This window comes from Puma concolor, chromosome A2 (assembly GCF_028749965.1).
Source record: "Puma concolor isolate L17-30 chromosome A2, mPumCon1.1.hap2, whole genome shotgun sequence".
NCBI lineage: Eukaryota > Metazoa > Chordata > Mammalia > Carnivora > Felidae > Puma > Puma concolor.
In genome coordinates, this window is record NC_141668.1 from 52,275,286 (window position 1) to 52,419,464 (window position 144,179).

Sequence of the window (144,179 nt, forward strand, 5' to 3'; positions counted from 1 at the left end):
GCAGTATGTTGGACCAGAAGGTTGTTCTCCACAGGATTGTTCTCATCTGCTAACTTTAATGAGAAAGTGAAGAGTGTTGCAGAGAGGTTTGTGTTGTTGTCATTGTTGGTGTGATTTGGTAACTATGTGTTTGGTTCCTGTTTTATGGGTCAGTCTTGTCTGAGGAAATCTTGAAGCCACTTGCTTCCAGAATTAGTAGTGATCAAGCCTGGATCCCACAGTTGCCCACTTTGCACAAGGCATGATATAATTCAGGATTTAACCCCCTGGGAAATCAGGGCAAAGTTGTCCCTTTTGGAGAGTGAATGCCACTGGTACTTACCAGTGTCTTGGGGGAAGACAGACTGTTTCACTGAAGTCTGGGTGTGCCCTCTCCTTTGGGTAGAGATAGGTAACTAAGAATGCTCTGTGTTAGACTCTGCCGGGGACCTTCCCAGCATCCACCATCCCCTCCACCTTACTGAGAGAAATCTGATCCTATTTGGGGTGGCAATGCACCCACCCTGCCCAGTGAGATAGTAGTGAAAATCTGCCAGGGACTTGGGGGAAAGATTTTGCTTTTCTGGTGTAGGCTGGCATCACTTTCTTCCTTTATGCTTTCTTTCTGTCTGGACCAGGAGACTTTCTGTTTTCAACAGGTGTTCAAGACCACCATCTTGGGACCATGGTAAGAAGCCTGAGGATGAGGTGAACGAGACGGACACCTGGCTCACGTTGAGGAATTGCTACACTTGCCTGGACTGGCCACTTCAGGGCTGCTTGTTATGTTTGGGAAATAAACCCCATTTGATTAAGTTGGTAGAGTCAAGTTTCTGTTGCATGCAGAGAAAGGCAATTTCAACCAGATGCATGCATAGTGTATAGGAAATATTACCACAACCTCTGGTAGCATCTCTTGAGTTAGAGAGAAACTTTCTCAGAGAACCGTGAGACCAGGGCTCACCCTTCCAGGTAGTGAACGTTCTTCTTGAAAACAGCCCGTATTTTCTATGGAGGACGTGCTGCAAATGTTCCTGAAAAAAGAGAAAAAAATATTAAAAAAAAAATTTATTTAAGTATTTATTTTTTTAAAAGAAAAAAAAATTCTTATCCCCAGTCTGTGCTGACAAAGTGAAGCAGAGAACTGCGGAAATTGCCTGGAGAGTCCTGACTTCTCGAGTTCATCACAGGAACCAGTCACGTGATCGAGTCACAGATGATTTTTAGGCATTTTGTGGGATCATTTTTCCCTCGGTGGGTGTAGATCTGCTCTTAATGTCTCCAAGTATTACATAGATACTCTAAGAAAGTTAGAATTGTGTCGTTCTCTATTTTTAAATGCTTTCGTGGGTTAGCTGAGAAGGTGCCACATGGGGGTGGCTGATTCTGAGGTGAAGAAGCAGGGCCTGGGGTGGTATCACGGTGGCTTCAAATACTCAGAGCAGTATGTATAGGAGGGGCATTCAAGAGTGGTCTTTTTGAGAAGTGACAGATTACCTAACACAATAATCCATGCGATTGGACAAATTGGTTTGAAAAGGAAGACAGCTGGCTTTGTTCCAACACCAATAATACTATTAACAGCAGCGGCGGAATGATGCCAGGAGGGCGGGGGGAGGGGGTGCTGCTTGGCAGACCTGGATCCGGGCCAGCTGAGGGGAACATGCTCAAAGAACTTTCTCCCCCCCTGTTTTTCTGTTTACACTCGGCCTTTGGCAGCCACAGAAGGGCTGTTAACATCGGATGTTGTGTAAATCTAAACAGGTAAAGAGCAGAACCGATTTTTAAGATGGAGAATTTTCCAGCAATTCATCTTGAACACAGAACTCCAGCATTCCTCATTCTCTGGGAGGCCTCCTTTGCCACCGGATAATTTATGACTCCTCGATCTTGGCATTTCGTTACAACCCAAGGCATGTGACAAACGATATTTTTTAAAAAGTTTTCCGTGAGTTGGTTTCTAGCAGGAGGAATTTATGATGAGTTGACTTAATCCTTGCTTTTCGGAGACTTCTAAAAAAAAGTTCTTTCTCTCAACAATGGAATTGTGTGTAGGGGCCGGGAGACCAGGCGATGGTAAGACGTCAGGACCGCTGTGTGAGAGAAATCTCCCCAGACGACTTCTTAAAGGCCCCTGTGTGCAGCCCGGCATCTGTGTCTGCCCTCTGAGCTAATTGTGCTGTATGGCTACTGGCAGGCTTCCAGCTTTACCTGAACCAGTTCCGCTCCTGAGCCCAGCCAGGTTGCCTCTGTATTCAGTTATTACAACTAACCACTGTGAAATCATTCACAGACCTTGGAAATAACATATGTAAGGTGATTTATTTATATATTTTGACTAATAATCTTAACTTGTCGTTTCGTTTTTAAAATTTGATAAACGGACTGGGAATTTGAAGAGGGAGCTGTTTGTGTTAAATTTATAACCCTGCTTCCTGGCATTTTGGAATTGGTTATTGCTTTTGGATTCTGTTCTTGTCAGAGGGGTGTGTGTGTGTGTGTGTGTGTGTGTAAAGAGTCCCTTGCTCACTCCCTTCTGGTTTTCCCCCCAAATAGTATGATGTCACAAAGACAATATTTGAGAGGTGTAGGTTTCACAGGATGCATTGGTGTTTTCCAAATTTCTATGCACTGACAAAATGGAAAAGTGGAAAATGTGGGTAGTGTTTTACTAGTGCAGTTTTGGCCTTCTCTTGCTGTACTTCCCAATATAAAGTCAAATGGCGTTTCAGCGACTGTTCCGTTATTTTGACAGGCAAATAGAAAATTCAGACGCCCAAATCGATCCATTTCTTGTCTGTTTCCATTGCCAACTGCATGAAATTCAGTGATGTTCACGATTTCACTTCACTCTGACCTGAATAGACATGGTTATCTTCCTAACCCTTGTCTGTTTCTATGACCAAAGAGAAATGGATGGAGAGCCGTGAGACAAGGGTTTGAATATTTCATATCCCAGTTGCAGTTGCTCGAGGGAAAAATAGGAGGACAATTATTTTGACTGAATGCAGTTGACTGATACATCTCCTCCTAGTCTCTGCCTGTGCAGACGTAGATCTGCGCAGCTTGGCTAAACAGCAATAGTTCCGGCAAAGAAAATCAGAGATGTGGCAATTATCTGCATAATTCAGGTAAAAAACTACTCGCCCTGGAAACACTTTCAAAGGGAAAAATGGTTTTGTGGGGACTTATTTAGATCAGAATCTAGCAAACTTTCTTCAAAGAACCAGGTAATAAATATTTTAGACTTTGCAGACCAGATAGACTCCATCGCAATCCCTCAACTCGGTGGTTGTAGCACTGAAAAAGTCAGAGGAAATACTTAAAGGGGTAGGCATGGCTGTATCCCATAAAACTTTATTTATAGAAACAAGCAGTGGACTGGATTTGGCCTGGGGGTCATGGTGGCCAACCCGTGATTTAGTCCCACTTCCTCAGTTTACTGGATGAACAGATGGACCCCGTAGGATGGAGCACAGTACTCTGAGTCACCCAGCCAGGTATGTGAGGCTAGAATCCCTCACTTGCGGCTCCCGGATACCATGATTCCTTACCCAGACAGCTCTCCTCGGTTACTCCCCTGTGGATCCTCATTCTCGAAGTGGTGTAAACGTTGACAGCCAGTGATTGCTATGCTCTGTGGGAGTAGCAAGCACCTGTGTGAGAATGTACCCGCGTGGAGCTGCCAGGGCTGTTTATGGGTGTTAAAATGAATCAAGATATAAGAAATCTGAAGTGTGTGCAAGCTACTTATTTTCAAAATTGGTAATGTTTTTACACGGTCTTTTCTCCTGTCAATCTTTGTGGTTGCCCCAGCTTTTCCTGCAGACGTGCCGGTGGAGCTCGGGGTCTGGGACTGGCTCAGGGTGCTGACAGGCTGTGGGAAAGGTCTCAGGCAGAGACTGAAAAATGGAAAACCGACACCTTACAGAAAATGAACAGGATGACATGGTCCGGGATGTCTGAAGAAGTGAAGAAATGAGATGTTAAAGCTGGATTAGGCTGCAAAGCCTTTCTGAGGTTCAGAACTCATTTGTCATGGACAGGTACTGCTTTTGTCTGCCCCATGACTGCTCCATCGGCCATAGAGACTGGGGCAGGATTGTCACATGTCACCCACTAGGTGAATCGGAAACCTTCCCCCGCACTGTTAGAACATGGGTCTGGCAGTGAGGGCGTCTTTACTCAAGCCGGAGCTGTCTGTGACTGTGCTCCCTTTAGCAAAAGAAGCCCCTTGGCAGTAGAGAGAATGGCTCCAACGGCATATAGACCCAGGCACATGAGATGCGCAGAAAGAATTCTGGTGCCCAGCTTTCCTTTGCGATGCCCAGATCAACTCCGATCCCTGAGGTCTTTCTCTGGCTCCGTGAACACAGCAGTACCTCCTGATTACTGTCATCCCCCACCCTCCAACTTTGCTTGAGCTATTTTTAGTTGAATATTCGACACCCCAAACCAAACAGTACAGACTGTTTTTTTTAAAAAACCGTATCATTGGTAAAAGTATCTGTCTTCAAATGTCAAGTTGTATATAAAATCTATATTTTCATGTAAAATCTGTTTCTTTTTAGCAAAACTGATGCCGCTATATTCCTCTGACATTCATTATGCTCCTAAGAGAAGCAAAAGTTACCTTCCAATGTCTTTTTAGGGAGAAATGTATAATTATATCCAGAACTTAATGAGTTTATGTGCACACACTCATAGCACACACACATACAATCATACTTACCCTCTCTCCTAGTCTGCAAGAAAGGTTGCTATTTTGAGACACAGCTCCTTTCGTAAAAAGAACAAATAATAAGAAGAACAAAGAATAAAACTTCCACAGAGGTTTAGGCCAGTATAGAGGAACTGAGCAGTGTTTAAAGAGTGCTTTCATTGCATAAGGGGAGTCTTTGAGATTTGGATTCATATAACCACATAACTGGTCTCCTCTGCTAAGGTGAAACAGAAGCTCAGGACAGAAAGCCAGGTGGAAAACCAGAAATGAATGTAAGCAGTATTCACAAAGTATAAATTTCAAGGAAAAAGATTCTATTTGATATGCCAATTTTCATATGAGGCAGTCCATAAAAAGCTTGATAAATAGTATATTTTAAAGAATCCTCTTGATTCTGTGCAATGGCTATGCAACCAAGTCAATAGTAGAGACAAATTCATGAAAGAAAATGTCAATCACCTTGATTTCCAATGGTGAAGACATTCTTTTGACTTTTTACAACTTATGTACAGTACAAATCTTAAGTGGACAGATTAGTCAGTGAATTTTGATATGGAATCACCACTCAAATCAAGATTTACAATATTTCTAGCACTCCATAATGTTCCCTCATCTCCCCCTGCCCCCGGCGCCATAAGTTCCCACCAAAGGTAACCACTGTTCTGGATCCTTTACCATATATTAGCTTTGCCTGTTCTTAAACTTCATATAAATGAGATCAAATGCCATATACCCGTTTAAGTTTGACTTTTTCCACTCAATATATCCGTGAGAATCATCCAGGTTGTTGAATGTAACAGTGGACTTTATTGTTTTGTTTGTTTTTCTGTGTGTCTCTGCTTTCTTGTGTGTGTGTATGTGTGTGTGTTCATTGTGGAATATTCCATTGTATAAGTACACAGTGATTTATTTAACTGTTTTTTTTTTTTTAAGTTTGTGGCTATTACACATTAAAGTGCTAAAAATATTCTTGTATATATCTTTTTTAAAAAATTTTATTTTTGGGGTGCCTGGGTGGTGCAGTCGGTTAAGCGTCCGACTTCAGCCAGGTCACGATCTCGCGGTCCGTGAGTTCGAGCCCCGCGTCAGGCTCTGGGCTGATGGCTCAGAGCCTGGAGCCTGTTTCCGATTCTGTGTCTCCCTCTCTCTCTGCCCCTCCCCCGTTCATGCTCTGTCTCTCTCTGTCCCAAAAATAAATAAACGTTGAAAAAAAAATTTTTTTTATTTTTAAGTAATCTCTATACTCAACGTGGGGCTGGAACCCACAACCCCAAGATCAAGAGTCACATCCTCCATTGACTGAGCCACGAGGTTCCCCTCTTGTATGTATCTTTGAGTGGACACATATACCTTTTTCTCTTTGTTAATATATCCCCAAGAGTGGAATTGTTGGGTCATAGAACAGGCATATGTTTAGATCTAGTAGATACTACTAAACAGTTTTCCAAAGAGATTCTACTAATATATACCCAAAAATGTTCCATATCTTCAACACTTGGCATTGTTAAGTGCTTTTAATTTTAGTTCTGTTGGTGGTCTTGTACTGATATCTCATTGTGGTTTTAATTTGCATTTCTCTGAAGACTAGTAATGTTGAGCAATTTTTATATGCTTACTGGCCATTTGGCTATCCTTTTGTAATGCTCAAGGTTTTTGCTCAGTTTTAAAAACATTGGGTTATCATTTTCCTTATTGATTTGTAAGAGCTCTTTATATATTTTGGGTACTAGTCATTGGTCAGATATATGAATTATAAGTAATCTTCTCTGAGTCTATAGTCTTTTAATATTGGGTTATAATGAACAGAATTTCTTAATATTAAGAAAGTCCAGTTTTTCAAACTTTTGAAGTCAATGCTTTTTGTGTTCTGTTTAAGAAATCTTTGCCCACTTCAAGGTTATGATGTTCTCTTACATTTTCTTCTAGAAGCTTAATTGCTTTGACTTTCACATTTAAGTCTATGATATGCATTGAATTAATTCTTGTATAAAGTGTGAGGTAGGGGCTCAAAATTCATTTTTTTATATGCAGATCCTTTTGACCTTTTTAATCATTTATTAAAAAGATTCCTCACTGAATTATAAGGTACTTTTATTGTAGATCAGATGACTGTATATGTATGGGTCTATTTTTGGGTTTTCTATTTTTTTTCCCCATTGGTCCATTTCTCTATGCCTATGCTTCCATTACTGTTTTTACTGCTGTAGCTTTCTAAGTTTTGTTATCCAATGATATAAGTCTGCCAGATTTGATCTTTAAGATTTCCGTGGCTAGTCCTTTGTATTTTTATGTACACTTTAGAATCAGCCTGCTAGTTTCCACACAAATCCTGCTGAAATGTTTAATGGGAACACATTGAATTTATAAGTTAATTAGGGAGGATCAACATTCTAACAATATTGAGTCTTTTAATCTGTGAAAATGGTCTATCCCTTAATCTATTGAAATCTTCCATTATTACCATCAATGCTTTGTAGTTTCTGGTGTATAGATCATGCATATTTTTTTATTAGATTTATTCCCAGGTATTTTATGATTTTTAGTGCTATTGTATTTGGCATTTAAAAAATTTAATTTCTAATTGTTTTCAGTATTACATAAACATACAATTATTTTTTGTATCCAACAATCTTGCTAAATTAACCTAATAAATGTAATAGTTTGAAGTTTCATTTGGATTCTCTCTGTACACTTAATCATATTTTTGGATTCTCTCTGTACACTTAATCATATTTTCTATGAATACTGATATTTTACTTTTTCCTTTTCAATCATTTTACCATTTATTTCTTTTACCATTTATTTCTTTTTCTTGCCTTACTGTACTGGGTAGGACCTCTAGTATAATACTGAATAGAAGGAATATGAGAGTGTTGCATGTAGAGTTTTGTAAATTCTTTTATCAGATTAAGGATTTTCTCTGCTCTTTCTAGTTTGCTGAGAGTTTTTTTTTAAAGCATAAAGCATTTGAATTTTATCAAATGCTATGTCTGTGAGTATATTTGAGATATGACTATATTTGAGATGAGAATATTTCTTTCTCCTTTATTCTGTTAATGTGATTAATTATTTTAGTTTATAATGTCAAATCAACTTTGCATTCCTGGAGCAAATCCCATTTGGTCATGACTTACTACCTTTTTAATCTATTGCTAGATATGATTCATTAATATCTTGCTTAGGAGTTTTGCATCAGTAATTTTCTTAGGTCAGGTTCTAATATCAGTGTTATGGTCTTCATCAAAAAGTTGAGAAAAGCCTTTTTAAAAATATTCTCTGGAAAGGTTAGTGTTAAGAATTTATAACTGAAGCCATTTGAGTATATGATTTATTTTGGAGGAAGTCTTTAAATTATAGATTTAATTTCTTTAACTGATGTAAGAATATTCAGATTTTCTATTATTCTTATTCAGTTTTGGTAAATTGTATTTTTCTGGAATTTGTTTATTTCACCACATTTTCAAATTTATGTTCATAAAGTTCTTCATAATATCGTCTTATTATCTTTTTAATATCTGTAGGATTTGTGAGGATAGCCTCTTTTTATTTTTATTCAAAAATAAATTATTCTATTCATAAATAAATACATTACTAATTTACTTTTTAAAGTTTGTTTATTTATTTTGAAAGAGAGAGAGAGAGAGCACGCTGGCAAGTGGAGAAGAGGCAGAAAGAGAGGGAGAGACAATCCCAAGCAGGCTCTGCACTTGAGGCCGATGCGGGGCTCAATCTCATGAACCATGAAATCATGATGTGAGCTGAAACCAAGAGTCAGACGTTCAACAGATTGAGCCACCCAGGTACCCCTGATATCCTCTTTTAATCCCCAGAATTGGTTATTTGTGATTTCTCTCTTTTTAAAAATAGTCTTACTATATGAATTTTATTAATCTTTTCAAGCTACCAACTATTTGGTTTGTTGATTTTTCTCCATTACAAATTTATTTTATCAGTGATTTATGCACTTATTTTTATCATAACTCTCTTATTTGTCTTGGATTTAATTTGCTGTTTTCTCCCCAAGTTTCTCAAGATGGAAGCTTATCTCATTAACTGTCAACCTTTCTTCTCTTGAAATATATGTAAATACTTAATATATTCATTTATATTTTTAATATATGCATTCAGTTCTGAAAATATCACTTTAAGCACTGCTTTAGCTGCATTCCAAAGGTTTTGATATTCCGTATTTTCACTTGACTCAAAATATTTTTTCATTTCCATTTTGATTTCTTTGATGATCTGTGAGTTATTTAAAAGTGTGTTCCTTAATTTCCAAATACTTGGTGATTTGCTATTTCTTTTTCTGGTATTGATTTCCCATGCAATGCTACTATGATCACAGAAAATATTTTTATTTCAATCTTGAAATTTGTTGAGACTTCTTTTGGTCCAGTTTATGGTTTATTTTGATAAATGTTTCATAGGCACTTGGAAAGACTGTGCATTCTCCAGATGTTGGGTTGAGTATTCTAAGTACACCAGTTAGGTCGAATTGGTTAATCACGTTTCAAACTATGTTTTTTACGGATCTATTATCTGCATGTTCCATCAGTTACTTAGAGAGGTGATTTGAAGCTGGTGCCCATTTGGCTTTGAAGAAGGTGGGCTGGGCTGCCTTATGTAGCTGCAGAAGCTGGCCCTCCCCTTAGGGAATATGTATATGGCACTTCCTGAAGGTGTGGGTTGGAACTTCGGCTGAAAATGAACGTCAACCTAGGACTTGGGCTTCTAAAGGCTAGACAATCTCAAGATGAGCCCGAGGCCTGTGTGAAACATTTAGTGCCATATTTGAAGGACAAGTCAAACTCTGTCGTTTATATAGTTGGCTTCTGGTTGGATTTTTTATTTCTTCGCTGTGCTATTTCTTTTTTAAGTCAGGCCATAAAAACACCACTTTTCCCAGGCTACAGAGTACACACTAAGACCCCTGGCCAAGTTCTGTGTGAAGATCCTGAGGAATGTGAATGTGAATGTGGAATAACATAGATGATGGAGGGTGGGTAGATGGTAATTATCTTTTATATGGAGATTTGCTTCCTTAGCAATTTCTAATTTGGGGGACCTGACACTGGCTGAACCATGGGTTCAAACATCTCCCCCAAACCTATTTCTACGTGGTGAACATTTCCAGATGGGTGTACATGCTGACTCCAAATTGTCTATGGCTCTGGGCTTGGTACTGGTGAGGGGTTAACAAGCAAGCATAAACCTCTTTGGAGCATCACGCTGGGGAAGAACAAAGATTTTTGAATTCAGAAAGACCTGGATTTGAATCCTAGTTTTGCACTTTCTTGCTACGTGGCAAGGACAAAGTCACAAGCTATCCAAGCCGCAATGTTTTTATCTGTAAAACTTGATTCACAGGACTTACGTTTAGGATGAAATGAGTAGGAAGCTAGTAACACTGCGCCAGGCTATAGAGAAAATGAACACATGCTCTTCCTCCTCCTTCTCTCCTCGTGTCCTAAGTGAAAAAAACTGAAGAACGACCCTAGTTTTTGCTTTGATGTTAGACACAGAGTGCGGGGTTGGCAGAAGATCCCAGCACTGGAATAAGGCCAGGAATAGAGAGGATTGGGGTCCACGGCTCTTTGCCATTGAACAACAGCAAAGTTTTCTCACAAAAGGAACAAGCGCCCGTTCAGAGCAATATTAGACCCTGACCGTTACCCTCGGTGATGCTGATGTAGTTACTCAACCCAGGAGAATTGTAAGACAACCAGGAAAGACCTGACGGGCACTCCAGCTTGTGTCCAAACGTGGAAAAGGCCCTCACGCATCCGGAGTCGACCCAAATATAATTCTAGTGTTTTACTTTTGCACAGGACTGGGATCTGTTAGCACTCATCACTTTCTGAGATTTGCAGTAAAGCACATCAGAGGAAAATGTTATTGCCAGTGACTGAAGGAGGGCTGGTGGTTGGGACTCAGCAGGAACTCGGGCAGAAATGGAAACGTCGGCTCAGGCTGGTGGAGGGCAAATCAGGAATAAAGAGTCATTTTAGGGCTTGGGTGGGAGCTTCTGGGAGCCCTAGCATCTCTGGGAGGGTATTCAACTTGACCTGGAGTAATGGAGGACAAGCATTCTGGGTCAATACAAGCCTGTTTAAACTGTGAGAATAAGTTACAGGCAAAGCACGAGGCAGATACACATTAAGTAAGGTCTAGTCCCAGCATGGGCTTCATCTTTCACAAGATAAATGGAAGATTCCAGAGGGTCTTCCTGGGTTGGTGCGAGATTAGGCAGCAACTGATTAGTGATATCTTCTGTGGAGCAGGGAAGGGCTGGTTGACCCACATGGGCTCTTTCTTTCTTGATTTCCTTTAGAATTTAATTTTAATTTTTCTCAAGGGAATATATTTACAAAATGGGAAAAGGCGATGATACTACAGGGCTTTAACGAGAGCAATGTCTGATCTCACCTTTCCCCATACTGGAGTCCTGCCTTCTGCCCCCTGGCTCCCTCTCCAGAGGCAAACCTCTTCCACTTTTTACAAGCTATAGATTCTTATGTCCATATTTCTTTTTTTTTCTTTTATTAAGAAAAGACTCAGACACAAGAGTTGAGAGAATGGTATGAGAAACTCCTTATCCATCACTTGGCTTCAACCATTATCATCACATGGCCAGTCTTGTTTCTCTCTCCGCTTTATCTCTTTCCACTCTCAGACTATTTCAAAGCAAGTTCAAGTCACTGAGTCATTTCATCTCTAAATAATTCACTATGACTCTATAAATAAGGAATCTTGTTTTTAACATAAACACATACCATCATCTCCTTAGTATCACCAAATATCTGGTGTTCTAATGTGCTTGATGATCTTATCATTTAAAAAATATTTTGACTCACTATTTTTAAATGATATGCTTATATTTGAGCCACTTATTTTCGAATCCAATAGCATGGTTGCTGTCTTCCAGGGATCCTCATCTATTTTGCAGAGCAAGGTTGCGAATCACTGAGGGGCACAAAGGTGGCTGTGGGTGAGTCCTGATGGCTTCCCAGCTGGAGTCCCCTCTCCTGCGGCCTCCCTTGCAGATGCTGGCATTTGGAGCAGCCGTGTGCTGGGATTAGCTAACATGGGGCTTTGTGTTTGAGAACACAGTGTTGGAGACAAGTGTTATAAAGTGCACTTACGTACTCACGTTTATTCGTTCTGGACACTAGGAAAGCAGCAGTAACAATGCCAATTGTTTCTGAGGTAGCCAGTGTGGAAAGACATCATGGGTTTTGGAACTAGAGAGCTGGGGTTTAAATCCAGGCTCTGTCACCTAGCAGCAGCTATGTGACCTTGAAAAAATGACATAACCTCTCTGAGTCTCAGTTTTCCTATGTGTGATACAGGGATACCAACGTGTACCTCTAAGGGAAGTTATTGTAAAGACTCAATGAAATAACACACATATCACACTGGAGTAGTACCTGGCACATAGCAGGGACTCAGTAAATTCACCTGCTCTTTGTCTCTTGGTATATACATATATATGCTACATGTATGTGTACGTGTGTGTGTAAATATATATATTTCCAAATATAATATTTTACTTTTTATAGACAGACAGCAAATCCTACTCAATTTTATTTTGAATATTTACCATTGTATTCACTAAAGAACCATATAGCCTTTCTATTTAAACTTCTACTTATGACTGCCTAAAATAAAAAACAGAAAACAATTCCTTTCAGTAAACCATCCTTAATTCAAATTAAGAATCAAATTATAGAGTTGAAAAAAATAAAATAACTTATCAGTTTCACATAATGCTAACTAATTGAATGTAAATTCTTTTAGTCTGAGGTGGTACTTGATCCCATGGCCCTGGGATCCATGACTTGAGCTGAAATCAAGAGTCGGATGCTCAACCGACTGAGCCACCCAGGTGCCCCTCCCTGTTTGGGCCTACTTTTCCTTCTCTTTTTTTATTTTTTTTTTTTTACATTTTATTTATTTTTGATAGACAGAGAGAGACAGAGCACAAGTGGGGGAGGGCCGGAGAGAGAGGGAGACACAGAATCCGAAGCAGGCTCCAGGCTCTGAACTGTCAGCACAGAGCCCGGGGCTCGAACTCACAAACCACGAGATCGTGACCTGAGCCGAAGTCAGACGTTTAACCGACTGAGCCACCCAGACGCCCCTGTTTGGGCCTACTTTAATGGACACATGACTCATATAGTTAAAAGTGTTTCAGTCAGGGCTCCTCTGGTTGCAAAGCACAGAAAGATAGTACCAACTTGCTTAAGCAAAGAGGCATTTTACTGGCTCCCAAATGGGGCAAGTGTAGAGGCAGGGTCGTCTCCAGTTATGTCATGATCCAGAGGCTCATCAAGCATTGTTAGATTTTTCTCTTTCTCTTGCCATCTCTCAGCTCTATGCGTTGGCATCCATCTATAGTTTCTTCCATTCTCAAAGGTGTTCAGGGTAGCCACCTACCATCTCCAGCTTGTCTTGTCCATGCAGCCCTTAATCCCAGAGGAAGAGGAACTTTTGTTTTTCAGGATCCACAAATCACCTCTCCTGGAAGACTCATTTTGGCTCACTTTGGTCATGTGCTCCCACAGACGGTGAAAGCACAGCATGGGCTGTGCTGGTTGCTGGGTTAGGCAGTCTCACCAGGACCACATGGAGGCAAAGAGGTGAGTCTCCAGAGGAGAAGCAGAGTTGATATCCTCTAAGGATAGTGTTTAAGGAAAAATAATTATACCATTTACATAACTTATTTGTCAAGTGGATATTGGTGATGCTCGCACAATCAATATATTGTAATTTTTATCAAACTGAGAAGGTGAGTTTTAAGCTGGGCTGTAAGGGAGGAACACACATGGATTAGCAAAAATTCAAGCAAAGCCATGGCTAACATAGGCATGAAGACTGACATTTATTTGTGCTGCCATGAATCAGGCAATCTATTAACGCCTTCATGTGTAGGCTTATATCATCTTCATGCATGATAACCCTATGGGGCAAGTATTAGCATTACCCTCAACTTAAAATATGAGGAAACCGAGTCGTAGAGAAGGTTAGGCAATGTATTCAAGGTCACACAGCTGGTAAGTAGAACTGGCATTCATGCTGAAGTTCTAGCTGTTCTAGAACCCCAATTCCAACCACTATGCCCTTAGATATATCCTGTTAAAAACATTCCCATTTAAGAAATGTTGAACTCTATCATGTATCAAGTACAATGGTAAGACTGATAAAGCATTCATTTGGTTCTAGATGTGGGGAGATACCCTTGGGTCTCTGGTGCACAAGTGTGTGTGGGTTCTACCACCTTCACTCATGTGGCAGAGCAGTTGACCTGGCAAAGGGACATCTACAGACATGAGTGGCACAGCGATATTGACACCAAAAAATGCCCAGGCTCCATATTGTCCAAGCTGGATCGTTCCAGTGATTTCCATGGATGTCTTTCCTGGGGCCATACATTACCAAGGCTCTGCAAAGAAAGTGAAGGTTGGACTATAAAGCACCAGTCTAACCTTAAGCCAGTGAAACAGCAAGGCAACATTATTCAGAGTTTGCTCACATCAGCATAATCTGGGTGAACCAACCCCAAGGACAAGCCAAAATGAGTAAGGGAAGGCAGGTAAATGACATTCAGTCATCAGAGGCAGAGGAAAAGACAGGACAATTAGACAAAGCCAGCTGTGTGACATTTTCTAACCAGCTTTCCATCATCTTTTTGGCTACAGGGTCCACAGGCACAACCCAAGTCCCTAAGTTGACAAAGAAGAAAAAGGACATGTGTGTGTTTATTTTGTGTGCCTGCATGAGAATGTGTGAGAGTGTTTAAATTCATGACCAGCAACTCTGTTGTATGTGTTAAGTGGCTGAAAAATTAGGAGAATGCCAGGCTCTGCTTTAATTGAATTTTCTAAAGCATAAATAAAAGGTAGGAGAGGGAGATGTATTCTTTGATTGATGTCTTCCCTCAGAGTGTGCACAGCTGGTCCAGAGTCCCTCTCTTGCCTAATTAAGGGACCTTATTCTGCTCACGCTCAGAGCTGCTGCCTGTGTGCTGGTCTGGAAGCCAACATCAAACCCATGTGGCCAGAAAACGCCTCTAGAGGTAGGGTGAGTACAGAAGACTGGACCCCTAAAGTGTTCTGGAATCTATATAGGAACAAATGTTAACATAATGGAGAGTAAAGAAACATGATATACAGCTCTAGTGTGGAGAAATCGTCCCTAGAAAACTGGCTTCAAGTGAGGTTTAAAAATACACCCCAAGGGTTAACCTTTAAGAGCTTCATGAAGATAAGCCCCTAAAACCTTTGAAGACCAGCCTTTTGTGGTGGGAGTTGGATTTGGCGAGGCTGGGCGAAGAGAGAAACCATCTTGTAGTCTTGTCTTCTATTGTCCATTTTCCTCACTAGGGCCAGGACCCCAGAGAGGCAAGGTAGGCACTTAGGGCATGAAATTTAAGGAGACATTCACTCTCTGGTGCTTGCAATACCACAGTCAGACACATCTTTCAACCATGCGAATATGAGTGCCGCAAAGATGGAGTCCAAAGGCCTTAAAGCTTGCAGAAGTGCTTCTCCCATTTTAATGTGCCTATAAACCACCTGGGGAGCTGTCAAACATAAAATGCAGATTCTAGGTTAGTAGGTCATGAGCTGGTCCTGAGACCATGGACTCATGGTCCTGGTCCATGAGCTGGTCCACATTTCTAACAAGCTCCTGGGTGAGGCTGAGGCTATTCGTTTGGGAATCACACTGAGAAGAGTGAAGATTCAGATGCCAGCTAAGTAAGGCCACGAGCCATATCCAGCCTGCTGCCTGTTCTTATAAATAAAGTTTTATTGGAACAAATTCATTTACATATTGTCTGTAGGTATGTCCTTGATACAGCAGCAGAATTGAGTAGTTCTGACAAGGACGGTACTGACCACAAAGCCTAAAATATTTACTATCTGTCTTTTATGAAAAAGTTTGCTGATCCTGGTTTACAAAATCAATTTTTGTTCATCACTCATATTTTAGCCAAATGCCATGTACTTCAATTTCTAGAGCTTTGTGAATGATGTTACTTCTCTTTTGATGTTCTATCTCTTTGTTACCTTTTACCTTGTCATTCTGATCTCAGCTTAGATGTCATTTTTTCCCATGATGCCTTGTTTGACCTCCCAAACTGAGCTAGGTGACCCTTATATATATTCTCAGAGATTCTTGAACTTCCTCTTGAGACACTAATTACCCTGGACTATAATTGCCTATTTCATCATCTGTATCTCCCCTTAGAACACAGACTTCTTAAGGATAAGGACAACATCTGCTATTTCTTGAATTCCTAGCCCCAGACACACAGTTTTCAGTTTTAAATTTGATAATTTTACGATGACTTTAGATACCTTTCTTATTTTTAAGCACCTTGAATGGAAAGAGGTCTTGACATTCCAGGGAAGCACAACCCAGTCTGTTTCCCATTAGTGGCCTCCTTGAACAGGATGAAATACTCAGTGGTCATCCACTCTAGTGAGAATAATGCCACCACACACACCCAACCCCACACACGCACACATACACACTCACACACACACACACACTCACACACACACACACACAGTGGTTGTCAGCTCAGATTCCTGCATTGGCCAGAGGACCTACATGCCTTTTGAGATTAAAAATACTTGACAATTGAAAAATGGATCTATTTTTTCTGGAATCTTCTGCATGAGGATGCTTAAGAGCTTCAGTAAGAGTTTTGGGGTGTGGGATGTGGAGGGAGGTAGTGAAACTCTTGTTTATAATGATTCTTGGATTATATTTACCAGTTCTCCTTTAACAGGGAGCATGGAAATCCAGCTCAGTGGGCCATTTCAAGAAAATAATCAACCACTGGGTCAACTGCCTCTTTTAAGAGGCCAAGGAGTGGTTTTCAAAGCTCATTTCAAAGCAGGGCCAGTGGAATGTTGGGTGAAGGGCCAGAGTCTGCCCCATGAGTCACTGTGGGCCAGCCTGGGGTCTGGCTGCTGCAGACAGGCCCCTGCAGTTCCCTCAGATTGTTCCTTGAACAGCACAGCATGTGGCTCCAGGGTGGCCCTCCGGCAGTAGGAAGAGGTGTCCAGTGGCGAGGCTTGAACATGTTAAGTCAACCATTGATTGAAGGTTGGTTAAGATTAGCTGGGTGAGATGGTCTGAGACAACCAGATGTACCTCCAACCACTGATTCCTTCATTCTTCCCTGAGACGCTAAAATCATCACCACAATGTTTGCACATCATGAGGCATTTACCTCTTTTCCCCACACTCTTCATTTCTGCCTGTTTATGGTCAGCTCCACCAGGCTCCATTCCCTTGAGTTCATGGGTAACTATCAGAATCTATGTACATCCAATGCCGCTGCTTTTTCGTTATCACAGATGAGTACTTATGACTTTTTAATCTCATAGGCATTTCCTCCACAATTTCTCTCACTCTTTTTTTTTTTTTTTTGAAGTGAGAAAAAAAAAAAGCTCCTTAGGAGAAATTATGTAACTCTAGAAACACCAGCCAGCATTTGAGACATCCTGTGACAGTGAAAAGCCAAATTCCAGATGTTGGGTTTTGATACTCTAAAGCGATGTGTGAAAGGAAGGGAAGGATTGCAGGCGGGTCAGGAACTCGTTAGAGAATTGATGGTCTCCCCACCCCACCAAGGCGCACATGGTTAAGAGTTCAAGGCAGGCAGCTGAAAAAGGCTTCAAGGGACAGGTCAAGTTGGCCAGGACCTTCAGCCCTGTCCGCTGAGCAAGCAACGGTCCTCCACCTTCAGATGTCTGGCCTATCTTCCCTCCTGATGCTTTCAACAAGCTTTTACCGATGGCCATCTGAGGTAGGACGGATAGGACGAGGTGCTTGCAGAAGTTAGTTTATTTATTTTCCTTTGTGCGGGAAAGGAAATAAAAGATTTTCCCCCCTTTCAAATATGAAGTAGATGCTCATTTCTCTGTTTTAGTTTTGTCATAGCTGAGATTCCTCAGGCCACACGCAGACATACTTTTTAGTTTTGGCAAGAAGTAAACAGCCAAAGCTCATAAATTATATTCAGAAATATTTGGTGCACTTAGTTGTGTAGAGGGGTTTTAAAGGAAAGGAAAGAAAACTGAGACTGGGTAAAAACAAGCTTTATCTAGAGGAAAACGAAATCCTTCATTGTTTGAAGATTTGAAAGCAGTCACCAAGAAACAAAAATGAACTTTTGAAGTTTTCAAAGGAATCATATTCTGCTTCCAACGTTAACAGCACGGAAAATATCTCTTGATTTCAATATTTTTGGATTAAGTGTCCCAATGACAGGGTGAAGAAGTGGTTGCTTTTAAGAGCCGATGAATCACGAAGAAAAAGAAACTGCTCCTGGAACTAATCAGTGATCTAATATGGAACCGCTCTGGGGTCAGACGGTGGGCAGGAGTCAGAGAATCTGGCTTCTCATCTTCCATTCCTGGGGAGGGAAGCCTGCATTGCCCTCCTGTGTCTGAAAGAGGTAACTAGGTGTACCCCATGTGAAGAGGCTCTAAAGTGCAACTCTTTGCATATATCAGAAAGGATGCTGGTAGGAATGGTGCTTGTTTTGGGAAAGGATTCTTCACTTCTTAAGAGTGTTCACCTCCATTTATCTAGTGGATTGCTTCAATACATTTAAAATAGAATTTAATTTCTAGAACTTGGATTGCCACAAAGTTTTTGTTTGTTCGTTTGTTTTAGGTCTCTATTGCGTAAAGTGAGATATTCTTGTATTCTTGTGCTGGCTAACTTTGTCTCAGATTTATGGGGTATCAACTCCAACTTCCTTGCTCAAAACCTCCGGTGTCTCCCCACCACTTGCCACAAGCTTTTTCAAGTTTGGCCTTCTTGATATTGGGGCTGGATAATTCTTTCTTGTGGGCAGCCATCCTGGGCATTGTAGGGCGTTTAACAGTGTCTCTCGCCTCTACCCACCAGCTGCCAGAGGTATCCCCACTCTCGCTTGTAACAATCACAGATGTCTACAGACATTGTCAAATGTTTTTCCATGGTGGGCAAAACTGCCTTCAGATGAGAACTAGTCTCTTAAATGAAGGATATAGGTATTTCTTTCTCTACCACCAAAAGTTTGGACCCCACCTCCCTTGCTCGCTCCTTGAGGCACGTTTATCTACGAGTCCCCATGATACATACTTTGTTCATTATCTCTTTTTGGTCACGTGTCTTTCTCCCTTGACGCCTTTCTTTTTGCTTGTTCCTGTATAAAGCCTTCCCCTTCTTCAGATATGTCTCCAGTTCCATCTCCTTCAGAGTTCTCAGCCCATATCTTTTTCCCTTCCAGACACAGGTAGTGTTTATTTTTCCCCTTGTGCTTTTTGGGCCAGCAGAAACTCCACCTATGGTTAGGGCAATCTGAGAGCAGGGAGATCTTGAGGTCCTGGGGACAGCCCTGGAGAAGAATCAAGAATCCAGAGTGGAAATGACTACCTGGAATTGCCCAAGAGTTCTTGTTACTCAGAGGGGACCAGATGCTTCTGAGAGAGGATGAGACTCAATGAAACTTTGCAATAGGTTGGCAGTGATGTCTGGTGATCACCTGAGTAGGCTGATTCCAGAAATCCAGATGGGGACAAGGAACATGGTTCTTGGGGATGGGTGACAACACTGAGGATAATTTCCTTGCATGCCGACATCTTGGCACTGCATAACCTATTTCAGACAGTCAATGGTGGCACCGAATGGGTAGCTTAGAAGTTTAAGTACCCCACAATCCCATCCGATTTTTCTCTAGTCTCTATGATAATGATGATGATGACGATGATGACGATTTTATTACTTAAGAGTGACCAACTCTCTCAATTTGCCAAGATGGGTTGCAAGGAGAACCTGGGACTTTCGGTTTTCAAATTGAGGGAGGGGCACCTGGGTGGCTCCTCGCTGAGCGTCTGACTCTTGATTTCAGCTCAGGTCATGATCCCAGGGTTGTGGGATTGAGCCCCATGCTGGTCTCCAAGCTGAACATAGCGCCTCCTTAAGATTTTCTCTCTCTCTCTCCCCCCCTTGACCCTCTCCCCCACTTACATTCTCTCTCTCTAAAATAATAAAATAAAGTAAAAGTTAATTAATTAAAAAAATAAAATAAAATAGAGAGAGTCCCGAGCATGTTGGAATGAATTAGTCACCCTACTACCACTGTTAACTACTGCAACTGTCACCATCATCATTCCTGCAGGTTCTAGTCTTCTCCGTCACGTACAATTTAAATTGTCTCAACTTTAGGCAAAGGTAACTGAAAGCTACTTAAAAAAAAATTTTTTTTTCTGATCTGTAACATATAATCCAAGAGAAAAAAAACTGTGCCTATCACCCAAACATCTTTCACCCAGAGGTCTGTCCTCGTGAGGCTCCTCCTATATAGAATTCTGGAGTTCCCACTGCCCATAGGGCTTTCATTATGCCCCTGGCTGGGATACCGTTCCGTCTGATGGGGGTCAGAACACGTGTGGTCATGAGGTTGCCCAGTCATGAAAGAATATCCAAATATTTGAATGAGTAGGTTAGGTTTTCTTTTCCATTTCTGCAGTTCAGGCCTCTTTACTGGTTGAGCCAACTGGGTGACTCCATCTATGCCACCTGTATTTGCTATAGGCAACTGTTCCATTTGTAAACCACCTTGAGTTCCAGATAATTTAGTTAGCTAACCTGGATTCTCCAACAGAACAAAACGAGCCAGCAAAACTAGTTTAATTGTGCTAATCCGAGTAGACTTGGTCACAGAAGTACTTGTCCTGAATTCCAGTCTCATATACATTACTGACAGGCCTTATAACTATACAGACCAGTTAATTCTCCCCCACCCCTGGCTCTCTCATCTATAAAATGGAGAAAATATTGCTTCATTTACATCAAATGAGGTGAAAGCATGCTGAGAAATGTAAAATGTTATGCAGATGGAAGTCTTTGTACTGAAAATGCTTTCTTCTGGTGACTTTTAAAAAAGAATGTTATATTAACCTTATCCTGGATTTGTGTTCAAAATCTTATGATGCATCAGCACTCGATTTCACATGTGTGGTATAGCTGTTATTTTTGGCTAATGTCATTATTCCATTCACTGTGCAGTCCTGAAGTTTGAGCCCTGAGACAGCACATGGGGAACGGAGACAATGGAATTCTCTATCCTTGGATTCCATCAAATGCCCTCGACTTCACACAGGGCCCACTTGATGGTAACTCTGAGCTGTATTGCTCCAAAGATTAAACTACCACAAAGTATTAAAAGCCTTGTTCCGGATGGACAGAGGCAACACTACCTAAACACGCCTCAAAATTCAAGCTCGAAAGAAAACGATCCAATTCTATGATTCCTATGTGATGTTTCAGCCTGGGCTATGAGGGCTGGGTGTTGGGTAGGACGTTGGGTGGAGCCTATTTTACTGCTTCAATAGTATTTTTGGCATTGAGAACATCATGGAGGTTCTGAGAGAGAGAGAGAGAAAGAGAGAGAGAGAGAGAGTGTGTGTGTGTGTGTGTGTGTGTGTAGGGAGGATGGAGGAGCACGTCAGCTTTAGAGTTAGACTACCCTGGGTTTAAAGAGCTCTTTACCTGTGACTTTGAATTAATGATTACTGAATTAATAATACTCATATTAATAATTAATATAATTATGCTGGCTAAGTTGAGATGAGAATGTGGTCTTTGTGTCAAGGATGCCTGCCTGGGTGGCTCATGATGAGACAACCCTGGGAGGGTGCTTGAGGGAGGATGATTCAAGACAGGAAGAATTAGCTCTGGCCTCATCCTATCAGCTTGACTGTCTTGTAGGAGAATCACCTGGGAAGTAGGTGTGTGGAAGGATGGTTTCTGGAAGGGTCTACTGGCAGATAGAAGAGGAATAGAGGAAAATTGTCACCTAACCTTCAGGCAAAGGGGAGAACACTTCAAAAGGTGTGGCTGGGAGGGGCAGCTGGGTGGCTCAGTCGGATAAGTGTCTGACTTTGGCTCAGGTCATGATCTTGCAGCTTGTGAGTTCGAGCCCCACATCGGGCTCCTTGCTGTCAGCTTGTCAGCACAGAGCCCGCTTCAGATCCTCTGTCCCCCTCTGTCTGCCCCTCCCCCGCTTGTGCTCTCCCCTCAAATAAATAAATATTTCAAAAAAAAAAAAATGTGTGGCTGGGAAAAGAGAGTCTTCAAGAGCCAACTGCAGCCGGGCCCAGACTGGGCCTGGTGAGGGAGGGGAAGGTGGGTTTCAAGGTGAAGGACAGGAGCTCTGTCTAGCAGCTCCAGGCTGCTCAAGGGTGTTCAGATAAACCTGATTCTAGACTGTGGATAGAATGACCCAGGCTTCCTTCTTCCTTCCTTGCTTTCTCTGCAGATTCCACTCACACCACAGTCATTTCCACGTGCTGGAATCCAGCCCACCTTGAGGTCCATCTCAAAGGACTCCTTCTCCCTGGAGTGACATAGCTCACAGTGCTCTCGCTGCCCTGACTGTTGGGGTGAAGGCAAAATAAAAACAGAGAAGGAAACAATGTGAGGTTTTGGAGAGGGTAGGTTTTGGATGGACAACTTTTATGTTACTAAGTAAGGATATTTTAAAATGCACAACCAAAACTATTGTTATTTAATTTTATAAAAGTTAATATTTTAATTTCAAAGGTAGGAAGAACACGTTTCCAGAATAAACAAAGGCTTTTTATTTTTTTTATTTTTTATTTTTTTTAAATTTTTTTTCAACGTTTTTTATTTATTTTTGGGACAGAGAGAGACAGAGCATGAACGGGGGAGGGGCAGAGAGAGAGGGAGACACAGAATCGGAAACAGGCTCCAGGCTCCGAGCCATCAGCCCAGAGCCCGACGTGGGGCTCGAACTCACGGACCGGAGATCGTGACCTGGCTGAAGTCGGACGCTTAACCGACTGCGCCACCCAGGCGCCCCAAACAAAGGCTTTTTAAATACAACAAATTTAACCTTACAAAGAAATCTGTTGTGCTGTCCTTTTTTTTTTTTTTTTCTTTGCTTCATTTCACCTTGGGTTGCTGAAAAACACACTATGGGCTTATATTCCCCCTGCAGAGAGTGGGATCTCAACCTGTAACAATCTCAGCCCTGTAACAATTTATTGGTTCTTTTTTGGCCTTTCTCAAGGTCCTCACTATGCTGGCATGCCTTTGGGTATCCTAATCTCCTTGGTAGAACTCTGGCCTTTCTTATTTCTGTATCCTATAAAGCTCTTAGCTTAGAGTCAATCCCCATAAAAGTTTGAATGGATGGATGGATAGGCTACGCTTGAACAAGATAGACTTCTGGGTGGACCGGAACAAATGATAAGGGCTTTCTTAGGTGACCTTTACTGCCCTAGTTCCAAAATGGAACCAGTGCTATGATTGATTGCATTAGCTGTCCTTTTTCTGTAACCTTATAGTGCCCTACAAGGGGCCTAGCCATATGACTTATTTGAGAAAATTGGACATTAGCACACATAATGCAAACAAGGGCTTGAAAAGGATACTTGCTTATTTCCACTTGTGTTCTTGCACTTGGTTATTGCCTTGAAAAGAACATGCTGGAAAACTGCCTGCTGGGAAATGAGGTAAATGAATAAAGCCAAGTTATCCCAGTCAAAGCCAACCTATATTAGCCAGCGGAAAGCCAACACTCCGACACCGAAGTAAAAAAATAACACTATTCTAGGCAGAGGCAACTGGTCAAACTGCAGCTAACAAGAGGCTCATGAGATTTCAACTGAGATCAGCTTTGTTAAAATCTGAAGTGAGCAGAAAGAAGACTGAACCAGAAAAGGGGATGGAAAGAAAAGGAAATCTGCAGAGAGGGGAGGGGGCAAAGACCACCTCTGCCCACTCAGCAGTTATCCCTGGGCCTGGACTCAGCGGCGGCCCTCGAGTTCCTGGGGACCAGCTGAGAGGGGTGTGGCACCTCTTGAACAGGATCAAGTTCCCAGGAGATGGCCCTCTGTTCCCTGGGACCTATAGTCCCAACCTCCAGCAAATGATTTTGCTGGTCTGATACACAGGTAAGTACTCACCTAATTCTGAGTTTGTTAATTAAACACATATAAAGTGCATCTAAATATTTTCAAAACAATGTGCCATAAAAAATACCAAAGTTTTGATATTTAAAACTAAGCCAGACTAGACAGGCATCCCGCCTCTTGATGCCTCTGCTGCATTATGTTTCATCTTCTCAAATTTCTCAGCCGACAAGCAGGGGCAGGGCAGGCTTATAAAGTTTGCAAATATATAATCAGCCAGTACTCTCAGCTTTTCTGAATTCACTACTATGGAAAATGCTTTGCCCAGCTCTGGCTACAAACTTCCCTGCCATCTTGGTGAGATTTACTGCCTTTTAACACAAGCCTCTGGTACCTCTTGTCAAGCCGTAGGTCAGGTGCAAATGAACCATTTTCTTTTGGCTTTTCTTAAGTTTTCAAAATTCAGCTCTCCTTGTAAGATATGGAATTCTGCTTTGAAAGGGCTTGAGAAGAGAATAAGTAGAACGAATGTCGGCCGTTCACCAGACACCATTTGGCACCCATGGTCAAAGTGGTCTGTGGAAGATGGGATTGATGTAGCTGTCTTCTAGAAAATGTGTGATTGTACTTCTTGGCTACACCTACATGTGTACCTACAGAAATCACCTTGCTACTTTCTCTGAAAGTAGTTTCCCTGGTATAGACATAAAATACCTTATCTTTTTCTGTCCTGGGCAATTTGTTAAAGGCTAGGCAGTCTTTGGTTTTGAAGAGACTGTAGGCAGTGGTGGATATGTGGAATGGAAGGTAAGTGGTTCTTCACCCCGGCTAGACAGGAGAAGCATCTGCGAAGCTGTAAAATGACCCATGACGGTTACCTGTATGTGTCAACTTAGCTGTGCCACAGTGCCCAGGTATTTGATTGAACATCATTCTGGGTGTTTCTGTGAAGGGGTTTCTGGATGAATTTGACACTTAATTTGATCAAAGTGGACTCTTCCCATAATGTGGGTGGGCCTCATCCAATCAGGTGATGGCCTGAATCAAACAGAGGACTGAACTCTCCCAAGAAAGAGGGAATTCTGTCGGCAGGCACCGTTTGGACTTCCAGTGCAGCATTGGCTTTCTGGGTTTCCGGCCTGACCACTTACCCTGCAGATACTGGATTTGCCAGCCTCCATAATCACATGAAACGGTTCCTTAAAATAAATCTCTCTCTTTATGTACATGCATCCTACTGGTTTCTGTGGAGAATGCTGACTAATAACAACAGTGGTGTTTGGACCCTTGCCCCTGTCATTAGGATGCAGTTGTCCCTTTGGTGGGCCAGAGGACTGTTATTTCTATAAGATCTCTGGTGACACACATGTGACCAGTGTTGAGGACTACTGCCAGAGTCACTGTCTTCTCCTTGCACATAAAATAGGTCCTGGTCCATGGGGCACCTGGGTGGCTTCGTGGGTTAAGCATCTGACTTCTGTTGAGGTCATGAACTCACGGTTCATGGGTTCAACCCCGTGTTGGGCTCTGTGCTGACAGCTCAGATCCTGGAGCCTGCTTGGGATTCTGTGTCTCCCTCTCTCTCTGCCCCTCCCCCACTTGCGCTCTTTCTCTCTTAAAAATAAATAAACATTAAAAAAATATATAACATAGGTCCTAGTCCAGTGATATCACTGTCATTTGAATCTTGATTCTGCCGCTAACTGGCTGAAAAACCTTAGGCACATAATTCTGAAACTTTCTGAGGCTCAGCGTTCTCATCTCTGGGGGACCTCAGATTGCCGTGACGATGACGATGAGGTGTCCCATGCAATGAGTGTGGAAAGGTAGGTGAGCGTGAATGTGCGCGTGCCATACCCCTGTTACTTCTGCAATCTGCGTGTGTAAAAAACGCAGGGCTCTGTGAGTGGTCGGGGAGGGGTTTCTTCACCCTCCGGCACTCACCTTCGGCCTCTCCTCTCAGGTGGGCAGCTCAGTATCTGCCTTCAGCCTCCTGTGGCTGAGAGCCTGGGGTCTGCCCCGGTTTCAGCACAGCAGGGGCCAAGTCAGGATGGGCGGGGGGGGGGGGGGGGGGGGGGGGGACCCTGGCTAGTCAAGATTCAGCACTTGTAGTTGATTTCGGTGGGGTGGGGGGAGCGGGGGGGAGGCGCTCTGCACAGCAGGACTATCCGGGGCTTTAGGTGAAGCCATAGGTCACTTTGCAAGTGTTGGTGAAACAAATTGAAACATTGTGGTCCAGTCGAGGAGCCACACATCTGAGCGATTTTCATGGTTAGCCCTCGCCTGGGGCGAGAAGCTTCAGCTCATGCGTGGGTGAAAGCGATCCCGCTCCGGCCCAGGGGGGCAGCCTGCTGCGGGTGGCTTGTTCCTTTCTGGCGGCCACGCTCCCGTCCAGGTATCGGGAGGCCCGGCTGGGAAGCACGCTCCTTGGTGCAACTTCATACCAGGACATTCGAGAGGGTTATGGGAAACCATTTTTCCCTTACTCTGTCATCTGGAATGACACGGATTCAGGGTGTGTAAAAAGCGTGTCCTTTAATTTATGGCGACATAAACAAACCTGAGCAGCCTGGACTGAAAATCAGAGATGAAGGTGATAGGAGAGAAGCGTCGGCGTGGATAATGCTGTTAACATCCTTTTACCTCCTGTGACGGGGCTCCGGGAGGGATGGCTTCGGCACGCAGGGTCTTTGCAACATGTTCTGCTCACATTAAAACTGTAGAAATAGCAGTCTTTGTTTACTTCCTGCATTGGAAGAGGGTGTTTTTAAGAGCCGAAGGAAAGCGCTTCACTGGCAAGGATTGGAGAATAAGAAGTCAGTCTACATTCAGAAAAGCGTATATAGCAGGTATGCGAGTTTTTGCCTTATCCAGGAAAATACAGTATTCAGTGGCTACCAATGGAAACCCCTTAGCAAGATCATGAAATTCTTGATGGTTTCAGATGTAATCTATTCATTTCAGCATATACTTATAGGCCGACTCGGTAAGGTTCTGTGCTAAACTCTGAACAGGAAAAAAGATGTGTTCGTCAAATGCCAACCCTAAAGGGACTTAATATTAAAATGCAGTGATTAACACAGTATGCAAGTTCCAGGTTTTACTAGTCGAGTAATTATATGCAAACCACTTTAAAACTCAGTTTCCTCATCTGTAAAATGGGTTTGACAGTGGTGATGATGTTGATGATGATGTAATAAACACATATTGAGCATTTACTGTGTGCCAGGCTCACAAGAAGCTCAGTTGTAAGAGCATGTATTTGTCATTCAATCCTCATAATAACCTGAAAAAATAGGCTACTATTATCTCTATTTTTACTTCCTTCATAGGGTATAGCTAGGGTTAAATGAGCTAATGTATATAGAGCACTTAAGACAATGCTTGACATTTGCAAACCTCAGTAAACGTTAGTAATAATAATAAATATTACATTATAATTGGTTGCCAGAAGCCAGTCCCCTAATAATTGTAATATTTTCTCTAAGAGAGGTATAAGAAAAATGCTATGAGGGTTCCAAATGGGAAGACAGTACGTCTAGCATGGGTAGAGACTCCATGAGAGAGGTGGTCTGGGAACTGGGCCTTCCAGAAAAGATGTGATCATGACAGACAGGGTGGCTGCAAAGGCATGTAGGCAGGGACACCAGCATGGACGTGACCCACACAGTGACCAGGAAGTAAGCCAGTGTGGGGCAAGTCTGGGGCGACTGTGACTAAGCCAGTTGGCCGAGGGCAGAGGAAATCTATAGGTTAAGATTGAAAACGTGTGTTGTATTGTGGAGCACTCCCAAGCATTCCAGTTTCCACTGGATCTGGTAGGCGGGGAAGCCACTGAAGGACTGTAAGTGGTGAACGCCATGGTCAAAGCTGTTTGACTCTTGAACACAGTGGCGCTCCAGGAGTTTCCCAGGGAACACATAAAATGTTGGCAAAGCCATCAGTCCTGGGATTCAAAATGCACTCAGAGCCAGGCCATAGTCCAAAGTGGATGCGAGTTTGGCTTTAAGGGTAGGATTAGATCAGACCTGAAGACTCACAGGGGCCAGATTTAGCGGGTCTGGTCCTGGAGTCAGGGGCAGTGCCAATAGTTTATCTGTTTTGAAAATGATCCTGCCCATCTTGCTTTCGCCTTTTGCCCTTCTGATAGAGACAGTTAAAAGGAGCAGCACGTAGCACACACCTGAGACCGAGCCGTGTTGGGTGAAATCTGTGTAAAACTTGCCACTAAATATTGCAGCGTTTCTTCCCCACTCCCTGTTACTTCTAAGTGGGACAAAGAGTGATTTAAGGACAATCAGTTCCTTGTGTATTTCTTATGTGATTTCAACACGCAGGCACGGAGCTATAAAGCTACGTCCCATGAACCCTGTCCTTTAAGAGCTTAGAGTCTCCTGGAAAACCTAAGATGAGAGCATAAATAGCTGTGAGATAAAGTGAAAAGGAGGTAAGAGCATTTGGGAGTGTGCTTGGGTGGTGGTGGTGGGGGGGTGCAGGTGATGATGACTTTTCTTGGAGAAAGGCAACGTATATTATAACCCACCCCCCTGATTCTGTCCTTTATAATTTAGCACACCATCTACTGTGAGCTGTTTGGTATAGTGTCTTGAAGTTAGACCTTGGTTTGAATCTTGGCTCTGCCTTTTACTAGTAGGACTCCCCTGGTAAATTTTTTGAGCTTCTTTTTCTGCAAAATAGTGATGATATTGGGGTATAATAAGGCAACGTATTAGTTAGGATATGTAGATACTTTTGTCCGCAAGTAGCAGAAAACCCAACCCAAACTGACCAAATGGGGAACTCCTTAGCTTGTAACAGAGGCACTTTAGAGTAGACTAGCTTCCAAGTGGAGCCATCTCGTCAAGGGGCATCTCTCTTCTGGTTTCTAGCCTGCTGTTCACAGTGTCAACTCTCCTCGGACCTGTTCCACTTCCGCTGTAGCATGGATGTTAATGTCCACGTGACTTTATCCATATTCACTTCAGTTGAGCTAACTTAGGCCAGCGCCTGCTCCTTAACCAGGGGCAATCATCATAGGTGCCTGTGTGAATTGCTGGAAAGTTGTGAGACCTTATGTAAGTTCCTTAATCTTTCTGTGCCTGAGTTCCCGCCTCTGTTGAATGAACTAGATGATAGTACTTACCTCATAGGGGTGGTGTTAGAATTTAATGAATGATGGTTACCTTAGATCAGTGTTTTGCTTTGTTTTCCTAGACCATCTGCAGCAACCTATTGGTAAGTCATGAAATAAATTTAGTGGATTGTGGCTATCTTGAAGCCACAGAGAAAAGAAACAAAATAGGACAGTAGTGAATAGAGAATCTCAGAGCGTGTAGCATATGATAAACATGAACAGTGTTTCATGAAACCTTTTATAAGGTTTTATATGTATTTGTGCATGTACTTGGTTAAGACAGAAAACTTATTAGTGAACTTGATACATGGAAAAAAAAAAAGTTGAGGAACATCAGCTTGACTAATCAGGGCGAATTGCTTTAACTAGGACATTGAGAGAGAGGAGAAACTGATGTTGGGGAGAAAGACAAATCACTAACCCTTCCACAGGGTTTACCAAGTGCCAGGCACTGATTTAAGAACTTTGCATATATGAACACATGAGACATTTGCATCAACTGTATAAGTTAGGCTCCTTTATTAAACCCATTTTCCAGATGAACATTGAATGCTGATTCTTAGTGTAGTGTAGTAAAAATGTGGGCTGTAGGTTCAAATCCATGCAGCCCGGTTCTAGAGCCCAATTTTTACATTATATTGAGAATCAGCATTCAATGTTCACTCCCTAGATTATCAGTGCTCAGCACAGGGCCAGACACGGAGAATAAGCACTCCAGAAACGTAGTTATCATTAGGAATATTTTTTTGAAAAGACTAATTTGCAGTCAGGAAACGCCCTTCTTTGGTTTCTCTCCAGCCTGAGGATGTGTAGACAAATCCACGGGAGGGTAGGAAGCCTTGACCTTCTGTCCAAGTCGCATGCTTAATAAAGAGGACACCATGGTGTCCCCAAAAGACCTTTTAGGACACAGCCAAGTTTTTCAAAGGCTGTTCATATCTATGGGGTGGTCAGGGACAAAGGTAATTTGTTTTAAAATGGGCCACCTCTGTCACCCTGAGCTGTGTTAGCGAATGGTTTCAATGGTGCATCCAGAAACACATAGTACTAGCCCCTGGGGCATGATGAGGTAGGTGCTGGTAGATGAGCGTCAGCTTGATTCTTGTGTTTAGAAGATATTCTGATCTCTTCCTGGGGTGTTTTGAAGGGAACCTGGGAGACTAAACTGAGGGACCCGTGTGTGCCCTGGTGTAGGCAGGAGCAACAAAGAAATATCCTGGAAGATTCTGACCTTATTTTATACAGGGCGTCTAATCTAATACAGCGGAGGAAGAATTTTTGCAAAGAGTCCCAAGAGGACTAATAAAATGGCTTTGGATTTCATTACGTTTGAGAGGGAGGCACTAACTCAATTAGCCACAAAATGAGAATTTTCCTACCCCTTCTGTTTGGAGCAGCTCCGAAGCTAGGCTGCACCCAAGGAAGTGCTAGGACTGCCTTTGGATATAGTCTTCCTTGTGAGGAAAGGCGATTCTTGTCAAATTTTAGGCCAGCTTCTGAACCTTTATGCTTCTGCTCTGTGCAGTTTTTGGGAGCCAGGAGAGCATAGTGAAGAACACAGACCTTGCATTCAAATCTCAGCTCTGCCATTTATGGGTGTGAGCCGTGAGCAAGCTACTTAACTTTTCCAAGCCTCAGTCCCCTCGCCTGTGAAGTGGGGTTGGTGAAAGTATGCATCATTGTCATAGGACATAATATGAGTATTAACTTAGTTAATAGATGTTAAAGCATTCAGAAGAGTGCCTGAAGAGATTTCTGCTCTTCTGGTCTTAGAGTCAGTAGACAAGCAAGCAGAAGGGAATCATCACACAAGCAGTCAGTGCCTGACATGGTAAAAGGCCCAAGGAAGGAGCAACTGTCTCTGGAATATGTGGGGAAGGAAGGAGGTGAACTTGGATCTTGAACAATTCACAGGAGACCGCAGAGATGGGAGTCAGGAATAGCATGTCTGAAAAACGTGTCTTGCGCGCCCATAGTGTCTCTGGGGATTGCTGGGCATTTACTAGGGGGTGAGGCCAAGCATTTATGGGGTGGGCTGGTGAGGTAGGAGGCTGGAAGGTCCCTGGGGGCAGGCAATGAACAGGACTGTTCATTTTGGCAAGACAAGATCGTTCCATTAAATTAGGAGTTCTGTGAGCTTTACGGAATTCAATAATTCTTGTCTAGGTTTTTTTTCTTGGATAGAGGATTTCAAATACTTTTGGAGAAAGCTCATTCCATAGCTGAATAGTCATGTCTTGGGGTTGACATTGGATCTTTCACTGGTGACTGCTCTGGTGATCCTCCCTCCACCCCCCCACCGTCCCCCCTGCCACCAACAGGAATTTGCCATTCTGGTTAAAAGGATTCTGTAAGAATCAGAAAGAAAATGTCTGCAGTTTGTTCTTCCTAAACCTGCTAAATTGTTAAAATCACGGTTACAATTTGATATGTCCATGGAATATGTGGTTTTTGACTTTGGCAGAATGTGCCATTCTGCTCTTGAAATTATTCTCATAAGTTTTTTTTTTTTTAATTTGTCAGTTTCAGAACCCTATTTACTGCATAATTCCTACTTGTAAATGGGTGATGTTTTAAAAATTCATTTTTAAGTCCGTTGTTTGGACCACAGATTGCATAGTTCCATAGAAATGATCATGTCATTTGTTAGGTCTTTAGGCAAGTTTGTCAGACTTAGTTGACACAAAATGTAGCTGAACAGTAGCTAACATTTATTAAGCCAACAATACAATTAGACTAATAAGAATTTTTGTTATGAAAAGATAAGAAGACACTAATGGTGAATAGAAATTTTAAATTACTGTTCTATTTAAATTTTTTATTTTTAACGTTTATTTTTGAGACAGAGAGAGACACATTATGAACGGGGGAGGGTCGGAGAGAGAGAGAGGGAGACACAGAATCTGAAACAGGCTCCAGGCTCTGAGCTGTCAGCACAGAGCCCGACGTGGGGCTCGAACTCACAGACCGCGAGATCATGACCTGAGCCGAAGTCGGACGCCCAACCGACTGAGCCACCCAGCTGCCCCAAATTACTGTTATATTTAAATATAGATCAGCTTTCCTAGATTGCTACTCTTTCACATCCTTGATAGTTTATAGGGTGCTTTTGGATACATTATCCAATTAGAGCCTCAAAACCAGCCCGTGTGGGGAGTGCAGAGAAGGAATCTACAGTTCAGAGAGGCACACTGGCTTGTCTAAGAACATACAACTTTCGTCAACACTCTTTAAAAAAAAAAAAAAAATAAAGGTACATTATAAATGGATGATGAAGTAAGGTTAGCTTCACAATGTCAATTGTATAGAAATCTTGCTACATTTTGATTAGAAATTTTAGAGGAGATGTTGGCTATAAGATGACAAGATCCTGCAACTGTTTATCTAATCTATTAAGTATTTATTGAACTCCTACTAATCAGTCCTGTTTTTAGGGGGGGTGGGCAGGGGGAGGGTAGAGAATCATAAATATTTAAGGCTTGGCTTCTGGTCTTTTTTAGTTATTGTGGTACAAATTGTAGGGTAGAAGGTCCCTTACCCAATGCAGGTGGGGCTGGGGGTCTGTTGGTTAATCTAAAATTGTGGTTTAAGGTAATAATGGGAACAACAACAAAAAAACCACACGTTTTCAATAGCAAATATCACCATGTCTTTCTAAATACACCAATTTACCCCAAATAAGTCAACACCTTGTAGAAAAAGCAAATTGTTTCTGTAGTAGAATGAATATGTCTTGCTATATTCTGGGGCATAGGAGAAAAAAATGAGAAAATGGTAGACTGAGGTTATGTGACAATGTAACAGTAATCTGCTCATATGGAGCACCTTCCTCAGGCTGTGATGGCAACTTTTCTAGGATTCATTACTCTGTGATTTTTAATTTGCATGAATACTCCTTAAAACCAGAGACCTGCCTTATTTTTTGTGTGGATGTTCCATGGCAGCTAATTCTGTGCTGAGTACCTAGTGCTGGATAAATGTTTGACGAATAAATGAAAGGATAATTTAACACAATATTAGCGATGTTAGTAGAATAATAACGTGAATCGGAGTCTCAAGCAGTCAGTTATTCTTTCCTGTTTAACTGTCTCCCAGAGACAGCCTTAGGCCTTGGGAGTTGAATCTGCCTCGGCTGAATTTTCAAATGACATGGCCAGCTTTCTTAAAAATGTATTTCCATTCCATTCCATTCCACACTTTGTTATGATTCTTGGCTGTCTTCCTGGACCTTGTGACAAATCCTCGCGGAGAAAATGCCTTCTACACTGGGACATGTGCCAAGAAGAAGAGAGGTAAAATTCTACCCACCACCATTTTTTTTTTTTTTTTTTAACTTTGAGGATTCAAAAAGGGGCGGTAGGACATTTTCGTCTTACCTTCAGATTTTTCCTGGAGTTTATTTTTGCCTTCTGTGATGCATTTAAGCTCTATTGTTCCCAGTGTATTTATTTGTAAAATGGATTTAATTCTGTTCTTGTAAAGCCTTTAGAAAGGTCCGTCAGGGGCAGGCAGGGGTACACAATGCTTAAGAATGATGTTAAGGTTTTAAAAGAGATTTATTTGACCCTGAGGCCAAATGGCACAGCCTGCAAATGTGATAAATCTAGCAAATAAATAAACAAATAAATAAATAAACATAAATGCCTTTGAGGAGGCAACAGGCCAATAGGCAGCTTCGCAGTTGGCATTTGCTTTTACAAGAGCACTTGTTAATCCCACATGCTCAAGACAGTTATAAAGGTTTCATTTCCTCCCCAGACCTTACTTCCCCCGCGGGTGTATGGAGTGGAACACTTTATTTGAGACCAGAGTCGTGAATGTACTCCCTGCAAGGTGATGACTTCATGTATATTGATATTGCCAGTAGGGGTTTATTTTCTTTCTTGCGAGGCTGTGATCGTTTGAAGTAAGGAACCACGACCAACACAGCTCTTTGCACAGAGCTTTATACATAGAATGTGTTCGAGAAACACTTGTTAAGTGAATGAATGAAAAAGGTCCTATTTACAGCTGTACCTCCAGCACCAAGCACCGTGCCAGCACCTGGGAGGTGCTCAAGAAATACTTGTCAAATGAATGAGTTGTGCCAATCATGGTTCCAGCAGGTGTTTCTATCTTCAGTACTCTTGCAGATCAGAAGCAAGGCAATATTGGAGTTTTTCCGTTGCTGGAAAGGCACATTGTCATTATCTGAAAAAGTCAGCCTCAGAACTTATCTCAGTGACATGTGGTGCTGGATTGTAGAAGAGGGAGGAGAGAAAGACTAGAGAATGAGAGGAGAGAGAATCAGAAGCACAAATGCCAAACATATCTGTCTGTCTGTCTACCATTCATCTATGTATCGTCTACTGATGCAGATATACACACGTATATGAAACTAGCTGTTGAAATTTATTAATCAACGTGGAAAACTAACATCCGCATTTATTTCCGTCTCCATCTATTTATATATAAATGTAGTTTGTGCCTTTCTCCTGAGTGAGAGACCTGAGTTCCACTGCTGTGGGACATTTCTGCCTGTACGCCCACTGACTGCCTAAACTCTGTCGTGTGTCCTTGAGGACCGAGCGGTTGGGCCATCACAGAAGTCAGCTGTACCCATCTCAGGATCCACTTTAGATAAGGTCTCTATCTCAACGATCCCCTCCCACTGTTTTACATGGAAATTTTCTAGGGGGTCCATCACTGACGTGCTGCAGGTATCTGTGTAAAGTCTACTCCTACCACCCTTTGTGCTGCTCAAAAACCTTCAGTGGCTCCTCATTATTTATAGGTTGAAATTCAAATGTCTTAGTCTTGTTTTTAAAGAACTTTATAACCTTTCCTTGGAACTCTCTCCTAAGACTCTTAAGACTCTATTTATATTCCGCTTTTCTAGCCGGGCTTGTACTTTTTCTAGAGAAACGGCTGTTCATTTCCATTTCCCCTCAGTGACCCTCAGTGAGCACCCTGCTATATGCCAAGCCCTAGATAACATTTTGTTTGTTTCTTCACCTGTTCGCTGGACACAGAAATGCCAGCTCTCCCTCCTCCCAGCTGAGCCAAATCCTGACATCCTTTAAGGCCTATCTCAAGTCCTTCTTTCGCCAGGTAGCCTGCTTTGACAATCCTAGCCATAGTCCTCTTTCCCCTATTTGGGCTGGTCACTTACTATTGTGTGTTGATATATCTTTTAATGTCCCCCTAATTGCATTGTAATTGCGTTGTCTGCTCCCATGAGGGAAGAGTTCCATCACAGCCTGTCTCTCTCTCTCTCTCTCTTTCTGTGTGTGTGTGTGTGTGTGTGTGTGTGTGTATTGCTTGCTAAAGGCACTCCTTAACTGGGGGCTAATTGATTGTGTAACTACTTTTCAACATTTTGAACCTTTTATTATTTTCTAAATTTGTACCACTTTAACAAAAGTGCCTTTGAGGCAAACATAATTTATTATACAAAAATTTCAAATCTCAGTGTTAATACACACATAGATTTGTTTATTTAATTGTTTATTTATACACATCATTTTAAACATGGACATTTAAAACACGAGTTTGTCCTTTCAACTCTCCTTAACCAACATTTTCTTTTCTGGAATGTTGGTAAAAAAGTAAACTTATGGGGCGCCTGGGTGGCGCAGTCGGTTAAGCGTCCGACTTCAGCCAGGTCACGATCTCGCGGTCCGTGAGTTCGAGCCCCGCGTCGGGCTCTGGGCTGATGGCTCGGAGCCTGGAGCCTGTTTCCGATTCTGTGTCTCCCTCTCTCTCTGCCCCTCCCCCGTTCATGCTCTGTCTCTCTCTGTCCCAAAAATAAATAAACGTTGAAAAAAAAAATTAAAAAAAAAAAGTAAACTTATCACACTCATTTCTACTTTGTGAGCTCGAAAGGATTGGAGAAAGGTCTGCCTCAGGCTCAATCTTTCCCTCGTTCCTGGTGGAATAGTTGAAGGGTCATAAGGAAAGATTGTATTGCTGAGAAGTCTGGTAAAATCTCCACCATTGACTAACTATTGACTAACCATGCTACTTTGGGTGAGACACCCATGTCTTATATTTCAGTGTCCTCATCTATAGAAAGGGGGAAGAGGGGTGCCTGGGTGGCTCAGTTGGTTAAGCGTCCGGTTCTTAATTATGGCTCAGGTCATGATCTCATGGTTCACGGGATTGAGCCCTATGTTGGGCTCTGCGCTGACAGCACAGAGCCTGCTTGGGATTCTTTCTCTCCCTCTCTCTCTGCCCCTCCCCTGTTCTCTCTCTCTCTCTCTGTATATATCTATATCTATATCTATATCTATATCTATATCTATATCTATATCTATCTATACCTATCTATACCTATCTATCTATATATCTATATATATAAATCTCAAAATAAAGAAATAAACTAAAAAAAAAGGGTGGTGATACCAGCTGAGGTCATGAGGTCATGTAATGTGCAGGAAAATGTTCTGAGAACTATAAAGGTCTATCTAAATGTTAGGTCTTATCATTGTCATCATCATATTACCAGCATCCCAATCACTTTATCACCCCTGCCACCATGTGCCCTCAACTCAGGCATCAAGATGAGAAATGCTTATCGGAGCTGATGACTTCTTATAGGAGGCATCAATCTGCCATTTTCCAAATGTGAGTGATTTGTAGCTCATACCTTCTTTTGTACATTACAACTTCTGAGGACGCTGAGTGGCGTAGACCATTTGCCTCTCTTGCAGCACCAGGGTCCCTTCTGGTTTTTGTGACTCCCGCTCTCACTGCTGCAGTGGGTCTTTTGGATTATAAAATGTCTCTGGGGAATAGACTGGGAGTTTTAGTTTAACACTGTGAGCAGGTGGTCTTGCATATCGTTATTTTTTTGAACCTAGAAAAACATCAGCTGTAAAACACACCATTATTTCTGAAATCCCCAAGAAAGGAAAAGCTAACAATTTTCAAGTATGCCACACCATTGATTACAGATACATTCCTATTTCAGAGTTGTTGAAATGTGAAAAATAAGTGTCTGGGAATTAGTCACATACAGTGGGGTGATGGCCGGAAGAGTTTGCTTTGAGTCTTCTAAGCCCCAGCCGTGGTGGGTCCTGGGATCTCCGTGCCCCCTCCCCCTGCCCCAGCCTCCTTTGTACACATATGCTGCTGAGCACTCCTAGGCTGAGTGGCCACTGGCTGACGTCCTGCTTCTCCCAGGCTTTTCGTTCTGTGTCCTATAAGGGCAGTGGGAGGAGGAGTTGGTATGGGCAGAGGGTGACGACAGGCGATGCCACCCCCTTTGTCCCCACTTCGTCTCCTTGTTGCTATGTTAAAATTTTTTTTAACATTTATGTATTATTGAGAGACACACATGAGCATGGGAGGGGCAGAGAGAAGGGGAGACACCGAATCCGAAGCAGGCTCTGGGCTCTGAGCTGTCAGCACAGAGTCCTATGTGGAGCCCGAACTCACGGACTGTGAGATCATGACCTGAGCTGAAGTCAGATGCCTAACCACCTGAGCCACCCTGGCACCCCACCCCCACCCCCCCCACCACCCCCGCCACCCTGTTGCTATGTTAAGTCAGACTGGTAAGAAACTGCCCCAGAGGCAGAGCCTTCCAGGTCGGAGGAAGCACATTCCTGGGCTTATATGTTCTCTTATCCAGAGGCACTGGAAGATCAAGTGCCCACTTGAGGCTTTTCCCAGCCCTGAGTAGCTCCTATTTGGTCAGGGTTCATCTTGTGACAGGGACCTGCCAAAGTGACAGTAACCTGATACACTCGGCCTGGGCTAAGAGCAAAGTGGTTTTCTTTTTTTCTCAGAGATAGAAGCGAGGGCTGGAGGTAAGCAGAAGGTTCAAAGCTATTTGCAGCAAAAGGCCCGATCCCTGCCCTTGCATGCGCAGGGTGGGGGCAGGGGCGGTCACCCGTGTTCTCAGGTGTCACTGCCAGCGGCAGATATTTCAGCACCTCTTTTCCTTCAAACGTCTTGGGTTTCAGAGAGGGAGGTAACCGGACCCTTCACATTTGTTACAGTAATGCTGTTTCAGACCCTGTTCCTTGACCTTACAAGTCACCTGCTCCTCTTGAGATATAGTCACCCTGTGGGGTGAGACGTCTACTATCCAGATTTTGCTGACGATACTGGGAGTAATGCGCAGCTGTAACTCAGGTTTATCATTTAGTGTGGCTCTTTGGGTAGCTTTTGGTAGCAAAGTGTGTTATTCTACAGTGGCTGTGGAAAGGGTTTAACTGCTTTCATTTGCATAATGAGTTAGAAGGTTCTGTGGATGTTGCCTCTGACCCCTGAAACGTTGTTTAATCTCTCCATAGACTTTCCGTCTGCAGTACAAGTCTGTTCTCTAAGCATTGAAGAGGAGAGGCTTTTCAGTGGCTTCCCAGCCCTACCTCAGGAAGCCCAAACTCCTTAGTATAACATTCGTAGCCGAACCGGTCAGGACTCTTGGCTCAAACTAGCTCAAGGGAGATCAGTTAATGGCTCACGTGACTGAGGAGTCTAAGGATGGATCTAGAGCCTCAGACAGAGGTGGGTGCAGGGGCTCAATCAACGTCTTCTGGGCCCTGTCTCTCTCTGTCACCTCCTGGCTTCAGGTCCCTCATTGTCATGGCTTCACTCTACAGGCACAGTCTGTTCAGAAAGTGGGGAAGATGGCCGCCCACATGCAAACTGATAATCTTTCAACATAGGAAGAAAGAAGCACTTCTTTTTTCTGTTATCGTGTGAAGCCAGGGAAGCCCTGATTGACCCTACTAGGATCTTGTGTCCAGCCCTAGACCAGTCATTCATGCCGGCTCTGATTAGGTCCTCCCGAGACATGTGCCCACCCCACGACTGTGGATGCCTGGTCTCAGTGATGACAGACCCACTGGGACCACACGTAGTGAAGGAGGAGCAGCTGTCTAAAGGCAATATGGGTGGCGGGTGTACAAAAACACCCCCTGTCTTCTGTAAAGGTCCTGTATGGTTTGGCCCCTTCTGTCTGTCAAGCTCCTCTCAAGAGTCCCGAATGGCCTCTTACCTACCGATCAGATTAGACTATTTTCTCTGGTGAAGATCTGACTTCAGCTTACCACCTTATTTGCTTTACCCCCAGTGTCCCCTGGAATTTCTTCTTCCCCTTCTACACTTGTCAAAATTCTTCTCAGCCTTCAAGGCTTAATTAAAATGTTACTTCCTTCAAAACTTTTCCCTATATTTCTGGTCTTTCCACATGGCAGTCAAAGGATTTGGCTGGCAGCACATTTGTGAAGTTTGTCTGTTCTTCCCTCTATTTGCACCTGCTTACGTGTCTGCCCCAGAAATGCAAAGATCAAACTAGTCATTTAGTATTGTTCCAGTGTCACGTGGGAGATAGGCAATAAAAATGTGTTGGATGGATAAAAGTTCTCTCAAGATCTTTTTTGAGAGGATCTCATGTGTCGGATCTACCCAAATACATATGCGCATACATTGTCAGAGGTTGAGTTCACGTATGTACTATCTGCTTACTGATAAACACAGAGCACTTTTGTATATTCCCAGCAGCACTCCGGGAATGACATTGATATTTTAGTTACAAGTATACTGTCTCATCTGGTAACTTTTCCATCTCGGGATTAGGGAGCAGAACAAACTGGGAGTGGGGTCATGGAAGAAATTCTGTTAGGCCAAAAAAAACCCCCAAACTGGGCGGGTTGTGGGATTGAATCACATCACCTCTGGGAAAAGAACAAAAGCTAGGGGAGGTAGCTGAGCGTAATGGGTAAGAATGCGCCTCCAGGTTTGAGGCCAGTTCCCACTGCTTGTTATCTGTGTAACCTTGGGCAAGTTAGCAAGTATCTCTGAGCCTCAGTTTCTATGTAAAATAGAGACCATAGAGCTTTTATGTGGCAGGATGATTGTGAAAACAAAACAAGATAATGCATGCAGAGTACCTAACATAATACCTGGCTACTGGTAGGTGCTGCCCCTGCCCCATCCATTCTCTCTCTCTCTCTCTCTCTCTCTCTCTCTCTCTCTCTCTCACACACACACACACACACACACACACACACACACAGAGGTGGTGGTACAAATAATTGCATGATTTTTCTTCAGTGTGACCAGCCACACTGGGGAGGTCCATACTGGGAATGCATTAAAGAATGCTCTCTCTCTGTTCTGACTGTGGTTATCTGGCTACTATTGTTGCGATCTAATGACCAGAATGATGACCGCAGTGAGAGGTGGGAATATGTGGATGGCCGGGAGCCAGTTGCCTCTGTTGAGAACTGCAGTGCTGGCGTCGACAGCAGCAGTGGATGACTGGATGATGGGTTTTTATTTCCACTGCGTCTGAAATGTGCAATTAGCCTAGAGAGCGAGGAGAGCAGAAACCCCCTTTGTCCAGATGACACCTTGTGTGTGGACGAGCCCCCCTGCCCCCGTCTCTGGCTAAAGGATCTGCATGTTCAGGGAAGGAGACTAAGCCATTTTGTGGATTAACTCTGTGTTTATTTGTAATAAACTATTGTAGGCGCTACAGGAAAGGAACCCCAGAAAGTGGTCCACTGCCAGAATGATGACGACTCCTGGAACTTTCTCTGATTCTTATTCTCCCTCCTACCTTGCTCATCATCTTATGTATTCAAATCCTTCTTGTATTTATATAGCACAGCTACGATGCTTCACCCAGACCATTGCACATCACATCAGAGAGGAAGACACATGTGTGATTCATTTTCTTAAGACTCAAGTCTAAGGATTTACCTAAGGACCCAGGAATGTCATGAGGTAAGTTTTGGAAGTGTCTGAGGTGGTCTGATGATTATCGATTGGCAGGCTCACCTCCTCTTCCACTAATTGGCTATGGGTTTGCATTTACAAACTGTGACCCACCGTGTTGATAATCTGATGGAACATTCTAGAATGTGGAGAAAAGTAAATGGATGGTCATGAGTGTGCTTACGCCCTGTGTAGCAGTCCTGGACACCGAAGGGAGGCCCTCAGGAGCCATAGAGTGTTGGGATGGGGTCAGGACTGGAGGGCTTTAAAGGTTATCTATGCAGACCCAGTCATTTTACTAATAGAGATCCAAAGAAGCTGTACTTTCTGTCCAGGGCTCCCCAAGCATTTATTTAGTTTCTCTCTTCATGTGAGGATTGATCACATTGCATCATGATTACTCACGAGTCTGTCTCCCTGTGCATTCAGATTCTTCAGCTGTAAGTAACAGAAAACTCAACTCACACTACTTTAAGCAAAAAGGGGACTTGATTGGCTCAGTAACCAAAGAGTTCAGCTGGATCCAGAGGCTTTAACAATGCTCTTGAGATCCAGTCTTTCTCCATTTCTCAGTTTTGCCTTCCATTGAGCTGGCTCTATTACTCAGGCGTGCTTTGCCTGGTGAGGCCAAATGGCTGCCAGCAGCCCTACAAATAGATCTCCCCAGCTCCAAATCCAGAAGAAAAAAGAAGACACGTTTGTCTGCTAAATTGGCTCACGTTGGCTGTGAACCACTCCTGAACAAGTCATGTGGCTCTAATGGGCCAGCCGTGGGGCACATGCCCTGAAGCTGGGGATGGGGTCAGTCCTACCTAAACTGCAAGGAGTGAGGGGGAGGGTGGGTGCTCAAGCAATATCTAGGGCACCATTGTTAGAAAGGAGGAAGAACTGGGGTGCCTGGGTGGCGCAGTGGGTTGAGCGTCCGAATTCGGCTCAGGTCACGATCGTGCAGTTGACAAGATCGAGTCCCGCGTCAGTCTCTGTGCTGATAGCTCAGAGCCTGGAACTGCTTCAGATTCTGTCCGTCTGTCTCTCTCTCTCTCTGTCCCTCCCCTGCTCATGCTCTGTCTCAAAAATAAATAAAGATTAAAAAAAAAAAAAGGAAGGAAGAAGGACAGAAGCTGAGCATACAAAGAAAAATAAATAGCTCCTGCCCTCCCAACTCAAACGTGAGCTCGTTAATAGAAAGACAGTGCCCATGAATTTTGCTTCTGCCCTGCTTCCTAGGGCATTCCTACCCATGACCAGGGAAGCAGAGACTCATACATGGTGACTATTGTGAATTTCTAGCTATGGGAACAGCTGGGCTAATTCTTAGTGTGAGGTTTTCACACCCTTGATATTGGTGACATGGTGGCTTCTGGAAAGGCTTAAAATCATGTATGCTTTTGGCATCGTGTCCCTTCCATTTAAACAATGTATTTAAGAACGTATTTTAACTTTGCTGTTCAAAGTCAGAAACGTCAACGGCCTTGTTTTTGGCCAACGCCATGTTCTTTGGCAAAGTGTTTGGCACTTTGGTAGTTCTTCCTAACTTACAGGTATGCCAAACCTGTAGTTATAGTAGGGATTCAACTTGGCTAATTGCATTTGTACTGGACACATCTCACAAATATCTTCATATTCTTTCTGCTTTGCCTCCAGGCTCTCAGCTGCTCTCTCTGCTCAGTCCCTCCTGCGGCTTTCACTCACTGAGGGCTGACATCATTCTGCAGCCTGACGCCATGCTGTCACACACCCACCTCTCTGGTTCTTTGTGACATCCTGGCTCCGATGGAATGCTGCCCTGCAGGCCATGGGCTGTGTCATAGGGACTAGATGGTTCAATCTGGAAGTGCGGGGTGTTAACTCCCCATGGTGCACTTATTGACCAATGGCAAACAGGAGATAGACAGGAAATTGGTAAAAACATTTCCTCTCCCTCCTCCCGCTCCAGATTCTTTGAGGCCCATCGTGAAGCATCGCTTGGCCTTGCTTTTTATCCTTCCCTGCCTCGCTTCTCTTTCCTTTCACTTCTGTTGCCCCAAGACTACACTTGCCAAAGAAAGCAACAGAACTTAATTCCTGCTTCTGGCTCTGTTTACTAGGAAGCCTGGTCTAACACATTATTTCGTTTTTATCTCCCATTTACTCTCAAAGCTGCAGAAGAGGGTTTTAAGTCCAGTCATCTTGATTGGCTTTAATAAAATGGGGTTTCTCTCTCTTTGCCTATTTGTAAGATGAATAAACTGAGGCACGCAGTGGATGTAACTTGGTCAACATTACAGGCTTAATCAGTGGGCCGCTTAAACACAGAATCTGAGTTTCCCATCTCCCCATTGAAGGTTCTGCACCCAATCACAAGGTAAGCCTCCATCTGCATGTACAAAGTGTTAGGGAATAACTGGGACAAATATCCCAATCATTCAAGCTAGGCAAACCAAACCAAAATAGCTACATAATTGAACTCAATGTCTCCACTTCACATTGGGACTCTGGAAACAGCCAAAGACATGCTACCTAAATGTTGCCATTGTGTTGTTATAAGTGCTCCTGATGGTGGTGGGTATGTATTTTTAAACAGCTGATTCCCATTTCTTTTTTACATTTGTTTTTAATGTTTATTTTTTAGAGAGAGCACGTGCAAGCAGGGGAGGGGCAGAGAGAGAGGGAGACACAGAATCCGAAGCAGGCTCCAGGCTCTGAGCTGTCAGCACAGAGCCTGATGCGGGGTTCGAACCCCCAAACCGTGAGATCATGACCTGAGCCGAAGTGGGACACTTAACCGACTGAGCCACCCAGGCACCCCCATTTCTTAAAATATTTTGCATTTTGGGCCAAATTCCTTTGCTTTTTAACTAATGGAGATGAAAATAAAGTTTCAGCAAAGATAATAGACTCTTCACAGGAGGGGAAATGTCATGATACATAAAACATTTCAGACTTGGCTAGAGACGTAGTATAAACATGAAGGTAAGGTTAATTAGTTCGTGTATATTTTGTGCTCTGGTGTCTTACTGATTTCAAAGTGACTCTTTGCCATTGTTACGAGCTTGCTTAAAATGAGCTTTTTAAAAGGGGCGCCTGGGTGGCGCAGTCGGTTAAGCGTCCGACTTCAGCCAGGTCACGATCTCGCGGTCCGTGAGTTCGAGCCCCGCGTCGGGCTCTGGGCTGATGGCTCAGAGCCTGGAGCCTGTTTCCGATTCTGTGTCTCCCTCTCTCTCTGCCCCTCGCCCGTTCATGCTCTGTCTCTCTCTGTCCCAAAAATAAATAAACGTTGAAAAAAAAAATTACTTTTAAAAAATGAGCTTTTTAAAAAAGATCTGAAATTATACTCAAATACTTATAGAAAACCAGTAATAAAGAGGAATCAATTACAAGAAAAAAATTCTGGTGATAGGATAAGCTCCAGTCCAAACCTAAAAGGAAGATGTGATGGTTCCTGAACTCTCCTCTGTGTGGTGGCTAATATTTAGGGTAGGGAGTGGGTGCTTGAGTTGCCCTGATTTATATAGAAATTTTTAAAATTCATAATTGTGTTATTTTGGGGATCCTACTCTCTTTCAAGTATTTTCATTTAAAAAAATTAAGTTTACTTTAATTTATTTTGAGAAAGATACAGAGAGCAAGTGAGGGAGGGGAAGCGAGAAAAGGAGACAGAATCCCAAGCAGGCTCCGTGCTGTCAGCACAGAGCCCAGTGGGGGACTCGACCAGACAAACAGTGAGATCACTGAGTCGGAGTGATCCAGCAGGAAAGACACTCATGCACACAGGCAGCCCAAATTGTCAATGACACACCAACAGTAAGAGCACGATAGTGCTTTCTGACACCCGTTTAAAACTGCATGAGTGGTGACTGTTCTAGAACAACAGCCAATTATATACATACTTCAAGTACTTAAAGTAGAAAAACTCTTGGCTTTAATGAATGTGCATCTAAAAGAACTGAAGAAAAGTTTTACTTTGCTCAATGTTTCCAAACCTATCAGTTTGGAAAACGATGGTTTTAGGTTTTTGATTGGCTCCCAGCTTGAATTTTGATTTTTTCTGTAGCTTGGGTCCTGGAACAAAGAGGGAAAACGATTAAGACTTCATAGAAAATCTTGATCAGGCATTCAGAGAAAGGCCACAGCTATATTCTGTCCTGGAAAGACCAATATGAAATACCATTCACATGATGTAGTTGGGAATTACAAAGAAGGACAGGGCCTAAGCCATGGTGTCCTTGTGGGAGAGACTGTTAGAAAGAAAGGCATGACATGTTATATTTATTTATTTTTTTGAGAGAGAGAACACTGAGGGACAAAGAGAGAGGAAGAGAGAGAGAATCCCAGCACAGAGCCAGCACAGAGCTCTGCCAGCACAGAGCCTGATGTGGGGCTCAACTGCATGAACTGAGAGATCATGATCAGAGCCGAAATCAACAGTTGGATTCTTACCTGACTGAGCCACCAGGTGCCCTAAAGGCGTGATATCTTTTAACATCTCACCTGTCAACCTTTGCTGAAATGATAGGTGATGTGTTGATCAGTTCTCATGGAAATCTGAGAATTTATCACGTTCTGATCAAGTGTATGGAACAAATGGAAACCAAGATGAGCCAGATTCTTCTCTCTTGATTCTTTCATCTCCAGAGTCTTAGAAGAAACTTGGAAATTTCAAAAAGCTCTCTGTTTCCCAAGAAAGATAAGGAGGTTCCAGAAAGGAACAATTGGCTATTTGGTGTTGTGAACTTGTCAACACTACTTGACAGAGAAGCAAATGGTGCAGAGCAAGAAAACTGAGCTTTGAACCTTGGAACATTTTCAAACAAAGATCTTCTGCCAAAGAATCTTTAATATCTATTACTGCCTCTCAAATTATAATAAAAATACCATGAAATTCAATGAAACACATTCATTTCCAATATACAACAATGCTAGGCTTTTGGTCCCAATTAAGCACATGTTTTTCCAGGGAGTTGCGCTTTGTGAGAATTTGTTTTCTCACAAAAGGTTAAACAGCTCTTTCACATGAACTGCTTCACTTTCTAAATGCATAAACAGTAATAAATGTTAAACGTTAGAGAAAAAAGATCATGGGACAGAATTTGTTTGACGATTAGCTCTTTCTGGCTGTGGAAGCACCATGATACTCAACTTCATTTTGGAATAAGATCAACTTTTTCTCATTACTTAGTTTAAGGATTAACTGGACACCAGCATCTTGAGAAAAATAATCTGTGGCTGGTTCATTTCTGTGCTGTTTCAATCCAGCTTTTGGGCTCCATGGCTTGTTCAGCCCTCAGCTGACCTAATGATGAATGCTCATATCAGGGATGCATCATTATTAACCTTAGTAACAAGCTGAGCCATGTTACTTTCTTACCTCTTCCTTTGTTCAGTTATCTCCTTCCATTCCTTCTCCTTGTATATTTAAGAGCAAAACAAGTGTTTGAAAGTTAAAGGGCACGATATTTTTCAAAGCCAGTCAACTGTATGAAAGAAACGAGGGAAATCTTACATATTTGGATTAAATTTATAGTCCACTGCTATGAAGAAGGCACTCAATGCTCATTACTCCCAACCAGAGTTAATTTTATCTTTAGAATGACTTTACTTTTCTTAGTTAAGTTCCCTTTTAAAAAGCCAGTCTTCTCCTAGATAATGATTATTCTAGTAAATTCATTATAATCCATGAGGTCTGGGAAAGTGAAGCAAAGATTAATGTGCCTGTGTATCTTTAATCCCTGGTCTAAGATCATTGTTGAGGTTCAGGGTCTTGGAAAAATTTAGTCTTATTACTGTTTAAGGATCTGACAGCCAGCTGTCTCTGTACTTTTAACAGATCAATTCATTCATTTTTTCAAATGAGCTTTTCCAAAATGCTTCTGTGCAGGGCCAAGAATATACTTCTCATATTTAAATTTAAGGCTGATATATTGGATTTCTTTTCTTAGTCAATTATTTTTGTTTTTTCCGACTCATTCTGTATCTCAATTCCTTCCAACTTATTGCTGTTTTATCATGAGGGCTGTGAATGTGGCTAATAGAAAATCGCGGATAATTTTAAAAGTAATGAAATTTACCTTTGAATATGGGTATATATGATGATTTAGAAATTCGTAACATTCCAAGGAACATGTTAGAGCCATCCTCACAGGATTTGTTCCAGTGGGGATTACGTGGTCATTCAAATCCTCAGTTCCTGTCCCACTGTGGAGAGAGACAGAAAGACAGAACTCTTAGCACAAGGCAACCTGCTAAGTAAACATCTATGTTTCTGGCTCAGCATTTTCCTGAGTTGGTAAGTAGGGAAGAAGTTAGGTATTATTATGTTGAGTGCCTCTTACCGAGTCTCTTGGTTTGCATGGGAGACAAAATGAAAGACAGAAGAGTGGTGTTTAGGATAGATTTTATTGCTCTTTTATAAGAATCTGGCAAGCGTAGGCTGGTTCACAGTGGGGGTATCCTTGCACATAAGTAAGAGTGAATTGTCTAAACATATAGAGTCTAAATGGTACCAACCACTTATTCCATTGAATTTGAACTGTAGCAGGTTTGGTTTAAGGTTATTCCCATTGTAACCGGTCAGTGGAAGTTACTATAAGAATATACAATCCACAAAGATAGTACCCAATGGGTATTATATGCCAGGAAGGAAGCCTTACTGTCACCGAGGACCCAACGGACCATTTAAGTCCTGCTAGCACACTGCAAAGAAAAAACGGGAGAGACACAGTCCCTGATATAATAGATGGTGGAATGTGGGGCCAGAGAGGGCTATGTCAACCTCTTGGTTGGGTGCAGTCAGGAATTCGTTGAGAAAGGAGTAAACAAAGATGGTTGTCTTTCCAACACAGATGATTTGATATTCAGATCTCATACTATTGGGCCTTCCACTGAGAAACATTTGGAACCCGTGGTCTGTGGTAAGGCCAGAAGTGTGAGCATCTCACAACACTGGATCTGAAATCCTTGTGAAAAATCATGAGGAGGAGGGATGGGGTTATGGCGCTTTGGAGGGTGATGTGGAGCCCCTGGATGAGAACCCAGGTCGCCATTCAGCACCCAGGAGCTCCAAGCATCTGCTCACTCAGGGCTACTCCAAGTGACATTTTTGAAGTACTTCATCCTGAGCGAAATGCTCCCTGTATCTTTTTAGATACTAACTGAAGTCTTTTTTCGGTGGCACTCCCCCCCCGCCCCCCGCCCAGGAAGTTAGAGCTCTTTGCGTGCATCCCTGCCTATCCGCCCAATCCCTTAGGTTGGTTTCCTCTCAGCTTCTGCGATGAAAATGTGCAGACATCGCAACCAAAGACCTGCAAAGCAGTTTGGAAATGTTCATTCGTTAGTGAACCCTTAGTGCCTCCCATGACTGCTGCAACTTCTGTTGGTACAGATGGCAAAGGGCTGGCTCCTGAGTGTGTCTTCCTGAGGCCATAGAGCAGGAAGATGACAATCAAGTCATCTCTTTCTCTCTTATCATGCTGCCCACTTGCTCCTCTGCATAGAGTCCCAGTGCCAAAAATCTAGTTCATTCCAAATATCCCCAGGCATAGTCTTCATGTAGGTGGTACATATTCTGAGACCCAGCATCTGGATGCCTGAGATCAGGGTATTGCTGCGTGGACGGACTTCAGCCACTCCAGATGGGGTTTATGTTCAGGAAGTATGGGACCCCCGCAGAGCCTTCAGAATGAAGGAGGAAATAAGAGATAGAAAAGAGATAGATATCATGGCCCTGGCAGCACAGAGAGGGCTTTATGTGCATGTTCTTACAGGATTTGGCTAAACATCGTGTACGGTTTATGTGAAAGTGGGAAGCCCTGTAATCCCTGTCCCTGAAGCGCCATAGAAGTATTGCAACAGAAAGGCCAGCCAGCCTTGGGTCTTGGCAGTGGCTCTCTCCAGCACTCAGTTTGGTCCAAAGTGCTGCCATTACCATTTGCATGTAGCTCCCTGTAATGTGCAAAGGCTACCAGGAAAACGCTAGCAGTCACAAATGCTGCCATCACAGGACACAGAAAGACAACCACGTATCTTTGTAGGAGGCCATCATGGCTCGGATTTACCTCCCTTGTTTGAGGCAGAATCCAGAGAGGGGAGAGAGAGGAGAGGAGGGGGTAAGAGGCAATAAGGCAATTTTTGCCAGTGAAGCCAGGAAGCTCAGGTAAACGCACCCCTTCTTTGTCGTTTTGGGTCTTCAGGGTGATCGGCTGAGGCTGAGGAGTCTTTGGGGGCGAACCCAAGTTAGCTTGTGTGTGTGTCTGGCCTTGAGGAAAGGAGAGAGCAAGGCAGAAAAACAAAAGTGGGAAGTGGTTGCTTGGAGCTGAGTTTGGCTTAGGGTTTTGAACTCCATTTGAGCCTTTGGGCTCCAAGCAAAACTCAAGGGGGAACGAAAGCCACAGGAACCTAAACAAGGCTAAGGCTTGGCAGGAAGCCCTTTGTGGGGCCAAAGGCTTTTCACACAGCTCTGCCTATGCCGGCCTTTCGGTGGTGGGTCCACCTTCCACCTCAAATAGCATTTCTTTGGGCTCGTGTGAAGCAGTCATTGAATGTATTCAGTCAGGACTTCAGTTTTCCCAGAAGTAGAACCCCTCTTTGACACCTAAGACCGTGTCCTTGGCTGGCAAGTTATTTACCTCGTAGCCCAGCCAGGCAAGGAAATGATGTTGTTTTTGTGAAGCAATTCACCCTGGGGTTGAAGAGATGCGGGGGGTTGTAAAAGGAAAATATGAACAGAAATTTGGAGCTGAGACTTAGACTCTGATGGGTGAGCCCCCTGCCCACCCCCCCCCTTTTTCTATAATAGTCCTAGAAAAACAGAGGTGATGTCGTCATAGCAGCTGCTGATGGCCTGACAGACAGTTTCCGCAGCGCTACATGAGGCCCTTTGGTGTCCCTGTCAGGAGATTGGCGGCTGAATGACACCGATGAGGCCAGGCCTGTATTCCCTCTGGGAATGCCGCCCTAATTGATAGACAGAAGGCAAAGAGAAGGATTGTTTTTGAACCTGAAAAGAATCCCCTTTTTTTCTCCCTAAAGCTCATGCCCCCACTCTCCACAGCTCTATTTTCCCCTCCCCCCGACACTTTTTTTTAAAGGTGTTTTGTTCCCGAGCAGTTACAGGGCTTAATGGAACCGAATGACTTTTACCCTTCACAATCTGTCAGTCAAAAGCCCGACTCCAGGACTGTTAAATAAAGTCCTTTCAGAGGCAGACAGGAGAGGAATGTGTCAGTCAGGCAACAGACCCTGTTGTGTTTTAATCTGTCAGAGGGGTGATGGGGGAGGGCAGCGGGCCCCAGGCAGGGCACATTCCCAGCAGCCGTTAAGAGGCCTTGACAAATCCAGGTGTGGAGCCAAAATGTCACCCAATCACCCACATTCTTGAGGTGTGGGCTCAGAGCCCCCAGGCACTCGGGTTTGCAATCAACTATGAGATGTTTGGGCAAACTTTCAGCACAGGCTTCAGACTAAGCATTTTTAACATAAAACCAACCACTAAGTGCTGGGTATCGGTACAAGGCATGGCTTTCAAATTAATATCCCGCTTAGCCGCGAGCCCTGCAGACAGTAATCCTCCAACTGAAGGGCCTTCACGTAGACTCCAATTCCAAACCAATTTTGCAGAGCCACTTTCGTTTTTTTCTAATACTTTCCCTTCACATTATATGACAATCCATTAATCTTGCCCATTAACTTAAAATTGCTGGGCAATTTTTTTTTTTTCTTTGAGAGCTCTGAACAGTTGCTTTTGTTCAGTATGGATTCAGAGCTTTCCATAATAAAAAATGTCTACCGTTAGACATACTAATGATCTATTCCTTATGTTTCAGTGACATTTCCTTTAAGGGATTAAAAAAAAAAAGTTGGAAGAGGATGAGGGTAGAATGGAAATGGGGCAGAAGTGGTGGGGAAGTTAATATTTAAACAAACAGGGCTTGTTCTTATCAGAATGCTACAAAGTACCAGTGCAGATATTTCTACAAAGGCTAAAGGCCTGAGTGTTAGGGCAGGAAAGCCACCCACCGACCCGGACAAGTGGCTTGCTCATGGCGGAGGGGTTGGCGGGACAGGAGATCCGCAGTATCTCAACTCTGAGGGTTGTTTTGGCTCAGGGGTACACGTGGGCATATTATTTATTACTTGCTTGCTTTTTTGCCTCTCTTTGGGAGACTTTGCACAAAACAAAGAAATTTCTCCCCATTCCCCGGTTGTCTTTTCTTCCATATGCCATCTTCCACCTCCCAATGCACAACTCCCAAGATACACAGAATGAGCAGAAAATGATGTCTCTCCTCTTTTTCCCCTTTTCACCCCATGCCCAGAGCCAGGTATCGGGGTGTCCACCTCCTAGCCACCCCTGGGGCCATTGTTGATACTTGTGTGTGTTCATTGTGTGATGAGAAATCCCCCCACCCTCTTCTCTCCTTCCATCCCTCTCTAGCCAAAACAGAGAGGCTGTGTTTTCTTCTATCCATGCATTCGGGCCTCTAGGGGTAAGCCGATTTTCGACGAATTAAAGTAAGATGTGAAAGGCCTCTGGCCTGGGCTGATAAACTGTCATGTTGAAGTAGTTCTAAACATGGTTAAAACAAATGTGGCACACTTTATGTTACCGGAGCTAAACATTTGCCAAAGAAATGGATGTTCAGCATTTTGCTATAATATATAAGCCTGGAGACTCAAAATAGGCGAAACCCAAACTGATTAACAGCAAAGCAAACCAGCTTATTTCTGCATTAGGGTGGAGAACTGCACTTCTCCCGCGTCCACTGATAAAGTTCTGGAAGCTAATCTCAGAATCTATTGCTCCTCTGCTGTTTACATGGTGCTGAGTTAGATCGGAGGCCCAGAGGAAACTTCACGGGAGCAATCTTCCTCTAGAATATTAATGAAGTCTTCAACTTCAGCCCTAGAAATATGTGCACTGAGGCTTCTCGAGTTCATCCTTCACCGATTATTAATGATCTGCCACCCTTAGAAAAAAAGCCATTTCTCGGCTCCCTTTCTGCCTGCCTTCCTTTCCCTCCACCTAAAACAAACATTGCATCTGGGGCACTGCTGGAAACACAGGGGCCTTCTTCACAAGGGAAACAGTTTTCCTTTATGCCTGAAATGCCAACGGATACCGTGGCTTCTGTTTTTAACATTAATGGCTACACAAAAACTTGCAAGCAAACCCCTACAGCTGATAGAAATGCTTCTTGAAATGGCAGTGTGTGCTCCAGTGGGAAAGAGAAACCTCTAGATAAAGCCCTCGTACCTCCAAATTCTCTGTAGGTGGCAGTCAGAAAGCTGCTCTGGCTAAAACGCAAATAAACACACAGACGAACAAATAAACAAAAATAAACCCCAATCCTACTTGTTTCTCTGGCAGTCCCCAAGTTCAGTGAAAGCCCAGTGAGGAGCAGTTTCTCATCCTTCCCGGGCCATGTCTACAGCTGTGGATGGAGACAGGCAGAGCCTGTTGGTAAGTCACGCCCTGGGGCAGCGTGGTGACACTCTCAGCATTGGACTGGTGGTGCCCACATATGACCCAAATCTCCTGTCCCCTCACTTGCAAATGGAGCCCGTCCTGCGGTTTGTTGGTGGCTGGACAGGGCAGTCACATATTGGCCATAACATTTCTCAGCCTTCACATTTAATGATTCTTATGAAACCTACATCCGGCTAAGTTTTCATTCATGATGACACAGTTTCCTTCCTAGAGTTGTACATGGAAGCAACTGGAAGCCGCATTTGAAGGTGGTTGAAAAGTCCCGCTATTTTAATATTCAGCAACTTTAGTGTGAATTGCAATAACGTGCTCTTGGAGTTTCATCTGAAGATGTCAAAACCAGATTACCAAAAAGCCTGTCTGAGGAGCTGTCTCCATGGGCAGAGCCTGGGGAAGTGAGACGCAAGTTTGCAAATCAGTACGTCAGTGACTCGGGATTGGCAACAGACTCAGAAACTTGGCCACCGCTCGTCCAGTTCCTTTGTAATCAGTTCTTACAGGATCTTTCTTTCTTTCTTTCTTTCTTTCTTTCTTTCTCTTTCTTTCTTTTTTCTTTCTTTCTTTTTTTTAAGTTTTATTTATTTTGAGAGAGAGAGGATGAGCAGGGGAGGGGCAGAGAGAGGGAGAGAAAGAGAAAGAGAGAGAGAGAGAGAGAGAGAGAGAGAGAATCTCAAGCGGGCTTCATTCACACTGTCGGTGCAGAGCCCAATGTGGGGCTCGAACTCATGAACCATGATTGTGACCTGAGCCGAAATCAGGAGTCAGACGTTTAACTGACTGAGCCGCCCAGGCGCCCCAGTTCTTATGTGACTTCTAGTCAAATCAGATCATCTTTATCATCGATTATTTGAAAATAATAATTTTAGTAATGTTTATTAATTGTAATATGTTGATTAGACATTATATTATGGTGCAACAGTAATAATATATGCTAGACACACTCCACCTACATTCTCTGTGCTTATCCTACTTACACCACAAAGACCCCTGTTTGGAGGCGGTGTTTACAGCAATTAAGGGAATGACCTCTGGTGACAAACCGTGTGCTTTCAAACACGGGTACTGCCAGTTACCGCGTGTGATCCTCATCTATAAAACAGGGGTGATAATGGCATGCACTTCACAGGGCTTTTGTGTAACTAAATGAGTTCACATGTGGAAAGCCTCTAGAACTGTGCCTGGCACGTCCTAAGTGCTGTGTAAGTGCTGTTACTTGTTATTGTTTGGTTCCACTGTGTGCAGCCGGCATTAATCACTCAAGACGTGGTTTCCACCAATGAGAACAGCGTTTTTTTTTCCTCCCCATGACTTATTCGTTCCCAAACTGGAAGCCTGGGTGCCCTGCTCTCCGAGGGCTAGCATTCTTTATCAACAACAACAGGCACTGGCCTGACCGTTGACCACTATCCATCCTCCAACTGTTCTGTTGGTGTATAAAACAGCTCCAAAATGGCGGCAGTGAATTTCTTGTGAGAAAGTGGTTTTTAAAAAAAAAATTTTTTTTATTTTTTAAATTATTTTTGAGAGAGATAGAGAGAGACAGAGAGAGAAAGAGAGAGAGAGAGAATGCAAGTGAGGGAGGGGCAGAGAGAGAGGGAGACACAGAATCTGAAGCAGGCTCCAGACTCTGAGCTGTCAGCACAGAGCCTGATGCAGGGCTCGAACTCGATAACTCCAAGATCGTGACCTGAGCCGAAGTTGGACGCTTAACCCACTGAGCCAGCCAGGCACCCCAGGAAGTGGTTTTGAAAAAGCTTCTGGGGAAAACTCCCTTGTGAGCAGACAACCCTGAAGGGACAGCCATTCCCCCAGAGTCATGCTCAGTGAATCCCCTGTGCAGCGTAGCGTTCCCTAGAAGCGGCTGAAAACTTCTGAGGAGCCACAGGATGGCACCTTGTTCTCTGGATCCCTGTGTGTTCTTCTCACTGTGCAGTCTCAGAAGTGCTGGGCCCGGCCCTTGAGGCCATATTCTTTCAAGATGTTTGACCCTGGTCATTAAACCTGTCTTGGTTCTCCCCCAGGCTGCCCTTGATCTATACTGTTTAGTGCCACGGCAGGATATTAAAGTGGCACCCTCTGTTAAGAAAATAGTCTTGAAACTAGAGAAGATCTCGTAACAGGGCACACAGCAGAGCGTGGTTGCTTAGTAAAGCCAAAACCCCTTCCTTGGCCTGCCCTGGGGTGTTCTCAGACCATCTTGCATAGTGGATGAAGTCACACCCTTTGGGCTGCAAAGCACACGTGACTTCTGCCAGGACACTGTGCCCGCTGCCTCCTAACTGCGACCAGATCTGCCACTCGCCTTTCAGAAAGACAGCTAAACCTGCCAGGCGTGGCCTGCTGGCCTGTTTAATTGAAAGACCAGACCACGCTGAATTTAATCCAGTTCAATTCAACAAATATTCATTGAACACCTCTATAGGCCTTTAATCACTTATTTTCTTTCCTATCAATAAATCGCTGGGTACATATTGCCATGAAACAAGAACATCTGCAGAACCAGACTACCTTAACGTTGTTTTCTGATAACCTTGGTCCTCCCCAAACGAATTCGGAAGTGCCTGTGGTTTTTGGCTCATTCTAGAAATGGAATGTGGCTTGCCCTCTAGCTCTCACCTCTTGCAGGTTCGCCTCGGTGTGGTAGGTTTGGACTGGGGCCCATACACAGCTTTGTTTGGTTTGAGGTAAAGTAAGGGGCGCTTGAGTTTGAACCCTGACCAGGTCTGACCTGGTCACAGGATAGTCTGTAGCCCCTTCCTCCCAACAGCAAGCAAGCTATGGATCCATCCTGTTCTTAGGGGGGCAGGAGGAGTGGGGGAGGGTGGCACTGTCCAAATTAGAGTAAGTGGTGAGCTGGTCTTTCAGCCTCATGAATACCAACTTTGTAATAAGGACCTAGTTCGTTAATCAGCAAATGAAGTGTTTTGGAGCTCACGGGCAGGATGGTGGGGGCACTTGAGGACGAATGAGCGAGACAATACTGGACATCGTAGTTTTGTCTGCCTCTCTTCTCCTTCCGCTGGGAAATTTTTTCGTCTCTATCCTAGGTGTTTCCACTGGATTGTTTGTTAATAATAGAGCCTCATCCCTGACTGCCTTAAGCAGTTAGTGCTGCTGTAACACAGTGTCATAGACTGAATGGCTTTAAGGCAACAAAAATTTATTTCTCACAGTTCTGGAGGCGGGAAGTCTGGAATCAGGTGCCAGCGCAGTTGGGTTCTGGTGAGAACCCTCTCCAGGTTGTAGACTGCCGACTTGTATCCTCACATGGCAGAGAACAGAGACGAGCAAGCTCTTTTGTGATCTTATAAGGGCACTGACCTCATTCAGGAGGGCTCTGTCTTCACAAACTCCTCTCATCCTAATTACCTTCCAAAGGCTTCCCCCCGCAACACCGCCACACTGGGAAGCGGGTTTCAAGATATGAGTTTTAGGGGTACGCAGATATTCAGTCCATGATGCTGACCCTGGGAGTAGACCTATGACCTAGGCTTCGACCAAATCCAATCTTTCTCTCACAGGGATTGGACCCAGCCTTGGGCATACAGCCTAAGTAAGGTCAATCATATCCTTCCATGGGAGCTGGTATATGGGCACTGGGACAGATTTAGGGCCTCTTGCTTTTGTGTGTAGAGAAAGCCTGTGATAAGAGAATGAGGCCAGTATACAATATACAAATGAAGAGAGGTAAGCAGAACAAAGAGATGGAAAGAGAGAGAGAAAGAAAAAAAGGACATTGTTATTATTTGAGTTCCCGTGCCTGAAAAAACCCCACCCTTTAACTTCCTAGTTTATGAGCCACTAAATCTACTTTTCCATGTAAGGTTGTTTACATTGGGTTTCTTTCACTTTTGATGGAAAGGTGCCTGACTAACATATAGGGTTTAGGGACCAATAGTACATACAAGGTTTAGCTATTCCTCAACTAATGGCTTGGCTTTGGCAATCTCTTAACTGATCTACATACCTCTTTCCTCACTTGTAAGTGGAGTTAAGTGTGGCTACAGTGGAGGGCACACAGTGCCTCTTAGGAAATGTATGTGGAATAGTAGGAATAATGTATGTGGAAAGTAGCTAATAATATAGGGATAGTATTGGGTTTAATCCTATGAAACTTCCAATATATGATCATGTTTTGTCCTATAAAAGAAGCAGCTTCGTGTGGTTAAACTGCTAGCAGATTTCGTTTACTGAGCAAGTAGAACCCCATTGTCAGTTAACAGTGATTGTGAGGACCTACTATGCACAGGCTTTGTGCTAGAGGCTGTGGGGGAATTAAAGGTGGAGAATACAAGGTCCCTGTTCTCAGGGAGACCACAGCCAGTGAGGGACACACAACTTACTAAGAAACCATTGCTAAAGTGTTGGCCTCACCCTAGAAACTATTGAAAAAGTCTAGTGTTGGCTTTTTTTTTTTTTTTTTAAGATTTCATCTTTATCAGTGAAATGTGTCTCGTACAATCTGAGAAGGATGTAGATAGTGTCAAACTGAAAGAAGAACTCTGACATCACACTTCCTAGAACCCCTCCTTTTGCAACTTCTCTCTTTGAATCCCTTTGGAACTGTCACTCGTCAGCCCAAAAGAGTCAAGGATCAAGGAAAATGCTGAACACAAGATGCCTTTTCAGTCATCTCTGTGCCGATTCACCCTGTCTGCATGAGAATTTTCGCCTTTTGTCCCTTTTGTCTGGGAAAGAACCAACTTAAACTCTTATCTGTGCTGGCTCAAATCCCCAATTTACATCAAGCAGAGGCTGAAGAATAATAATGGGACACAGCCAACGAATAATGCAAATTTTGCTATGACTTTAACCCACACGTGACTGGGTTGTCCCACGATGTGGCATTTGAGATGCATTTTTATGTCCATATTTCTTGCTGTAGATTTCTAGACATGGTGCAGCAGTCTGGTGTGACGGCTGATTCTAAATACCGCAGTTTCAGGATGTTTGTCCATCAATTCTCCTGCACATAATGTGTACTTAAGACAGAGCCAGAGCCTTGCAATTTGCCCAAATCAGGCTGGCTGCTGATCTCACGTAGGAAAAGAATCACCCACGGAGAGCACGGTTCTTACCCTTCTCTGAGCGGCCATTTGGTTAGCTTTCCTTTGCTGACTCACTGGGGCCTGAGGACTTCTTCCTAGGAAGGGAGTCCTTCTCAGCTTTGAGTAAACAGCATTCTCTTCTTTTCTTCTGTATTTTAGGTCCTGTTTCCTCCTTTTACTTAAAAAAGTCACCTTCATGTGAAATAACCTGCTATTTTGCCAAACCGGTCTGTCAGTATAAGGAAGCCTGGGAATGCCTTAGCGGACCTGTAGAGTAAGTGCTCTAATATATGTACGATGGGCTGAAAGTAAAAATGCGTGTGGGAAAGGCCATAGTTACTAGCATGCAACCCTGATGTTTGGGTTTATCTTTGGTAAATAAGAGAGATGTTCTTCTTCTACGTGTACATAAACACAACAGTTTAGTGTAACCCAAACTGTGCTGTGCGGCCTCAGAGCTCCTGTGGCTTTGCCAAAGCCTCATGCTCGTGTACACACATTTCACACGGGGTCCTTCCCGTTGCCAAAGGAGCTCGAGTCACTTTTTTGTGAATGTCCTGTGATTGGCAGGAAGGCTGGCTGTTGTAAGTATCATATTGTTCCGTGGTAGAGAATATATTTTATTGCTAGTTCAATAGCATTTCACAGTTATTAAGCCAGAGTCATTGTCTCTGCAAGCTCCCGAAGGCTCAGAAACTTTGGGGCACAGGCAGAAAAACCCCACACATGCTCAAAACCTGTCAGTTATCCCCATTGTCCCACTGTGGCTGTCATACTCTGCCTGCGGTGTTTAAAATGCTTGGGGGGAAATGTTGAGAAAGTGGATTTCTAAGCATATCATGTATAGCCATTTTTTTCATAAAGAAGAATTGATCAGAAATCACATTTGTTTTGCAATGCTTAAAAATAAGAACACTTGAAAAATGGCACACCTATATTATTACAACTGCAGATTAAAGCAGGTAGATTAAAAAAAAAAATGCTTGCAGCATTAGCAGATAAGGCCAATTTTCTCAAAAACTCCAAGATAAATGCCTGCCTGAAACCATGGCTATGCCCAAGTAAAAGGGTCCAAGCAGGAGATGGATGGATGCGATTGGGCGGGGAACACATATATTTCTCTGTAAGAGCTCCCCCAGCTTATCTAGCAGATAATGAAAATATCCCGGGTGGATGACCTTGTACAATTGGCAGGTGTTAGGTGACAACTGAGAGCTTTGCCAGGAGAAAAAGGCAGCCCCCTTGGACAAATCTACGAGCTCCTGTGAGGAGACAGTGTGGGATCTTGGCTGTTTCTGTAGGGCAAATATGACATCCCAACAGGAGCACATTGTCTTATGTGGGTCACCCCCGGTAAGAAGCACTTAGGATCTTCCACAAACACCCAACTTCCTGGAAATTTGATTAACATTTTGTTATTTTTCCTGACAGCGCTGAGCCGGTTCCTGCAAATTTTGCCCTCTTCAGCTCTTTGTGTACTTTCTGTATTGTTTTCTTTTTCTTCTTGAGACCAGAGTTTGTGAGGCCCCGAGGACCACACCGACACTGCAGTCGGTGGATGTTCAGTTAATCTTCTGCCGAAAGGAAAATGTATTCTTATTTCTCTTCAAGTGTCTGTGGCAACAACAGGGTGTGGGCAGAAACCTGTGTTTATCTAAACGAGAACAGAATATCTATGACCTCTCTTAGCGCTTCTGGCCAGCTCTTCTCTAATGATGCCACTCTATGGCTGGTTTCTAATATTTTTCTAGAAGTAATTGCAACTTTAAAGGAACATACTCTGTTCCCTGTTTAGAGGAACATGCCTGGGAGGAGATATACCCAAATGGTAGATGGTTATCTCTAGGGGGTTAAGGTCATTTTTTTTTCTTTTTTTTTTTTAATGTGTTTCTGTATATTCTGAATTAGTACTTACACTAAAAAAAGGCGGAGGTGGGTGGTGGTGGGTATTTTGCCAACAACCCTTTCCACAAGCTTCTCAGTGTTTTGGTGATTTTTAATGGGGTTACTTGTAAAAAGATTGTGTCTCCAAAGAGGATCTGAGTATAAGGACTTAGTCTGCTACCTACATTAGGGCATCACTTTGAATAAGTCAGGGTTCCTCACGTAAGATAAACCTACACTGGTAGAAATTATGGCGAGAATCTAATGGCGTGACGTATGGAGAAGACTATGATACATGTAAAGTGCTCCTCAGTGGGAGGAGCAACAATAGCAATCATTTGTTTGCAAGGAATCAATGGGGCAAATGTAGACCAAAAAATCTGCCACAAGGGAATGCGCACCCTGGTGACCTGAAACACACAATATTATACTTCGGTTAGCATGGATGGAAGAACCCTTTCCAGGAGCCTTCCAATTTGTGCAAGCAGTTTAATAGTCTTAGCACCAGCTTCCAGCACTGTTTTGTGAACGGAAAGTGTGTGTGTGTGTGTGTGTGTGTGTGTGTTGATAACCAAAGTGCCCACATGTAATACACAGGGACATCAAACAAACAACATTTAAAAGTAATCATTGGGGTGCCGGGGTGGTTCAGTTGGTTAAGCATCCAACTCTTTTATTATTACTACTATTTTTTGAAAACTTTTTTTTAATGTTTATTTATTTTTGGGAGAGAGAGGCAGAGTACAAGTGGAGGAGGGGCAGAGAGAGAGAGGGAGATACAGAATTCAAAGCAGACTCCAGGCTCTGAGCTCTCAGCACAAAGCCCGATGCGGGGCTAGGACCACGAACTGCGAGGTCATGACCTGAGTTGAAGTCAGACGCTTAACCGACTGAGCCACCCAGGCGCCCCATTATTATTTTTATTATTTATTTATTTTTTGAGTTTTATTTTATTTTATTTTATTTATTTTTTAATTTACATCCAAGTTAGTTAGCATATAGTGCAATAATAATTTCAGGAGTAGATTCTAGTGAATCATCCCCTATGTATAACACTCAGTGCTCAACACAACAAGTGTCTTCCTTAATGCATCCAACTCTTGATTTCAGTTCAGGTCATGGTCTCGTGGTTTGTGAGATCGAGTCCTGCATCTTTGGGCTCTGTGATGACAGCATGAAGCTGCTTGGGATTCTCTCTCTCTCCCTCTCTCTGCTTCTCCTCTAGTCCTGCTCTCTCTCTCTCAAAATAAGTAAACACTTAAAAAAGGTAATCAATACATAAAACCCCACTACCTGACTGATTCAAGCGGTTTTTAAAGACTGTTTTATGTGGGGCCAGAGGTTTGGTATACTGTCACAGAAAGGTAAAAATCACTAGAAACAGAAACCAAAAGCAAACAGAAATAACAGCCGTCTCTCACGGAACACCCAGCCAATCTGCTGGATGAAATAGCTCTCCAGTGACCCGACTGCAGTGGTGTTTCCTCGCTGTAAGGAAGAAGTGGAAGACAAGGCACGGCCGTGGTGACGATAAACTGTCTTCTGGGAACAGAGGCAGGTTGAAAAACCAGTGCATATGTGGGAATACCTTGACCGTCCCCGAAAACACCGGACATTCCCCGGTCTTGTCGAAGATGTCCTGCCTGCACGGGCTCAGAATCATGTTCAACACAGCCCACGTGCTGGAGCGGGGTGCTCATCTCAGGTCTGGACCGTCCAGCAGGGAAGGGGTTACGTGCAAGAGTGATCAAAGATTTAAACTGTCATGTCGACAGTAAGCTGGGGGAACAGGCTATGCGGGGGCCTTAATAAATCTGCCCTTGACTTATGGCCGAACTTCATTCAGCAGAAAATTATTTCTGCAGCATATTGAGTGCCGTGCTCTGATGGAGACAGAAATAAAAGAAAGGTGGAAATGGGGAGAAGAGACTGGAAATTCAATCCACATGTGATGGGGAGGACTCTTCAGTAAATTCTTTCTCGGATGAAATAAGAAACAGAATGTGTAAGACTCTCAGAATATGGTACATTCCTTTTACTAAAATGTCTTTGGGGAAGAACATGGGCAAGGAGTGATTCTCGGGAAAGACTGATATGGAGGGTGGGGAGGGGGAAAGAGGGAGAAAATCTTAGTGATTTAGACATGATTGTTCATTTATTTGTTAATTGAGTTAGCCAGGCTCTATTGAGTGCTTACTAGGAGTGAGATGTTGGCTATCAAGATGAGCCTCATGTCTTGAGGGGTTCACGGCGAAGGAATTAGATCCACTCTAAATTTGTCCCCTCCACGCCCAAGCTCAGTTCAGTCCAGCGCGATGGAGATGCTCTGCTGTCCAGAGGAGCAAAGTGCTGCAGAATCTTCTCTGAATAAAGTGTGAGAGCACTAGTCAGATTTTAGGTATCACAGAAGCATCAGCACGTGTTCCCAATTCAACATAAAGAGCAGACTTTTCAATAATTTGAAAGGCTGATTTAAAAAAAAGAGACATCTCTCTTTTTTTGATGTTTATTTATTTTTGAGAGAGAGAGAGAGACTGAGAGAGAGAGAATGAGTGGGGGAGGGGCAGAGAGAGAGGGAGATGCAGAACCTGAAGCAGGCTCCAGGCTCTGAGCTGTCAGCACAGAGCCCGACGCGGGGCTCGAACCCATGAATGGTGAGATCGTGACCTGAGCGGAAGTCAGACACTTAACCGACCAGGTGTCCCCAGACATCTCTTTCTTAGAGGATATGTGATTTAAATTTTCTTATTGCTTTTCCTTATGACATTTTAGAAAGAGAAGAAAGGCTTAAGATTGGGGGACTCGGTATTTTTCAGGCCAATCCACGAAGGCACAAAGAGTCCTTTCAATCCCAGACCAGAGATAATTTGAATTCAGGAGACGGTTTAGGAGGCAAGACTTGTCTTTCTCTATCAGTTTTGAAGCTATTGGGAAACACTCAAGAAGATAATGAAGGCTTTTCCTCTTGTAAATAATTTATTCACTGTTTGTTTGTTTGTTTTTGTCTCCCTGTACTTTCATTCCCAGAGCTGTAATGAGTTTTAGGAACAGAAGGTGTCAGATATTGGCTTGTTGTTCTTGTTGAGATCTCCAAATTCATGACCCCTCTGGGCATTCTAGGCGCAGATAATACATAATTTACAGAGATCTGCAGCTTTTGTGTTCTCTTCCCTCCAAGTTTTGGAGCTTTTTGTTCAAAGGGATGATTTGTTTCTTCGCAGTGGAACCAGCCACATTGAGTGGAGGATCTGACACCCGGTGGTATCCCGAGCCTTCGCAGAACCTTGGTAACCATGCTGCACATTTCTGTGAGCTGGGCTTGTGGGTTCTCCCTGTCTAGGGAAGGAGAGGGACCAAGGCAGAACCAGTTGGTTGTCTTCAGGAATTAAGGTGAAGGCTCAGGACATGTGCGAAAATAAAGATTTTCATCTGCTAGCAAGCATGGTGGTTGGTTGAATCAGAGTAAGGATATGGTGGGCTGAAAGAGAGGAATTATGCTTATAGTCCTCTCTCAACACTTCAGAGAACAAGGATACGTTTAGGCCAGGGGTTGTTCCATGGAGGACGGGACTATCACTTAAGGGCTGGGTTAACCGTCCAATGTGCAATACCCAAGGAAAGTTTGTCTCTGGTAAAGAGTGTGTAGGTCCCTGGAGGTAAAACCAATGCAAATGATCTTTTCTGACTTTCCTATCTGTATCGCTATCCCTCTCTCTATCTCCATTTCCATCCCTCTTTCTCTTTTGATGAAGGAGAGTTGGACTCTGAGTGGCCTGAAGGGGCCTGGGGTTCTGGTCGACTCTCTAGATAAACCTGGATACAAACTTGGGGCTGTAGACCTGGATGAACCAACTATTGCCAAGAAGACAGACTGTCAGTAAACTTCTCTCGCTGTGTTACATAGGTAGTGATGTATTTTATTATTTGGAGGATGTTACTCATAAACTCAATTTAATATTTTTTTGTGCATGTGTTTTTTATTTTTTTTTTAAACCTTACTACCTGTTTAGCTATACAAGTAGATTTCATCCTAACAGGGCATCCTGGTGAAGGATATATTACATATGGGTGCACAGAACCTTGTGCTTTGTTTGGCTACCCTGGGTCAATTATGTCGTCACTCTGTTCCTGGTTTTCCCCATTTGTACAAGAAGAGAATACACCTCTTTTACTCTTGTATAAAGACTGAGATGATCCCCCTCTTCATGTTATCCCCATCAAGACTTAAAGTTCTCTGTGAAGCTTCTATGGAAGTAATAATAATGATGATTTAACAATTTTTGTCATTATTATTTGGCCACTCTAATTTAGAACCAGGAGCAAAATTGTAGACATGTGATGGTCTCATGAAGAGTGTTAGTTATATGATCTACTTTAACTCACTGTCAATGAATAAATCCAAGTTGTCTCCCTTGGACATTATTTATCTCTTTTTGCCCAAATCCTGCCAGGAGATGTGCCAAACTGAGTTCTTGGAGGAGTTTTCTCTCCCTGCTTAAGAGAGAACTGTTAGACAGCATCTAGCCCAGGGTTCGGGGCAGCTGAACCCCCTCGTGCTTCCCTTTATCCTTGGCCAGCCTCTCCTTTTCTTACCTAGGCCAAATTCCTTCTCTTTCCACTTGAATTCAGAGAGTTCATGCTGGACAAAGGGGTTGGAGAACGCAGAGGGACCTTCTGACAAATGTCTCGGTGTGAAGGGTGAGCAGGAGGCGGGAGAAGCTAAAGGGAAAAAAAGTTAGGGAAAGAATGAAAAGGAGGTGCGGGGCATCTGGAGGAGGGTTCGGTTATCAATTCCTTTGAACATTCCTGCTTCGCCAGGCAACAAAGACGACTTGAAGCACGTAAAAGAAAGGAAAGCCCCGGAGCTCAAACAAAGCTGGTAAATTACAAGAGAGAGAGCATCAGAGCAGTGGGTCCTCCAGGACGGAGGGTGGGTGGAAATCCTGCCCCCCCGCCCCCCCCCCCCCCCGGCCCCAAACCCATGGCTTGATTCCAACTCAAGAGAAAAGGACAAGAGAAGAATGTGCCTGACTACACTTTTTCCAAACCTTGTTTTTTAGCTTGCTATATCTAAGATTGAAACTTAGCCAAATAATTGCAGGGAAAATATTTGGTTAGGTTTTGAAAGACTGTTTGGAGAAACTGACTAGTTGTAAAACGGAGTATTTGGAATAACCGTCTGGGAAAGATAAACTTAAAAACTGGAAAGGTGAGCCCCGCAGACCTAAGGGAACAAAAAGGCAGAGAGGAGAGTGTGGTGTTTTGCATTTGGGAGGATGAGAGTGAAGGTGTCTATGCAGTCATTTGCCAGGTTTTGAGGTCGGAATGTTTTTCTTGATGCGGCTTCCAGGAAGGATTATGACCTTAGTCTTTTATGCAAAGTGGTGTCTTATTATAGAAGTAAAAGTAATCGCCTCCAGTTACCGCATCTGAAATCCTGAGCTGTGCTCCAGGCGTCCATCGCCCATCTAGTTAACTGTAGAAATAAAATCAGAGGGAATTTGGCCTTCAGGTTGTAGGGCTGGAAAATGCTTTGAGAGGCCTTCTGGTTGGATTACTTCTAAACCCTCCCTGACAGATGAAAATTTATCTTATTTTTAAATGTTCCCCAGAGGAACAGTGTCCACCGACTCCCTTAGTAACTCATTCCAGTTTTTAACGACCTCCACATTCAGGAAATTCCTTCTCCTGTCTTACCTAAACCTACTCTGCTACAGCTTAAGCCCATTTTCTTTTGACCTACCCCGGAAGAAATGGAGAAAAAAAGAGGTCATCCTCTTGCATAAACATCCTTTCACATAATTAAAAATTCTTTGAATCTAGAAAGTTCTGTATCTCCTTTCTTGATCCCATCGAAGCTCCCCCCTTCCTTTAGCCTTCCCTGGGGGGATCTGCCTCCCAGTCTCTTCCCCACCTTTGCTGTAGCCTCAGAACCTTCCTCTGTTGCCTACAGTCTTGGCTGTGGTTGGGGAGAGAAGGAAGAATGCGGAAGTGCAGTCCTTCCCTCATTTCCTTGGGCTGCCTCTGCCAGAGCTGATGTAAGAGACTAAACAGTGGTGATAATGTACAACTTAAACATTGTTCTTGTCCACTTGATATTTGTTTTCAAAATCAAATTTGTCTCATACATCAGGTCTGTGGACATGTGTAGGGGTACATATCTTAAGGTTTTAGAGCGGCCGAAAAGAAGTATGAGAGTACCTGAATGCACTATACAAAGACTTGCTCAGTAGAACACAAAGGTAGGTTCAATGGTGGCCCTTAGGTGAGCAAAAATAGACTTTCTCTCATGGACTCCTTCTGTTAGGTATACGCACTTCACAAAGCATCCTTTCAGCTCTGCCCAATTTTTATTAGAAATTTTCCATGAGTCAGTTTCCGTTCCTTGTGTGGAACCTTGTTCTTGGTGATAAAACCTTAGAGCTTTAACCAGATACGACCATTGCCAGAACTTTACTCAAATGCTACCAGGGCGGGGCGAAGTCTTGCCTTGTTTTCTTGGGCATCAAAGCTGTTGACTAAACAAACTGATGTACCTTTTAGGATTTATTTTTGCTTTAAGCGAGATCTAATCTGTTTGTACAGTTTCCAACACTTTTACATATGCGAGGCTCAGACAATCACATAGATGACTTTATTATAACTTGCATTTCTAATTCCTAAAAAATGCTAAGAAAATCTGAAGCATTCTCAGATTTCCCTATAGTTTTCAAAACATGCTTATGAGGGTGTTAAATAGGAAACAGGTGCTTTAAAAAACCCTATTTCTATTTTTATGACTCATGTGTTTACTCTTACTTGTGCCTTAGCAACAGATCATAGAAGAAGCCAGAGAGAGTTGCTTGTCTGTCATTATGAAGAATGAGTTCATAGCAAATCAGGGGATAGTCTGGTTTGGAGAGGGAGTCCCAGAGCCCTCTAGGACTCCACATGCGGCCTCTAGGACTCCACATGCGGTCCCATAAATATGGGACTCCACATATTTATCTGCAGAGAATAAAAAGAGACAAAATCACCATCCTCAGAGAATCTACATTTAGTTTAGTTTTATACATTTATCTCCCACAGGACCTAATACAGTTGGGGATTTTACCCTTAAAAACGTATGTCTTATTGGGGGCCTGCCTGGGTGGCTCCGTTGTTAAGCATCAGCTCAGGTCATGATCTCATGGTTTGTGAGTTTGAGACCCATATTGGGTGAGCTCGTGCCCAGCTTGGGGTGAACGTGAGCACCACTTCAGGTGAGCCCTGTTTCTCTTTCTCTCTCTCTCTCTGCCTCTCACTCACTTGTGCCCTCCCTGTCTAAAAAAATGTATCCCTTATTTTGTAGCCATTAAGAGTTATTATTTATGAGAATTTTATAATAATATGGAGAATGCCTCCTGGGTTATAATGTTGAAGAAAAGAAAGATACAAAGTTATCTATGTATTCTAAGTTAAAACTAAAAACAGCAATGTAATCATCTTTTTACACACACACACACACACACACACACACACACATAAATAAAGGTTACAATAAATAGGCATACAGAAAAGATGAAAAGAAAATATTAATACAAAATATTATATATATATATACAACTATATATATATATATAAACAAAATATAACAACAAAATATTAATGGTGCTTGTCTTTGGGTAGCAGGCTGACAGGTAATTCTTCTGCTTTGTACTTTTCTGCATTTGTCTTTTTTTTTTTTTTTTGGTAGTAATCACATATTACTTTTAAAATAGAATGACACATGTTCATTAAAAAAATTATTCCCTTCAATCTCTAAAGGCTTTAAGATTTTGCAGAGTCTGTCATTAAAATGCACGTGGGATGAGTCAGTTCCTAAGCCACTGTCAGTGAAGACTTGAAAGACAAGCACCTGGGGAAAAGAGGTGATGCCGACAGGGAGGAGCATGGGAGGGAAACAAAATCAAACTTCAGCGGCAGCACACTTTTCCCACTCCCCAACAGCTACTCTCTGGACAGTCTCAATGTTTTGGGGGGCACAGGTGTTTTTTCACCTGGATATAGAAGGAAGAAATAAACATTTATTTATTTTATTTTTTTTTTTTAAATTTTTTTTTTCAACGTTTATTTATTTTTGGGACAGAGAGAGACAGAGCATGAACGGGCAAGGGGCAGAGAGAGAGGGAGACACAGAATCGGAAACAGGCTCCAGGCTCTGAGCCATCAGCCCAGAGCCCGACGCGGGGCTCAAACTCACGGACCGCGAGATCGTGACCTGGCTGAGGTCGGACGCTTAACCGACTGCGCCACCCAGGCGCCCCAGAAATAAACATTTAATAAGTGCGTCAGGCATTGTGTATTCCATCCCATTTTATGAGCAAGGAAATTGAGCTTTGGAGGCATTTTGGAGTTGCTTAAAGAAAGTCAGAGGTGCGGTCAGGATTCAAATCCAACCCTGCCTGGCTGGACAGAGGTGATCTGCTCTCCCTGAACTTCCAGAAATGCCCCTTAGACCACAGGGGCAGAGCTTCCCAATGTTCTGGAAGGGCTTTAGGTTTGGCAAGTATGTGCCTGGAATGTTCAGAGTAGTCCTAATTTAAAAGAAATTGCATTATTTTTAAGAAAAGCCATTTAAAAAATATGTAACTAAATGTGACTATAATTTTAGTAGGTTGGTCAGAATACTTTCTTTTTTTTATTAAAGAATATTTTTTGGTAATCTTTATTTATTTTTGAGAGAGAGACAGCATGTGAGCAGGGGAAGAGCAGAGAGAGGGAGACACAGAATCTGAAGCAGGCTCCAGGCTCTGAGCTGGCAGCACAGAGCCTGACACGGGGCTCGAACTCACAAACTGTGAGATCATGACCTGAGCTGAAGTTGGACGCTCAACCAGCTGAGCCACCCAGGTGCTCCGGTCAGAATATTTCCTATCAGTTTAATCATGAATCAGAAAAGTGCTGGAGCGACATTACCAAGATGGTGGCATGAATTATTCCTGACTTTGCTCCCCATCCCAAGAACAACTAATTCCTATTCATGAAGAAGACACTGCTGGGAGAATCCTAGAACATGGGGGTAAGGCTGAAGCACCTTACAGAGATCAAGACAGATGGCATTAGAAAGTTAAGAGGAGAGGCTTCTCATTGACCACATTGCCCCTCCCCCAGGACCACAGAGCTCTACACAGAGAGGTACCCCTGAATGTTTGGTTCCTCCTCTGGGAAAAGAGAACCCAGCAGTGGAGGACAACCAACCTCCCTCAGCATTGTGGGTTGCTTTGAGGAAACCCTTGACTTGATCTCCTACTGTGGGGACTACCCTGCAATCTGCAGGGCCTGGCCACTGGGAATCTGGCTGTGGCAGAGAAGGTGGGGGGAGGGACTTGCAACAGTGAGCACTTGGGTCTCTGCAGACTGGGTTCACGTCTGCAGTGCCTAAGTAGTAACACCACCGGTGGTTTTGGTCATCTGCAGAACCAAGCTGGCAGCTCGCACGGACCAGGGAACTTGGTGGAGTGTAGATCTGCTTGATTTGGATCCTCACACGAGGAATTTTGCCAGGCCTAAAGCCCCATTTGCTCATAGCCGGGCAAGGTGCTGAGTCACAGCCCCGTCCACTATTATGAGTGCCTTCCAGCTCCATCTGACCAGAAGGGCTGGGGACAACTGGTGGAAGTTGTGTGGCCTAGCTAAGAGGTGGGCAAGCAAAGCTGATCACCTCCAGAGTAAAGTCAGTACCAAGGGTGGAGTCTTCCCATGCTAAGCACAGATAGGGGGATTAATTCATAGCCAAATTGGAGAGTAGCTCTTTCCCTCCCCAACTGGAAAGCCCGTTTGGGAAATTGAGAGTAGCCTGGAGTACCCAGGCTGGGGGCTGAAACACAGCCATGCCTACTGTGATGAGTGCTTTCTGGCCCTATTTGACAAGAAGCGCTGTGAAAATGCCTGCAAGCTGTACGACCCAGTGGTACTCAAGTTGAGAGAAGGGCAGAGATAGCTGATAGTTTGCAGAGCAAAGCCAGTGGTCCTGTTCAGCCAAGGAACTTGGGGTGTGGGTTGGCTTGAGTTAAGACAGTGAAGAGCATTAGTGATTTTAGAGCTGCTTCTCCCGTTGCACCCAGGCAAAGAATCTAATTCATAGCTTCACTCATTGTTGAACACAGTCTTTATCTTGTCTAAACAGGGAACCTAGGTAGAGCGCAGGGGAACCTGCAGAGCCCATTCAGTGGCCTGTGTGCAGTGGCACTTCAACAGAGAGCACAACCTGTGGCTTCCCCTGTCTGCAGAGCAAAACTGGTGGCCTCACCTGACTAGGGAATTCAGTGCACACTCAAGATTGATTCAGGACCTCAAACAATGAGCTGTATAGGTCTTGGGCTCCAGTCTGCTGCTCTGCTGGGGGAAGGAAACTAATTTATAGCCACGTCCACTACTGAATATAATACCCAGTCCCAACCATCTAGTATGCCTGACCAGTGAATCCAGGCAACTGCAGAATGCATCCTACAGCCTCACTTGGGTAGGAAAACTCATCTAACTGCCCTCAGCCAGTGGATAAACCCCCATCCCTATCCCTATCCTTAGAGCTTGAACAGTTGCCTTGCCCCCCACATAGACCATAACAGAAGGCCCCACTTGTCCAATGACATTACCAGAAAACACACCAAGAAACCCAAACTGGGCTGACTGGTGAAGAGCTATCTCTCCCAAAGCAAACTTGTAAAGTGTCTAAGAGTAGCTCCATTACTCAAATGAACAGATATCAACATAAAGAATCAAGGATCACAAAAAAGTCGGGTAACTATGACACCATCAAAGGAAACTAATAAAGCTCTAATAACTGACCCTAAAGAAAAGGATATCTATAAATAGTCAGACAAGGAATTCAGAATAATCCTCTTAAGAAGGTTTAGAGAACGATAGGAGAACACAGACAACTAAAAAGAATTTGAAAAACAATGCATGAACCAAATGAGATTTGACAAGAAAATAGCAACCATTAAACAAATAGAAATCTTAGAGTTAAAAAATACAGTAACTAAAGTGAGAAATTTCACAAGTCGGCTCAAACATGCAGAAGGATCAGCAACCTGAAAATTAGGACATTGAAAATTACCTAGTCGGAGGAGCAAAACAAAACAAAACAAAACATTGAAGAAAGCCTATGAATATTCTGGGACACGATGAAAAGAAATAGTATTTGCAGTATGGGAATTCCAGAAGGAGAAGAAAAAGAAAAAGAGAAAGGAACAGAAAGCATATTTAAGCAATAGTGGCTGAAACATCCTAAACCTGGGGAGAGAAATGGACATGCAGATCCATGAGACCCAAAGGATCCCAAGTAGATTGAATCTGAATTGGGCTACACTGAGACACATTATAATTAAATTGTCAAAACTCAAAGACATAGAAAGAATTTTGAGAACAGCAAGAGAAAAGAGAGAAGTTACACATAAGGGAACCCCTGAAAGACAGCAGATTTTTCAACAGAAACTTTTCAGGTCAGAAGAAAATGGGATGCCATATTCAAAATATTGAAAGAAAAGAACTGTCAACCAAGGCATTCTATACCCATTGAACCTGTCCTTCAGAAACAACGGAGGGATAAAGACTGTTCTGAACAAACAAAAGCTGAGGGAGTTTGTTACCACCAGACCTGCCTTATAAGAAATTCTAAAGGGAATTATTTGAGTGGAAGTAAAAGAACACTAATTAACAACATAAAAACTCAAAAGGTAGCATACGTATCATTGGTAATGGTAAATATATAGTCATAGTTAGATTCTGACATATGGTAATGAGGTGCATAACTCACAAATGTAGTTTAAAAGTTAAAAAAAAAATGAACGTAGCAAAAATAAACATGAATACAATGATCTCTTACTAGTTACACAATATAAAAAACATGTACATTGTAACAGCAATAACCTGAAATGTGAGGGGGAGAAGTAAACACATGAAGTATCTGAATCCTATTCAAGTTAAGTTGTTAGTTTAATATAGAGCGTTATAACTTTAAGATAGCTTATGTTTGCCTCATGATACCCATAAGGGAAAATCTTGTAGTAATTACACAAAAGAACATGATAAAAGTTTCAAAGCATACTGTTATCAAAGACACAAAACACAAAAAAGACAGCAGGGTAAGAAACAAGGAATAACAGGTCTATAGAGCAACCAGAGAACAATTAGCAAAATGGAAATAGTAAGACCTTACCTGTCAATAATTACTTTAAATGCAAATGGATTAAATTCTCCATTCAAAAGACATAGAATGGCTGAATGGATTAAAAAACAAGATCCAACAATACATTGCCTGTAAGAGACTCACTTTAGCCTTAAAGACACACATAGAATGAGAGTGAATGGGTAGAAAAAGTCATTTCAAGCAAATGGTGACAAAAGAAAAAAAAAAAGCAGTGTAGCTATATTTATATCAGATAAAATAGACTTTAAATTTAAAATGATAGAAAGATGATAGAGACAAAGAAGGTCATTTTATAATAATAAAGAGGTCAATACATCAAGAAGATACGACAATTGTAAACATTTATGCATTTGAAATAGGAGCACCTAAATATATAAAGCAAACACTAGCAGAGCTAAAAGGAGAAACAAACAGTAATACAATAATAGTTGGAGACATTAATACCCCTTTTTCAACAATGCATGCATAGATCACCCAGACAGAATCAATAAAAATACAGTGGATTTGAACAATGTTATAGGCCAATGTACCTAACAGGCACATCCAGAACATTCTACCCAACAACAGCAGAATACACATTCTTTTCAAGCTAACATGGAACGTTTTCTAGGATAGACCATATGTTAGGCCATAAAACAAGTCTTAGCAAATTCAAGGAGACTGAAGTACCAAATAGCTTTTCTTGGCCACAACAGCATGAAACTAAACATCAATAAAAGAAAAACTGAAAAATTTATGTTCACATGGAAATTAAACAACATTCTCCTGAACAATCAGAGGGTCAAATAAAAAATTAAAGGGGAAATAAAAAAGTTTCTTAAGACAAACAAAAAATGGAAACACAATGTACCAGAACTTGTGGGATGTAGCCAAAGCAGTTCTAAGAGGGAGGTTCACAGGAATGAATACCTACTTTAAGAAGCAAGAAAGATCCCCAATACACAACCTAGATCTATACCTTAAGAAATAAACTGAGCCTTAGAAAAAGGAAAATTAATAAAAATTAGAGCAGAAATAAATAAAATGGAGAACAGAAAAACAAGAGAAAAAATGAACTAAACTAAGAGTCAGTTCTTTGAAAACATAAACAAAATTGACAAACCCTTAGCTAGACCAATCAAGGAAAAAAAGAGAAAAGACCCAAATCAACAAAATAAATGAAAAAGGAGACAACTGATACCACAGACATTCAAAGCATCATTAAGATGCTTCTATGAACAACTATGTAACAACAAACTGCACAATCTAGAAGAAATCAAAAAGTTCTTAGAAACATAAACTTACCAAGACTGAGTCAGGAATAAAGAGAAAATCTGAGCAAACCAATCGTTAGCAAGATTGAATCAGAGATCAGAGTCTCCCAAAAAAGAAAAGCCCAGGACCAGATGATCTCAGTGATGAATTTTACCAAACATTTGAAAAAGAAATAACACCAATCCTTCTCCAGTACTACCAAAAAATTAAAGAGGAGGGAACCCTCCCAAACTCATTTATAAGGTCAGTATTATCCTGATACTAAAACCAGAAAAGGACACTACTACAGGCCAATATCTCTGATGAATATAGAGGAAAAAGTCTCAGTAAAATCCTAGCAAACCAAATTCAGCAGCGCATTAAAAGAGTCATTCACCTTGACCAAGTAGGATTTATCCCTGGGATGTAAGAATGGCTCAATATATACAAACCAATCATTATGATACCTCATAGTAATAGAATGAAAGAAAAGAATGATACAATTATCTATAGATATAGATACAGATATAGACTTAGATATTTCAGTCTGGTTTCAAGATTTGTGCTGAAAGTCTCTGAGTTCTTGCAATCCTAATATAGCCACAGAATCTCTAGGGCTTACTGAGTTGTGAGTTTAATCAGACTTCTAGTAAGCTTGAGAGATATTTTCCTAAGATTTGTCTTCAAAGGACCAGAGGCCATGGAATGATCTAGCTAGTATTTTGTTTACTGTTTTCTTTATCAACTTTTAGGCCCTTAGAGGTTACTGATCACGGTATTGGAGATTCTCTTACTTACCATGTTAGAGGAGGTAGACGCAAGAAAGTTGGAGTCAGTTGACTCTGTATCTAAGAGGTCACACAGCATTGGGTGGTTGGTAAACTAAAGCACTTACTTGGGGATCCAAGTAAAATAACTGTTTAACACACTCAACATTGGTCACTCTGGAAGCCAGGGCTCCAGAACTCCTTTCAAACCCCTGTGGAACATCTAAACCACCATACCTTCAAACACCGGCTAAGAGTTAAGGAAGAAGCGAAAGCTTCCCCAGGTGAATTTTTTCTTTTTCTTTTTCTTTTCCTAAGTAAGAAAACTCAGTCAAATTTTTGCATCAATAGATGATAAAGTTCTATTGCTCAGCTTTTAATGATAGCATGAATTTTAAGTAAACATCGATGAAATACAACTTGTCAGCACAAAAATACCGCCTGTCATAGTCATTTGTGTATAAAATATGACCTGCAGGTTTGAACCATATGGTTACATGAGTTCTAATTTACGTGGCATCTTCTTAAGTCAGCAGAATGCGTCCTGGCCTGCCTGTGGGAGGTGGAGTCAGCACCTCACCCACTGAAGTGGAAAGGGCTCCCTGGGGCTTAGGCCAGTTTCAGCTGCTGCAGTGGAGGCTGGAGATTTGCAAGGCCAATGGCCCTGGCCCAGGCCCGTGAGGGCCATCGCTTGCAGTGGCACGGCTGTCCTGATAATCAGCCTACAAAGTCGGACATGCAAACTTGAAAAATATTCAGCACCGCAGCTTGTGACTTAGGCGTTCCCTCTGTTCTCACTGGTGGGGGAGTGGGGGGAAGGTAACACAACCTCCTCTAGATGTGATGGGAAGAGTGGACATTTGGATGCCCTTTTAAAGCAACGTTTAATGAAGTGAGAAAATGCATCTGCGGCGTTGTGCTTCGTGGCACATATATGCAAGGCCAGAAGTGCACAATGGACACATTCTGTGATTTAGACATGAATTGGAAAAGCCAAGGAAATGCCATGGAAATAAAAATCAGACTCCAGAGTCTAAGCTGAGCCAGAAACAGACGTACTTTTTGCTACTTAAAAAAGAAATTCTTCTTTCCCCCCCTCAAGCTGTGCCCTGTCACTATCTTAAGATGACCTTTCCACCGGGTCTCTCTGAGATGCTTTCAGGGAGCTGGTTGGCTGACAAGTGACTCTTGACCTTTCTGCAAATTCGCGGGGAGCCCCAGGGTTCTCTGGCTGCCCTCTGGGTGGTCCCTGAAGACATGGTTGCAGATGTCTGCTCCTGATAAGTGTGGAGACCAAAGGCAGGAGGCGACCCATCAGGGGCTGCACTGGAGGGTGAAGAAGCAGCCGGGGGAAGTGCTGGGCCCCAGAGCAGCTGCTCACGCTGGGAGACTGAGGGCTGCAGCTTTGGGCTTTGTGTTTCTTTGGCAGGTGTGGGGGGAGGTGACTCTTGCTTTTTGCGGATTTCTTTCCCCTGCCACTGTCAGCTGACAATAAAATCTTTCTGGTGTTGACATCCTTCTGAAGGATGCTATCAACACTGAGACCCAAAATAAGGCTCCGATATTCATTCCAAGTAAGTCTCAAAGTGAAGGTTGCAATTCACATTGCTTTGGAAGAGTAAACAGAGCAGCCTTCTTAGGAAGGGATATGGCCAGCAGGTACAAAAGGGGAATAACTAAGCACACATGTAACGGAGAAAATCTATACATCGTTCCAGTTGCTAATAAATCACCGTCGCTGTGGAGAAGAGAAGAGATCCAACGTTTACTGAGTAAACCTTACTTATGTACCTACTAAATACCAAGTACGACCCCAGCACTTCCCAGGATGTGTGGCTTCGTATGGTCTTTACCACAATGCTGGGAAGGTGGTATGATTGTTCCTGTTTTAAAGATGAGAAACTGAAGTTCACAGAGATGCAGACACGTGCCCTTGGGCACAAAGCTAATAAACGGTGAGCCAAGTGGCTCCGGTTTGTGTGGATCTGGATCCGGTGTTCTTTTTATCACAGAAACAGCTGGTCTCAGGACCTATTAGGCTATTGTTTAAAATTAAAACCGTTTTCTTCATTTCCAGTAATGAGCTAGAATTTAGTTACCGTGACTTGAGATGAGGCATTCCTATCTGGGAGTTTTTCTGCTCAAAGAAGTTCATCCCTTTTTGTCCCTTCAAAGGGATCCTGTTTGTTTGCCCATTTGTGTTAAACCCACCCCAGGTATGTACATTTCATCATTTCATCTAGCCCTTTTATTGGTTGTCTGCTCTGTTTTTTTTTTTTTTTTTTCTCTCAGATTCCTTGTTCTCCAACTTCTCCTTCTGGTGCTTTGGATCCTGTGTCTTAGCCACTGTTCTCTATCTGCCTTGGTCTGAACAACCTGGTTTGGTTTTCCTCTCTTTCGGTGCCGACACAGACCTGCTCCCAGGCATCACGCGTGCCTGTGATGGGCAAGTGTTTCTGGAGGCAGCCCCTATCCTCCGGCCTTCCTGGTCCACAGAAGGTATTGGGTCACCCTTATCTGCACCATAGTTTTAGTGCAGGGATTTGTTTTTTACTTAGAAATACCCTGACAGTACAATACACATTTCTGCTTTCTCAATAATATTAAAATTATTATAATATGGTGAAGCAATGTCCTAATATGGTCAGATCATGAAGAAGGTGAAGACCAAGAGCCTCTTGACAGTTCTGTTGCTTTGTTTATCTCTCTGCTGGCTTTTGCACTTAATACCTTGTCTTTCTGCCATCGGTGTAGCTTTTCATGTGCAATTGCCTTAGACAAACTTGAAGGTGCTTTTTATCATGCTTGAGGTAGGAGGGGCAAGGGCTTTTGATAAGTCTCTCTCTCTTTCTCTCTCTTTTTTTAAAGACAGAAAGAGAGTGAGAGCGCAAGCAGAGGGGAGGGGTAGATGGAGAGAGAAGAACGTAAGCAGACCCCACACTCAGTGCAGAGCCTTGTGCTGGGCTCGATCTCACAACCCTGGGATCATGACCTGAGCCAAAACTAAGAGTTGAATGCTCAACCACTGAGCCACGCGGGCACCCTAATAAGTTGCTCTTGTTTTAAGGAGATCTCTCTTGCTTACTTATCTTTATTACTCTCTGTTCTACATGATTAAAGTTGCCTGAACTAGGTGGTATGTGGCCAGTTAATAGCCCTACCTTGAGAATGTTATATATCCGTGGTCTCAAACTTCCAGCCAACTGAAAGCACTTCATTATTTTCTTTTCTCATCAACCCAGTGTTTCGAAAGATTTGATCTGCAAATTGCATTTGTTTTTCCCATTATTCTATTAATTTCCCAGAAAAACACAATTATTCAGTGGCAGAATGAGATTCAAACCCTGGTGTGTCTGTTGATTGAAATCTGAACTCCTGGCCCCTGTGTTATGGGTCAAATTGAGATAGTACTAGGTTGAACGTCTAGAATTGTTAGCGTTTGACTATTTTTGATCTCCAAAAATGGCAATGGCTCCACCAAAAAATTATGGTTCCACCAAAAATTATTGGATTGAATTAATATCATTTCAGACAAAACCGACACTTTATACGTCAACTGGCCGAGGTAGCCTTATCTTGGAAACCATATAACTTCTGGGAAAACTTTTGTGGTAATGGCAGTCGCTCTGACACCACCTTACCTGCCATGCACTCTTCCCCTAATCTGCCCTGCTCTGCTCATTCCTTAGACTTCCAAAGGCTCCTTGGGATTGGCGACATTAGCTTGGGAAACACTAAATAAGATGTATACTACAAATTATGTTTGATGGGTGTTTTTTTTTAAGCTTAGTATTCATACCTCATTAGTATTCAAATAAGATTCTAGGACCTTTTCACTTAAACATTGTCTAGTTCTTTGTCCTTAGTCATGAAGTAAAGGAGAAACTTAGAAGAAGAAAGAGAGAGCATAAATCTGGAGGCAGAAAAACCCCTCATGACTTGGACTTGTGTAGTCTGAGTGAAGCATGAGATTGCTTATGATTTCTAACTATATGGAGGCTTCCTCTGTAGAAGTCATTCTTCATCATCATCATCATCATCAAAATAGCTAACATTTGTTTTATAGCTTCCAAAGAACTTTTATATACTTTGGATTCTCCTAACATTCCTGTGAGACAGATATTATTAGTTCCCTAATTTTTCAGATAAGGATATTGAGTGAAGCTCAAGTTCATGGTAGTGGGCTCTTTGACTGTAGAGCAGAGCTGTCCATTAGAACCTTCTGCAATGATGGAAATGTTCTGTATTTGTGCTGTTCAATATGGTAGACACAAGCCACATGTGGCTATTGAAATGTGGCTATTACGACTGAAGTTTAAGTTGGAATGGCCACATGTGCCATATTAGTACACCTCTAAAACCTGCATTCTTTTCCTTGCCACGTGTTTTCCATCTGGGGCAGGGATTCTGCCCCAAAGGAAAAGGAAGGAACACAAACTCTAGCATCTGATTTGATGGCTACAAAAGAATTGTAAGAGGCTGAAAAGACTTACAAGAGGTTACACATGAACCTTGTGTGATATTCTGATTTGCCTGGGATTCTTAAACTATCTTATGCCCAAAAAACCCCTCCAGGCCAGGCTAAAAACCACACTCTTCCAGTTTTCTTCCAGCCATATGGTCTTATGACAAACATGACTAATTCCTGCTCTGTTTGGTCTGACTCTTGTTAATCTGCCAAATGGTTAGTACCCATTATAAAGCAGCTTTTATCCAGAGATTCTCATTAGCATGTGAAATTAGTCTAAACCTAAACTCCATTTTGCCAAATCCCCCGTCAGTCTGCTCTTGAAATAGAGTCTGTTCACAATAGAGGTTTTGTTTGTTGAGTGTCAGGGCTATCTTCCATGAGGTCAGATCATTTGCTGCAGATTTTTTTTTTTATTTTCAAATGTATAACACTATTTGCTGCAGCCCAAACTTTGGTAGAATTATATGTATATATATATATATATATATATATATATATATATATATATAAATTTATATATATATATATATTTATATATTTATTTGTTTAATATATATTTTTAGTTATATATATTTATTTATAAATATTTATTTATAATATAATATATAAATATTTATTCATATATATAATGTATATAATATACATATATTTAAAACTTTTACTTCTGCTACCAAGAAGGAATATCTTTTGTTGCTCAACAAACAAATTTCTTATGGCTTCATAACAAATAATTTTAAATTATTATTTTGTTAAATTTCACTTTATCCACTGGTGCATCTAATTATTCCCTTGTCACCAAAACCTCTCAATGTTGCCAAGAAACCTTGCTTTTTCTACACTCTTCCATCAGGGATAGTAAGTAGTACAAAGAATCAGACATGGATGGATGAAGACAAAATTAAAAAAAATAAAGTTATAGGAAGGAGGATAGGTATGTATATATGATTCCCCTAAATTTTATGGTTTATTTCTTTCAAAATAATTTTTTATTAGTTTTTACAAAATAATCCATACTGATCAGAAAAAATGAGAAGACTCAGAAGCAGTTATCCCAAGACTTTCTCAGTAAGTAAAAAGTTTTAAAAAGTAGTTTTGTTTCGTGTTTTCAACGGACACTAGGTAGCCAACTCTTTATTTGGTCAAATAAAGACAATTTTTTTTTAAAGTACATATTTAAAAAAAATTTTTTTTTTTACATTTATTTATTTTTAAGAAACAGAGTGAGACAAAGCATGAGCGGGGGAGGGGCAGAGAGAGAAGGAGACACAGAATCTGAAGCAGACTCCAGGCTCTGAGCAAGCAGTCAGCACAGAGCCTGATGCGGGGCTCGAACCCACGAACCGTGAGATCATGACCTGAGCCAAAGTCGGATGCTCAACCGACTGAGCCACCCAGGCACCCCATATAAAGACAATTTTTAAAAAGAGAGAAAGAAAAAGAAAATGAACATTTTTCTATCACTTTCTTAGAAGAAAGGGTATTATAACACTAAAAAAAAAGAAGAAAACAATTTCAGAATAAAGAATAACCATCTAAAGTAAACAAATGCAACCTTATAAGGCTCCTTGCAATGTCTCTTTTTCCTCATCTTGACCCAGACGTGGGAATGTCATGTTGGAAGAAAGACATCTGTAGAGAAGAAGATAACAGGCCGCTTGAATCCCACTTCGCATCCTGTTCAATGATTTCATTACACTTTATTGGAATAGTTCTGACTGTCTGTGAAGGAGATCTGCATTTTTGGTGGTGTTTCCCCCCTCCTCTCTGACTTGTCTATCTACCTTTCTACCATGTTTGCAATGCCTGCCTAAAGGAGAAGCCTCCAGGAGGAACGACTGCAAATCATGCTATCAGTAGAATCTTCAGAGACTCTTGAATCACATACGTTTTTTCCATCTTGTTGACTCTCTTTAAAAAATATTTATTAGTTCAACCAAAAGCAAGATGGGAGATAAGTTGAATAAGAAACGTGTACCACAGTTTCCTCTGTTCCAGCCAAGAACAGTAACCAAACATTAGGAGAACTTACAGTATACCGGTTAAGAGCTTGGGCTTTGGAACCTGCTGTTCTTAGCACATCCATTTACCAGCTTGGTAATGTTGTGAGTGTTGGTTTTCCCATCTGTAAGATGGGGACACCTATGTCTTCTCACCTATTAAAGTTGTCATAAAGATTAGCTGCCAGTTTGTTAGCGTAGGATCTGGACTGTGGTCAGGGCACTATTGTGAGTGGCAGCTGTTGTTATTTTTATCTGCAGGACACTGGGCGCTGGGTGGAAGGTAAAGGAGCTTTTGTGTGTCTCATTGTTCAGGGTGCATTGTCACTGCTCACTAAGTATCGATCCTAATCGTCATAGAAAGTGGGTGCGTGCTTTCTGGAAAGGGCACGAAGGGTCTGTGCAGGGCAAATGTCAGCTTCTTTGATGTGCTGCTGGATCATAGCTATCTTCTTAGAAACTCCAGCAGACTCAAATTTGCCTCCTCCTGAATGTCGATATTCTCTGACGTGAAGAATCCAGGACGGAGAAGTTGAGAGAAATCTCAAGTGTGGGTGGGATTCCCTGCAGAAAAGCTGTCCAAGGAATGCAGGGGGCTGAATCCTGAATCGTCAACCCTTTGTGAAGGGGCCCAAGATCTTAGATGCTTCCTGGGAGGGCTTCGCTTTCAAAGAAGACAAGTTCTAGGGAAAAGCTTGTTGTTTGAGGAAAAGCCAATATATTTTTATTTCTTCGTCTTTATTCTAATTTTGTATTTGTCGAGGGGCAGGAGTGGGATGGGGGGAGATGGAGTGGGTCATAGATGGACTGCAAAACTCCTCTGCAAATCGACTGGGTGAAAGCAATTCGTGTTCTAAATAAGTATTTTACTATTTGTGTCCACCACAAACTGGCTTGGTTTTCCTTGGAAGGTTTTGGTTAACGGGAGAAGAACGTTTTTGCTGCAGATAACATTTTTTTTTCTTTTTTCTTGGCTATTCCCCTCACTAGGAAAGAACGCTTGACAGCTTGCAATGCCCCAGATGGTATTGTTTGAATCTAGAAGTGTAGCTTGACTAAAATATTGTGGCTACAACTTTGGCAAATTATTTACCTCCCTTAAGCTTCCCTTTCCCCATCTCTCAAATGGGGATGACAATAATACCTAGCTTATAAGGCATTTGGGAAGAACACATATGATAATGCTTGCAAAAAATTGAGCACAGTGCCTGAGCAGAGTCAGGCCCAAGAGTCAGTTGACAGTAGATTGTCATGGGACAGGTAGAACTGGGCTCTATGGGTCCCAATTCATTTCACTGATTTTTTTCCCTTGGGAACTTGTGGGGGTGTGTTTCCTCCAGCCAATCAGAAGCAAAAGTAGGGACGGTGGCAAAAAGAATCATTGCTTCTCTTAAGCACAATCTTAAAAGAGTGCTATGTTTTCAACCCATTTTAAGCTAACGTGTTGACTTGAGATTTGTTTATTTACAGTGGAAAGATACTAGACAAAGCCAAGAGAAATATGGCATTAGAACAGTCAAGTTAGAGTGGAAGTTCTCTCACATGCATTCCGTCACCCACCCCTGGTGTAGGTCCTTGCCCCCTGCTGCACCCCCAGCTCATCCCACTGTTATCTGAACACTTCTGACCCTCTGCCTCCCAGTATTGGGCTCTCAGTCCCCCGCCTTTTTCTCCCTGTGCTTCCCTAGGGTTGAGTCATGCTTTATTTGGGACCTAGGGCTATATAAGCCTCCTCTCCCATAGCTGTTGGAAATGAAGGTAAATTAACACACAGGTGCTCAAAAAATGGTAATAAATTTCAAGAAAACAGCCTACCAGTAACTGGTGCCTTTTTTGAGTTTTCTAAGCCTGGTGATAGGTTGTGTTGCATCTTCCACATTTTCACCTTTGTGATAAACTCTTACTAAATGGGTTGTTAGGCTTGGAGACGCAGCAGAGTTTGCGCTTTGACTTTTGTTTTTCTTGTATAAAGCAAAATTTTCACTATGGGGATGCAGTGTATGCCTTTCAATATGCTTAGTATTCTGTTTTCCGAGTGCCTCACAGATCTGGCTGCATCTCAGGAAAAAAAAATGGGGGCAGTGGTTTTCAAACAGTTCTGGATCTTGGCCCTGAGGATAATTCAGCGGGTCTGGACTGGCGCCTAGGGATGCCCATTTTTATCATCTGTCCTGCAAGCCAATGATGGAATCAGGTCAAGGACCAGCATTTAGGAATTGCTCTATCAGTGATAATTACCAGCACCCCCATACATGCTGTGGCTCCCCAGCAGATAATAAATCCCTCCATAGGATTAGAAGCTCAAGGCCTCCCTTTTCCAAAGGAGACGGCCCTCAAAAAGATTTTGAATGATAAGAAGCCAAGCCCGATCAAATTCCCAGGGATGGAATTTAACAGTGACTGATTACTCATCATCTGCTAGTTGAGTATCATAATAAAGATGAATGGGAACTTGGGAAAGATCTCTCCATAACTCACCTATAGCAGTCAGTGCACTGTAGACCACAGGGCAAGAGGCTGGGCCCTGGGAAGGGCAGTTATTAGTTAATAGGTACACACTGAGCTTATAAAATGTTTTATTAAATGACAAAATCCTAAACATTATACAGAGTTCTATTTTGTGGTCCGTATGCTGACTAAATTCCCAGATGACTTTAATGAGCGAATGGCAGCCCATTAAAATTACAGTAGTTTTGCAAAGAAAATAGCTCCCCAGAGGAGGAGAAGAAAACCACCAGGCTGCTACTGTGTTGATAATTGTCCCGAGAGCTCCTTTCTCTTGCCCAAAGCTTGCTGGTGGAAGAGAGTCTGCTGTTCTGAAAACTGTTCCCCTCCCATCTGGCCTGTCCTCCTATGCCTGAGAGATACCACTGACTCTTGCTAATCAGTTCCCAGCCTTGCTGACCTTGAAGCAATGGAGAAAACAACACCGTGTGTGCATTTTGCTTAATAAAGAAAACATTAGTAACCACTGGGAGAGGACGTATTTGTTTTTTCCATTTCGGTATAGAAACCTTCGCTTTTTTTCCCAAGAGACGGTCTTGTGAAACAATAACCTCTGATTCTACTCAGTTATCCAACTGGAGCCTCTGGCTTATGTTAGAGGTCACTAGAATTTTTGCTTTGTTTTGTCTTCAGAAAAGACACTGTTCCATGCTAGACCAAAGGGACAGTCTCTGACATCCTCTGTATTTTTCTGAGTGCCTGTGCAATGCCCAGACATGATTGGGACACGGCTATCACTGTCTTAGGATCGGTTCTACAGAGACGGCATCTTGAATATTTCTTTTCTGTGCACATCATCATGCAAACATATTCTAGAACCCTTGCCATTACTGGTTCCTAAGTGGAGATCAATGTTCAACTGACAAATTCTCAGAGGCAACAGAACAAAAAAGATATTCATTATATTAAGTAATATTATAGAATACTATATGGATGATAGCACATGGCAGCACTATCCAATGGAAATTTCTATGATGAAAGAAGTGTTTAATATCTGTTCTATACCTATTAGAATAGGTAGCTACACATGGTTACTGAGCCCATGGAGTGTGGCTAGTATGAATGAGGAACTGGATTTTTTAATTAAATTAAATTTTTAAGAACTTACTTCTTTTTAGAGCAGTTTTATTTCACATAAAAATTGAGAGGAAGTTACAGAGATTTCTCATACACCCCCCCTGCCCTGACTCATGCATAGCCTCCTTCCTTTATCAACATCCTCCATCAGAGAACATTGCTCATGATTGATGAACCTAATAATGATTGACACATCATTATCACAAAAAGTCCATAGTTTATATTAGGATTCACTCTTTTTTTTTTAAAGTAGTCTCCATGCCCAATGTGGGGCTTGAACTTACGACCCGGAGATCAAGAGTCACATGCTGTACTGGCTAAGCCAGTCAGGTGCCCCGGGGTTCACTCTTGGTGTTGCACATTCTATGGGTTTGGACAAATATTTAATGACAAATGTATCCATCAGTATAGTATCATCCAGAGTATTTTCACTGCCTTAAAAATCTTCTGTGCTTTGTCTATTCATCTTGTGTCCTACCCCCCATCCCTAACTTGTGGTAGCCACTGATCTCTATACTGTCTCCATAGTTTTGCCTTTTCTAGAATATCACATATTTGGAATCACACAATACGTAGCATTTTCAGATTGGCCTCTTTCATTTCATAATATCAGTTTCAGTTTCTTCTATGGCCTGATAGTTCATTTCTTTTTGGCACTGAATAATATTCCATTGTCTGGATGTACTACAGTTTATCCATGTACCTACTGAAGGCCATCTTTGTTGCTCCCACATTTTAGCCATTATAAATAAAGCTGCTATAAACATCCACGTGCAGGCTTCTGTGTGGACATACATTTTCAAATAACATGGAGCAGGATTGCTGGATCATAGGGTAGCCTAATTTAATTTTAATGAATTAAAATTAAAATCACAAGATGTGGCTGGCGGCTACTGTGTCAGGTAGCCAGACACACACACACACACACACACACACACACACACTCACATGTGCGCGCGCGCACACACACACACACACACACACACACACACACAAGCTTTTTCCAGAAAGAATTTGAAGCCAGGTAGGACATATAGTACAACCTTTAAAAGAAAAGCAAGAGTGAGGCAATGTGGAGCCAAGAACAAAGGTTCAAAATATATACCAGAGTTATCTACTTCCATTATGGACTGGCCCTGACCTGAACTCTACATTTTCTAACAGAGAACACATAAAAAAGAAAAAAAGTCAATTACCCAAATGAGATGTCCAACAGCCTCAAACAAACCAATTGTTTAGGAGAATTACAATGTAGTCCTAAGATTAAACAGGAATTCTTCTCAGACATTCTCATTTCATCTGCGCTGTTTTTCTTCTTAAAACCCTCCAGCAGCTTCCTGCTGACCTTAGAATAAAATTCAAAGTTCTGACCATGTTGTGTCAGTCAGAGTTCTTAGGAGCAAGAAAGGGAAGTGAACTGTGGTTGGTTCTAGCAGCGAAGAAAGTTATTAGAAAGTGATGGGAGTGGGAAGCATAGAACCCCTAGGGAGGCTGCCGAAGAGGCTCAGAAAGCAGTCAGAGCAAGGAAGTACAGGTAGAGCCAGGACCATAGTCAATATCTCACCACCAGGCATTTAGTGAGCACACTGCTCTTGCCACGGTTGAACATTCCAGGCCACTGTGTGACGACCACAACTACTCCCGTGAGATGCTGAGCTCTGCTCTGCAACTGTGGCCCTGGTTGCCCCTGGAAACCTATTCTGATGTGATGCTCCATCACCTGAACTCCAGGTGGATTCGCCAGGATTCACGCTTCTTTGCATCACTACCTTCCGGTTTAAAGACTGGGGCTTGTGCATCTCATTGGCTGAACTAGACCATGCACCAGTACCCACCTGCAAGGGAGGCTGGAAGAGAAAGTCCTTCGTGTTTTTAAGTTTTATAACAAGATTGGTATGCCTCCTGTTAAAACTCAGAAGCTGAGAAATTCCAAAAGTTCTTAAAAAATAACAAAGGGGTTCAGCCACTGGGTAGACAACTGAGAGAGAAAGGAAAGAAGGGAAGGAGGAAGGAGGGAGGGAGGAAGGACCCACCAAACACGCTACAGGGTCCTGCGTGATCTGGCCCCTACCTGACTCTACAGTCTCTCCTTTGGTCACTATTCTCCAGCCTACTGACTTTCTTTTTGTTTCTATAACATGCTTCTGCCTTTGCACTCACCATTCCCTCTGCCTACAAAGCTGTCTCATGACTAAATCTTTTCATGACTGGCTGGCTCTTCATCATGCAAGTCTCCTTTACAATGTCACCTCCTCAGTGAAGTTTTCTCTGGCCAGGTACTCTAATCCTAGTTGTCCTTGCTTGTCACTCTCCATCTACTCATTCTTTATTGTATCATTCTATCTTGTCTTTGCTCTAACACGTGCCACTAGGCAATACCATGGTATCCATTTATGGACTTGTTTGTGTTTGTCTTTCCCATCCCTGACCCTGGAACAGAGGCTCCACGAGAGCCGGGATTCCCTACATCTTGCTCACCACTGCATCTCCAGCACTTAGAACAGTACTTAGCTCAGGGTGAAAGAAGACAAGATTTGTTGAGTGACTAACCAACGTAAATCCTTTACAACATCACATTTGATATAACAGTATGTTCCATGTAACCAGTTATAACAACTTGAGGACTACTGCTAGTCAAATCTTTTATATTGGAAGAATGCTTTCCAGCTTTACAGTTTCTCTTCATTATTTTATTTATTCCTCAAATAACCCAGTGATAGATATATCAGCATATGTGTGGCCCAGAGCATGGAGACAATCACTCCTATTGTCTGCTACCCATTAGTTGATCCTCAAGACCATAGACCTGTAGTAGCTTGTATAGTTAAATTATGTTGATTGCCATAATGTTTTGATTGCTAAGATGTTACTTATTTTAACACTAAGAATTTTAAAAATCCAGTGCAGTAGGCCCCATGTAGAGAAACACTTGGTAAGACTTAAAAGAGGAGGGGGTTTCCTACTCCACCTGCCTGCTCTGATCTGTCGGCTCCAAAGTGGACCTAACTTATAAGTCCTTAGCTTTTCAATCTCTACCCTGATCTGCTAAGTAGACTTCCCACAAGTTTTATTTTTGGCATTCTCCTTTCTTATAGTCGATATTCTACTTTTTGAGTGACAGAAGTGGTTTCCCACTGAATTTTTTTCTTGAACGATTGGTGCCATATTTTTTTTCAAGTTAAGGAAACTCTGCCAATAGCTTTGGAACATTATTTGTATTTTGGGACTTGATGTCACCTAATGGGGAGGTCACATCATTGAGACTAACTATAATAAAATATATTGGCCCAGTTAAGTATCAAAACATGGGGCAAGGGAGGACGTCACTTTTTCTTTAATTCTTTAATCCCACCTCACTGTCCATTTTGAGATTCCCAGAAAGAAAGTCCTGTTGCCCAGGGTGCTGTCTAGTTGGAAGCAGAAATCTGCACTGGGGGCAGGTGGTTGTAGATGCTTCACCAACTGAGCCCTGTTGAAGGATCTGAGGATCAACAGGTAAACTAGATTAGGGCAGCCATTTGTGGGTTCTAAGTTGCACACTGCCTCTAGCCTATACCATATGCATAGATATTGTAGTGAAGAATGAAGGTCTGGGACAGAAAACCCACCCTGGGGATTCCTTGAAGGTTGTATGAGATGCCTGGCCCTTCAGACTAGCCCTGTAGTCTAGAGAGTTTAGGAAGTGATGATGCATACAACAGACGTGCAGGGTCACATTTGTTCTCGACCACGCAGAACTTAGCCACTGTCCAGATGGAAACTCTGGCCAAGTTAACTTTACTGTAGAATCTCTAGACGGGCCCAGAGATTGACAAGTTCTTGAACTATTTCTTATAAGAGTAGCAGTACTTCTAGGAGAAGGCACATCAATTTTCCCTGTGGCTATGATATCACAAGATAATAGACTGCATTTGGCACGGGGCCATGTGCGCACTTTATTCTGCAAGCTCTAAATGAAAACTGGTTTTGTTACTGTGTAGTTACACCATACCAAGAGCACGATTGTTATTTCCTTTATATCTTAAAAATGGTTATGATGTTTTAAAGGGAACACTTGTACATGGAGGTATAAGGTTTTGATCAGAAGAAGGCTGGGCAGGGGTGAGAAAGCTGGGCCTTCCTTGATCCTTGCCTCTCCTGGTTCTGTTTTGGTCCATGTGCCATGTTGCTTCTGTCTGAGGAATGCCTTCATGTTCTTGATGCCAATGAGTTCTTTGCTCCTAGGACCATTATCTCCACTCACCATCGGTTTGGGTGACTGCAGATCTTGAGACAGGTTTGGGAGAGTAACACCAGGAACTGAAAACCTGGCCTTCTCATTTTATGAGTGAAATCAGCTTTTTAAGGAATGAGTGGAGGAAAATGATTTTTCCCCTGTGAGGCAACTTCACACAAAATGGAAGGGGGATGCGTGAACCAGCGTAAATTCAGGGTAAACACAGTTGCAGTCGTTATTAGGTGCTATCGTGTACAGGACACAGCAATGTGCTGGGGATACAAAATGAATAAAGTGTATGTGCCAGGAGCTCATTGGCCGGTGGATAATAGTAAATAACCAGACCAAAGGTCTCCAAAAGTTTCTTTTAGAATTTAGAGGAGGGGCACCGGCTTAACCTGGAAAGTATGAGTAAATGAGTAAATCTGACAGATGATGTCAAGCGAAGAGAGGTGGGACAATGGATCCAAGTCTTTAAAAAGAATTCAGAGAAAGACACAGGCAGAAGGAGAAGGGTTCTAGACAGGGAGAATAGCACCTGAAAGTGAATGAAATCAGAGCATTTACAAGGGACTGGTCCAGAAAACGCAAAGCTGGGGAGGGTGGAGAGGAGGGTGATGTCATCTGAACCGCCAAACTTTCTGAAGAAACAAACATGGCAGCATCGTGTGAGGTCTGAGTCTGGCTGGAGATCTGTAAAACAATTATGCTGACAATAAGCTCACTTACAAGGGTCGAAAACAAGATGCATGTCACATACATCAAGCTCATTCAGACATGTGTCGGGGGAAACTGAGAGACTTAAGTCCAAGCAATATTGTTAATATTCTCCATCAAATGCTGGATCCAGGCCAGAGAGAGTTTTCTGTAATAAATTTTTTTCTTTGGATTTTATCCTGTGTGATATATAAAGCTTAGGGCTGTGTGTTGAGACATATTCTTTAAACCAGAAACAACTGACATTTTGGTCTTGTAGAAGTTGAGTGTGTATGGCTCCAATCTAAAAGGGATGGAAATTATTTTTATTCAGCAAAGAATCTTTGTTGGAGATGTTATAAAGCCCACTACAAACATGAAGTCACTGAGCCTTCCTCTTTGCATGGAAAAATGTGCCCAACTGGCCCATGTGGAAATCAATTTTCTTTCCTGAACTGGCAAAGAGGCACCAATATGGGGATTGAACTTAATAGGTCTGGAGACACACACACCAGTCGGGCACCAGGCGCTTTTCTAAGGACTGGCCTAGCAGGTGCCATCTTCTTTAACACTGGCCTGCAGCAGTCATTCGGGAATTCAGTAAGTATTTAGGGAGTGCTTTCATGTGCCAGGCTCAGCTCCAGCCTGTGGGTCACTGTGGCCAACAGGACAGAAAGAGGCCCCTGCTCTCATGAAACTCAAGCTCTGGTTGAGGCACTTGGCAGTCACAGAATCATAAACAGGAGATTACCAGGGGGTGGTTCATGCCCTGAGGACAATCTAATGGGATCCTGGGAGAGTGAATGGCTGGTGGGAAATGGTCAGGGAAGGTCTTCCTGAGGAAGTGATACTGGGCGGAGGCTCAGACAATAAGGAGGCAGCTACACAGAGATCCAGGGGGAGGGAAGAGCCAAGTCCTTGCAGAAGGAATGGGTTGGCAAGTTCACAGGTGTTAAGGGACGGTTCAGGCTGAGGCTTCTGAGACCAGCCTGCCCGGGTTCCATCTCAGCTCTGCCACCTGCAACTGTATGATTTCAGCCGTGTTACTTAACCTCTCCAAACTTTACTTTTTTTCCTTTGTAAAATGGGAAATGTTAGAGTAGCTGCCACGGACATTATGAGGTAGAGTAGGAAGAATGTCTGACAAAGAGTGTGCTTGAGTCAGTGTTGCTCTTCCTTTTCAATAATTACTTCAACACATTTTTATTAAGCATCTACTATATCCCAGACATTATCCTGCAAACTCATTGTCAGGTGTCTTCTTCTTCTGTCAAAGTTTGGGGAAACATTTCCCTCTTTCGACTATGACCTTAGGGTTGACAGAAGACATATACGTAGGGGAGAAGCTATTTATTGCAATATCACTCGTGGTACTTGTGAGTTAAATGGATTATTGTACCTCAAAACCCTTATTTCCCCGATAAATACTTATTGTGTGCCTGCTCTGTTAAGCACTATTTTAGGTACTTGAGACAAATCATGAACAAATTAAAGCATTTGAGCTCATAAATTTTACAGGCGAAAACTCTTGGAAAAGACTTTTCCATGTCTAATTTGATTAGAGGTTCCAACAAACAATTCTAAAAAGGTATGAGAGGCTCTTGTAAGCTTTCTCTGGGTACAACTGAACACACACACACACACACACACACACACACACACAAAGTATTTCCCTTTGGACCACCAGCAAAATTGCAGTTATGATTTGGGCTCATGGCTGCTCATGATGATAAAAACTCCCTTGAGGCTAGATTTGAGGCATCATTTGGGGAAATGTTATTTCAGGTGCCCACCACCTACTGACCCGAGATGCGGCTTTCTCATTGAAAGAAGGGAAAGTGATGGCTGCTGATAGCAATCACATCGGCTGGTTGTGCGGATGAAGTGAGGTAATATAGGCAGAGGGTATAGCATGGCGTCTGGCACAAAGGAAATAAGAACCCTGGCTGTTATTCATATGCAGATATTTTAGACCCATGGCATAAGGTTCCCCGACCAAATTGTCGTGGCTAGATGGTCTTGGGAAAGAACCACACCCATGGACTGAAAACCCCCTTGTTCTAAATTTGAAGCTGAGCAATACAGGCTGTAACCTCATTAGCTCTTGGCCAATGGCACTATGCTGTCTCTTGAGACAAATGTGACTAAAGTATCACTTGACAGAGGACAAACATGTTGGGTAAGTATGCTGAACCAGGAACTCTTGGGTTGCGTTTTCCTCTAGGACACAAATGGGTAGAAAGGCAAAGAAAATGAAACTATTTAAGATAAACTGACATTTTGTTTTTCTAAGCAGAACAATGTTGAAAATTTGAGTAATAGGAGACTTGAAAAACATTCCAAGCATATAACAAGCTTTACGATACCTATTCATCCAACAAATATTTATTAACACATACTATATTCAGGCCATATTTTCTGACTTTTTTTCTAGGATCCTAGTCCTCAATTTCATCATGTATCTATTGTACTCATCCCAAACTTATTCTGAAAGTATAGCTAAAATTTATCCAACTTCCAAACAAGTCAGCATATTAATAGGGAACGTGTGAGTTTTCTTTTGATTAAACTTTGAAATTTAATTAGTAAGTCTCTGGAGAGTGCAGTTGATGTTACTGTCAACATTATGCAGTCGCTGATCCAACAGGATCTTGGCCAAATTTGTTCTAATTGTAGAACAGGGAGAAGAAGTCTATAGACTTGTCAATGTCCGCTTTCCCCAAGCCTGTTCTTCTCCAGGAAAGGACAGAATTTGGTTTGCACACCAGTTTTGTATAGATAGAGACATACATTCAATTTCTCCATTATCTGCTTTTCTATCTTTATATCCTACCTTTATTGGTACCCAGACCTGAGACATTACAAGAAAAGGAAACCATAGACTTCCATCTCTCATGGATATAGATACAAAAATCCTCAGCAAAATAATAGCAAATTGCATGCAATAAAATATAAAAAGGACAATACATTAGGACCAAGTGAGTTTCATTCCAGGAATGCAAGGCTGGTTGAACATTCAAAATCAACATTCAAAATCAACTAATATAGTTTACCCTAGTAACAGACTGATGAAGAGAAGCTATTTGGTCATTTCGATAGAGAGCAAGCATTTGACAAATTCAACGATCACCTGAGATAAAAACTCTCAACAAATTAAGAATTCTTCAACCTGATAAAGGGCATATGTGAAAAATCTACAACTAATAAAATAATATTAATCTATGGTTATCAGACTTGGTGGTAAGAGACTCGAAACTTTCAACCAAAGATTGGGAACAGGCAACGTTCTGCCCTTTTACTGATCTTATTTCACGTAATCAAGAAACAAAGTAAAGAAGGTGTACATCCTATAAAAGAAATAAATCTGTCTCTATTTTTAGACAACGTGATTGTCTATGTAGAAAAGCCTAAAGAACCTACAAAAATGCTCCTTGAACTATAAAGTGACTTTAGCAAGTTTGTTCGACACAAGATCAACATATAGAGTCAATTATATTCCAGCAATGAACAATTGCAGATAATGAGAGGTTGGTGTTCACTGTGGATGGGTATAGAGAAGCAAAGGGATAATGCTAGAATGAATCCAGTGGTGTTGGATTGGAGTCAGAGAAATCAACATAAATGCACATTTGTTTTCACATGTATACCTTCAAGTAGACACTGAAGTAAATATGTACAGATAAATACATATATATGTGTCCTAGCTCTGTCCACTAAAAGCAGGGACACCCCTCAGCAACATACACATCTGATAATGTTGCTTTCTCCAAATGTTAATCTCCAGATTAACTGTTAGCTACTATAAATTAATCTCTAAGTTTCTTGGTGGTTCTACTAACGTTCTTCATCTGGTCCCGGATCCGATGTACAATCTCACATTGCATTTGCTACTTACTGTCTCTTCTTACTCTCCTCTGATTTGTGATACTTTCTCAATCTTTCATAACCTTTGAAGAGTCCTGACTGGTTATTTTGCAGACTATTTCTGAGGTTGTGCTTTTCCCAGTTTGGGTTTTGTCTGATGTTATATGCTGCTTCTCCAATCACATTGCTCTTGATTTAAATACAAATACATAATTCAAGAATGTTTTTTTCTCTGACGGACATTACCTGGGCAATCTTTTCTGATGTCAAATATACACCTCTGCCGGGAATTAGTTTTTATTTGTGAAGCCTTTTCCGAGGCTCTTAATATGGGCTTTTTTTTTTTTTTCCTGGTTCCATCTTTGGAGGAGGTGAAGAACAATCCTCATTTCGAGCCCCCTCCTCAGGATTCAAACTGACAGCAAAGGAATAGGTGTGCTTCCCTCAGGTCTGGGAGACCAATCACAGAGGCAGGGCCACACTTTGGCCCATGCAGAGATGTCTCTGGTTTTTTGAAATGAGAACAAGGCTCTTCAGCCAAAGGTTCTGTCTCCTCCCTTTTTAAAATTAAAAAAAAAATTTTTTTCATTAAACATTTTTTTAATATTTATTTATTTATTTCTGAGACAAAGAGAGACAGAGCATGAGCAGGGGTGGGGCAGAGAGAGAGAGAGGGAGACACAGAATCTGAAGCTGGCTTCAGGCTCTGAGCTGTCAGCACAGAGCCCGACGCCGGGCTCGAACTCACAAACTGTGAGATCATGACCTGAGCTGAAGTCGGTCGCTCAACCAACTGAGCCACCCAGGTGCCCCCTGTCTCCATCCTTTCCAACACGGAAACTCCTCTTCTGAGTTGCTGAGCACGCAGGTACCCACCTCTGCAGGTTTGCCTGTCAAACGCTTGCTTTGGGTTTGGGCTTAGCCTCTTACTCTTTAAACAAAGGGAGTAGAGACCCAGCGACATCTCCAAATGCACTCTCTGCCTTTTGAAGCTTTGAGAGGCTCCTTGCATGGGCATAAATCAAAGGAGAGGGAGCTTACTCATTTAGCTCGTCAGAAAAATCCCACTGTCATCATGTCACATACAAGAGTTTATTCTTTTAATAGCTTTATTCTTTTCCCGTTAGGAAAGGAATTATTCCAGGCACTCATTCCATACTGTATATTAGCCATTTCATTTTTCACAGAGGGAAAAAAGTACCTTTCCACACATGATTAATACTGCAGTTGAATACCAGAAGAGCCGACCATGTGCTGGCTTTGGGCCATCCATCAGCAATTTAACATCTGTAATCTAGCCACAGTGAGTCACTGCTAACATCATGAACAAATCATGGCTGGTCCGTGGTCAGAGCAGTTTATGGACCTTGTGTGAGCAGAACACATATTCTCTCCTGGGATCTGAAAATGAGGATGGCCTATAAGGAAAGCCACATATGAGAGGACCCATAGAGTTTTGTCTTTAAAACATGCCCTTTTTTAAAAAGTTTATTTATTTATTTTGAGAGGGAGAGAGAAAGAATGAGTGGGGGAGGAGCAGAGAGAGAGGGAGAGAGAAGAGAGGGAGAGAGAGAGAATCCCAAGCAGGCTCTGCATTGTCAGCACAGAGCCTGATGTGGGGATTGGACTCACGAGATCATGACCTGAGCCAAAGTCAGACACTTAACTGACTGAGCCACCCAGGTGCCCCAAAACATTCCTATTATATTCTTGCCAATGGGAGTTCAAAGCCCTCTTCTTCCCCCCTTAAAGGAGATCAGGAAGACAAGAAAAGCTCATGTTCTAGAGACAAGGGGGCAAGAATTGTCAGAATGGGGCTGTTTGCAGGATCGGAACAGTGGCATAAATATTCTCTGATTTTTTTCTCCAATGGGTCTGAATTGATAGCACAAGTTGGAACCAACTGGATGGGGTTGGCATCCCAGTTCACAACTGAGCATTTGTCTTTGGATGAGCCGCTTAACCTCTCTGGCCTCCTGTTATCTCTGGGATCTATACCCACAGCCCAGGGCCCGTGTGTGAGGCCCCGTGGAGCTGCACTAACATATGTCCTGGTGCCTGACGCATAGTAGGTATTCACAGAACATATGTTTCTGCTCTTCCCTGCCTCTGTCCTCTCCAAAGAGAACTACGTGTCTTGGTCAGGATTAACCTATCAAGACAACTTTTCTGGAAGTTAGTTGAAGGGCAGATCTTGTAGGGGAACATGAATAGCTTTATAAATTGCCTTCAAAAGTCGCACCAAATCCTTTAGTCAGTTTTAAAGGAACTGTTTACCGCTGCATATGGCAGTCATTATTTGGAATAATAAACCCTCTGAGAATCTGAACATTCATGGGCCAACAGATGGGTCAACTTGCTTCGCAATTTAACAAAGTAATTTATTTCAATCACCGGGACAGGGCATGTGAAGATTACTAATTCAGTTCACAAGCAAAAGGAACAAACACCAATACGTGGCTGAATTGTGCAGCCATTATGGAAATGCACACCTGTTCAATTGGTTTTGAGACGGTCTTCATTTTGATTAGTCTTTCCTTTCCTTCCAAGGTGTGTATAAATTGCCGTGGATTCTTCTGCTGAAACTCATGTGCTAATTGGCGTCAGGATGAGATAAAGATCTCAGGGAAAATTTATACCATAGCGCAGGTAAAATTAAGGTCATCAAAGTCGGCGTTGGGAAGTAAAACAGGTGTATCAGAAGTATATTCTTATAATAATTGGGCAATGTGTTGTTCTTTCTTCTTGAAGTAGTCTGCCCAGGGTTTAATAGGGAAGGAAAAAAAGCCAGGATCTTCCATCATTCATCTTCGGATCTGCTTAAATCTTCCACATCTTGACCTCCTCTCTCTTTCTCCATCCATGCTTGCTCGGGCCAAAGGGAGCAAGGAATAGAAAAGGCGGTCAGAGAGTTTCTCAGGACGTCTGTTTGTGCTCAGAAGTGGAATTCAAGGTGTTAAAAAGAACTGGAGTGGAATACCCCCGATCTTCCTATCTCTTCACCCCACACCCTCATACCGAATTGGACAGAACCTCCATGACCTTGTCAGGAAGCTTCCCACAGAAGATGGCGCTCACCATATGTTCCGTTAGATTGTTAATGCTACAAGGATGGTTTCGTTGTCCTTTTTGAAAGGAAGATACTTTTCTTTCTTCTATATAGCCTTCCTCCACTTTGAGAACTGCAGTTATTAATTCAAAGTAAATGACTTCTCTCTTCCTCACCATCCCTCCCTGAATATTTATTTTTTGAGTTGCCTTCTCTCTGCCAGAGGCCAGGCTGGCCACTGTGCTTTTAACCCCACATCATCCCTCAGACAGCGGGGAGATGGAGGAAGATACGGCAATTATCGTTCAGCGGAGAGATTGCTACAGTTGGAAGTGAGTGTGGGTTATGAGGGGACACCGAGCCAGAGCTATTAGAAGACCTTTCTTTCTTTCTTTCTTTCTTTCTTTCTTTCTTTCTAAATAAGTCTCCGTGCATATGAGGACAGTGAATAAATATCCTGGTAGGGCTGCAAAATTGCGATGTATCTTGCAAGTTTATACTTACCAAATTTTCAACACCCACACAAACTCAGGGACTGTACATATAAATTCCTTTAAAGGCAGCGTCAAGTCTCAGTTTGAAAAATTCCACGGATTCAAGGTCTGGGCCAAGTGGCCCCCCCTCACTGCCGGGCCCACCTGGCCCTCGCTGTCCTGCCTTCTCAGCTCCCCTTAGCTCCATTTGGACGGCCTACCTCCCCACATCCCTGCCCGGCCTCTCCTGAGCACTTTAAGCTCAAAGTATCTCAAACCCACATTTTCATCCTGTCCTCAGTCACCAAATCAGTATTTCTGTCTCCAGTGCCTCTTGAGGTAGCACCACATTGTCATTCCCCTAGCGCTTTGGCCTTGTCATCGTTCCTGACACTCTGACCTGTTTTCAAGAACAGTTGGCTCTTCCTCTGCCGGTACCTCCAGCCCCACCTGCCCTGTCCCTCCTCACTGCCCCTTGCCTCAGCTAGGGCCCTGGGGCCGTTCACCTGCATTTTCTCAGGTCTGGCCAGAGGTGTCTCCTCCTCCAGCCTCTCACCCACACGCTCCACCTCTCGCCCACCTGGCAGACTGTTCCTCCTGGTACCCAGGCCTCCCCCAGCTCCCTCTGGCCCATGGAATAAAATTGAAACTTGCCAGCCTGAGGATCAGCCCTTTCTAGAAGAGTCACTTCCCATTCCTGTCTCTTATCCTTCCCTTTACACACTTTAAGTGCACAATAAGCAAGAATGCTGGCTGTTCCTCAATTTCATCTTTGCTTTTCCACCTCTGAATGCTTACGGATGCCGCTCCTCTGCGGGCGATCCACCGCTGAAATTCTGCTTGTTGAAACTCTATCCTTCCTTTAAAGTTCACTTCAAATGCTTCAGGAAACCGTCCCCCCTCTCCCTGCCCCCCTTGAGCCAGATGCACGGTTCTGTCTTTTGAACACTAGTAGCTCTTTGATTCTTTTACTGTCTTATGGAACCTATCTTTTCCTAACTTGCATTCAGCTCAATCCCAGTCCACACACACTTAGCAAGTACCTGTTAGGAGCCAGAGACTGGGGTATGTGCTGGGGGTAAGCAAGATAGATACAGAAGATCCCTTTCTGGGGCACCTGGTGGCTCAGTCAGTTAAGCATCTGACTCTTAATTTTGGCTCAGGTCATGATCTCCTGGTTCAAGATTTCGAGCCCTGTGTTGGACTCCACACTGACAGCATGGAACCTGCTTGGAATTCTCTCTCTCTCTCTCTCTCTCTCTCTGCCCCTCCCTTGCTCTCTCTCTCTCTCTCTCTCTCTCTCTCTCAAAATAAATAAATAAACTTAAAAAAAGAAGATTCTTTTCTTCATGGAGTTTATAGTGTAATGGAGGAAGCTGACAGGTCAATAGTCAATTATAATAAGATGATCAAGTAAGATCGTATCCGATGGTAGTACAGAGATGGGCTGCTCACGTAGACTGTAGGAGAAGCAGGCCCAGAGTGGGGGAGGAAGAACCCACACACACAACCTTCATTTGTTTATATTTTAACTTATCTCTTCTGGGTGGACATGTTCTTGAGGGAACCTGGCTCATACTGCTGTATCCCCTTTAGGTCGGAGTATGATGCCTACACATAGACAATGAAACAGTGTGGAAAGATTTTTTTTTTTCCAAAATTACGTGTTAAGTCTTAAGTTTGCGGGAAGTTCCCTGGTGGAGAAATAAAAGCCTCAGGAGAAAAGTAAAATAGAGTAAAATGCAAAGAGGATTTCCGACAGTAAAGCTTGTACATATTTCCAGAGCTTGAATTGGCCAATATGCTGTCTCCACGTGGAGAGCTGTCTTCATCATTTGTCCCATTTTACAGCTTTCACAAATAAAGGTACAGGCTTTGGAGCTGAGATCAGGAAAAAGCCTCTGAAGTCCAATGGCTTTGCGGCACCATTAGTCTCCTCTGGAAACTGCCAGGACCTGTAGTAGAATGATTTATGTAGAGCCCACCGTAGGGGTTGGATAAGCAAATGCTGAGCACCGAACGTGGTAGAGTTTGAGGGAAACCTTCTCAATCTTATAATATGTTGGCTGGGATCTACAGACTGGCAAGCTGTTGGCCAAACCCTTTTCTTTTCCTTCTCGGGATTGGATGTGCGGTCCTCGCCTCACTTGTGGTTCGTTTGGTCAGGCGACTGAGTTCTAGCCCATGGAATGGGAGCAGGCCTGGTGGCCACCACCTCTGCCTTCAGGCTCTGTCTCTTTGCTGCAAAGTGCCCTGTGGAAGATGCAGTCAGAGATGGAAACGGTTAGGGTCTTTGCATTTCCACGTGAAAGCATCCAGCTTGCTTGGCATGCCATGTTGGGCTGTTCGGTGAGCAAGAAGAAAATTTCCACCATGTCAAGCCACCAAGACTAGGGTTATTTGTTAGAGCAGCTGGTGTCACCCTAACTAATACAATCCACCCTCCACCGTGTTCAGGAAAGTGACGACAAAGAAGCAAAAGCATCCCTGACGGGCTCACTGAGAGACCAGACTTGCCTTGTGCTGGGTTCGTTGCTTTGTCTCTGAATGCCCTCAGCGGGCCTCTGGAAGCTGTCGCTTTTAGATTTGTTCAATAGTATGTTTGAAGTTGTTCTGCATTAAATTAAAAAATCAGTAGTTTGAATGTGGATGCAAATTCCTAATAGCTTTAGCAACTGAAGAAAAATTTCCAGATGTTTCACAAAGCACTAAAATACTGTACATTGTTTTCTTTTTCAATGGGAAATTATTCACAGGGCAATAAAAAGTTGTTTTTTCAGTAAACAGATTATGTTTCAGTCTGCGGTGTGAACACTTAAATGGAACGATGCAATATGCCGCTTTTTTAAAAGAGGGTTTTAAACATGTCAGTACAAACCTTTCAGCCCTCTGTCCCATAAATTCCACTTTTTAAAATGAAATCAACCTGAGCCTTGTGAAAGCTCACACTACTATATCAAAACCAGTGAAATCTGCCTGTTTATTGCCGCTGATGGAATGTGGCAAAGAAACATTCTTTTCACATGGGACAATTTCTTCAACTTTACACCAAGTGAAATTTAATTGCTTTCGCTTCCTGGAATCATTAGGCATTAGTCCCTCTGGAGGCGGAGCCAAAAGGAGAAGGTGAAAAATACGTCTGTGTTTAATACATCTCACCTTGGAATTTTTATCCTTCTTCCCTCCCTTACTGGTGATGTAGCAGGTTCCAGCCTGGGAAGGCACTTCAGACAAATTTAAGGAGGAGGGAAATTATAAAGGAAAAGAAGCAACAGGTGTCCTGTTATGACCAGTAGCCCCCGCAGAGGTAAATGGCATTGAAAGCAATTCCCGATCATTGCTATCAGTCCAACACTTGGAAATTTCTGATTCTTTCAAGTTCATTTTTGGGGTGTGTTTTTCGTCTTCACACACAAAAAGGTAGTAAGTGCAGTACCAAGTCAGCAAAAAGAAGCACGGGCAAGCGTTTCTCTGGGCCGTGCTTGTATTCCTGGCCGGATGGTCAGAATTGGACGACACAAGTGCTGTGCAAGATTGGTATTTGTGTTGCGACAGATTGTCTCACTTTGCAACGGGATTCATGGATCCTTTTAGAGTTAGTTATAACCCATCTATTAGAGGTCTTCATGGAGTTTTTGAATGAGTGTTGCGGTGAATACTTGACAGGAAGAAGGAGAAAGGGTGAAATTAAAGGCCTTTGATGAAGTGACCATCCTAAATGAAGGTGAGCATTCTCTTCATGGACAAGGGAAGACAGAGGGGAACAAGAGCTACTGGGAACTCAGGGCTTCCAGATCACACTCCCTTTGTAGAGTGAGGTATACCTGTGTTACATGTCGTAAATGTCCCCGCTTCTGAGAGCCCTCATCCCAAGATAACCTGCAAAGCACTCATTGTGGTCCTTCTGAATAGATGTCTGAGATTTGAAGACCCTTCACTCTTGGGAGCCACCAAGGACGGGATACAGAGTTGAAAAATGTCCAAGGGGGAAAGCAGAGCAGGACTTTTTTGGGGAGAAAGGGGAAAAACAATTGTGAGAAGAGCAATTTCTTTACAGGCAGGAATTTCAATTTGTACGCATGTTGGTTTCACAGTTCAATAGAACTGGATTCTGAGCGTCCTGGAAATCAGGTTTGTTTTTTGTTTTTGTTTTTTAAAACAATGGGCACCATTCATTCCTAATGGAGATCTATGAACTCTGTGTGTGTTGTGTGTATTTAGACAATGAAGAAAATAATTATTTCCTATTAAAGCGTTTTACAATGTGGATAATTTGGGGTGCCTGGGTGGTTGAGTCGGTTGAGTGTCCGACTTCAGCTCAGGTTATGATCTTACAGCTCGTGAGTTCGAGCCCTACATCGGGCTCTGTCTGACAGCTCAGAGCCTGGAGCCTGCTTCGGATTCTGTCTCCCCCATCCCTAACCTGCCCCTCCCCCACTCACACTCTATCTCTCTCTCTCTGTCTCAAATATAAATAAACATTAAAAAAAATTTAAATGTGGATAATTTGGGTGCAAAAAAACCCCCAACTTGATTGAAGTCTCTATATTTCATTATGTTTGATTAGTCAGACTTCCGGTTTACTTTCAAGGCATATTTTTCAGAATAAGAGGATAGAAGGTATTTCATTTGATTGTTCATTAGCTTGATTTTAAGCTAATAAATATTTATTTTTTAAGTTTTTAAATTTATTTTGAGAGAGAGAGAGAGTGAGTGAGCATGAGCAAGGAAGAGACAGGGAGAGAAGGAGAGAGAGAATCCCAATCAGGCTCTATGCTGCCAATGTAGAGCCTGATGCAGGGCTCGAACTCACGAACATTGAGATCATGACCTTAGCTGAAACCAAGAGCCGGATACTTAACTAGCTGAGCCACCCAGGTTCCCCAAGCTTATAAATATTTAGATAGCTGGTTTTGGGGCCTCCATCTGTCCTGTTGAGCCAGGCCTCACAACTCTAAGGGGAGGGACCATCCTAAAGATCCTCAGCCTCTTCCTTTTCTCTCCCTTACATCCAGCAGAGAATAAAGATTTTCCCCCTCCAAAGCCCTCCCTGAATTTGCTTCAGGGGCTTCCACTCCAATGTAAAGTTTAGTTTAGGAGAAGTTTCTCCTTATTAAGAACTTTGTCCCACAAGGAAGGAATGCTTTCTGAGGGCCCATGTATAGTTTCTCTTCTAGGCTTTGGGGAGGTTATACTAGCCAAACAGATCCAGTCTCTGCTTTTATGAGGCTTAGTGGGGAGACAGACATTTAAAACCAGACTAACTCAACAGCCACTTATCTACCATGTGGTCAGTGTGAGGCGGTCTGCCGAGGAAGGTTACAGAGTCTGTGAGGGTGCATGAGGCAAAACCTGGCAAGATTTCTTTATTGACTCTTTCTGCCAAGACTTGACAGTTGAATAGGATTTGATTGGGAAAAACAGACATGAAGACTATTTGGGGCAGAGCTGTAGTTCAGGGAGGCTGGGAATGGGCAGCTGGTGGGGGAGGAGGCTGGGACAGGTGGTGGGGTGGGTGATAAACAGGCTGGTCATACACGTAGGGAAAGTAGAGTGGTGGGAAGTCAGTATGTAGTACAAAGGTTTGGAATGGGCCTTGCCAAAATCAAAGTTGCTTGCAAAGATTTTAACCTGTTCATCCTGGGGGGTTCCAAAAACATTTTTTTGTGTGTCACCTGGGCTGAATATCCTCTTGATGGGGCTGCAAGCAGAACTTTGTGGACCATGGTAAGACTTCACGTAGTGATCTGAGAACAATGGGACGACATCAGAGGGTTTTAAATAGAAGGGTGTCTTATCAGGTTTATCAAGTGCCACCAACAAAACTGTCATCTTGACCCAACAGAATCAGTAGCTCCCAATGTTGAGACTTAAAGGCTTTGCAAAGAATATTATAATGTGTGCATTACACATTATAATTACAGAAAAGTTTCTGTTGTCATTGCTTGTGAAAGCCATGACTGCTGCCTAAATTAAGAAAAAATATGAATAATATGAATAACAATGGGGGGGTTTCCTTTCTTTAGGTTAAACTTTTTTGGGGGGAAGAAAAACATCATTTTCTTTTTAAAGAAAAGAAACATTTAGAAACAATTTTTAGAAACTGTTTAAAAGGGGAAGGGGTTACCAATGTTCATAGCTTCCCTATCGACAATAGCCGAAGTGTGGAAAGAGCCCGAATGTCCATCGATGGATGAATGGATAAAGAAGATGTGGTATAGATATACAATGGAGTATTATTTGGCAATCAAAAAGAATGAACTTGCCATTTGCAACTACGTGGATGGAACTGGAGGGTATTATGCTAAGTGAAATTAGTCGGAGAAAGACAAATATATGACTTCACTCATATGAGGACTTTAAGAGACAAAACAGATGAACATAAGGGAAGGGAAGCAAAAATAATATAAAAACAGGGAGGGGGACAAACCATAAGAGACTCTTAAATATGGGGAACAGAGGGTTACTGGAGGGGTTGTGGGAGGGGGGATGGGCTAAATGGGTAAGGAGTATTAAGGAATCTACCCCCCAAAATCATTGTTGCACTATATGCTAACTAACTTGGAGGTAAATTAAAAAATAAATAAATTTTACAAAAGGGGAGAAAGGATTAGTGAAACATGAGGACATTTGATCTGCCTAATTGCTGTTCAGTCTAACAGCACACAGCTACACTAAAAGAGAACTGAACTCAGTATCTGACTTATAACTGTTTGGGACCAATTGATTTTTGCAGTAATCTCACTCCTAAAAAAATTGTATTCTTAAAAGAAACTCATGGTGAGAGGAGCAGAAGCTAACGCTGACATATCAGTCTTTGATATGGAGGTACAGTAGGCAGACATGAATTTTCCCAGATTAAAAACAAATGTGTAATGGAAGTTGAAATATAAAGAATTTCTCCATTTATCTTCTTGACTAAAGGGAGAAAAAAGCATCATACACACTGTAGATCATTTGAGTTTTAGGCTGATGATTTGAAACATTTTTATAATAATTCAGTGGCTCTTTTTGAATATCCAGATGTTAATAATGGTTCCCTGCTATGTGATTAGGAATGAATCTGCCAAGGAAAAATGAAGCCTTCTCTCTTGGGGAAAGTTGAGTTACTTCTGTTATTTTCCCAGGCTTCCTGGGGAAGTCTATCAACATACGAATAAATGATGGGAATAGGAGTCTGGCTGGTCACCACGGAATTATCGGCTTTGTTTTTTGAGTTAGACCTTTATTATTTACACACTCAGTTTGAAATACGACAAATGTAGTAAGTTTCCAATGATTTTATTCCTTGAAATCCAGCAGTCCTTATAGGTTTTGAGGTTGGAAAGCCTGTGCTATTTTAAGAAAAGTTTCTGTTGTCATTGCTTGTGAAAGCCATGACTGCTGCCTAAATTAAGAAAAAATATGAATAATATGAATAACAATGGGGGGTTTCCTTTCTTTAGGTTAAACTTTTTTGGGGGGAAGAAAAACATCATTTTCTTTTTAAAGAAAAGAAATATTTAGAAACTATAAACCTCTCTTAGAGACGTCTCTCAGAGTAACCAGCTTGGATAGTTTTTGTTTTATGGCTCTATGCCTGATATGGCACTTGCTTTCATTTTCTCCTTAGTATCGAAGGTACCTAAGGCATCTTCAGTCTAGAATCCCGTTCAGAATAATTGTGTTCAAGCATTACAATACTTCATGTGGTCTTCATCTACTTTTGCAATCTTCATGTATACTTAGGAATTGGAACATTTCTGTTAGAATACTTAAAAATGAAGATTTAAATAAAAAGGCCTCTAGATCAGAGGCTTTCAAGGCATGGTCCATGGACTGTTTCCTGGGAATCCACAAGATCAAAGTGTTTTCATACCGATAGTAAGATGTTATTTGCCTGTTTCACTGTCCTGGCGTTTACACTGAAGGTACAAAAACAATGGCGGGTCAGCTTGCCGGCTCCTTAGCATAAATCAAGGCCAGGCACCAAATTGTACTAGTGAGCACGTGTTCACCACCATGTACTTACAGAGGGAAAAAAGCCACTTTTACTTAGGAACTCCCTTGATGAAGGTGTAAAAATTATTCATTGTATTAAAACTTGACCCTTAAGTGTACATCTTTTTAATGCTCTGCGTGACGACATGGGACATGAGCGTTAAGGCTTCTCCTGTACCTTGAAGTACAGTTGTCTTGAGGAAAGGTCTTGTGAGATACTCTGAGCCGGGAGCTGAACAGTCACTTCCTCCACGGAGTCCCCCTTTTACCTGCAAGAATAACACACACACTGTGGATATTTAGACTTGGCAGATGTAGTGGGTCTTTTTTATGAGAATAAACAAAATATGCTTTTTATGTCAAAGAAGTCACTGATTATATGTATGGCTAATAATGAATGTAAGCTTTCAAGAGAAAATTGGAATTTTGGAAAACTTGTATTCAGCACCATGAGCTTGATAAATTCAGAATATTTAAAGACTTTTCTGATGACATCAGAGGTGATAGTAAAGCATGCAATACCTTAGATATTGTAATATTAAATGGGATAACATTTGGAAGAGTGAACCAACATTTCCCCAACAACCAACAGTCAATGTGAAGAGATCAGGCATGGGTAAAAGAGTCACGTAAGGTGCAAAGTAGAAAATGGATTTTAATGTAACGAAGTATCAAAAGTTAATTTTTATGGTTTCAGACTCTATAGTATAACTAACCTTTAAGAAATTACCACTTGTTGAATGTTGGTGTAGTATCAAAGAAGAAGATCCACAATTATCTGATAAAATTACCAAAATGTTTTCCGTTTTAACCACTTAATCATGATGGTAGACAATCAAAACAATGTATCGCAGCAGAATGAAAGTAGCAGCAGATATGAGAATCCAGCTGTGCTAAGTTAGACAAAAAGAAAAATTAGATCTGCAAAACTGTAAAATCATGCCATTCCTATTACTCAACTTAATTAAAAAAATAATTATGGGGCGCCCGGGTGACTCAGTGGGTTAAGTGTCTGGCTTTGGCTCAGGTCATGATCTCACGGTTCATGGATTTGACCCACGTCGGGCTCTGTGCTGACAGCTCGGAGCCTGGAGCCTGCTTCAGATTCTGTGTCTCCCTCTCTCTCTGCCCCTCCCTCACTTGCACTCTCTCTCTCAAAGATAAACAAACATAAATTTTTTTAAAAAATTTAATTGTGGTAAAATACATATAACATAAAATTTACAGTCATCACCATATTGAAGCGTATAGTTCAGGAATGCGGTGCATTCACATTATTGTGCAATCAATCCGTACAACTCTTTTCATCCTGCATCAGTAAAACCATACCATTAAACAACAATTCCCCGTTTGCTCACTCCTCCCCAGCCCCTGGCAACCACCCTTCTACCTTCTGTCTCTATAAATTTGACTACTCTGGGTACCTCATATAAGTGGAATCACAGTATTTCTTTTTTTATGACTGGCTTATTTCACCTAGTATGCATTTTTGTTCGTTTTGGGAGATTAAAAAATGCTATTTATGTTAACATGCCCTTATTGTTATTTTAACAAACGGTAAATACTTTACAATTCCCAGTTTTAAATTCTAATACAATCAGTACCGACAGATAAAAATCAGCTCTTTGCAATGCTCAGTAAATTTTTCAGAGTATAAAGGGGCCCTTAAGGCAGAACGTTTGAGAGCCACTGTTGTTCTAGATACATTGTGTCACAGAAAGCTTATCGCTCTGTATGGTTCAGAGAGCCTGAGTCATTTCTCAACATCCTACAGCTAGCAGATGCCCGAACTCAGATCCCACCTCTTTCAGGAAGCTTCCCCAGAACTAAGTGCGCTCTCTTCTGCTCTCCAGGTGTCTTACACACGTTTTGATTGTGCCAGCAGGTGCACTACCGTGGTTTTAATTCTTTGTTTTTCTTCCCACCCTATGATGGCTATCATGGCAGGAACTGTACGATGTTCACTTTGCATCTCTATTTATTCTGTATTTATATTAACTGAATACTTAATAAGTGGATGGATGACGAAAGCCAGATGGTGGCCAACAAACTTTGAAAGTTACAGGTCAGCTGTATGTCCAAGTGCATGACGCGGAATTTTAAGGGGCTCTGAACTGAATATTGTTAATGGTTATTATAGAGTTTAATGGGTTTGAGAAGAAATACCTTTCATGTGGAACTTGTCATTTCATAGATTTCATTGTTCAGTATGAGCTTAACGTTAAATGTTAGGTAATTAATATTCTAGTGAGTACTTTGGAAAGGCACAAAATTGCGAAGGTGGCGCTCTAATGCGGAAATTTGAAAAATTTTGTCTTATTCCCAAATAGTATTACTTCTGATGAATGAGTTTTCTTGCGGTCCTCCTTTTGTACCTCTGCTGATTAGAAGAAATCTATTGGCTGAGATTCCTCGAAATCTTTATAACATGTGCAAATATGAATTAATACAGAATATAAGAATGTCATAGTATGGGGTTTGAAAGCCAGTGCTAATACAGCTTAACAAATGTTTTTTAAAACCTCATCTTTTCTTCACAATGGCTTTATTTCTTACTTGTTGAAAACATCTTTAAAGTCTTTCTCTTGATAGATGTTCTGTTTCTCTAAAGACATGGAACCACTGAGGAAAGTTTTTGAACTTGATTATAAAGGGTCTGTGTTAAAGATTAAAAACTCGTGGAATGACACATTAAACCCTCGCACTCTTCATATGTTATTAGTAATAAACACAGTTAATACGTATAGATGCTGCCACGATAAAGAGATTTTCAGTGCTGTGAACATTGTTTTCTGATTTACTATGATTTGGGTATTTATTGATCTAGGACTATTTCCAGCCTGAAGTTATTAGGGTTTGGGGTCTAAATTAGGCAAGATATCAGAAGATCTTAAATTCCATAGGGAAGAGTGTCTGGGAAATGTGCCTTTTGCTGGTCTCTGAGGAGTAAAGCTTTTGATCTTCTGCATACTTGGTTTTGATTTACCTCCAAAGCCACGTTGACCACTTTGGCGCTCACGGCTACAGCAGAGTCTTTTAACTAGAGTGATAGGGCAAGCTTCAGTTCCCGTTGCATTCAGACCAGATGCAGGTCTTGTCTTCCCCTCCCCACTTGAAGAGTGTGGGGAGGATGCGTTATGAATAATGTCTTCCTCCTAGGGACCTGGTCCAGGGATCAGAATTTTTTGGAAGTGAGTTGGCCTGCTCTTTTATCTAACCCTGTTTAGCTCTGAAAATCACAGACTGTCTGAATTGAAAGGGAATCAAAGACAAAGCTATCCAACACGCCTCTTTCACGGTAAAGAAACTGGGAACTAGAGAGACTAAGTAATTTGCTCGGTCAGTTGTGAATTGGTGACTGAAACTCAGGTCCCTCATTAGAAGTTCGGTTTTCTTTCAGCTACCAGCTAATGGAGAATGTTCGTGGACTTCTTGGAACATAGTCCTGGAGTGTATAGTGAAGTGGGGTCAAGCCCACCCCAACTCCTCTCTCCCTCTCTCTCTCTGTCTCTGTCACACACACACACACACACACACACACACACACACAGCATTCCAGTCTCAGGTCCAACCCTCAGCCGCTGTGTGACCATACTCAGCTCACTTATGGAAACTTCGGCTCTGGGAGGTGATTGTCTCCGCAGAGATGCTTGTTCCTGCGTGGGCTGTGGCGTGGATTCCATGAGACCATGTATGTGGAAGCCCTCTGTGAGCTGTAAAACGTGGATGAGCGTAATGTAGTGGCAGTAACAGAAAGCCAAGCCCTGAAATGCTTTAGTGTGTGCACGGGTACAAGAAATCTCGCGAGGTGGTGGTGAAGCCTGCCGTGTGTTCTCCTTTGCATAACTCACAACTCTGTAATTATAATATTGTTATAACCAAACAGGCAGTCCTCCCCCTTCCTCTCCTCATCCCTGGCAGCTTCTTAAGCCCAATTCTCAATTTCAGACCTTGCTGGAGGTCCCCGTGGGCCTTCGGTTTGTTATTTCAAAGCTATGATAAAAAGAGTTTAAAGGTATAGACATGTTTAAGAAAAATATACTTATTGCTCTGGGCCTTTTCATTCACTCTGTGATATCTGACAACCTTGTTATACTTGCTAGAGCTGTGGGCTGCGGGGTTTTCGGTGGGGTGGGGCAGCTGGGTTTTGACCCCTGCTCTGCTCTGTGTCCCTTTGGATCACTGTGTAAAATAAGAAGGCTGGCTCAGAGGACCTCTTAAGGCCCTGTCTCAGCCAGCCCAGGCTGCCCTAACAAAATACCATACACTGTGTGGCTTAAACAATGGGAATTTCTTTTCTTATAGTTCTGGAAGCTGGATGTCTGACACCAGGGTGCCAGAGTGGCTGGGTTCTGGTCAGAGTTCTCTTCCAGGTTCCCAGACGGTTGGCTTCTCTGCGTCCACACACAGCAGAGAGAGAGAGAGAGAGAGAGAGAGAGAGAGAGAGAGAGCAGTTTGAAAAAAGAGTTTTGTTTTTGTTTTGTTTTGTAACCCCACTTTTTATTTCTTACACGAGTTAAGAGACAAAGGCATGCAAAATAATAACTATCCATGTTACAGGGCACACAATATAGAGAGAGTTAATTTGGGACATCAGTAACAGAAAGGGAGAACAGAGCTTTCCGGGGCAGAGTCGGGGGAAGAGTTGGGGCGTGGTGACTTTGTATCCTACTGAAGTTAAGTTGGTATCAGCTCAAACCAGATTGTTACAAATTTAGGACGCTAAATGTAATCCCCATGGTAACTCTAAAGAAAGCATTTAACAGATACACACAACAAGAAATGAGAAGGGAATCGGGTTCACTGTAGAAAATCAACTTCATTCCCCAAAAAGCAGTAATGGAGAAAACGAGAGACAGCAAAAGGTAGAAAACATAAAGAAAACAAATAACAATATGGCAGAAGTTCTTCCTTATACTAATTACTTTAAAAGCAAAAGGATTAGACTTTCCAAACAAAAGACAAAACTTGGCCAAATGGATAACAGACAAACAAACAAAAAATGGCTCTTTTCTGGTAAGGGCACTCATACAATCATGAGAGGCCCGTCTTCACCATCTCATGTGAACATAATTTTCCCCCCAAAGCCTCACCTCCAGATACCATCACGCTGGGGGTTAGGAGTTGCAACATAATGAATTTTGGTGGGTGGCGGGGGGCGGGGGGGAATGCAATTCAGTCCATAGCAGGCCTCTTCTAATCGAAAGGCTGGGAGTCAACATTACATGTAGAATGTAATGCTAAGTACTGAGAGATACCAGAAAATTCTTGGTACAGAAAATCCATAAAAGATCTAACTCCTAAGGAGAACATAGCCCATTTGGAAAGCAACTGTAGTACAAAGCCATATGAGGAACAAGGGCCTGCAGAAGTTCAGAAGAACGAGAGAGCACTTAAGGCTGGGAGAATTAGGATGGCTTCCTGGAGGAGGTGGCATCGAGTTGGATTTTGAAAGATAGCAAGATGTCAGTAAATGATGGTGGGTGTGGGGTAGGTGCCAAGTGACAAGCACAGAGATGGAACAGATGAGATGAGAGTTGGAGAACCGATGAGTCAACCTGCTGGCCTTGAGTTTAGTTGGAGATAGTCCCGGAAATACTGCTTCAACTCAGACAATCCTAAAAGCCAAGCTGAGAGTTTTGGAATCTATGTGATGCCTGGAGAACCTCTTTATTTTATTAATCAAAGTGGACTTTGGGGAAAAGTAACCCTACTGCAGAGATGGGACTGGCTGGGGCAGAGAAAAGATGAACAGAGAGACCAGTCTGGAGCCTATAGAGAAGTGGTAACTTCTCACTTTCTCTTAAACATCTAGGATGTCCGTTGCAAAAAACAAACAAACAAAACAAAAAAACCAAAAACAGCCTTGGACTTATTCACCACTGGAAGCTGCAACCGTCCTTCTGGTTTTGGCTTCTGCTTTAGGTAATCAGATTTATTTCCTCTTGTCAAGCATTCTACTCTGTTGACATAGTAGACAGAGGCTCTGGGTACATCCTGATAGGTGTCTGTAGCCAGGACAAGAAAAATGTTGTTTTTAGGAGCAACTGACACAGGGGAGGACTGGCATTTCACCGGTCCCTGCAAACCACCGCTTTGGCAGGACTGCACTGCCTTGCTTTGGCAGGACTGGAAGGAAAGCATGAAGAAGAACGTGCTCGACATACGTGACATCTTAGGAGCCGTCCTCTTGAAGGATAGATGACTTTTGGTCCAGTTTTCTGTATCCCTGACTCCTACAAGTTGAGGCAGGCAGTCTGTTTGCTTTTGTAATCCAAAATTCCTTAGGCTTCTCCGGCTCTTGAACCTGACTGTTTCCGGCCGCATGGCAGGGGCACCTGTGCCCTCCTGTCCAAGCCTCCTGATCTTATGTATGGGTCTGTTTCCCATGGGTTCACACACAGCTCTCAGGGCCCCTTTTGGTGTCTGTTTCCTACAAAGGCACTGGAGAATGCTGATTCCTGGACACCGATTATTGGAGTTTCTGAAGATTTCAGAAGCTACCAGGCCTCCTTCAGCTCTCACTCTACTAGAGCCACTTTGTGGTCAGGGAGAAATGGGGAGAGGTGGTCCACGGTTTCCCCTCGGGGTCTTTGGTGTCTCTGGCTGGAGCTAAGAGCACAGACCTTCCTCCTTCCAGGCTGTTTACTTCCTGATAACAAACACGCGAACCCTCTGGTCCGCAAGATTTGCAGATGCGGCCGGGCCCTGAATCGCAGAGCCCGAGTCCTGCCACAACGCACGCCAGCCCTTACAAGGTTTGCTTGTGCCCTGACTTGGTTGTGTAAGCTTAAAGCTGGCTGGGACAGCGGAGCAGGTGCCAGGGGCACCGACGGCAGCTGCTCCCAGGGTGTTGGGGGCTCTCTGGTGGGCCAAAGGGTGGCCCAGAACCGCATGTAGATCTGAGGCATCAGCCAGGAACGTTTTCATTTTCACAACCCCCCCAGAGACAGGCTGGGTTTTCACGGTATCAAGACAGAGCTGGGGTTCTCAGAGGGATGAGCTCTGTGACAAGACTGTTGGCAGCTGAGTCCACTGGGTTCCTGGGGAGGGTAAGGGACAGCGATGCAGGACAGTTGTTCTGATACACCTGTGCCAGACCTACCACAGCACCACATACCGTATGGTCTCATCGTGCCCTGTTTGGTCCTCCTGGACATATCTGCTGCTGATTCCATCTGAGCTCATGCTGCGCTTCCTCAGTCATTACGGCTTTTTATCATCCACTTTATTACCCACCTATTGACCTATCCCCTACTGACAGATATTTGGGTTGCTTTTAATCTCTTGCTGTTTTCACAGTGGTGCCATAAGTTATATCTAGCATACATCATTTCACAGATGAGCAAAGTACTTGTAAAGGGCGATACCGTTCTCGAAGCAGAATTGCTGGATCAACCAGTATGTTCACTTAAACTTGAGGTAAATATTACCCAGTTGTTTTCTGTAGAGGCCATCCCTCTCTCCACTCGCACCAGAAATGTATGAGAGTTTCCATTATCTCACGCTCGTATCAACACATTCTATTTTTAAGCTTCTTGGTCTTACCAAACTGACCTGTGAAAAAAATGTTTTCTCGTAATAGTTACAGTTTGTTTCCTACTATCCTGAAAGAGGTTTTGCACCTTAAGAGAGCACCTTCAAAAACCACATACTACCCAGCCCTTTCTGAGTAGGCAGAGGACAGAAGGGAAAAATAATTCAGAAACTGAGGTCTCAACCAGCTGAAAGATCACTGTCATACGTTCCTTGAGGACGAGCACGTGCCTTTTTCCGTTTCATCTCCACTGGCGCACAAAACTCACCATAAATGTGTGTCAGGTTGAATTTGCGTCACTTTGGTGTAAGAGGGGAAGTCTTTTTCATATCTGCCCTTCAAAACTTTGATGTTTTCCTTTCAAGAGTTTGGAAGTGCTTTCCTGAAAAATTCAGTTCAAAGAGTTCAAGTTTCAATTCTTGTTAGAGTATTACCTCCTGAAGGCTCCCTTCAACAATAATGCCATTATTTCCCCGACTTTGTTGTTGTCTTTCCAGAATCATTGTGCATCCGTGAGGAAGGTGTCGGAACCACACGGCTCTGAGGGCATGGGGAGAAAACATTCTGTGAACCGTCTGGACTCCAAAGGTTGAAGAAAAGTTTCTCAACAGCCTGCATCTGCTACCAAAGTTTTCATGTTGCACGAGCCAGTATTAAACGTCAGTGAATTACAGCTTTTTGGTGCATTAACCTTAACTTTAAGACATTTACCAAAGGAGTTCTAATCACTGGAGCCCAGGGGAAACATTAGTATTTTAATCTATACTGCAGCCCAGTATTGAAAACTTTATTAGCATGCGGGATGATATATCAAGATCTCTAAAAAAAATGAATCATTTTCGCAATTTGTCTTTGCAACCATTAAAACTTTCTATAAACATAGATCTATGCATCCAATAAAGAGCATCCAATATGATGCTTTTTGTATGCTCAAATATTTCAAAATTTAGGATAACAGTGGTAGTGGCAATGAAACTGATATCTATGTTCCTTGTTCTGCCCCCCCTCGGGCATAGAGAAATATCTGTTTTTAGCCACCAGGTTCCATGCTAGATGCCATGTAAAAAAAAGATTATGGATCGGATCTCATTGCCTCTCTTTTTCCCTTCCTGCTTCCTTGTCTTCTTTCCTCCCCTCAGGTAGATGCAGTCAAAAGCGTATGTAGGTGTGCTTCTGGTTTTTCTAAGCCTTTGTACAAATACATTATTTTTTTTCTGAAAACCTTTTCATTGGCAACAAACCCTAAGAAAGTAGTTGACTCCACAGCCCAGAAATAGTGGTTACAACACCACTTTCTTGTGCAAAAATCTTCTTTTCGCGTGTCCGAGTGCTCGATATTCTAACATTAGGGTTTTTATCCATTTAGTTTATTTGTTAAATATTTTTTAATGTTTGTTTATTGTTGAGAGAGAGAAAGAGAGGGCGTGAGCAGGGGAGGGGCAGAGAGAGAGGGAGACACAGAATCCGAAGCAGGCTCCAGGCTCTGAGCTGTCAGCACAGAGCCCAATGGGGGGCTTGAACTTGACAACCGCGAGCTCATGACCTGAGCTGAAGTGGAACGCTTAACTGAATGAGCCACCCAGGCGCTCCTTGCCTGCCTTTGAATTACTAGCCTTGGCACTATGGCTTTAAACATGAAATGGACTGGCAGGGTCAGAGTCGTGTATTGGAGTGTCTGTTAATTTAGATGCTGTGTGATGTTGAGGCTGAACCACATGACACTGAGCCCGTCAGAATAGATGGTGTGTATATACTAACGAGCACATTGGATGCTTCATGTGGGGAAGACATGATCGTAAATGGGAATACAACCAAATGAACATATAACACCAAAAGTTTGGCAATGCAAGGAACAGTTATCCGGGGCCAAGAGTGAGAAAACAGATGGGTACTCGGACTAGACCACCCAGGCGGGGACAGCCAAGGTGCTCATCACGGTGGTGTGGATGATTGTCCAGTCAACTCCCACCTCCTGCTCTCCTTGCGAAAGATCTTGGGTGAGAGAGGGTCCAGATACTGGAGGCAGAAGGTCATCAGTAGAGACACTCCACTGGGGTCGCCCTGAAGCTAACTTGTTCCCAGTTGAGATGACTTTCCGAGAGGTTGTTCGAGGAAATAATTTGGGCGTTTAGTTTACCTTGGAGAGATCTGAGGGCTTAGCTGAAGAGAGGAGCCAAATGCGTTAAGATTAGATTCTGCTGAGGTGGCAGAAACCTCACCATAACAGTGGCCTAATAAAAACTCTATTATTATTCATATAAAAGATGAAGAGATGTGTCAATCTGGAGCTGATATCTTGTTCTACGATGTCAGGCACCCGGTCTCCTTCTACCTTGTTGAGCATGTGGTTTCTACCGTGGGACACAAGGTGGTTGCTCAAGCCCCTGCCATCACATCTTTCTAGAAGCAGAGAAGGGGAGAAGGGAGAGAAGGGCATGCCCCCTCCCATTAAACACAGTTCTAGATGGTGCCCACAGCCCTCCCTGCAGTTGCACACCTATCCAGGATTACTCAGAATCCTGACATGTCCAGCCCCCAAATTAGAAGTTCTTCTTGTCAAAGAACAAGGGGAGAAAGGATTTATTTTGTAGTATAGCCATCAGTCTTTGTCACTTGAAGGCAGACAAGAGGAATGTCTTGAAGTTCTGTGAGTCATTAGGGTTGGGCTTCCAGGGCTGGTCACTCCAGATCTGTAACTCAGGCATTACCAGGAACTGCTGTACGCTTGTGGGGTGAAGACAAGGTGGGGGCGGGTTGGAGAGGCAGCTCGTTTCCCGAGGCCCATGCCCATGCATACAAGCACCATGGGATAGACCCACCATGTGGACCAGCGACATCTCCTGACACATGCCCCTCACAACAGCACTTCTGCAAAATGGTAGAAGGCCTGACTCAAAAGTTGGGGTTCTGAAATAATTTTGTGCAGTGTCACTTTATAGACATGAAGCAGGCCTCTTTATGGTGAGAAGTCTCAGGACCTTTAGTGTGGACGATAGCGTATTGTGGAACTCCAAGTGTAGGATCGGGCCTGTGGTGTCCTCCCCCCCTCCACCCACAGTGCATCTCCAGGATCCTGGGGTGCCCACCCGTGGACTCAGAGACCCACAGGACAAGAGACTCTGCAGGTGGATCTCCTGGTGCTGTCTCTGGCGATGTGAGTAACAGCAGACTGGAGCTACATGAGGAGATTGGGGGAGGGGCAGCAAAGGGAGCGAAAGATGCCGAAGTTCAAGTTGAAAAAGGAAGAAGTGATTTGTAATCTGGATGAGACAGCAGAGGCATGGGGGTTAAAGTGGAAAGTCTCAAGTAGGACAGGTGTGACAAGAATTCTGATTGATCCTCCTCCCAGGATGGCAGAGAGAGAGGACCTGATTTTTATGACCCAAACGAAGATCAGCAGTGCATTCAAAGCAGTTGGAGAGGGGGTGCCCCATGTGTAACCTGCAGGCTGACCATGAGACAAGGATAGCTTGAGAAAGCCAGAGTGACATTAGACATGTCCTTCCACACACCTTTTAGCTATTCTGGATAAAGGGCTCTTCATAGACGCTGCTTACGAGCTGAGCTTTAGCCCTCCAAAAATATGGAGAATTATCTTTCCCTCAGATTTAAAACTTTTATTTTAGGGAAAACGTCCCCCTTTTCCTAAAAGGTGTAGGGAAAATAAACTTCCAGAGGAGGAGTCGGTGGTGGTGGTGTTCATATGCGATGGGGAAGTAGGAGTGGCCTTCCCCGTGTCCCCTCTTCTCTATGTGGGTTTCTCCACATTATCTGCTATATGGAGACAAGTCTATGTCTTTGCAAACCCCATCTTTGAGGGGTGGAGAGACAGAGAAGGAGGGACAAGAAAAGGAGGGTGAGAAAATATCATTTTTCTCTTGCAACATATATCCCTACCCCTTCACTGCCCTCCTGCTCTGTCACTTCTGGCTCTATCTTTCCACAATTACTGAAATTCGCTCATTTGATACAACCTTCTGGATGCCCCTTCTCCCTCTCCATTTTTGGGGTTCCTTCTGTATTTTGACTTCACAACAGAAATCAGAGCTCGGCTACTGGCTTTTTTAGATGTTGGGAGCACACAGCCAGTGCTCCCCAGTGGAGCCTCGTCCATGGTCCAGGCGCACGTTCTGGGCTGTGATTGAGGATCAAATGGCGGGTCTGCTGGCAGGTGCTAGGTAGGGGAGGCTTGAAGTTCATGTGCACACTCTCTCCGTTATCTTAAGCCTCCTTCAAGCTGCCTTTCATTTATTTTAACCTGATTTTACTGGAACAAATATGCTCAAAGATCGAGTTAGGGGTGGAGACAAAGTACTGCTAATTCTCCCTTCCCTCTGCCCATCAAGCTAACCAGTCACTTTGTGCAGCTCAGCAGAGCGGAACCGAAAATTCCTTACCCTTGTTTGTCTCCATACCCGTTGGAATTTAAAATAGAGAGCGAAGGTAGTTTCTGAGAGAGCCTCTCCTTTCCATATTTGAAGATTAGCAGCACGGTGTGTATTTCTAGCAGGACTTGGTACGACCTAAGCGATGCTCCCGGCACTCCCCTAGAGACACTATTCTGTGCGCAAGCCCATCTCACGTGGTGTATGATAACTTGTCCCCAGTGCTGCAGAAAACTAAGAGGGAAGAGTGAGAGAATCCACTCATGCATAATTGAAGTCTAGGCAGATATTTATTGGATTCATAAGCCTGAGTTATTGACAGAGAGAAGGGGGAAATAGCAGAATTGTCAGTGGCATTAATAATCTGTGCCAAAGGGTAGCAGCACCTACGTACTTCAGGAGGGCGATACAAAAGGCACACACGTCCAGCGGAGGAAGACATTCAGTAAGCTCTGGCCAGGGCAGCTCCAACAAATCTATACTGGATCCCCAGCTTGAAAAGCTCACACTGAGACTTGATAAATGTGCCACTTCATTTCTCTGAGTAGTGTATTCCATACGTGGCCAAACACTTCAACACTTCAGACCACATCCTTTCTGATTTTAGAATTTTTCCCAACAAGAGTGCGTTTTAAAACCTGAACTCCTGGATGCAGGAAGAAAACTTTTGTGGACAGACCAAGCAGAATGTTCAGCTGGCCGTGGCTGCGGGGAAGGAAGACAATATAGGCATTTACAGGCTGGGCCTTCTGGAATCCTCGTTGAGAAGTGTTGGATGTGGGCTCCGGAGAGGTCTGCCCACCTCCCCATCCTTACACTGTGCTGCAGCCCCTTTCAAATATCACACATGAACAGCAACAGAAAGCTTCTTTCTTTCCCTGAATGGGAGAAGTTAGCCTTAAGTTTTGTGCTTTGTATCGAGCGGGGCGCTTTATTTTTTGATTTTTACTTTTGATCGTCCCAAATTAAGTATTTGGAAATCAACTGACATTCCGTACCCCACCCCCACCCATGCCTTTCTTGGCAGCAATTAATTTTTTGGTCTGGAATACTTCCAAAACCTATGGAGAACTAACTTCCACGAGCCACTTGGTTTTCAATCATAAATGTCAGATACATAAACAACGCGTGTAGCACTGTCTCACATAACACAATTAAAAGATGTAAATACAGGGTCTTTCAGTCAAATCAACTGTGCAAATAAATACACTGTGGAATGTGTTACATATGTGCATCTTTAAGGTTATAAACACGCACATCTGTTTAAATCCTGTGTGTACGAAGTTTGCACACAAATAAAAGTTGGCGATACTATTTTTTCTTCCTCACCCCGTTAAAACAAAAGTGCATTTGTGTGTCAAAAAATCGAGTGCAATCTAAAAATGATGTGTATTTCCACCGCGTGTTTTTATATAAAATGAAATTACCCATCGTACTTGGCATTTACGTGACTTACATTCCCCTTCGTCATGAGCAATATTCGCATTGGATTGTGTTTACACTGTACCTGCTGGGACCTGAGGGATTCAGGTAAGAGCCGACCTGGGATGTAAGCTCAGGTCTTCCCCTGCGGCAGCTCTGTGAAGCGGGCAGGGAAGCAACCATCGAATGAGGTGAGCGGGGTTTCAATGACATGCAGGCCGGCTCTGCCTGCAAACATCAGCACATCTGTTCGGCCAGGCACCCTGTCATCTACATGGCAGCTGGGGGCCACGTAGAGGCCAACTTTCTGTCAGGAAGCTCAGCACATAAACTCAGAAACTGGGTGTAGAAGGAGGACGTTTTAATTCTCACATCTACTCCTTTAAAGTCAACACAGTTTGTGGGTTCCAGTTTCTATCATGCTGCAAAAATACTTCGTGCTGAAAAAGCACACTTTTTTAATGCTCGCAGAAGTTGAGAATTAGTAACCGTTCTAAATGAGCAGCAGCCACAACCACAAGCACATGGATGCTTGGGGCCCTCAGGTGCAAACGACCTCATGCACAAGAGCGAAGTGATGTCATGGATCTTGAGCTCTGGCTGCAACCGTCCAAACCCTCGCGGGGCTGACATTCATGGCCCTGAGGCCCAAGCACATTGGGTCTCTCACTCCTCAACAAAGGGAGAAATTTGGGCCAATGTGCATTTTCTCAGAGTCGTGGAATGTCTCGTGAAGGTGGGCCATGTTGTAAGCTATTGACCTGGAAGACCCAGAGAGGCGACGATCTGCTCTAAGAGCTGGTTAGTAACAGGGCCAGGTATAGGATCTGGGCCTAGTCTGGTAATCTTGTGTTTTGGTTTTGGTTTTCCGGTAGTTTTATCTCAGGAAAAATGACTGAGGAAAAGCTACAGAGGGTTCCCATAAGCCCTCTCTTCCACCTACTCCCAATTTCCCCGATTTTTAAAATGCCATCTTGTAACAGTGTGGAGGTTCCTCAAAAAATTAAAAATAGACCTACCCTATGACCCAGAAACAGCAGTGCTGGGAATTTACCCTAGGGATACAGGAGTGCTGATGCATAGGGGCACTTGTACCCCAATGTTTATAGCAGCACTTCCAACAACAGCCAAATTATGGAAAGAGTCTAAATGTCCATCGACTGATGAATGGATAAAGAAATTGTGGTTTATATACACAATGGAGTACTACTTGGCAATGAGAAAGAATGAAATCTGGCCTTTTGTAGCAACGTGGATGGAACTGGAGAGGGTTATGCTAAGTGAAATAAGTCATACAGAGAAAGACAGATACCATATGTTTTCACTCTTACGTGGATCCTGAGAAATTTAACAGAAGACCATGGGGGAGGGGAAGGAAAAACAAAAGTTAGAGAGGGAGGGAGCCAAACCATAAGAGACTCTTAAAAACTGAGAATAAACTGAGGGTTGATGGGGGGTGAGAGGGAGGGGAAAGTGGGTGATGGGCATTGAGGAGGGCACCTATTGGGATGAGCACTGGGTGTTGTATGGAAACCAATTTGACAATAAATTTCATATTAAAATTTTTTTTTTTAAATTCTGAACAAATAAATAAAAGTTAATCTTGGGGAAAAAAACCATCTTGCATTAGTGTGGAACATTTGTTACGATGGTGAGTCAGTATTGATATGTTATTGTTAACTCAAGTCCGTAGTTTATATTAGGGTTCACTCTTTATGTTATACATTCTATGGATTTTGATAGAAGTATAGTCACCTGTATCTACCATTACGATATCATATAGAAGGGTTTCACTACCCTAAAGATGCCTTGTGCACCACCTATTCATCCTCCCCACCCCCTTCCTCAAACCCTGGCAACCACTAAACTCTGTCCGTGATTTTGCCTTTTCCAACATTCATATAGTTGGAATCATACCACATGTAGCCTTTCAGATTGGCTTCTTTCACTCAGCAATATGCATTTAACGGTTCTCCATGTCCTCTGGTGGCTTAAGAGCTCATCTCTCTTGGGGCGCCTGGGTGGCTCAGTCGGTTAAGCATCTGACTTCGGCTCAGGTCATGATCTCGCGGTTCGTGAGTTCAAGCCCCACGTCGGGCTCTGTGCTGACAGCTCAGAGCCTGGAGCCTGCTTCGGATTCTGTGTCTCCCTCTCTCTCCGGCCTTCCCCCATTTGTGCTGTGTCTCTCTCTCTCTCTCTCTCTGTCTCTCAAAAATAAATAAATGTAAAAAAAAAAGAGCTCATTTCTCTTTAGTGTTGAATGATATTCCATTGTCTGGATGTACCCCAGTTTACCCATTTACCTTGGTTGCTTGCAAGTTTTGGCTACTCTGAATAAAGCTGCCATAACAGTAACATTTTTACTGTGGTACACTCCTTTCACATGGATTCGACCTCACATGTCAAGCCTTTGCAAGATGTATTCCTAAAAGTGATTGCGTTTGGCAATGTTTGGGTCCAATCACTTTCCAGCAGTTCCTGCCCTGTGTAAACCCTGTAAACCTCCAAAGCCCCTCTGTTTCAACTCTGAACATCTCTACTATGACATACCCATTCCAGCATCTGTTCCTTTATTCCCACCTCTTTATCCTATTTCGAATAGGTTAGACCCTCAGGTCTGCCAATCTGAACCTTACTCACCCTTCTAGTCTCCTTCACATCCTGCTTCTTCAATGAAGCATCCCCCTGAACCACAGGGGGATGTGGTTTGAATCCTAGCTCTACTGCCTTACTGAAGCGAGTTACTTCGTGGAGTTCAGTTTTCGCATCTGTAAAATGGGTCTATCAACATTGCAGATTGCTGCGCAGATCTATGTAAAGTGCCCAGAATACTTCCTGACACCTCAGTAAATGATGATGCTCTCCGTTTCCTACTCTTCCTTATCATTGTTCTCTTCACCTCCAAATGCAGAACTGATTTCTCCTCTGGATTCTCTGCTGTGTGTGTCCATGTCATGTCTCTAAACTAGAATGTGTGTGTGTGGGTGGGGGGGGGGTGGGGCGGTGTGGTACTTAACCCCTTTGACATGAACAGGGCCAGGGGCAGGGTTTTCAAACTGCATTCCTTTTGATATTAAATTGCTGAGGTTACATAACAACAACCCCTGTGTTTGTGGAATCCTGGTCCAGCTAATCTCTAAACACCATTTTTGCTGGGGCTGCATGAAGACACTCTTCTTGGGCATCCAAACTATTTTTTTTTTTTAATTTTTTTTTTTCAACGTTTATTTTTATTTTTTTGGGACAGGGAGAGACAGAGCATGAACGGGGGAGGGTCAGAGAGAGAGGGAGACAGAGAATCGGAAACAGGCTCCAGGCTCTGAGCCATCAGCCCAGAGCCTGACGCGGGGCTCGAACTCACGGACCGCAAGGTCGTGACCTGGCTGAAGTCGGACGCTTAACCGACTGCGCCACCCAGGCGCCCCCCAAACTATTTTTGAAAGACTAAGGGGACAACCATCTTGGATGGGGGGTATATGAGAGTTTGCAGCTAGCGTTCTTTTATTCTCTTCCCTCCATTACTCAAGGCTAAGGATCCCTTTGGAGGACTACCCTTTGAGTGACAATTGGAAGGTTTTCTTAGTGTGGAAAAATACTTCCTCCTTTTTATAGAAAAGGAGCCTCACAGGAATGGATTTATTTCACTTCTTGACCAGGAGTAAAAAAAAAAAGAAAGTAGGGTGGGGGGGAGGAGACTCTTTCTTAGGAGGTGGTGGGGGAGTGTTTAAATTCAAAGGACACTTTGGCCTGATTTAACCTGGGTTTCCAGTTTAAACATGTTAACTCAAAACTGCTATGGTGTAGAGATTGGGTCTGGCCCCTTGTGTATTATTAAGATATTCATGGTAGATGTTGTATTAAGAACTGGTTATGTAAACAAGCCCACAGACTAAAACTCAGCTCAATTGAATAAAGCAATTGGCATGGCTTTTTGCTTATGGGACACCATTCTACCCTGGTCCTTCTTCGTTTCCGGTGAAACTGACGTAGAGATGCCTAAGTATTGGTTTTGCCATCAAAACAAGTAGATACTTTCCTGGCATTGCCATTTGCTTTTCTACTGGGGTAGCTACGACTAGGAGCACAGGTCAAGGTTAAGCTATTTGCCAAGAGCCTCCAACATCTCCCCTCCCCACACTCTGCCCCAAACCCCAAATTCAAAACCAAACCCAAATAACCTAAAGCCCTTCAGTCCTGTGCAGGAAGTTAATTGGAATCACCCAAGTGGGTTATTGTTCCTCCTTCACTCGTTTGCCACAAATCAGTTTGTTTTTATTTGCCTCCAAACCCCCATTAAATAGAATTTGTCTTGTAGCATACAAATCATTTCCCATGACCGAAATGCAGATCTGCCTCCTTTTCCTAGTAAAGAATCTGAGCTATGTTTCTTTTCAACAAATCCCTATTCCCCAACCTATATTATACATCTCACCATGTTTTGTCTACTTGTCTTCTGATTCCAGCTGTGTCATTTTAGTTACCATGCCTTTGTGTCTCAGGACAAATATCATAGAGTAGGGGCAAGGTAAGGGTGCCGGTGATACACTATTAACCCAAACTTGGTTCTTGCAAGCCAGCATCCTTAACCAATGACCTACACCCCCTCACTGTTGACAGGAGCATTTTTTTTTCCTAATGCATATTTTAGTCTTGATTGACCATCAACCATATGGCATGATTGTCCTGTGGGTAAGTTTATTATTAACAGCTCACAGCTGGAGTTAGAATAACTACACATGGCTGTGACATTGCACTAATTGACCAAGACACGTCTGAGAACAAGATGCAGAACGTGGCCACTGCAAATTACTTCAAGCACAAATGGAGAGCTTAGTGGGAAACACCAATTTCAGATTAGAGGTTCTCTATGAGAAGACCAAATTGGTCAGGGGAGAGGGGCTGGCTAGAGAGAAGAAAGGAGGTAGATGAGTCATGCAAAGACATTCTTCTGAGCCCCCATTAGGTCTTTATTCAAGTGAATTATTTTAAACAGCTTCCTGTTAATGAGAAAGAAGCAGCCACACTTAAAGGGGCATTAATCCTGAATTTTTAAGTGCTCAGACAATTAAATCACTAAATCCATTGGGTGCCTTCCGTCCATATTTCCCTGTCTAATCCTGCTGTCACAGGCAAGGCTGGGCAAGATTTGAGAACAGCATGTGCTGTGTTAGCTCCAACACTTAGCATTAGAGTCAAAGAAGCTGAGTTTGGAGGGGACCCGGGGACTGTCTGCACCAGTGAGTGGGGTGACGGGGTGCAAGGACACTGGCCAGGGGTTGCACATGTGTTAACAGGCTACCACTGAGTCCTCTGGGGAAGGCTCCTGAAAATTATGAAATGTGAATAGGCTGTTTGTGCATCTCTCAGTAAATTTCTTTCTCAGATGTTTCCAGCCAGTGCGGCTCGATTGAGAAATGGCTGGGGGAGAACAGAGGATAAAGCCAATGAGCTCAGTGTCTTATAAATCAGCGGCACCGAGCTGAACTGAAACTGTCAAACTGTGGAAAAACCTGCTGCCATACAAGCTTGTGAGTCTTTTCAAAAACAAAACTGAACCCTTGTCTTGCTCTCTAGATGGGAGAGGGCTTAATTAAAGTTCATGGAGGAGTGAGGAGTGGAAAAAGAAATACGGTTTGCTAGGAAAATAAAAAAGAACCAACCCAAGGTAGTACATATGTAACATGTCCCAATTCTGATCTTGGCTCAGGCACAGAATTACAAGTGGGGTCGTGAAAAATAGCTAAGTGCTGTCATTAGTAAATCCTGCCAAGAGGTCCAATAATACTCTCTGCTCCAAAGCCAAACTAACTGAATAACCCTGTAGTCACCAATGTCATCATCCCCACTGCATGGATGGGGAAACTGAGGCACAGAAAAGGTAAATACCTTGCCTAAGGTCATAAAGCTACTCAGAAGACTGGTCAACCAAGTTGGCACCAGAATCCCACTCCCAACCACAATAGCACTGGTCTCTCTTTAGGGACACCGTAGATCTCAGGCTATAACCTGTGCTCTGGACAGTAGGCAGGTCCGATCCTGACAATTCTCATTCTAAGAAAGTCTTGCTCTGCCTTTTCATGCCTCAGATCTATCCAGATTCTGGAGTTGTGCCCCTGTTGCTTAATCGTTCCACACTTAAATGTGTCTGAGATTATGTTAGTGCTTTTTTTTTTTTTTTTTTTTTTAAGTCTTTATAACCAACTGCTGAAAAACAGCTTTAAATTTGTAAGCGCTGGCATTAGGAGGACCCAGTTAGGTTTCCAATAGCAATTGTAAGTCTGCCAGATTGCATTGTCTCCGACGTGTGAAGGGGTCAGGGTCAACCCCTTGTGCACCAGAAAACAAGGCCTGTGCACCCGGCCTGAAGTTGTGTTACCGTTGCCGGGGAAACCATAATTGAATTTCCTGAATTATACACAGTGTGATAGAACGTTGAATAACCATATTTATTTGCCTTCTAGGCCCTGTGGCATCTGTTGTTTAGCTCACAAAGCTCCTATTGACTGAAAGAGGGGGCTGTCGATCCAGAAAGCTGTGATGGGCGCATGAGGCGGTGGGAGCTCCGAGACTCCTGGGTAGGGCCGAGATTTCTTCTCCAGTTCTGCAGTTGCCAGACAAACGGTCTGGTGCAGGGAATCCACCCGTACAGCCTGAGGCCTTGGTGTGAAATCAATCCTCCTCTTCTCTGATGCTTTCGCTTCTCAACCTGGGGGAAGAGAGAGGCAGTGTCGGAAGGGGCAGTAAGGAAAAGGAGGGGTGGCGGGATGGAGGCAGAGAGGATGGAACATTAGAGATAGGTGGTGGAGGAGGCTTGCGAGGCCACGGGTGAGCTCATCCGTGCTGGGGCCACTGCATGGGAGACAACGGCTGGGGACAGGGCGTGACTTAGGGACGGATATACAAGTGGAGGAGACACATTCCAGCCGGCAGAGGTTAACCACGTGGTCAGAGCTCTAGATATCTAAACATATTGTATAAGGTCTACAAGCAAAACGCCGGGGGGATTAGAGGAAGGGTCCCTTAGCTTTGATGAGCACGCTGGAAAAAGATCTGTGAGTCTGATGACGTTTAAAACGGTTCTTAAAAGATGAGTAGGATTTCAGTGGGTGGTGGGCTTCTTGAACTCAGGGAACAGGATACGTGAAAATCCACGTAAGGGGGTGTAAAACACTTACATGGATCCTGGGTAGTCTCTGAACCCATCACCCCCCAGCCACCAGCTTCCCCCGCTACTCATTGCCACCACCGAGTTAGCCAACAAACGGTGACTTCTCTGGGGCAGACGAACAGGGAGCAGAGGAAGGAGAAAGGTAAGAGAATCGGACTTGAAACATGGGACACAGAGGCTCAGAGCACCCCCCTTCAGCCACAGTACTGAGTCAGCCTGCTGAGGGTCACAGAGTTTTGCAGCCTGAACTGAAGTCTGGAAATGTCTCCAAGTAGGCATCGTTTCTGGGGTGCCTGGGGGCTTAGTGGGCTGAGTGACCGACTCTTGATTTCAGCTCAGGTGACTATCTCATGGTTCGTGGGATTGAGCCCCAGGTTGGGCTGTGTGCTGACAGCACGGAACCTGCTTGGGATTCTCTCTCTCCCTCTTGCTCTGCCCCCTCACTCTCTCTCTCAAAATAAATAATTAAAAAAAAAAAAAAAGAAATAGTGTCTGACTGAAACAGTGAAGCTTTCTAAGCTGCCATGGTGTGGGGTGTGGAGTGATTTCTTCCCCGCTGCTGGCTTCACTTTGGTGTTTCAGTAAGGAGATAACAGTAGTCATACCTCCATTATTCCAGGCACGCCTCTTCAGACGCGCCAAATTATCTGTTTCCTCTGCCCTGCGGGAGAAGGCTTTTTAGAAATAGTTTCTTCCAAAATAACAAGGTGTGAAAGAAATGACTTTTCTCCCCCTACGTTTAAGTTTTTTAAAAGGAACGTTTCAAGCATTGATAGAAAGTAGAGAGCAGGGCACATGAGCCCACAGGCTCCCATCATCCAGCTTCCGCCGCGAGGGCTGATGGGTTCATCCCTCCACAGGCCCGCTGCGTGCACATCCATGGCCCCTTGCCCCATCCCCTGGATTATTCTGAAGCAAATACCAGACATCGTATCATTGCATCCATAGATACTCCAGTCCTATCTCGATTAACAGCAGCTTTTTAAAATATGTCATTACAACGTCGTTTCCATGCCTGAAAGTAACAATCCCTTAACAGGATCACATTTCTGGTCAGTGTTAAAATGTCCCCAGTTGACTCATAAACATTTATTTACTAATAAGCAGGACAAAGCCTTTGCACCACATTTGGTTGTTGTGTCTCTTTTAATCTGTGGCTCCCCCTCACCCCTTTCCTCTTTGCAATCTGTTGAAGACACTAGGTGATTGGTGCTGTAGAGCTTGCCGCATTCTGGATTTTTCGACGCCTAATGAAATAACAAATCCAGGCCATGAGAATCAATGGTTGTAAAACCATCAGGTGAGAGGACAGCAGGAACTTCGAAATGGATGTCCAGGTTGACATCAGACCAATCCTAACGTCTCACAATAACCTGAGGTTCCCATCGCCTCCTGTGATGAATGCTTACCAAAAATTTCAACTGGAATCCCATTGATCCTTCAGCTCTAACTACCAGTTTGTAGCAAATACAAGGGACAGAAGAATATGGAACAGCACACGATAGGCTTTTTTTTTTTAATTTCTATTTTGATGTAGCAAACATTTATTTAAAATTTATGTAATTACTCTGTAATTATCAGGCATTATAGTGTGATGTTTTTCCAAGGATTACTGAGGAGTAGGGTGTATTTATGCCTCACGACAGGAACTCAGATTGCTGTAATGTTTTGTTCTTTTGCTTGCCTTTGTACACTTTAATCTACTTCCTAAGGAGGGCTGACTGTACCGTAATGACTTTTGCGTGCCTCTGTGATCTTCCTGTCTTCCTCCACCCTAGCTCCTCTCCACGAGGTTCTTTCTGTTTCACTGTGGTCTGAGAAACCAAATATCAACTTCTTGAGAATTTATAAGATAAAAGTTCTAAGTGAAAGCTAAGTAAGGGCTCCTCTTTGTAAATGCACAAATATTAGTGGATAGAGTTGAGTAATAATCATTAAGTTTTTCAGGTGTTTTTTTCCTCCTTAATTCTGGATAGCAGAAGCTTTGGGATAAATGAGATGTAACCAGTGTTCTATACTAGTCCCATGGGATAGAAAGTGTGGTCACAGCACCCAACAACAAGCCACAGTGTGCATAGGAAAAATGGCAAAATTCCAAGTTGGAAAAACCCAGCACTGCACACATACATGAAAGTTTGATGAGAATGTCACCTGGATTAGGTCATTAAAGACAAGGAAATGTAACAGCCTTGCTGTCGACATTCCCTTCTTCTCAAAACACCCTCTTTTTTTGGGTTCCATGAGCTAACACTCTCCTAATTTTCTCCTACCTCTGGGGATTCTCCTCCGTCTTTTTCCTGGCTCATCTTCCATTTTACTGACTGTTAAATATTGGAAAAGTTCAAGGCTTGCTCCAGTGTCCTGTTCTTCCCATCCTACAGCCTCCGTCTGTGAGCTTGTCCATGCTTATGGTTTTAATTATTATCTATATGCTGATGACGCTTAAATCTATATATCCAGCCTAGGCTCTCCCCAGAGCTCCCAGCCATAAATCCATTTGCCTATTCAACATCTTGACTTGGCCATCTCACAGCACTTCAAACTCCACGTGGCCAAAAACTGAACTCATACCTTTTCCCTCAAACCCTCACCTCCCCCAGCATTCCTGCTCTCAATAAACAGCACTGCCAACCAAAGATGAGCAAGCAGACATTGGCAGCCATCCCTGACACCTCTTTCTCCCTCATTGCCGTATCCACTGCGTCAGTAAGGGTTGTTGATTCTCATTTCCAAATCTGTCCATGCCTCTTCATCCTCACGTTGCCACCATGGTCCAATTTCTCACACTTCCAGTCCTAGATTACTTCCAAAGTCTTCTATTCACACCATGCCTTCTCTGTGTTCAATCCGTTCCGTAGCCACTGTTTTTCAAAATTGTACCAAATGTGCCGTTTATAAGTGTATCATCTCCCCGGTGCCTTTAGGATAGACTAAAATCCTTATCATGGCTAACAAGGCCCTGGTGTCTGCCTCCTTCACCTTCATTTCCTCATTTCATGACCCCCTTCCCTATTCTCTAGGATCCAGTCATACTGGTTCATAGGAGTTTGGGCCCCAGGACTTTTGCACAGGTAGTTGCCTCTGGTAGGATTGCTTTCTTCTCTTTTCCTTTTTTACCCAGTACACCCCTATGTGTCTTTCTGAATTCAGCTCTTTTAGAAAGTCTCTATTGGCTGCTGGTTTGTCTCCCCAGTGCCATGTTCACAATCCCTGTTCTTTATGATTGGAACAACCTCACAATTAAAGTAACTGAGGCCCAGAAACATTATGCAACTTGCTTAGGGATCATACTTCCAGATAGTGGCTGTGCTAAAGCACACACTGAAACCCTCTCACTTTAACAGAGGCTGGGTCTGTTGTCAAGTATTAGAGGTCTGTGTCAGGTTTCAGCCTCTAAATGATGTGTAGAAGCTGGAATGAGTTGAGAGAAAAGGAATAAGCTAATTAAAGGGAAGGCAAGTAGGACCTCTGAAGAAAGGTTAAAGGAGACAGGACTGTTTAGTCTAGCCCGATGTAGAGACAGGGGAAACAAGGCAGATTTAAAGTTTTTTAAGTTCAGGAAGGTAGAGATGGTAACAAAAATATTTGTTTGAATGACCAGAGGGCATGAAAGATTACATGAGGCCGTACATCTCTGTAGCCAGAGAGGGCTTGGTTTAACAAAGGAAAAGGTGATCGGATTGGAACAAAATGGAGAGTTAGCCCCTCAGTGTCTTTTTGCGGAAATGGTTCAAAGCAGAATCAATAAGCATCTAACTTACCTGGTGGTTTCAGGGTTGACCTACCTCAGGCAGGAAGCTGAACTGACTGACCTCTGACCTCTGGAGGTTGTTTGGAATGAATGAAGGAAAGAATGAATGTGAAAGGGAGCCTCGCCTTCAGTCACAGGCTAGATCACGTCCCCAACCTGCCTGGGGTGGAAAAAGAAATACTGAGTGGCATATGTCCCCAAGGGCTCCTCAGCTGATCACACTCAGTTGGCCTTATCTGGATCCCAGGTGTTTCCATTTATCTCTGATAAACTGTCAGCCAAGAACCAGCTTTGTGGTGGGAGGTGGGGGGATGAGTGGAGGGGAGGGTGATACCCCAGATGTTTTCCGAGAAGATGGGAGAACGTTAGTCTTCAGTACTAATGCATTTCGTCATCCCCTCTGCTTGCAGATGTTAAATTTGGGAACACTTCCAGGTTCCTTTTTCTCTCTTCAAATAAAATTAGTTGTGTATCTTAAACATCCAGGACCCAGTCATCCCCAGGGATGTATCTCTTTTGCATATGGATAAAGCTTTGGGAGTTCAAGAGGATTCTAAGGTTTACCGGCTGTGATCCTTCCAGTCTAAGGAATCCTGTGGGCTGCCTGGGCTGGAAAACAGGACAGATTACAATAATCAGAGGTGACATTTTCTGAATGCTTACTGTGTGCCATGTAAAATCAAATCCCATGGCAACACGGCCAGGGTGGTATTAAAATCCATTTTACAGATGGGTAAGTTGTCCCCGATGTGTGTTGTTTCCCCAAGTTCACAAAACTACTAAGCAGCAGAACCTGTTCAAACCCAGGACTGTGTGACTTCAAATAATAATTGCGACCATTTTAGAGCTTTCTTAGGGGCCCGTCACTCATTAAATCCTACGTGTAGGTGCTGTTAGGTCCATTTTGCAGGTGAGGAAACTAAGGCATAGAGGAGTCCAGTGGTCAAGCTTGCACATCTAGCAAGTGGCAGAATGGAGCGCCAAAGCAAATAACTTGGTTTTGGAATTTGTGTTCTTAACCATGACCCTGTCCTGATTTTCATCCCCTTTTTACACTCCATGGACTGTTAGGGTTGGCTGGATGCAATTTTTTCTCAAACTAGCTGATCTGAGCTTTCGATAGCCTGAGGTAGAACCTCCTCTCCCCGTGTCGTCTTATCTTTCCATTGATTTTCTGCTGTTTGAGCAGTGGCAGGCCCCCCACCCTGGGAGAGTGGCATTGGCTACAGGTGGCAAGGTGGTGGCTCCAGTTCAAGTCTCTCCCCCGGAGTTGGATGTTCCAGAAAGGACACTGTGTTCTGCGGAGCTGTCTCCCTGGCGCGGGCTTTGATCTGGGAAAGGGGGAGCCTCGCTGCAGAGCTGAAGCTGTCTCTCTGCTTTGTTTATGTGAGTGTCCTTCCAGGACTCTGTCTGCGTTTGGGGTGGAAACGCCCTGCCAACAACCACCCCCGCCCCCCGGCCCTCTGTGCAGCCAGCATACCTCCTGCCTTTTTGATGAGTCCTCTGCCCTGGATCGAGAGCCATGTCTCGTAGTAGCTTGGAGACTACAAAAGTTTCCCTGGCAGCATGAATGATCTACCACAACGTGCTCTTGCCTTTCGGAGTTGCCCTCCAATTTTTCCAGGCCCGATTCTGTAAATCATTTCATCTCGCACAAAGACCCAGCTGGGAGCGTTGGTGATCTCAAAGGGGAGGGTTATTTAAAGCTCCATTTAAGAATCTAGCCTCCCTTCAACAGATTAACGCAGCTCAAATATGTGACCAAACGTGTTTTTCTGTGCATATGCCAATGCGCAGGTAGCTCTGGGGCCTTTGAGAGGAAGTAGGATGTGCCTCTACTCCGGGCGACTTTGGAAAAAGTGACTTCTATGTGTATTGACAACTAATTTATCATTGGAAGCACGTAAGGTTTTACTCTATGCAAGTGCTCATCGGGTGGCTGGTGGTGGAGGGCGGGATGAAGTGGGGAAAACTGAAATGTTTTGAAAGAGACAAGTAAGCCTCAAAAGGTCATTTAGACTGTCCTCTTGGCTTCCGTCATCCCAAGAAGATGGAAATCTATTGTGGTTTTCAAGGTAGATTAAGGTTAAATAGCTCACAGAATTGGAAGAGTGTTTGGGGTCACTATCTGAAGTCTTTTGCAGTCACTTGCCTTTACTCCGACACTGAAAAAACTGGTTGAAGGCAGATTGTAACGGAGAAGGTCCAATAACCACGAGCTGGTGAATGTTCCGTCAGAGAGGAGGCTTCTTTAACAACTCTGATCTTCTGTCACCTGTTGACAAAACAGTTGCCCGCATGCAGGGACCATATGCTTTTGAAATGAACATTCCTGAATGTTGAATGTTAGAAATTATCTTGCTGGTTTTTGGAGTAAAGGCAGGACTGCCTCCTGATAACTCACTTGGAATAGAAAACCAAACTTGCTTTCTAGAGTTAGAGCGCATGCAGTTCAGTGAAGCAATGAGTTTAACAAAAATGTAACAAAACATTTCTGTTGAAACTTTGTTCCTTAAGATAGGAAACTCCATCCAGCGACAATCCAGGAATGGAATTTTGTAAATTGTTTAGTAGAGTTATGATGACAAAAGCCTCTCACAAGATGATGTAAGCAGATGAGAGTGGGAGGGAGAAAGGAGGAGCTGATAACCTGTTCAGCATCACAAAAATGTTATTTTGTTTAAATCTCACAAAAGCTTCTCTCCTTTTCACAGATGAGGAAACAGACACTGAGAGATGTGAGAGTAAACCTTTTCAAGGTACAATTAATCTGTGCCTGAGCTTGTAAAGGAATCATGGCTTTCAAACTCTGAGACAGGTAGGTGCTCCTTCAATGCACCAGGCTGCCTTGCCTACTGCCTACGAGAAAGCATCGTGGAGGGCACCCCATCTGCCTCTTTGCAGTGACCCTCAGGGGTGAGACAGAGCTGCCTCATGACCAAGGCAATACTGTCACACCGGGGAGAGGAAGTAGGAAGTAGGAAGTAGACAGGGACTTCCGTTAGGCTGTTTGGGGCCACTATTCCAGCTCAGCTGTTCTCTGGCTGCCTGACTTGGGGCAAATTACTGAAACTCTTTATATCGCAGTTAGACCCAATCTGTATAAAAAGGGAGTAATACTCCTGCCCAACTCATAGGGTTTTGTGAGTAATTAAATGAAATGGAAAATGCTTCACCCAGTGTCTGGAAAAAAAAATGCTCACCAAGTCTATATAGTTTCCGATTCTATTTGGAGCTTACATTACGTATAGTTATTAATTTCTTTATCGTGAAACCACCCACAGTGAAACACGGAGATTCTTATGAAAGGCAAAAGTCAACGCTTGTGAGCGTGATTAGATATACCAAAGAAGCAGCAGAAAATCCTAGAGAGCATCAAAAAATGGCTGGCCATACTTGTTTTCCAAGCAAAATAGAAATTCAAAATTAAGGAGCAAGGCTAGAACAAAGGTGAAAATTACAAGGAATTACAGGGAAGGCCAGTTCCCCGTAATAACCAGTAACCCAAGAGCCATTAAGGAGAAGGAACCAGACTAATGCTTTTGTTATAGGTAATTCCATCAGTGCCATTACCACCCGTGTAGTTTCTAAAAAGGTGAATTTAAAAAAAAGACTCAATTTTGTTAAAAATTACGTGTAGTGTAGCCTCCAAAGTGAGCTATGAAATACTGCCCTAAGCCAGAAAAAATGTTAGCCATCTTGCAAGGGTATTCTTTAAATTAAAAAAAAAAATTTTTTTAATCTTTATTTATTTTTGAGAGAGAGACAGTGTGTGAGCAGGGGAGGGAGACACAAAATCTGAAGCAGGCTCCAGGCTATGAGCTGTCAACACAGAGCCTGGCACAGGGCTCGAACTCACGAACCGTGAGATCATGACCTGAGCCGAAGTCGGACGCTCAACTGACTGAGCCACCCAGGTGCCCCTCCCTATGGGTATTCTCAAAAAAAAAAAACAAAAAAAAAAAAAACAAAAAAAAATTAAATAAGTCAGTTTCTTCTTATTTATTTATTTATTTTTACATTGGACATTTTGAATTTTCCATTATGTGAAGGGTCTAAAGTCTTTTGCCAAGAGCAATGAGATTTGTGGGTAGGAAAAAAAAAACTCACAAAACACCCCTTTGTCTATCAATTCCATTAATTTCTATACAATTAGAATACGTATTAGTTTTCCCTGCACCAATAGAAAACACGCTGGTGGGGGGAATCCATTCTGTATATGTCAAAACAGGACCTTTGTCAAACAACTCAGACAAGGTAAAATTTCTCCTTAAAACAGAAGCTTATTTTTTTTTTTTTCCTCCTAGATTTTCCTTAAGGGGGTTGAGCTTCTGGTTATTCCCTCTACAACCCTGCATTTCGGGGCCATTTTCTTCTGCATTTCACCTTGGTGGTGATATCATCCCTGTCTGTATCAGGGGAAGGGAGGGATTAATGAAAATAAAGGTCAGCCCTTCCCTATCTCCTTTGGGGCCATGTCGTCTTAGTTTTGATCATTTCCCCCAAATTAAGATTTCTGTATAAACCCCTCATGTGTGTGTTTGGCTGGCAGTTTTATGGCTGACCAAATTTTGCACTGGCCAGTGTTCTGGTTGGCTGAATGTTTACACAGGCTGTTAATCAGATGGGGAGGGAGGAGTGGATGTGGGGACTGTCTGTGAGCCGGAGTGGTCCTGTTTGCTGTCGTGTGCAAGGGCCTGCACTTTGTTACTACAAATTACATAATGACATGTTACATTTCAAAGTGTATTTTTACTTCAGGGAAAATTAAACCAATAAACAAACAACTCTGGTGGAAAAAAAAAAAGAGGAAAAAAAATGAGATCCCTGGTTTCCAGATCTTCCTCTTCCAAAAGGTTCTTAATTAAATTGTAGCTATAAACAAATCTTTGTTTTATTGAAAAGAGAGCAATTGCATATAAAAGCTATTTTTGAAAATTAGGATTCGAGTGTTTGCTGGACTAGGGTCTGGCCCATGTTATGTGTTTTATGATCTGTCCAAAATGAAAAGGCAGGCTCGTGTAGTGATGGTAGATTTTCAATTTTTGATTGCTAATCCCTCTCAAATGTTGCTCCTGCCCTGCTTGAAAGGAGTATGTAAACACAGGAATTCTCCTAGTTTTTCCAGGTACTGATTCAAGCAAAGCTGCTTAGCGTAAGGATGAACTTGTCGACTCTGGATTCTTGGTCACGGGGGAAATCAGGTGTATTCAGCAGCACACTATCTACATTTTAGCAACTTTGAAGCAGTTAAAAAAAAAAAATCAACCCCTCTAAATCAACTTCCAAGCCTTTCACTCACACCTACAAATTCAAGATGAGTTTTTTTTCTGTAAGCTATTGAAATCAGAATGTGCCCTGGATCCAAGGTTATGGTGATAGCCCTTCTGGGTAATAGTCATGTGCATACGTGGTTCAATTCTGCATTTATAGGTTCCCCACCGCCACCCCCACCCGGCCCCGCCCCGCTACCTGAAAGTAGCACGTTCCTATGAAACCCTTTATAAGCTGAAATGGCATAAAGCGAATAAGCAATTACCATTAATTTATATGAAAAATTTTTTGAGCATTCCCAGACCCAAAATATAACCTCTCTTAGGCTTTTCTGATACCTTGGGACACATCTTGCTAACTATACACAAAATAAATCAAGAGAAAGCACAGATGCTCACAGACACAGTTCAAAGCTGTGGCGGCTTGCTGCTGAGATGCTGAGTGTGCTTCTCAGGAAGGAGTTTGGTGGGACCGTTCTCGCTGCTGGGGGTGCACGGCGCCTCTGTTTCTAGCTCCCAGCAAAACCAGCACTGAATGCTATTTTTGCTCCCCTCCCGCCTTTTTTAAAAAATAAAAGTGAAAATCCCCTTTGGATTTTTTCAGTTAGTGACGACAGGTACTAATGTAGGTCTTTTGTTAAAGTAATGTAGTGTAATGTAAACTTTCGAAAAGTGGGGGGTACTTGCATGTGCTGGTTCCGACACTTTTCTTCAGAATAAACTACGTTATCAAAAGAGAATGTGTCCTCACTGTCTTTCCGCCGGTTATGTGGAGTACTGAGAATAAAGACACGTATTAAACTGCATGGTAAGTGAATTATTTCACCAAATCAATCTCGCCCACATCTGCTGTTATCCGAACCATCTGACCCGGAATTCACTGGGTTTGTTCAGGTGTTTGGCTGCTACTAGGAATTGCCACAACCCGGTAAGTGGCTGCATGAATTGGCCCTTTTATATTTTAACCATATTCCACGAGGCTTATGTGTCTTAGGTGAAATTACGATGTGATTTAGGATAATTTATCAGTACAATCCACAACATGAGAAATCACAAGAGCAGCTGAGAAGAACTGTCTACATCTTCCTATTGAGTTTGTTTATTCTTAAACTCAGGATGTTTAAAAAGAGAACTTTTCTCCTCAAATCTTAGAGACAATAATGGGGTTTTGAACCTTACAATTAAAATTTCAGATTTTTCAATGACTGAAAAAACTTAGGAAGAAGAAAGGATAGCAAAATAAAGGGCAGATACATAGTGTAGGTTTTTGTTTTTGTTTTTGTTTTTTGATAAAAGGAAACCATTTTAGACAATGCTATTTGGTAACAGTAGCCATGTAAATGCGCGGCACCCTGTTTTATTTTGTGGCCAAAAAAATACACTTTCCTCTGTCTCATCTTGGATCCTTGACAGTTCCATGTGAATAATCAATTTAGATTAATACTTATGAAGGTTCTCAACCCCTGAACCAGACCGACCATCGGCCATTCAAGTAGTTTTGTTTTTGACTTCAGGCGTCTTAGCGCGAGGACTGCTGTCTGGGGGCATTCTACTGGGGTTTGGCCTTGACTTTAGAGCTGCAGAAAAGACCAGATTTTTCACTACTGTCACCAAACAGCCAAGGGAAGTGAAGAGTCAGATATTAATCAAGGGCTTTCATCCTGTGAATGACTAATCCAGTAAGAAAGAAGATTTTGAGCCAAGCAGTAATCTATCAATGGACCAATAATCCACAGTGTGCCTGTGAATGGGTTAGATGCTTTCATCTTGGTTTTTGGCTTAGCTAGCATTTGACGTGGTAGATGGGAGGGAAAGTCACATCATAGCTTGTTGAATGAATGAGTGAAAATGGGTAATGTAACAATAATAATAATAATGAGGTCCTTTCCTCTCATTTTTTGATAGGACCCCATTAATTTACCCATGGTGACAACTACTCTCTTCTGCCTGTTTTGCCTTCCATGTCATGGTTTGCATCAAGGCTCCAGGGGAAGCTCACCATCAGCACCACAGATACCCTGCACAAAGCCAGACACGGGAAAGAGAGAGGCTTAAGGTAGAAGGAAGGGTGAAAGTTCAACTTTCAGATGGCAGTTCGGCTGTAGACAACAGAATGAGAAAGTGGTGGCCATGTTGTTTCTTTCACCTTCAACTTCGAATTTAAGTCCTGAAATGTATCTGCTTCTGTTTCTATCAATCTGTCTCTGGATCACTGATCATCCATCCACCTATCTATCTATCATTTATCTCTCTCTCTCTAACAAATCTATCACCTGTCATTTATCAATCATCTATCTATCATCTATCAGCTATTTCCTATTTTTCTATCTCTTCCTTCATTTCTCTCCCTTTCTCCTTTCTTCCTTTTCAAAAATAAAACTGGTACTAATGCAGAAGTCTGAAATTAGACCTTAAAAGCTATCACTACTCTTATTTTCAAGGGGTGGAGTTTTTTCTAACTTGTCTGGCTTTAACTTTCCTATTCTCTTCTGACATTTGTCCTTATTGCTACATGTCAGAGAACCTCTTTGAAAATTCTTCTGTTCAATGGGGTTCAGGGAAATAAAAATCTACTTTAAAAAAGATAAAATGAAGCTGATATGGACTTGGTAAGTAATTTCTGTGGAGGTCCATTTTCATATGCATGCAAATCTGTCTAAATGTTTCAAATTTTAAATCATGTGCACATAAAACTCATAAAACTCATTTATGTGTTTTTAAATGCTGTTTAAAATTTTAAAGTATGTACACACACACAGAGCTTAACATGCATTATAATAGCATGCAACCTGAAAAATAAGTTTGAAAACTGAACTGGCTTTGCAATGCAGCAATAGACTAATCAAGTATCATTTTATATAATGTGTATGTCTCTGAGTGCAGCATGCAAATATGCTATTTAGAATATTTTCCTGATTGAATGAACAAGCCCACAGGTTCACCGTTTTATATTTGTTCTCTTAAAAACATGAAACTCATTTTGAAAATGCTGGTTTAAATGGGCGTTATTAAGTCTTTATCAGTTCTGAGCATTTCAGCCTTTTGCATCCAGAAATTTCTCAATCTGACAGAATAAGAAATGCATTTACATGGCCTAAGCTCTTAAATTGTCCCTTTCAATTAATGCCCCATCATGGAGCAATCTGGAAACCATTACTCAGTAACTCTTCATTATAATTGCTTGCAGCTGAGTATCCAGCCCTTGGTAATATAAGAATAAAAGAAAACTCAGTTAGTAACAAGTGCAATTGATTCCATTCAGAATTCCCCTGGTGCTTTGCCATGTTTGGCCTGCTTGAGAGGAAACACGAGGGTTTGGATTTTTTTTTTTTTTTTCCTTTTGGGGCCAGGAAATGAATTGGCAGACATAAGATGGTTTGTGTGGGGCTTGCCTTCATTTTTCAGCTGGTCCTAGTTAAAAATGAGACGATGGGGCTCCTGCTTTCTCCCCCACTGGCTACATTTTTTGTTGTTGTTGTTGGGTTTTTTTTTTGTTGTTTTTTTAAGAGGGCTTTTCTGGTAATAGATAAGACTACAAAACGTCAATTTGCTGCAAACTAACAGCATCCAGAAACTGTCACCTTCCGTGGCCACAGCCGATCTTGGGTCTTATTTCTCCTAAGGAGGGGGTTTTAGAATTTGATTCACTCCTACCTTGATCTTGCCTTTATGACAGCAAAGTCCCTGGTGCATTTTGTACAGGTGGGGAGTGTTTATGTGTTTGGAGGCTATCCATCACCAACTCCAGAAACGTAAAGATCTAAAATTATGATAGATGAAAATGTGAAAATGTGATATGGTAAACTCACCACCACCACGCCCCCTCCCCCGCCACAACCTCTCATTCTCTGTGTAAATCAGGAACTTGGCTTTTAAAAATGGTGGAGGGAAATATTCTTATCACTCATTCCCCTCAGAGACCACGCAGCTCAGCACTGACACCACACTGGCACCTAGCACCCGTGTCCCACTGCCCTCAGCACCAGTGACCATGGGGACAGTCAGTTCATAACATCCTACCTCCCTTCTCCCCTATAGATGATTGAGGCCAGGGGACAAACGTGCCCTACTTCATTAATTTAATTTATGTAAATTATAAAATACATTTTATTACAAAAAATTGATGCTCGGCATAGAAAAGTAGAACCCAATAAACTAACTGCTCTTAATTAATTTCCATTCTTTGGTTTCATAATAATAGGGGGAAAAAGGTCTCTATGAAGTTAAATGGCATTTCATTTTGATTTGCTGTAGAAAGAAACTTGTAAAATCTTCCATGACTAGGGAAAATTGCTATAAATATTTTAGTGTCTTTCTTGTATTTTTTTCTATGCATTTATTTTTTTAAGGGGAGGTTGGTTTTTTTACACGGGTGTAATGATTCTGTGTTTTCTACCCTGTTGTAAACTTAAAAAAAAAAATCTGTTATTGTTATTACTAATTACAAATTTGGAAAGCCTACATGGTGGGGGTGGGGGGGCGTTAAACTAGAGACAAGCACTTTCATAGTGACCTCAAGCAAAAAGAACAAAAGTAAGAGCAGAATTCTCCCTGACCTTTAGAGGATCCAGGATCTCAAATTCACAGAACCAGGAATGCCAACTTTCCCAGACTCTCAAGCTCCACCGTGATTAGAAGGAACTGCAAACAAGCCTTCAGGGAGAACATTTTTTCCATTGAGAATTAAATAAAAATGAATACTCAGAGGCAGGTTTCATGAGGGTGGGGAGAATTGGATTATTTTGTGTGTGCCTGATTTCACATTTCCCTAAGAGACATAAGACAATCAACCGAGTATCTTGAATTTATGATAATTAAACATCATCAATTTCTCTGGTAGTATTTAAAATTTTTCTCTAGTTCCATTTCCCTTATTTTTTATTTTTTATTTTTTTACCGTTTATTTATTTTTGAGAGACAGAGAGAGACAGAGCACGAACAGGAGAGGGGCAGAGAGAGGGAGGCACAGAATCCGAAGCAGGCTCCAGGCTCTGAGCTGTCAGCACAGGGCCTGATGTGAGGCTCGAACCCACAAACTGTGAGATCATGCCCTCTCAGATGCTTCACCGACTGAGCCACCCAGGGGCCCCTCTCTCGTTCCATTTCTTTAGTAAGAAATGTGGCCTATTGGGGCGCCTGGGTGGCGCAGTCGGTTGAGCGTCCGACTTCAGCCAGGTCACGATCTCGCGGTCCGGGAGTTCGAGCCCCGCATCGGGCTCTGGGCTGATGGCTCAGAGCCTGGAGCCTGTTTCCGATTCTGTGTCTCCCTCTCTCTCTGCCCCGCCCCCATTCATGCTCTGTCTCTCTCTGTCCCAAAAATAAATAAACGTTGAAAAAAAAAAAAAAATTAAAAAAAAAAAAAAAAAAGAAATGTGGCCTATTAAAAACTGGATTCATTGAGGCAAACCATAAGAGACTCTTAAACACAGAGAACAAACTGAGGGTTAATGGGGGGGGGGAGGAGAAAATGGGGGATGGGCATTGAGGAGGGCATTTGTTGGGAAGAGCCCTGGGTGTTGTATGTAAGCGATGAAGCATAGGAATCTACTCCTGAAGCCAAGAGCACCCTGTATACACTGTATGTTAGCTAACTTGACAATAAACTGTATTTAAAAAAAAAAATCTTTAATTTCGTAGATAAAAAATACGTGATAACGAAATCAGCTGATGTCCAATGACTTTGTGCAGTGACTGTGAATTCAGGTCAACTACTTATATTAATGGTTCCTGACCTAGGAGGGTGTTGGTAGGATGGGGGTAGAGTCCATTTCCAAAGAAGACGTGTCTAGTAGCTTATGCTTCTGTGTTTGAAATAATCAATCCCCAAAGTCCAAACTTCATACACTGGTCTGGCCCAGAGCTCCAGCCAAATGGGCGTATAGCTACTCGCTTGTCTACCGATTTTTACTGGTGAAAGTCTTATACCTCTTTCATGGGAACTGGTCACGGATAGGTTCTGTTCCTTCATAAACCAGACAGCCCTGTCTGCTCCATTCTCGAGACTGTTTACAGGACTTTGGCTTTGTTTCAGGTTTTCAGCACCTTTATTCAAATCCTCTCTCCCTTCCCTGTGGAGGTAGTATTTAAGCAATTCTCCCTTTTCCAATCAATCAGCAGATCTTTCTTGAGGCCTAATTGAGTGGAATATTCCACCCCTGCCCAAGGCTGCTAATTAGTACTATTTGTGGCCTGGCTTCCCCAGACCAAAATCTTGGATGTAATCCACTCCCCTCCCCCGCACTTTTTATTTTAAACTCTGGTAAAATGCGCATAACATAAAATTACCATTTTAATCATTTTTAAGTGTATAGGTCAGTGGCATTAACTACATTCATGTTGCCTCATGGCTTGTTACGGTCTTCTCTTTTCAGTGAAAATGATATCTAGTAATGTTGAGTGATTTAAAACGCTGAGAAAAGATCATATTTTGTTTTTAGAGGAGGTGAAACACAAAAAGGCCTGTACTCCCACTCCTTACTGTAGAATGAATTTATTTTGCTTATCTGTATTTCCTGTGATAAGTTCTACAGTCAAATACTCTACCAAATCTAATGGTAAATTCTGAATGTGGATTGTTTTATTTTGCACATAGACATCCTACGACCTGAAATTGTACCAGAGGACAAAAGGAGAATATTAACAATAGCTGGCTCTCCATTGCTTGTGGAAGGGTAAACTTGTAGAGGTTGCAAACCAGAGGCTCCATGGGCATCCACCATCGGATGTGTTTGGTTAAGCCAGCTAAGCGTTTTTAAAAGTATAAATTGTTTTTCATCATTGCAGAATTAGGATAATTCATATAGAAATATTTATTCCCAGTTTTTCTTACAACTTGGTAGGTCTGGCAACATGGGCCCACGTTGGGCCTGGCAGCCATCAACAGGAACCAGGGGGTGGTGACCCCTTCAGATAAAGCAGGTGCTCTTTGTTTTGCCCCGGGTCCACACAGTCAGTTTCACTCTTTATTACTTTGTTGAAACCCTCACCTCCCACCCCCCAACTTTCGGGTGTGACCTCTACCATATTGTAGAGCTTCTTTAAATTCCCTAATTGCCCTCTTTGTCATCACTGATGACAAAACTCTCCTTAACGCTGCTTTACAGGCATTTGGGTATTTACTATAAACTAAGACCTTCATGATCAACTTGGAATAAGATGTCTGTCAGGAGAGAAAATTAAGGAAGGTCTGGAGGAGGCCTCTCTTTAGTCCCTGAAAGAAGGAGACAGCTTCTTTTATTTCCTGTATCTTCTCATTGACCTTGAAGATAATAATCCCTGAAGGAACATGAGATGGGAGGCCAGGAAGCAAAAGAACGGGGCAAATCAAGAAGACGAACAAATCCTCAAATGGATCTTGAGCAGTTGAAGTGCACAGAGTGCTGTAATAATGTCCTAAAGAGTCTATCCAAGGGCTTGAGTAGCACTGGGCATTGTAATCCACAGGCCACAGAAAATGGTGCGAATGCTTTGTTCCCAAGGGGACTGTAGGCCTCTAGTGAGGTCTCTCACCAAAGCAATGAAATATTTCTGAGGTAGGCTGAAGGCTGTGGACCCTCAGATCTCTAGTCTTTTCTGGGATCCGGCTTATGTTTAGGGATAAGGAGGAAACCCACATAAGGTGGTCCTTCTCAGGAGTGAAGAATGGAAACTGGGTCTAAGGGGGGAAAACACAGCTCTTTCCTTGACCCACCTCCATTCCCTTGGCCTTTGCTATGTAATTTGGGAGGAAGAGGTGATTACATCTGTGCGTTCTCCCAGCCTCCAGATTCCTTCCCTCCATGGGGTTCCCAAATCCGGTTTGTATTGGCACATCTGGCTGAATGAGGACCAAATCAAATCTAAAAAATCTTTCTCAGTGTTAAAGGTCTCCAGCCTTTAGTGTCCATAAAAGCAAACAAGATAAAGTTACACTAAAAATAGGAACAGTAGAGAAAAAGCCCTTCCAGCATTTACCATAAAAATCAAATGACTCCCAGGACCTCGGTGACTATTAACTCCTGGGCTCCTTGCATTGCACAGAGCCATTGCTACTAAAGAGTCTTTCTTACAGTTCTTCAGAAGTTTTGTTGTCTGTGCTCCCTGTGCATCCGGGAAGGTGCCACCTGGACCCACCGTATAAATGCTGCTGACATCTCGCAGTTGCTAACAAATGAGATGACACAAAAAATTGCTTTGTCTAGCACAGCAAAATCAAGCTCCTCAGATAAGCCTCCCTTTGACACTGGAGACCAGGGAAAGAAAGAATAATGAGCAAGTGATTTCGTAGGTTCGTAGCAAAAGGCCAGCCCCAGCTGTGTACGAAGGAGGTGCTAAAACATTGTGGGCTACCAGTTACTTCTCTGAGCTTCTCACAGCCAACACCTAACTTCCTGTCATGTCTGCTTAATTGTTTCAAATTTATGCACACGTATCAATAGTAACAAAGGAGCAGTGTGATCTCTTTCCTTTCCTCTCTTAGAAGACTCTCCCCAAGGGCAGGCCCAGGATTCTCCTTATGAAGATATCTGAAAACCAGGAATGAGGGAGGCTACAGACAGCAGGTCAGCCATGACTCCTTCCTATCTCCATCTTCCATCCGTGAGAGAATGTCCACAGGCTGTAAAAGCCATGGTGGCAGGGGCTGCTGGGGAATCCGCCAACCCTCCTTCCTTTTCCTCCTGGACTTACACGGACAACTGCATCTCTAGCCTCCTTTGCAAATGGGTAGCTGCGAACCTGGGCTCAGGCCAGAACAATGTGAGTGGCAGTGATTTGTTCCACCTCCAGGCTGAGCCTATGAAACCTCTCGTGGGAGGTTACCCATGCTCACTGCCCCTTCGGCCCTTTGGGGCAGAAATTACTTTTAGGACAATGTTGGCAGTTCCCTAATGACGATGCTGAGCCCCACGATGGAGAGAGTCCGAGTCCCTGAATCCTCTTATGGAGGGGACACTTCTGGTGAGGAACAATCTCATTGGGCTGTGTGACATGAGTGAGAAATATATTTGTTACACCACTGAGATTTCTGGGTTCTTCTAACGTACCAGTTAGCATTACTTTAAAAAAAAAACAAAAACAAAAACAGACATTCGGAATTCTTCTGAATGAAGCTGATAAGGAAATAAGGCCTAGGAGAAGTCTGTAGCAAGTCGAGAAAGGTGCTTATCATTAGTGTAGATCAACATAAGAGGAGCAGGATAATATCTCGTGTGGGTCAATCAGAGTCCATCTCATATCCTCCAAACGTGAAATCCTTGCCACTTGGAGATATTGACATCTCTCCAGGCAATCGGGAGCCAACCATGCTTGTGGATGGGCCCTTGGGAAATGTCAGAACTTAAGACAATGAAATTCATGGAAAAGCTTATAACTGGCACGGAGTGCTTCATGGACTAAGTAATTAGGTCTATCCCGGCATTACAACCTTTACCCATGCAAAACCGGAAAACAACAGAAAGTATTTATGTGCTGGACATTTTTATTACAGAGTAGGAGGGAGACAAATACACAGAGAAAAGAGATGTTGCAGAACATCAGCTACCATATTCTTAGAGAGGTAGAAAGGAAGTTCTGCTTTCACAATGCCCTCACCCGTTTCCTGAATTCAAAGGGAGGTGGCTACGAGTATGGAAGAGGTGATCGCTTGAGTTACTCTGACATTATTGGTGTAGAACATTCTCCAAATCCTTCTTGAATAATTGGAGAGTCTGGTAGGTGTATCACTTTGCAACTCGAAGATGGGATTGAGTTAGCAAGAATGCTTTTCCAGAGGTTACGCTGCTCCTGGGAGACAGTTTCTGTGAAGGACTTGCTATACATGTGGTGGCATCTGTTTGGGATGGCCTGAACCCTTCACTCTTCCCGGCCGTAGATCTGTAGACCCGGAAAACTCAAAGACATACACACAATATTTCTACATGGTAATAGCAAGAAAACAATCTTTCATTTAAAAAACACTATAAATGTTGGTTAAATTCAATAAGATTAGAGATATATAAGAAGCATGTGTGTGTATACATATATATGTGTATATATATATATATATATATATAATTTAAAAAATTTGAACAGCTAAGCACAAAACTATTCTCAGCCAAAGTGATTCTGGGCAAAAGATGAAAATCGACTCTGAATTTTTCCTAGTTGGAAGTTCTGGACTCCGGGAAAAAGGATCTTCTGGTGCCAATGAGGCCATAGGCTAGGGAAGCGTGTTCAGTCTCTTTTTCTTTCCACTGTGTAAACTGGCACATGTCACCTGGGAGAGAACTTTATCTATGTCACTTTCTGAAGCCAGGGAATAGACGCGAGGTAGACAGCTGCCTTTCTTCTTTCTGTAAACCGGGTGATCTCTATTTTCCTTATTGACAGTAAAAACAGATTCAGTGGAACACAATTGATGTGATTTCAACTGTGTACTTAGTGTGAATTGAAGTCTAACCTGTGAAGGACTGATGTGCTTTAACACTATTTGTCTCTGAAATACACACACACACACACACACACACACACACACACGCGCACGCACACACACACACACACACACAGGATTAATATGCACGTCTCCTGCATGTTCTGAATCCTGCCATAAGTCAGTGCATAGCTAGGGTGCCATATTAAAAATGCTCTCTGTCTTGAGTGCATTCTGCTACATGTATTATTTACTCTGGTGTGGTTTCTTTTTCTGGGGGTAGTTTTTTAATTTTTTTTAACGTTTATTTATTTCTTGAGAGACAGTGAGCAGGGGAGGAGCAGAGAGAGAGGGAGACACAGAATCCGAAGCAGGCTCCAGGCTCTGAGCTGTCAGCACAGAGCCTGACACAGGTCTCAAACTCCCCAACTGCGAGGTCATGACCTGAGCCGAAGTTGGAGGCTTAACAGACCCCGAGCCACCCAGGCGCCCCTCTGGGGGTAGCTTTTAACTGGTAATGGCCAACACAATGCGTGCATGTGAGCATACCTGACTCAGATCAGAGAAACAAAGGAAGACTATTGCCCTACATAGGAAAATATTGAGTGTTCTGGCAAATCTAGGCACTGTTGGTGAAATGCTAAAGAAAACTACAGGCTAATGTCAGCAAGGAATTAAAGACTGAGGTCTTTTGACATTGGGAAGGACATCATACATTCATCCTCACCCCCTGAAAATGGATCAAGAACAGAATGAAGTGGAGCTTGCAGAGACTCTGGCCAGAGACAGTCGACTGCTTTGGAATCAGAGAAAACGTGTGGTTGTCATTGTACCAGGAATGCATCGTGGCTGCACACGGAGGTGG

At 42.9% G+C, this 144,179-nt stretch overlaps 4 long non-coding RNA genes across 5 annotated transcripts; 3 read left to right on the forward strand and 1 right to left on the reverse strand.

The window, feature by feature from the left end:
• Positions 1-26,103: 26,103 nt before the first annotated feature.
• LOC147583194 (uncharacterized) lies at positions 26,104-40,361 on the forward strand. The gene is made up of 3 exons (XR_015246159.1): positions 26,104-26,498; positions 27,987-28,096; positions 40,248-40,361. It is a non-coding gene; the product is annotated as an uncharacterized LOC147583194 (long non-coding RNA).
• A 24-nt stretch (positions 40,362-40,385) lies between these two features.
• LOC147583195 (uncharacterized) lies at positions 40,386-111,844 on the forward strand. The gene is made up of 3 exons (XR_015246158.1): positions 40,386-40,504; positions 57,167-57,281; positions 111,426-111,844. It is a non-coding gene; the product is annotated as an uncharacterized LOC147583195 (long non-coding RNA).
• An 11,318-nt stretch (positions 111,845-123,162) lies between these two features.
• Positions 123,163-128,067, reverse strand: LOC147583196 (uncharacterized). Its single transcript, XR_015242917.1, has 2 exons — positions 127,689-128,067; positions 123,163-123,441 (listed from the first exon to the last, which is right to left on the reverse strand). It is a non-coding gene; the product is annotated as an uncharacterized LOC147583196 (long non-coding RNA).
• Positions 128,068-129,313: 1,246 nt separating this feature from the next.
• On the forward strand, positions 129,314-137,051 carry LOC147583197 (uncharacterized). 2 transcript variants are annotated; one of them, XR_015246166.1, is made up of 3 exons: positions 129,314-129,557; positions 130,369-130,570; positions 131,962-132,122. It is a non-coding gene; the product is annotated as an uncharacterized LOC147583197 (long non-coding RNA). The 2 variants fall into 2 exon arrangements; XR_015246160.1 differs by lacking the exon at positions 131,962-132,122 and adding an exon at positions 134,833-137,051 and having other exon boundaries at positions 129,315-129,557.
• The last annotated feature ends 7,128 nt before the right edge of the window (positions 137,052-144,179 follow it).